The sequence below is a fragment of the Myiozetetes cayanensis genome, unplaced genomic scaffold (genome assembly GCF_022539395.1).
Source record: "Myiozetetes cayanensis isolate MyiCay16 unplaced genomic scaffold, myiCay2020 scf16, whole genome shotgun sequence".
NCBI classification, from domain to species: Eukaryota; Metazoa; Chordata; class Aves; order Passeriformes; family Tyrannidae; genus Myiozetetes; species Myiozetetes cayanensis.
In genome coordinates this window covers 12,921,488-13,064,730 of record NW_026087270.1, presented here as the reverse complement: position 1 = coordinate 13,064,730, position 143,243 = coordinate 12,921,488, and the positions used below count along the sequence as shown (strand labels likewise).

At 43.8% G+C, this 143,243-nt stretch overlaps 3 protein-coding genes across 3 annotated transcripts; 2 read left to right on the top strand and 1 right to left on the bottom strand.

The window, feature by feature from the left end:
• The first annotated feature begins 40,947 nt into the window (after window positions 1–40,947).
• WFDC1 (WAP four-disulfide core domain 1) lies at window positions 40,948–55,825 on the top strand. Its single transcript, XM_050311046.1, has 8 exons — window positions 40,948–41,000; window positions 41,192–41,477; window positions 47,404–47,599; window positions 48,375–48,458; window positions 50,146–50,286; window positions 51,284–51,325; window positions 52,185–52,259; window positions 53,086–55,825. Exons 1-7 carry the CDS (start codon window positions 40,963–40,965, stop codon window positions 52,241–52,243), a joined length of 846 nt encoding a protein of 281 aa, XP_050167003.1. The 5' UTR covers window positions 40,948–40,962; the 3' UTR covers window positions 52,244–52,259; window positions 53,086–55,825.
• Window positions 55,826–59,631: 3,806 nt separating this feature from the next.
• Window positions 59,632–85,885, top strand: ATP2C2 (ATPase secretory pathway Ca2+ transporting 2). The gene is made up of 27 exons (XM_050311041.1): window positions 59,632–59,730; window positions 65,696–65,806; window positions 66,972–67,088; window positions 68,289–68,378; window positions 68,464–68,499; window positions 68,595–68,656; window positions 69,796–69,904; window positions 69,981–70,130; window positions 70,510–70,578; window positions 71,548–71,623; window positions 71,862–71,928; window positions 73,137–73,261; window positions 75,142–75,239; window positions 75,906–76,007; window positions 76,493–76,582; window positions 77,855–77,956; window positions 78,511–78,667; window positions 80,225–80,395; window positions 81,019–81,116; window positions 81,207–81,257; window positions 81,787–81,953; window positions 82,651–82,719; window positions 82,802–82,918; window positions 83,532–83,679; window positions 84,270–84,365; window positions 84,668–84,809; window positions 85,466–85,885. The coding sequence occupies exons 1-27, from the start codon at window positions 59,632–59,634 to the stop codon at window positions 85,576–85,578; spliced, it is 2,832 nt and encodes a 943-aa protein (XP_050166998.1). The 3' UTR covers window positions 85,579–85,885.
• On the bottom strand, window positions 85,854–99,038 carry MEAK7 (MTOR associated protein, eak-7 homolog). Its single transcript, XM_050311045.1, has 8 exons — window positions 98,956–99,038; window positions 97,324–97,500; window positions 94,558–94,788; window positions 93,922–94,066; window positions 92,815–93,255; window positions 91,453–91,571; window positions 90,102–90,278; window positions 85,854–89,077 (listed from the first exon to the last, which is right to left on the bottom strand). Exons 2-8 carry the CDS (start codon window positions 97,489–97,491, stop codon window positions 88,949–88,951), a joined length of 1,410 nt encoding a protein of 469 aa, XP_050167002.1. The 5' UTR covers window positions 97,492–97,500; window positions 98,956–99,038; the 3' UTR covers window positions 85,854–88,948.
• Window positions 99,039–143,243: the final 44,205 nt, after the last annotated feature.

Genomic DNA, 143,243 nt, shown 5'->3' with positions numbered 1-143,243 from the left:
AAACTGATCCATTCCTGGGCTGCCAGTGCTGAACTCTCTTTAGCAAGAGATTAACAAGCAATTGTTGGATTTTTCCACTTTTCAAACTCCCTCCTGCCATTCGAGCCTTGCCCAGTGGATCTGGAGAACTGCAAAGAGCAGAGCAGTCAGGAAAATCATCTTGTGTAGTTTAGGGCTTTATAACTTCTTTTAGTGTCTGGATTAAACATTCCCAGTTTCCTCCTTTCCTTGTAATCAATGTTTTCCAGCTCTCCCATCACCTTTATTGCTCTCTGCTTGTTTCAAGACATACTCTGTGATATTCTTTGCACCCCTGGGCTACAGGTACCGAACTGGTTTGGATGGTAAAGATGGGAACTCTTGGTGCTGTGCAGCCCCTCCATAGCACTCAGACTGGGGGCCCTCAGACACAAAATCAGAGCTTTATCCTGCACTGTCAGGAATAATGGAAATGTTGGTACCAGCTGAGGAAAGGATCAGACCCTCAAAGAATTTGCAAAGTGTTTACAACAGTTCAGGCAACCTGGAAATATGCTGAGGCTGCAAAGCAGGGGCTGCCTTGCTTAATGTGTTCTTGTGGTCTGCGAGAGAGGGAATGGTTTCTGAACACAGGAAAAATGCCTGGATTGTAAATGATCCTTATAAAATTAAGTGACCCTGGTCCTATTGAGAACGTGTGTTGTGACTGTAACCTGAAGCACTCTCAGGGGTGCTCTTACCTCTCACTTTCCCAGCCTCAGAGAAATGAACCTGCACGTTGCTGCCAAATATCATGTGTGGGAGACAACATAAAGCCACATTCATTCATTCACGTGTCAACACAACTTTAGTGGAGCACTAGAGGAAGATTTATAGTCTCCTGTCTGGAATTAGAGCAGGGAAACTTAACTTCTAAAGCTTTTCATTTAAAGTGTAGAGTTTTTAGAGTGAATAGGAGTTAAAACCGGCAGAAGGTTTCAGAAATTAGGAACCAGAGTTTGTGCAAAGAGCTCGGGTAGGTGTCACTCTGCATCAAGGTGAATTAACACACCTTTTGCTTCTCTTATAGTATTTAAGGAAATTGGACTGACAGGCCAGATTGGAACGTTTAGGATATGCAAATGATCCAGATATGTGTGCTTTGAGTAATATATCAGAGAATTTAGAGCTCTCTTGGAAATAGAGACATTTCTACTCAGTCATGGAATAGACCAGAGCAGCCACAATTTTAGGGTTTTTTTCTGCAGAGATGTTAAAAGGTTTTGTGAAAAACCTGCTACGGGTCAGAGCTGCTAAATCACAAAACTAAGGCAGGGCTGAATTTATTTTTCTGTCATTTTTATTTGAATAATATGAAAGTTAGGAGAAAATTTGGCTCTGGGCCTGTATTTAAATAAGAGGAGCCAAGGCACTGAAATCTTGAAACTGTTTGCCTGTCTAGATATTATTTCTTTATATGTATATCTATCTATGGATTTTTACCTATACATTCAGATGTAAGAAGACCATAATATCTCTTTATATATTTGCTATCATTCATTTCTACTTATATAATCCCACTTCTTTTTATAGAATTGGTATAATAATTGGTTATTTTGTTATGGAGCAGAGTGTGTCCCCTCATTGCCTGTGCTGATAGACATGTCCTTCGATATTAAATTAGAAATATGAGGTTCTGTCATAATCTGTCTAGACCAGTGACTTTCATCCTCCTGTTGTCTGCTGCATCGTGACAGTTTTCACTTCTTTCCACAACTTCATCTCCAATTTCGGTGTGAGCAGCAGCACACATGGCAGCCAGAAATAGCCTGGCTTCCAGCAAAATGTCAGTCACCTGATAAAACCAATAAAAAGCCCAATACCTTCTTTTTCCTGCACTGCAGTTTCCATCTCACACGTCAGGAGAATGTACGTCCAAGGCTGTGGGACTGGCCATCTGTTCTGCTTGCACAGAGCTGGTACTTGGGAGTGCTGAATTACTCAGATGCTCTAATTTTTAGAGACATCTGGAACTGGTGGCCGACTATTAAAAAAATTAAATGCACAAAAAAAAAAAATTAAATTGTGCTGGGATCATGAGAAATTGCAGGACCAGCATTCACAGAATCACAGAATGATTTGGGTTGGAAGGGGCCTTAAAGATCATCTCATTCCAACTCCCTGCCATGGGCAGGGACACCTTCCACTGTGTCATGTGTCTGCCTGCTGATATGATAAACACACAGCACAGTCACTAAGCTATATTTTTTTATAAGAAAACTCGTCTCCCATGGTGTGCCTCAAGGGATCTTCTCAACATTTCAAAGAAATCAGGCATTCTTTTTAGTTCTGGGGAAATGAAACACAGACAGAGGTGATGACATCAGTTAGTGGTTCTTACTACCTTGTTTTCTTAATGACACCATGAAGCACGTGGGGAAGTAGCAGAAGACAGTCAAGAGACTGATGTGGTGTGCAGAAAGTTAGTAAAGTCAAACTGGGTGACCTGAGTTATGTACAGAACAGTGGTCATATGGTGAAAGTCTTTATAATGGAAGCACTATAAATATTTTTTAGCATTACAATGTTAATTTGTACAGCAGGATCCCAAAGATGTTCTGATGTCTAAGACAGTTCTGTATTTCATGTGGGTTTATCAGAGAGCCAAGGGGACTTGGGCCCATGCCAGGAGTTAAAAGAAGATTGCACTACACGATGACACAGCTGCCAGCCCTCCCCTGCACAGGTCCCCTGGGATCAGCTGTTCCTTGGCTGGAGCACACATGGATGTTTGCAAACATGGAAATATCTGCTCGCTGTGAAGAGGGGAAGTTCTTCCTTGGTGAGGAGAGGAGGAGCAGCAGCTGTGAGGACACTGCAAAACAGTCCTCAAGAGCCATCAAGGGCTTCATCTGGAGGCACAGCAGGGAGAGGGCCCTTGATGAGCTGCAAAGTCAGATGGCAGGAGTGGGCAGAGCGGGGAGATGACTAATAACTCCCCGTTAATTGCGGCCTCAATAAACACAGCGTGTTGCAGGAGCACACGCAGGCACTCAGGCATCGAGCCATCAGCACGGTCCCTTGTCCCACCTCGGCTTCCTGGGGAATGGAGCATCTGCCACGGGCACTTATGGACAAAATTGTTATCCGTGGCATGTCTTGTGCTCTCCTGAGGCATTTACCCTGCACAACCCTTGATTTTGAAAATGGAATGAAGGCTAACATTTTTTTCAGTATCGAAACTGTTGGAAGTTGTTTGCGATCCCCTCTTCAACGCTTGGAATCGTCAAAATCATCTGCAAGTGCTTTTCTTTCTGATACAGCATTTGTTTCATTTTGACCACGGAAGCAAACAGAGCAGGGAATTTTGCTGGAGAAGTCTGGAGATCAATTACCTTCAAGTTCAGTCTTGCTGGGAAATTTCCTGCCAGCAGCTCTCGTGTAGGAACGTGTTTGTTCATGTGCTTAAATTTAAGTGAGCAAGTCAAACAAGCCAACAGGGTTGGATGGAGCAGGTGCTTAACAACAGCACTGCCAACACCAGCCACTAAATCACAAATTAATCTTCATAAATTATTACTTGTTTATTAAAAAATGAAGATATCCTCTTACTTATGCCTCCTCCTTGGTTCTGAAAGGTATATTTAGATTGCATTTTTAATCTTTTCATTGAAACCAGGAAGTCTTGGTGTTGACTTTATTTTTTTATTCATGTTTTTTTATTGAATATGGGCTAAAACTCTTAGAACCACCAACTTGCTGGACCTGAAATTTAATGAAAGAGGAGAAAGCACCAAAGAGTAGAAAATTAACTGAAAATACTTGGCTTATTGGTTTAATCTTCTGTGAAACCTGTACAAAGAAAGTGCTACTCACAGGCTGGGCAGGTAGTTTATTTCTGCTTTTTTGCTAGTGATTTCTGCTTTTTCTGTATTTAGCACCATGACTTCAGCTCAAACATTTTCACACACAGCTACCCCCCATGGCAAAAACTTGAACACCTGGATACACCTGGATAGTAAGTTGTGAGATCTCAAGAAGTGGGATTTTATGTGTCAGAACTGATATTTCTTCAATCACATTTCTGTGCAGAGCAAACATTGACACGGGGGCTTGTGAACCTCAGAAACAGTGAAATCACCCTTTAAGAGAAACTTTGCTTGTGGGGGGCTGCTAGCAAAGACAGGTTAAAAATTCACTTCCAACATCTTTTCTCTGAATTACCATAATTTTATAGCTTCAGGTTTAAATATTAGCTGTTGTAAAGTAATACAAACTATGTGTATCTGCTGCAGGACATTATTCCTAACAGTGCAAATTGGAAGTGACTCAGTGCTTACTTAAGGACACGCTTCGTTCATCTATATCAAATTCATATGCATATTAAATTCACATATATATTAAATGTTCAATTGGATTTTCTGCCTTTATTGTAGCCAAGCAGTTAAATACAGGCTTAGTGTTCATTATGTGAGTCGTTCCTTGGGCTGTGCTGCTGATACACTTGTTGAAAACCAGCCCCTCACTCACTCACATGCTCTGCTGGATCTGGGTGGAGGTGCTCAGTGCCTTTGGAGACTGAATCTTTGGAGACTGTGAGCAAGACACAGATGGCAGTTTGTGCCAGCGTCCCTGGGTTTATTACTGAACATCTCAGATGGCTATTTAATTTGTTATCACTTTTGGCTGCAGAGCTGGCTGTTAATGTAATCAAACGCCTGCTTTCTGTCAGGCCCCAGGCATTTATTTTCATTACTGGGGTTGCCTCAAAAAAACTAGAGGACTGGCACTGGAATGAACTTCTGTGGAGATCTGTGTGTCCATCTGGTGTGGCAGTTTGGAATAATTCCTTGTGGAATGAGGGCCTGATACATCTTCAGGAGGTGTGAGAGCAGGATGCTTAATAAAGAGTCAGTGTGAACGTTGCCTGTCTGAGGATCACAAGGTTCAACTCAATTTTGAAAGGACTTCAGGGAGTGAGGAATCCAGAAGGCATGGAAATGAAATGGAACTTTTCACCCTCAGCCCCCTCAGTTTCTCTGGTTGTAATTTTTAGCTTTGTTTCCAGCTGCACTCACAGTGTGAGTTTCTCAGGGCTCCTGTCCCTCACAGATTGCCCACCTCTGCCTCCTGCCTCCCCTCTTGCTTCCCAGAACAAGACTGCAGGATTCCCATCCCTCCTGCTTTTTTCCTGGCTGCAGCTGCAGGGATTTGAAAAGCAAAAGCAGCTGGGGCTGTTGCAGGGTGCCTGCAGCTCAAGACAAAGGAGATAAAGAAGACAGAAAAATCAAAGGAAACAGAATAAAATGAGAAGAGGAGGAAGAAAAACAAATCACATGGGATAGAGAAAAATGAGGGGAAGAGAAAAAAGAAGGCTGAAAGTGTCTGAGGGATGCAGAAACCTGTCTGCAACATTTTTTTCCCTAAGGCATCGAGCTAGGTACGAAAAACATGACAAGGGAGACAAAATCCATTAAAACTTTTGTTATTTCTTAGCTTAAAATTATTAAAAATTTATTAGGTAACAGGGATAGAAAGAAAGGAGAGATCTACCTGGGGGAAACGCTCTAGTTTACATGGACAAATGGAACAGCCTTAGACTTGGAAAACAGTGAACTGGGATGAGTTTTGGCTTCATTAAGCTCTTGAAAGCTTTGTTACCTCTTAGCAAAGTTGAGACTTCAGAGTCTTGGAGCTCATTGTGGATCAGCTGAGATCAGCTTCAATTCTCTTCTTGTGACATGACAGGGAGGAGAGGCAGCTTCTCTGGGGGTGGGCCCTGCCTTCTGAGAAGGAGACTGAAATTCCCTTTACTGTATTTAATCATCTACATGAGACAGATGCCTCCCACAGGGTTTGGGAGCCCGTGCTAAGTAACACAGGGAGGATTTCTGATTTGAAATACATAACCCTCGTGGTCTGGGTTTCGCTGTAAATAAGAGAAAGAAGATAGCAGGGAGCAGAGTCCCATTGTCAGGACTTCCACAGTGGGAAGGAAGGGTGAGTTTGGTACCAAGATGCTGTAGCAGCCTTTCCCTGCAGGGTCCTGCTGGCCTTGCCTGTGCTATGGATGTGCTACCATGAATGCCCCAGATCAGAGAGCTGTGACACACCTGAACAGACCTTAATTTAGAAAAGAACCAGCCTCTGAAACACCAGAAAGAAAAAAAGTCTTCCTTCCACTACTGTTCCCACTTAACTACCACAGAAACACACAGTGAGAGATGAAGCAGAGATGAAACAAACACATCTCTGCTACCCCAAAATTTTTTCTGCAAGGCTTGTGCCAGCTTTGCATTTCCTTCTGCCTGGCCACAAAGCTGACAGATTAGAGCAGAGCTGAACAAGCCAAGCCCTGTGTTAGAACAGGGATCAGGCCATGCTGGGCCGTAGTTCACCACATTATTGCTATTTGTTGACATGTTCTCTGTAATTTAAGAAACCGTCTGGGTTCTCTGGCAGGAAAGTCATATGGGTGTCTGGGATTTTCTGTCCTGTACTTGATTATTTCTTCTGTCTACACAGTAAGAGCCCAGTCTGTCACTGGATTAAGTACATTTACTTAGCAGAGAGATTTTAAGGCTGAAACAACTGTGTGAGAACTGGCTGCTGAAATCCCAAGGCCCTGGGGTCTGTGAGAGAGAAATATTGCTGGGTAGGGGGGTGAATAATAATATTTTGCACAAGACAGCCAATATATGAAAAGCCAAACAGTGAAGGCAAGAGGCTCATTCCTTTCTCTCTATTTCTATCTTGCATGTGTTTTATTTTTAATTCAGTGTATAGGTAGCAGGGTGTTTTTAGAAGACAATTTGCCGAGGATTTTCTCTGGGTTGTTTTTCTTTTTGTAATGTAACGCCCCTGTTTACTTTTTGAGGTCTATTATTGACTAAAGTTGATGGAAAATGAAAATTCCGGGATCCAGAATGAATGTCTGAGGCTGAACTAAAACACAGGGGAAATCTTTGGCTGGTTAGGACAAAGGGTCTTCCATAACCCCCAAACTGGTCTGTGTTGCTCCCTGGGGGACGCACCAGGTTGGAGCCAAACTGATAAGGTTGGGAAATATTATACATTCTCCAAATCCATTATATCTTTAACAGTACAGCTGGAAGTAGCCAGAAGAAGCTGCTGATGGATCTCATAGTTTGTCTTTCACTGTAGAAAAATAAGCCAGATGGCACAAACACAGTGATACGTAGAGAACTGGGCTTGATTTTATTCCTGTTTCGTGGGACAGATTCACACTCAGTGTTTTCTCATCCCCCTGTTGGCTCAGGTGACTCAATTACCTTCCCCCAAATATGACCCATGTCCTCATGGTCCTCTGGGGGAGGGAGTGTGGCAAAGAGCACAGCTGTTCGTGGGATGGCTCCACAGCCAGAGCTTCTCCAAGTACACTCATTTATCTGTGGGGGAGTTTGTGGGTAGCTGTGAGTGACTCCTGGGTGTTCTGACCCACCATGTGACAACTTCCACTGAGATCTGCTCTCAGTCCTGCTCTACCTCTGAGTCATTCCCTGGATTTTCTTGCTTTTAGGAGGTTGTTAGTGGAGGTACCTGGTACCTCCAGGCCATAGGTTTGAAATCCCTTTACAGCTATCAAAACATGATAATTGACAAGACTGAACTTTCAAATATAAACCATAGAATTTATATATAAGAAAAATAATTAAATTAATCAACTTTGGTCTGGAAGGCCAAGAGATCAAAGGTTCATCTCCAGTCCTGCCAGCAACCTTTGCTGTATTTTTGCCCAAGTCCTATGAACTACCTGTGATGTAGATTTAAAAATGTGGGTAAAAGTAAAATGAGGAGTTTTGCCTACTGGAGGAGTTGAAATTTTAAAAAATTTTCATTAAGACCAATTTAAACCCAGAGGAAGTTGTTAAATCACTGAATTAAATATTTTCATCCAACCATAATGCTTTTTTTTTTTTAATTTTCTGGTTTCCTTGGAAACCAGTTCTTGCAGCCCCCCGTGTGTCTGTGTGTCCTGGCTGCTGAGGGAACCCACCAGCTGAGTTCTAAAGGTTCCACAGCAACTCTGGCTGGGCAGGACAGTGTCAGGCTCCCTGTGGAAGGTGTGCAGGTCACTGCAGAGACACTTAGTGGGACAGAGTGGGAAGGAATATGGGACAGGAAGGAAGGGGTGATGGGAAGGGATGTGTGATGGGAAGATGTAGTACAGGTGTAGTCAAGAAATCACAGAAATGCTTCTGTTTTCCAGTACAAAAGTCAAACCCAGACACATATATTTCATTAGTGCTCTTGTTTGAAATCCCTTGGTTCTTACACCTCTGACAATATGCAGTGGGCATTTTTTTAAAAAAGTACTTCCTTTTAAAATAATTGCAAAACAAAAATCCGACTTGTTTTTACGCTGAGATTTTGAAGAGTAAGAGGTAAAGCCAAAAACATCGCAGTCAAAATGGAGACAATTTTTGTCTCTGTAAACTTCCAATCTACACAAAATAAAATCATGTAGCAAGATTTTCCTTAATTAAACCATGAGGAATACTTAATATTTGTAGGATTCCTGGGTGGAAACATATGAGTGCTTCAGTAATCAGATAGCAGAGCCAGCTGCCCTCCTCTGCTCCCTGTCCTCCCCTGGGTACTGCCCTGGGAACACAACTCCAAGGGGTAGGAATTCTCTCTGGCTCCTATTCAAATGGACCATTTTAATTAAGACCTTATAGCACAGGTAACTGAGTCCACAAACCTACTGGTTCTTAAAGAAATAGCCACCCTGAGAAATTCTTTCCTGAAATTAATCGGATTTTGCCTTTGGTAAATGACAAAGTTTTAAAGGAATTTCTTATTTTTTTAATGATTTTTAAAATCATTAGCAAAATCAGAAAATCATCAGGGTTTTAGAAGGCGATAATTTCTCCCTTAAATATTTTACATTTTTAAAAAATTGTGATGCTTCAAATGGGAACAAAATGTTACCAAATTACAGGAAAGAAACTTTTCGGCTGCACAGAACTTATGACAAGAAATCTGAATTTCTCTTCCTGGAGAATTTGGAAAGTGTTGACGGATTGTCCTGATGCACAACATGAAACATTTCCAAAATCTTACAGTTCTTCAGGGGAACAGGAAAAATCTTCCCACTCAGTTCTTGTCACAACGGAGCTATTTCATATTGGACTCTAAAAACATTGACAGATTTCTTCCTTCAGTCAAAGGAAGGCAATGAGAGTTTATGTGTTTCAGAGAAAATTGATATGCTGGCAGACAACATCAATGTCTATGTGTGTGTCTTTCAAAATGCAATTGTAGTATGAATCATATCCTGAAGAGTTATATAAGGTTTGGGTTAGGAGTAAAAATTTGGTTGGGTTTTTTTTTCCCCCAAGGAAAATTTAAATATAGTGAAAAAAAAATTATTATTTGAGAGTTAATTGTAACAATTTCTGAAAAGCTGAAAATTAGGAGCCTAGCTATCTGGGTTCAGTATATTGCATTTATAAATGGATAAATATCAGTGTACAGCAGGGCTGTTTAGAGAACAGCTTTTCTGACCTGAATTTAGAAACCACTGGATTCTGATGATAAATAAGAAAGGTCCCCTTGGTTATGTAAAAAGAAGAGGGAATCTCACTGAATAATCCCGAGGGATTACACAGTCCCAGTGAAAGTCAAGTATTAGCCAGCAGCCAATGGCCTCACATCTGGAATGGGGAGCCCAGAGTCAGCAAGGGGGTGGCACTCATTAAAAATAGATCTGCTGAACAGTTAAGATGATTATTGGTGCTGATTTGCAGGATTAGACATGGGGAGCAGTCTGTCAGGCTATTCCTTCACTTGCCCACGCAAAAAGCCTCCTCCAGGGCTCGGGCAAACCTCGATTAATGGGCAGGGATGAGAGGGGGCAGCATTTGGGAGGAGGAAAGACACATTCCCTGTGCCCATGGGACATTGGGCTGCCCTGCACGGGGTGTCTGGAGCCAGGACCGAGCACATAATCAAGGATTTGTGTGGTCTAACCACTGGAGATGTAAATTATCAACGCATTTGTATTGATAAATTGAGGATTTGTATTGAGTTTATTGAATTTGCAGGGTGACAGGGAGCTTGAAGGTTCGTTTGTTTGACAGTGAGGATGATGGAGGCAAAAAAACAGAGTGGATACATGGGATGGAGGGGGGTAGTGGGTGCAGCTCAGAGTTTGAAGTTAAATATGTCAGCAGGACTCTCAGTGTCGTGAGTAACTGAGCAGAAATAAAAGTGTGCAATGGTCCAGCTGGGAACCCCTTGTTTTGCTTGTCACTGGTCCTTCTTTATGGCTGCTTGCAGAAGTGTTCCGTTTTGCAAGAAAACAGTTTACGAATATCTGTGGGGAAGAATAGATTTCATGACAGAAAATCATGCCCTTTTGTGACTAAACATGTAGATTCAATGGCCTCAGGTATTTATTTCCATAAAATAGAGCAAACAATTTCAAATAATAAGCACATCCAGAAAAATTACAACACGTGCTCCCTGCCAAGGGGGGAAAGTTCATTCATCAAAGAAATGATTACAGGTAGCTAATTCCAATAGGTACAAAGAATTTCTCATAACTCCTGGTTTATGTGTTTGCTGATGGAAAATGGAATATTCTGTTGAATCATTTGAGCACTGAGCTTTCAGCTGGCCATTAAGTTAACTGCTGGGCAATCAGAGCTGGACCTCAGAAATGCAGATTCAGAGGGGTTATTTGGTAATTCTTTAATCAACAGCTCCTGCTGAATTGCCACATGAATTTTGTTTTGCCCGGGGCTGTGTCATCCACAGTTACAGTTCAGATTAACCTGTCAGCTCAAATAAATGTACTTTTCTAATTAGGTTTTTAATGTTTCCATCTGTTGCTTGGACAAAATATTTAAAGATCTTTTTCCACCTTGGATCAGAAACTCTCTCCTGAGAGGTGAGTGTTGCTCAGAGAAGCCGACCCACCTCCAACAGTCAGTTCCCCCTCTGCAGAAATGGGTGGGTTCAATGAGGATCCACATCTTGGCAGCACAGATAATAAAAGAGAAGCCCATAAACCCAGTTATTGAAGCCCTGAGAGGCAGCAGCACTTCCTAAGCCTAATGGCTGCACACAGGGTGTGCTTTGGAGACAATCTCACTCAGTGCTTTCCCTGTAAATAATAATAAGATACAATGGATCTGTGGGAATTAAGTTCTTAGGAGGTGGTGATGTCACGTCCGCAGATTCAGGGCACTATTCACTTGCTTTTGGGAAACATTTTATGGTTATGTAATATTCCTCAATCCATGTTCTGGATCAGCTTTGTTCCATCAGGCTTTTCCCATTTAATAACCTCTGTCTCCAAGCTTCACAAGTTTTTTTTGAAAAAAAAAATATAAAACAAAACAAAACAAGCCTGGGAATTCAGCATCTCCTAAATCTTTGCTCACATGGATATAAATAAAAGGGGATGTTTAACTGAGGGCAGCTTATTTCTTATCTGAGGAAATATTAATGCCCCCCCTGTTATCTAATTCAGCATAATGTAAGGGGATTTAGCAGAGATTAAGAGAGAAAGTGGGAGAAGGATTTATATTCTTTTGGACCGTGCTGGTGCTCCCAGGAGTTTTGGCATCACTTCCATTAGAAGAGGTGATTGCTCTCCGAGGAGTTAAAATAATTGGAAGGAGAGGCAAGCTCTTACACTGCAGTGAAAAAGTCTTGAAGAAAAAAAGATGTAATTGTTCAAGTTTTAGACTCCCTGCCCTGCTGCTGGAGGGAAACATCTTTGTTCTCAGACCTGGAGCCTGAGGAAAGGCTGGCAGCACTTAATCCTTAACAGCTCTGCTCCTCTGCTTGGAAGAGAAACAGGCTCTGCAGAGATTCACTCCCTCAGGATGGCACAGCCTGGCCAGACAGTGACAGAGCACAGTTCTATAATATAATATAATATTGTCAAACCAGTAAAATTATATGTGCAGCTCCTTGGGGTGCACCAGGTTGTGGATTGTAACACACACAGGTGATATATTCAATGTTCCCCCAGTGAATGCATTGAGGTTTATGAATATGTATTGGGTTTATACAGGAATAAACTTTTATTTATTTGTGAAGGAGCTATCTCAGAAGTCTGGTTCTGGTTGTCCTGAAGGATTTGATGTGATTTGTGGTGTACCTAAGAATCAAGTCCCCAGATTTACCATTGCAGTTGAGAATTCCAGGAAGGCTGTGTGCCTGAGTTCCTCTTTCTAGAAACAACATGAAATACTGGAATAACATTTGCTCATCAGTCTTGGAGCCTAAAGTATCACCTTGTTTTCTGAAGGTCACATATTTCCAGAAGCATTTTGGAGAGGTGAGTTTGAGTCTTTTCATTTCAAACTGGCTCCTGATAAGCTCTTCCAAGGCACAGAAAGGCTTATGCAAGGTCAGCTATTCTTTCTGTGGCTTTATGAGACTCCAGTTGATGCCAGTAACAGACTCATGTAAATTGTGTGGGAGCCCAACTGTGTTAAGTGGCCAACAGTGGCAGAAGTTTTCTATAGCATCTGGGATTGTGTGTAAAATGCAAAGTTGACTTTTTTTCCTGTGGATGTGACATTGGTGGATATGCACAATTATACCTTGATGAGGAGGAAAATGTGATCCCTCCAGGGCAGGCTATTTATGACATTTGAGCTTAGAGTTATGTTGAATGTAATTGCTCCTTTTGGTGTTAACTGAGCAAAGCCAGGTTAGAAACTCAACACTTCCAGGATGTTTAATGAAACAAATACCACATTTCCACACCCCTTTAAGTATAGCAAAGGATGTTTGAAGGGCAGGAAAAATCTAAAATGTGAATTTTAGCTGAGGAGAACCACTCATATAGTCATCCTTCTTCATCCTGTGAGTGTGGAATTCTGTGTCTGCCCTTCCTGGGATTGCATCAGACTTCTGGCCACAATCTGTCATCACTGTGACCAGAGATCATTTGCTGTTTGGAGCAGGTTGGGGCAAATCCATCCAGATCACTGGGTTTTACAGCCTGCTCATTTTTATTGCTTATTATTCCGAGCAAATGGAGTAATCCTCTGGGAAGTGAAAGAGAAAATAAAGACCTGGATATAATGATATAGCTGTAACTATGGTGTCCAGTCATTTGCATTCACAAATGGAAACTATTGTGCTTTGTGAAAGTGAAGGTTGTAGCCATTCTCTGGCCAGCTTAATCCAGACAGTGATCCCATAATCCACGCTACATTTACTGGCTTCCCCTCCTAATCGGTTTGGGGTCGGCATGATTTCTTCCAAATGTTAATGAAAACCAGGGAGCACTTACTCAGGAAAGCAAATGGAAATAAAATCCATATTTCCAGCCACTGTTACAGCTCATGCCTGACTTTAGGTTTATGCCACAGCATTATGCTGAGCTCAGCTTCCAGTCTTTGTTTTTTTTTTCTGAACCTCTGGAATATTAGGAGAGTTTGATATGACCAACAAAATGTTTGCTTAGGAAATCAAAGGAACAGCTTCCTATGGAATTCTCACATATAGACAAACTTGGGTTTTTTAGGTGTCTTTTCCCAAGAGTTATCAAAATGAGATGCCAGATTTCTGAGTTTCCTCTGCTCACCACCCCATTTTCCCTTGTCTTTGAATGTGTGCAACCTTCTTGGCTAGCTCATCCCATGGCCATCTTTTGTACCCACCATGCCACCCCACTCTGCTGTTATTTATTCCTCCCCAGTCCTTGGACCACTGAGTGGATTCTCACCAGAATCCCTTCTGTGGGACAGCCCCTGCTGTAGCTCCAGTGCAACAGCTCCTTCTGGGTGTGTATTTTCATCACATCTGGGTCCATTTTCATCACATCTTTGTGTCAGAAGGTAAGCTGGGTGCTGTCCTGTCTTCAGTTTGGAATCCCTGGAGGTCCTCAGAGGAGAGGTCTGGCAGACCCAGCAAACCAAATGGGAGTTCAGTGTTGTGAGAAAGGAATATAAAGCTCAACTAACCTTTCTAGCAGGGCTCAGCCAGGCCATGACTGTCTGGGCAGGCAGTGGTGTGACCTGGCACTGCAGAGCGTGTGTCACCACCACAGTGGCTCCTCTGGCTCCTGCCTCCAGACCAGAGATGCTTTTCTGGTGCACTCACAGCCGAGCTTTTCTGAGCAAAACCTCATTTGATTCTGCTGAGGACACTCTTGGCAAGAAAAATGGTCTGTGTTCATTAACCTGATGGAAGAGGTAGTTTACTTTTTGGCTAATTTGCTCTTGATTTATTTTCCATCTGAAGCCATGTTCTTGGGTGACTTGTGGTTAATTTGTACTCTTCTGTGCAGGACCATATGTGAATTAATCAGACTTCCCTCCAATCTGAAATGAGACCCCTAAATCAGGCCTCCATGTCAGCAGTCTGCAGCAGGTTTCTTCACCACCACCTTACTTCAGTCATTCCTGACTCAATTATGTGTGGAGACGCTGAGTTTAATTGTGTTATTCCTGGCAAAGAAGGAGAAAAAAAAGCAGAGGAAAACTAGTTCTAACAATCCTATTTGTGAATTATAACTGTACACTCTAATCTAATCATGTTTCTCTTTCCCCAGATGTGGCAAATTTTAAGAGTACCTCATTATGGACCACTAATTAAATCTAATGTGAAAGAAAGGTTGGGTGAAATTCTGCCAGCTTGAAGTTTCTGGCAAAACTCCCATTGACTTCAGTGGCACTCAAGTGTTGCTTTTTAGGTTTTGGTCTATTCAGAAGATGATGATTGTAATTATTTATTATCTGGTAGCATCTGGGGTCTTCAGACATCCAGGGCAATCCTGTCTGTTCCATCTGTAGGAGTCTTCCACACATACAGATGTGGGGGCTCATGCAGGAGGGATCCATCATAACATCCATAACACACAGGAGAAAAGGAGTAAAGTGTGTGGGGTCTGGCTTGAGGGGGATGATCTGCACAAGCACCTGTAAGAGGTGCTGCCAGCAGTGAAAATCCATCCTATCACTGTGCTCGGATCAGTGATATTTACAGCTGTGTCCTGGCTTGACTGTGACTTTCCTAATTCCTTCCTAAAACTCATTTAAATTCCTGGCTGCTTTGTTTTTCTCTTCCCTGTGGCACTCCTTGATCTATGTAGTTCAATTAAAAGGCAGCATGAGGGCAGTGTCTACAAGAAGTTGTTTATTTCCACGCTGTCTCGAACAGAAGAGCTCTAAATGCTCAGCTTCCACAGCAACAAATTTTTCACTTATTTTTATTTCTCTCTCCCCTAACCTGCTAAAACTTTGCTTTGAATCTGAAGTCTGGGTTAACAAGTGTGTGCCCAGATGCCTGTCTGTTGGTGTAAACTGGATTTTCCATTTGTGGCAGCTCAGTGATGTGTCAGGCTTACAGGGCACATAGGAAGTGTCTCAGATTTGGTTTCTTGATTTTATTCTTTGCTCTCAGTAGCTCTGCAATGAAGGAGACTTCTCTAGCTGTGCTTTACCCTTGTCTTTGAGCAGCACTTTTGTACTAGATACCTTCCTGTTTCCCTGTGATGTTAACTGTGGATGGGAAGGGATGGAATCAGGTCTCTGTCACGGCACCACAGCGTGTTTGCTGCCTTTGGGGTTTGATGTGCAGGTTTCAGCGTGTCCCTGCGAGCCGCTCCCATGTTGGACTCTGGGATGAAGGTCTCAGGCAGAGTCTCCCTGCTGGCTGTGCAGGATAATGCAGGACCCTGGGAGAAACCCTTGGAGCATTGGTCTGGAGAGCAGATGTGCTGAGCTAGGACTCACTTGCAAAATATTCTTTGAAAATCCCCATCAGCTCCAAGGAGACTGTAAGGGATTATTTCCTTGGGGATGCTCTAAGTCAGACATCTCCCCCCAGCAGGTTTCTCTAAGACTTAGTAAATATTTTGTTTCATGCAACCTCTTCCTGGAGTGCTTTTCCTGTGTTTAATGTACATCATGATTCTTTTCTGAGTGTGCTCTAAATCTAATTGAGTGTTTACACCGTCATTTGAGGGAATATGTGTGCCCTCAACCTGCAGTGCTTAGTTTGGCCAATTACAAACCTGTTCAATAATTCCTTTTCATTTGCATTGACTCTATATCCCTGAAGAAACATTGCCTAACATGATGAAATTTGAAACACTCAGTTGTGGACCATCACTGAACAGTCATCAGAAGAACAGTCCTTTTATTTCTTCTGTGGTGTGACTCTTCCTGGGGAAGGGTAATGGCTGTCGTGGAAATTTATCCTAAGTAGTTTCTAATGATATTGTGTTAATGCAGTAGCTGCACTGCTTCAGGTTACCTTTGAAATATGGAGAGCTGTTTCTTTTAGCATAGGGGGGGCCATCCGTGTTTCTGGGAGAAATTCATATATCCAGCTGATGTTAACAGGTCTCCTGAAGCCCTTGTAGTGTCTTCTGCCCTCAGATGGATATCCAGTGGTGAAAATGGCTGTACAGCAATATCAGATTCTACACTTAGAAGAATTAGTATGTGATAAAAATAATAACACAGCCCTTTGCCTTCCATCTGTCTCATTTTCTGCTGTGGAAGGTGCAGTTTATGTCTGTGGAGACAAATCTGAGTCAGGGGTTGTCAGTGGGACGGGAAAGGCAGTGCAAAGCTCTTGGCTGGCATTAATCAGTGCTGTCACATGTAGTGGCTACACCAACAAGTATTGCAGGAAAACAGGGCCCAGCCTGGAGAGCCGAGCTGTGGTTGCAGACCCAGTTTCCACATCATGGCACTTTATTATCAGCTGCCCTTTCACAGCAGGGGTTCTCAGCTCCTTGATCACAGCTTGTACACCCAGGGGTTTCACAAATCACTGCATGGACAAGTGTATTCAAGCAGTAAAGACTCTGCATCTTCTTCCTCCTACCAAGAGAATATCATCTGCATGAACGCTGGGTGTTGCAGTATCTTTGTTTAAAAAACTATGTGACTGGATTGGGACAGCTGTATGATTAAAAAGTGACAAAAGACACTCTTAGATGTCTCAGCAAAGGCCTCTCCCAGTGTAACTCTAGAGTGGGTCTGAGCCCCCAGGCCAGTTCCAGTTTGCAGTGCCCTGCCATGCTCTCAGAAGGTGGAGGATCCTTGTTATTCTGGAGCCAGGCTGTTTCTGTTGTGACATTTTCTGCACAATAAAAACACTCATCCTCTCAAGTTAAATCAACAGTTGTGGCAAAACAGCAAACAGAATTGCAGTCAGATCCTCAATTGCCTTTAAAAGAAGAGAAAATGCTGTGTGACATTTGAGGATGACACTAACAGCATCACTAAAATAAATTAAATGAATGTTATCTCTTTTTCTGAGTGGGTTTTAGAGTCTTTAGAATGCTTTTTGGATTATTACTGCTGAGTAGCATTAACAAAGTACCAAACATCTATTTCCTTTTAATTCATCTTTTGCAATATTTGATAGTCCTGAAGTAATGGAAGAGTCAATTGTAACTGGAAATGGAAGAAATGAAGCATCAGAAAAGATAGGATGCTATCAAAACAGAAAGCAAACAAGATCCTGAAATTAGAAAGTATGAGTTTTCAGCTTTCAGTGCCTTCTCAAACAGAAGTGATGATGCCGTGCGGGGTTGCAGGAGATTTACCCAGAGCTGTTAAGCTGCAAAGAGCTTGTGTAAATAGATTTAATTTCCAAACAAAATCACACCTCACTCAAAATGAGCACTTCTCTCTAGATCCATCCTCAAATGGCAAATTTCTCAAGAAAGTCTGAGCCCTGACTTCTAGGCCCCCCCTGTAGAAGTCTGTGGTTTAAACTTGGATAAAGCAAGCCTGGCTGTGAGTTTAGAGTGAGAATCTTGGAGCAGGTGGGTTTCAGGGAGTGAACTTCGTGTGACTACTGAGGGTACCCTGAAAAAAAGAGAAAACTGTGTGTTTTGATTTATGAAGAGGATTAAAAGCTAGAGATGACATAAATCACGGATAATTGTTATGAGGAGGAGTTTGGATCTCCAGATGTGCTGTGCTCAGTCTGCAGGGGCAGAGTTAAAGAATTTCAGTGATCTCCTTTGACTAAAAGGTTCCCAAGCTCTTGCCCTTGGTCATTTGTCAGATCATGACACCATGAAGGTGCTCCAGCAGCCTCCCACTCTGGGATGTTTGTGTCTGTCTGGATGTGCCTTTCATGTGTTCAACAGCAATACAAGCAGGAGCTCAAGGACAGGTGTTAAAATCCTGTCTCATCTCACTAATCCAAACTGCAATGATTATTCTTGCCCCATTTTATACATTACATTATAGAACAGCACTTCTCAGCTTTTGATGAGGTCTCAGAAGTCCCTAAATGAAGTCCCAGTGAAGGATCAGTTCCACCCAAAGCAAAAGAGTCCCCCAAAAAGAGCCTGTTTGTGGAATCACTGCATTACAATTAGCTCAGCACAATCCTTCCATGAGGAATTACAGGGCCTTACTTGCAGCATCTGTCAAAATAATTGCACCTCTCAGTGATTTTTATCCCTCTATTCCTTGTTTTAAGTATATTCATTAATTAAATGGCTCAGCTTATTTGAAAGCGGCCCTGAACTGAAATGAGCAGTACATCATACTCATTATCCTCTGAACATATTGCTGGGAACTCGAGCAAACTAAACCCCTGTCTGTCTGCTCCTCCTCTCTGAGCTTTCTCCAGTTCTTTGCTCATTGTTCTTATGGAGATGATACTGTAAAGTGAAAGGTGAATGTCACTTGTTGAGTTGTAGGAGACAGAAGGATGGGACAGATCAGGGTGACTCAGGGAGTTTAGGTGTGCTGGTTTGAACTGGGATAGCATTAATTTTCCTCATAGATTCTAGTTTAGGGTTGTTTTCTGGATTTGTGCTGCAAACTGTTGATAATTTTGGGATGTTTTAGTTGCTGTTGAGCAGGGCTCACAAAGAGCCAAGGCCTCTTCTGCTCCTCACCCCACCCCAGCTGTGAGGAGACTGATGGGGGCACATGGAATTGGGAAGGGACACAGCCAGGATCCAGCTGGCCAAAGGACTATTCTGATCCCAGCTGATCCCAGCTGACCAAAAGACTATTCCCTCATTGTGAGAGAAGGGGTGAGGATGGGAAGGGTGCAGAGCTCTTGCTCCAGGTGTGGGCACACATGGCAGGACAGTAGGATGTCACTCCTCTCTTGCAAAGTTCATCCCGTGCTTCTCCTTGAGCATCTCGGCTGAAACCACTCACAGGGAAAGGCAGATGAACAAAATTGAAATCATCTGCAAAGAAGCAGTAGCTGAGGGGTATTTTAGTGCAGTAGTTCTAATGGCTTCTCATTTCCTGCTCGGGAAATGTGTAACTAATTAAGTCTATGACACTCATTTAACTCAAACAATAAAATCTGCTCATGTCATCAGAGGTATTTACTAAACATACATTTTCCTGAGGGGAAGAGAGGAGAGTTTGTAAACAAAACATGAAAATATCTGTTTATCACCTTTCTGAATACCAGATAAACCTGTTGCTGATACTGATTAGGACTAGTGGCATTGATTAATATTAGTGCCTGCAGTAGCAACACTTCTTTGAGATTAGGAAATAATACTGGTTTTAAGGTGATGGCTCATGTTTAAAGCTAGTCAGAGGAATAGATCTTGTACTTCCAGTAGCAGATGTCGTATAAGTGTTTGCTTACTTGCTCTGTGCCATGGGAAGGGCCCTCAGTGTGCTGCAGGGCTGTGTGGGAGGAGAGCTGGGATTGCCCAACGCTCCAGGGAAAGTGATCTGACACTTATTCCTGCAGTGACATTTCATGTCAGGGGTGAATACAAAATTACAGCAAAAAAGACACCTGTAGAAGGAAGTTCTGAAAGTCTCAGAACAAACAGTCTGAACTGGTCACCTGAAAACTACAGCAGACTCTGGGATCAAATGGGGATTGTCCCATTAAAAGTCCTGCCCAGCTCCTTAAAGCAGCTCCAGGCAGGGATGCAGCATCCCTCCCTGCACACAGGAGCACCCTCTGGAGCCCCTCAGGAGCCACAATAACTCCCACCATCATTTCTGTGCAGAGGAGCTGCTGCCCCTCAGATCTTGTTTTGCTTTGAACACACAGACACTTCTGTGCCACCTGTTGCCATCCAGCAGTGGGGATTGCTCTGACTTTTCCAGGGGAGGCAGCTGTTTTCCAGGGAGCAGCAGAACTCTGGGCACTGCCAGTGTTTGTCCCTCAGACAGTCCCTGCCTTTCACAAAGCTGAGGAATTTGCTTGGTGTCTCCTCACATTTTGGTGCAAGTGGGCCAAGAATTTGACACCTACCCTTCACTGCTGGCCCACATCTCATGACCCCCAGCAAACCTGCTCATGTCTAGTCATGCACAGTGGCAGGGAACCCCTGAGCACGTGTTTTGCTCAGTCTGCCCATTTAGCTTCAGTGCTGGGCACTACCTGATTTCTGTCTGGTTTCCCAGCAGAATCTGTTGTGTCTAATTGGAGATTATTCCAAGTGTCACAACAAAGCCCAAATCTGACAGTTCAGCTGAGCACTGGAGTAATGAGTTAAATAATGCACCTTGGAAAAGTTAATCCTTAAAAATCCGTTAGACATATCTTGTTTTCCAGGTCAAAGCAGAGCTATGTTTAACCTCTGAGAGGAATTCAAGAATTTGGGGATAGGGGACTGAGCAGTTATTTTGTGGATTGCACAATGTCTCCTCAAGTTGCAAAACAAACTTGCTCATACTGTGGAAGCACAACAAAAGTTGGATTTTGCTTCACTCCTCCTAGATCTTGTCCCAGCAGATGACAGCCAGGCACAGAAATAAAATCGAGTACCATATCAAAGAGATATTAAATCCTGCTGCCAACAATTGGCTTCATTTTTCTAGTTATTGATTGCTGTCAAGGCCCTGTCTGGGGAAGGCTACAGAGTCCTGGTTTATGACAAAACCAGCTTTATTTTTCCTCTTTAATTTCAACAGCAGCCTCAGAGAGCCACAGGACTTGTCACCGAATTCCCTAAGCCCTTTGGATTGTCCTATGCTGTATAAGCCAGATAGATGTTATGAATACAAAAGCTATCCCATCCTCTCCAATCTGGAACCATTTCTGCCTAACCATTTCTCCCAGGAGGCTCAAAGAAACCATTTTCCCCAGGGAGGTGAAAGAAGTTGACAGCAAACTACCCAGGCCAGTAGTTGTAGCAGTTTTGGGGTGTTAGTTTGAAGCCATCACAACCAGCAAGAAAATTCCTGCATTCCCCTCTCCTCACTGCTTGCCTTGTGAACAGGCAGAGTCTCTTTACCAAACACAGGGAAATATCTTTGTAGATTTAGGCCCCATTCATAGTTTTCTTATATATTTTTCCATTTTTCTAACATCTATTTCACACAGGCCAGCCCAGTGCACGGCGCTCGCTTTGATCTGTGCACCAGAAAATCTGTATCAAGTCAGCTGCACATTTCTAAGCAGATTAAATTTGCCCTTGTGGTTCATCTGAAGCCTGACAGATCTCCTTTGTGTGCTCTGTGGTCCAAGATCCCAAAGCAGCAAAACCCTACAGCCCATCAGGAAGTTTAAGCCCACGAGCCTTCCTTTGATAGGACTTGCTCATTTAAGGTGCTTAAAGCCTCGTGCAACCAAAATCCTCTGCTTTTACACACTTACCAGTGACCTTCACCTGAAGATTACTGGAATTCTCTGAGCTAGTAATTTGGGTTTCTTGGGAAGACTGCTTTAGGAAAGTGAAAAAAGCCTGCAGTCTTCACATCAAGAGGTGGAGGCCCTTTGATGTTCAGGGTGTGATGGAGACATAAGGACCTAAGGTTGGACATTAGTTTAAGAGAAAAGCCAAGGACGTCGCTCAGAGTGTTTGGGAAAGTTGTAAGGAATTGTGTGTGGCAGAGTATCCCCTCTGTGGCTCCATGAAGTTACAGGTTCATTTGCTCTTTCCATGCCTGAGCCTGAGTTCAAAGGAAGGTTTGTACCCCTGAGGGGGACCTGAGGTGTGGGAAAATCCAAGGACCTGAGGGAAGATGTTACCAAGGGTTGACACGACATGGGACTTGTGCTTGCAAGCAAAACAATCTCCTTTTCCCAAAAGGAATTGGGGAAGGCCCATTTTGGGGGTCTAACATCTACCCTGGGATTGCAGGATGCAGCTTTACCACAAAAACAACTTTTAACAGAGGTAAAGGCTCTGACCCAACTCTAGGCTCAGCTCTGTCGCCTAAATAACAGCAGAAATGCAGTGTTTTCACTTTTTCTTGATTGCCAAACAAAGCTGAAAGGCTGTCACACCTGGGGAAATTATTATCTTGGTACTTTTCTGTAAAAAAGCCTTTTTGGGGTTGCTATATTTAGCCTAACGTCTCCTGTAAGCTATATTTGAGTGTCATTGACAGTGGAAAATAGTCTTCTGAGGTCAGGAGCCAAGTGCAGAAAGATCAGCCCTCAAAAGTGTTCTTCTGGATGGTGCACATCCTCTCTCACCAATGGAAATATTCCAGTTTTGGTGCAAATCATTCCTCTGGTAAATTACAAATGTCAAGGTAAAATATTATGAAATACTGGGAGCAAGAGGAAACTGTGCTTAGTTTTCCTCTCCTTTTGCACCACCTTGTAGCCTTCTCAAAAGCTGAAAGTTTTTCTAAAATATATTTCCTTGGAATAAACTGCAAGTTATTTATGGTTTCTGGTGAGATTCTAAGCTACGGATACCCTTAATTTGCATATTTATATGCATTTTTTTGCAAAAAAATAGAGAGCAGTTGATTGTTTGAACTTGAAATCTATTACAAACATCCCAGTTCTTGATGAGGGAAGTTCAGTGAAATACTTTGTCTGAAAAATGAATTGCTCCTTTTAATCTTTTCAACCTGACAGGAAATAAAATAATAAGAAGAAAAGCAAAATTAAATTAAAAGCAACAAACCACTTTTTTATTTAAATGGGACTGAGGGAAAATTTAAAGCGATGGGGGAAATTCACGGCTGGTGTTATTTGTGGGATCCGCAACTTCGAAAAGCTGATGGAGATAATCTCAAAGGGACATCTTTGATTTAGGTCCTAGGGCTGGGGGGATAAAGGGATCTCTCTGCTGACATAAAATTAGGAATGAGCAGGGATTTTATATCATTTTGATGGGACAGATAAAGCCATTTTGACTTCTTGTGCCAGTAACTTTAATTGCTGGGGTGAGAGAGCACAGTGGGTGATGCCAAAGCAGTGCCTTCAACATCGATCCCAGGCGGATGCTCCAAACCCCAGGTCTGACCCCCTCCTCATCCCCTGCATCTGCACTGCCCTCTTTATTCACTGCACAGAGGTAAATGGCACTCGTAGCTCTGAGGAACTGGGAAATTTGTGCTTGCTGCCATCAAAACCACACTTGGTATTAAATCTTCAGCCCATAAAAGTTGCAGCCTGTACTTCTAAAATACGGTGGGGGATGGAACCATCGCTGCTGCACATGGCTGGAAAGGAAGAGAGGCAGCTTGCCATGTTTTCCCAATCCTTCCTCATAAAAATAGCCTTTGCTTTGATGTTTCAGGTGACCTTAGCATCGATCAACAGTTGCAGCCCTCAACAGCTTATTCAGTGAGATGATGTTTGTAAATAAAGAGGAGATTTTAATCCACCATAGCAAAAGGTCAGCTGGAGAGGAAAAATGATTTACACATGGATCCTGTGTCCTTTCACAGAACTGGGCAGCCCCTCAGGCTGGAAAAGTCACAAACATTTTTGCACAAAATCAGGAAAAAATTAATTCAATTAGATTGTGGCTTGCTATGATATCAAAGTTGCAACAGTGGGGAGGAATTTCTGGCCATTTGAGTTCTCTCTTTAGCAAAACATCTTTTGTAAACCACTCCCACAGTCGTTATTCACAAACCTTTAAATCTCTGAGAGCCCCCCTGATCCCCAAACATCCCTGCCATTGCTCTCACTGACCTCCACATGGGAGCCAGCTCATGCCCTGGAATACCATTCTTCCTCACTGATTCCCTGCCAGAGGTGGAGGTCACGGCAGGGGCCCCGCAGGGAGAGGTGCTCCCAGCAGCTGCCTTTCCTTTCTGTGAGCCACAGGCTCTTTGCTGACGGTTTTCTAGCTCTTGTGATCTCTGGAATTCATCATTTTCAGCACAAAAAAAAAAGCATCTGTGCAAGGCAACGTCCTTGGTAACTCAGCACAGAAGGGGCTGTGTGTGCAGAACCAAAGTAAGCAGCCCAGAGCTTTCCTCCAGGTCTAGCACTGGTGACAGGAAAGGGAAATCTCCCATAAATTACAGTTGTGCTTTTAAAAGTTTGTAAGCAAACAGCCATGAATCAGCTTTGTTCTTCACAGGGGCCTTGTTTGTGCAACATGCCAGTTTGAGGGCAGTCCTTGAGCAATGCAGGATGCCCCTACTAGAGGTCTTCCATGAGTGCCACAGCTATGGGGCAAGCTGGTATCTTAATAAATACTGTGAGGAAAAGGGATATGGAAGAAGCCTGGACTTTGCAAGATACTGGTGTGTGAGGGAGCGTGGTGAGCCTGGTGTTTTGTTGGCAGATTCAGAGTAGTTTGGATTGGTTTGTAAAGCTGCTGCTGGTGCATCTGGACTCACTGTCAAAAGTCTTAGGCCAGTTATGCCTTCTCCAACTCTGAATGGACATAAATGTCCCCAAAACTGATGCAACTGCTGATGCAACAGGTATCTAACACTATCTCATTTTTTATTCTTGACTATCAGCAACTACTTCCCTGCTGGCTGGGAATGGCGAGGAACAGCACGGAGCTCTCTCACTCTCACAGGCTCCTGCCAACATGATTTGGGCAGCTCTGAAGGGTGGGAATTGGAGGGACACTCCATGGATGTTGCAACACATCCCTGTAGTTGTCTTTGCTGTCAGAGAGGAAAACGCTCCAGCTCTGCCTGCAAAGCCCATTAAAAAATACCATTATTTTAAGCAGTGGTTAATTCATTACTGTGGTAAAAGTGATTGTGGCCATTTAGAGGACCATGATCGAGTCTGTAATATAATTAGATGATCCTGAAAAAGCAATACTGGAATTCAATCACTGAGCAATCCACATGCACTTCCTGAAGGTAATCAATCCCGGTGTCAAAGGAAGCCCATTGTTCTCGTCCCCCAGGGTCTCCTGCTCCCACAATGTACAAAGGGCTTTCTTGTCAAGACCAACAAATCTGCTTCCCCAGCTTAGCTAAAGATAAGAAAACAATGTCTGGACTATCCAGACAACTTGTCTTTCTTTAGGCACTTTGCTGTTCTCTTTCTAAGTTTCACTGTTTCCTTGTTTAGGCAATTGCTGACGTACAACTGATAATACTTCCCCCAGGGTGAGGCTCTGCTTGTCTGTACACTGAGTAAAACTGAAAATCAGTAACAATCATTCTGCATTCAGAACAGGGTACTGAAAGCAGTGTTCACATCCCTAACTCCATGGCTCATGCAGAATTGGTAAGGAGTTATTCAAAATACAAGCCAGCTTCCAAGCTCCTCCTTCGGTGGCCCTAATTTAGAATTAGACTTTTTATTGTCCCTTCCCACCTGTGTACTGTGAGATTTGATTTGTAAACACTGGCCCAGAACTCAGCATTCATTCATTAATGCTACCAAGAATGTTCTGTTTTGTAACCAGAACACTGAATTACCTCCTCTACTTCATTTTAGTGCTTTCCACCTTTTGTCTAGGAAATTTTTTTTTTTTCCCTAGGAATTATTCTGGTTAGATTTCTTTCTCCACTTTGTAATAATTCACACATACAATTCTGGGTTAAAATATATATGGTGTCCTCCCAGCAGGTAAAATTCCATCTATAACACACCTGTCTGAGCTTGTCGAGCTTAATCGTAGTTACGGCAGTGAAACTGCAGCCAGAACTGAGTCTGTATCTTTATTTTGTGGGAGGCCTCCAGGGCTCAGACAACCTGGGAGAGATAAAAATTAAGTGTCTGCCTCAGTGAAGCCACCATTAGCTGATGGTTCTCGATTGCAACTGATGCAGTTTTATAAAGTTTTTTATAAACTTTCCCTGAGAGTCCCATCCCCGGCAGCAGCGAGGGCCCAGCAGGCCCCTGCGCCGGCATCCAGTGCTGCAGCAGCCAGGAGGGATTAGGGGCATTTCCCCAAGGCTTCCCAGTGGAATCAATGCCTGCTAATCTTTAGAAAATTACACTAACAAGCTCCAGGCACGAACTGCAGGAGCTCGGCACACCGGGCTCTGAAATCACGCACAGCCCATTAATGTAGCAAGGCTTTAATGAAGCAGAAAATCTCTCCTCGGCAGAGGCCAGGAGGATGCCTTGAGGTTCCCACCTCTCCTAAGCTGGTCTTAGGGCAGAGAGTCAGCCCTGAAAGAAAAAAATGCTACTTTTGGGACTCCTCCAGGCTGGGGAGCAGGTATTTGGGCTTTGAACTCCATGCAAGTGAGAATCGGCTGCTCCTGAAAAATCCCGAGCTCAGAAAGCCTCAAATGGCAAGTGCAAGGAAAGCTGCTGGAGGATGTGCTACAGATGTGCTGAATGTAGTTTAGAGGAAAACCCTCTTTTCTGCTCTTTCAAACCATTAGGCAGACCTAGGAGGTGCAGCAGGTCAAAGCACAGTGGTTAGAGAGGCTGACAACTTCAAAATGAATGAACTCTTGCTATAGCCCGCATTTAAAAAAACAAAAACAAAAACAAAACAAAAACAAAACAAACCCCCAAACCAAACAAAACACAAACAAACAAAAAACCAAACCAAACCAAACAAAAAAACCCACTTTTTTTTTCTATCAGTTATAAAATCTATTTATTTCCTGAGCCATGTTCTAATTTGCTTGATGCTTATGAGATGTATTGCCTGCTTCCTACTCTGTTCCTATTGGACCAGCTGCAAGGTTGTCTAATCTCTAAAAGGAATAAGCATCTGTTTCCTCCATGGTCTATGTCTAATTTAAAGTAATTATACTCCTATTATACTGCTACACAACAAATCTTAGGGAAAATAAGAAAAAATTATGCTTTTTTTTCTCGAAAGATATTTTAACTTGTAATCCAAGAAGAATGAATGATCATTCTTTAGAGGAAGCAGCCTCCAAAGTTTTTTCCTCTGTCTAGGTAAGAGTTTGATGCACTGGCTCCATACCATGGCCATGTCTTTGCAAAATCAGCATCCAAGGGACTCTTGCCTTTAAAGTTCTCCCAGCTGTCATGTCCTTGTCCATCCTGATACATCAACAATTCAAGCAGCCCAGGAGCTGTAAAGATAGAAAAAAGAAAACTGGTTTTTTTTTTTTTCCAAGGGAGAGGAGAAAGACCAGAAAGCAGAAGGAAAAAAGCAACATTCTGGAAAAAGGACAGAGTGCAGGAGGCAAAGTCTTGCAGTTAATCAGATCATTGTGTGGGGGCAGGGAAGGGATTTTCTCCCACTCCTCCATATTTTGAACCACTCTCACTGCAGTTCCCTACACACGCTTGCACTGACAAGGAATGGCCCATGAGAGGTTTGTGCAGACTATCAGTAGAGATACCACCACACCTCACCAAGAAATGCATGTGAATCTGCATCTTGATGTGTGGTTCTAATATTTTCAGTTATTTTAAAAGATATCCTCTTTATTTTTGCATTTTGGGGTCAAGTATTTGACTTTTGAACCCTAGGGGTGAGTTTCTCTGAAACAAGAGGCATTTGCTGTCTCCTCTGCCCTCAGTTCCATTTTCATTCTCGGATGTGGGGATTTTCTTCATCTCTATCAGCAGACCTTGCCTGTGTTCTGCAAACCCTGTCACTTAAAAGGCTCAAACAAAGCAACTTTCCCATCCAGACAAAAACAACCAGAGGTGCATTTTAAGGATTTCTGTTTTCCAGAGCTCCTTAACCCTCTGACCTCACTTCTCAGGTTTTAATAAGAAACCTTTTGTCAATTTTTTTTCATATTGCTGATTCTGACATGGGGAAAGGGTAAGTATTACCTTAAATTTGCCTCTGAATTAAAAATGCTGCAGAATCAGCATTTTTCTAATGCAGCCTTTGAACAATTGGAATGTTTCCTTCCATAAAATCCTCAAAGAAAACTGTGTCTGAGGCCAATATTTGCCCCCCTGCAGAGTGTGAAACCCACAGATTTCAGCACAGATCCCTGTGCTATGAGAATCAATTCCACTTGCAATGGGAACAGGATTTCATCCTAAAACACAATGGTCCCAGAGCAGTTTTTACCAGCCAGTAAATAGGAAATTTAAAGCAGGAGGGACATACCTTGAAACCTGGTCATTCAAAAAAAATGAATTAGAATAATTTCATGTTCTTCTCTGCCTGTTGTCAGTTTTCTGACTTTATGCTCCCTGCATTCCTGCTTTATAGGGTGGGAGTTTTGCTTTTCTCTGTTGTTTTCTACAACATAGACCCAAACAGCAGGGGCAGGCAGTCATAAATGGCAATTGATCCCAAAATATTCCCCATGAACGAAGAGGGAGGACGAGCACAGATGGATTGACGTAGAGCCCTTAGATGAAGGTTGTTTTGTTAAAACCAGAATTTCATTCATGCTCTGCAAACCCTTATTCCCTATCCAGGGAGGGATGGGGTGGGATTGTATTACGTTTCAGAGTGCCCTGACCCAGAGAAGCCCTCAGAGCCTGTAAACACAACCCCTGCTCATCTCTGCCTCTTGGAAACACTCATCTGCTGTCAACACTGCTCTGCTGTCAACCATCACCACTTTCCTAGCCTTTCACTGTGCCTTTTCTACCAGTCCCTGACCCCACCGAAGGTCAAAACTTGCAGACTGAGGAACGCGGGATAATTGCAGTTCCAAGTCCTAATTGTGCTTTGGGGTGGGGACCATCATTGTGCTCGGTTTTTTACAGTAGTTGGAACACCAAAGTCTTGCTCTGCAGTGAGACCTCCCCAGTATTACACTCCTCCTTGCAGGGTCAGCAGATGAAGCCTTTTCCCAGGGACACATTTTGGGGTGCACCTTGGCAGTGCCACCCCTTAATTCTCAAGGTCCAGGCTGGCTGAAACATGAACTCCATCTTCTTTGGTTTGAGCTGTTCACATTATTTTTCCTTGCTTCATTCCAGACCTAGTCATAAAACCATCCCTCAGTTGTTGTGGTGTTTTTTTTTTTCTTTCTTTAAATAGGAGTTCCATCCCCTCCAAGGAATAGCTGTGGATTCCAGGGTTTGCCCTCTCCTCCCGACCTCGGGCTCCCGGTGCCTCCTGGCGCCGTGGGAGGAGAACCCGTGTGCCCTACAAGGACAAACAGCCACAGGAATGGGGCTGATCCACCCCCTGGAAAGGCTCCAGCTGGCTCCAGAGGGAGTGGGATCAGTCCCATAGTGGGGAGGGTAATGATCTAGCCAGTTAGCCTGGCATTTGTTAGACCAGAGCAGCAGCAGCAAGCACAGACATTACTCATGTCCTGAGATATGCAGGGCTAAGGCCAAGATTCCTTGTGGATCTACAGGCTTGGTGAGGCTCCTCGGGGCCCTTTCCATGTCTCCATGGTTCTGGTAGTAACCCCTTGGCTTCTGGGCTTGCACCAGGGCACTCACCCGCCTCTGATCAGCAACTCCCTCTTTCCACGGTGGCCCCAAACCTCCACTATGGAAGGAACTCATTTGCAAAGCCCTCAATTAAAAATATGCTGCTCATGTTTCAGAGAAACCAGAAATTATTCTCTACATCTGTTCTGCACAGAGGATGGAATGATAAACCCCTCTGAGCAGCATATAATGAGAAGAAGGTGAAACAGGCTGAAATCGTCTTCTGGATGACATGGATCAGTTCACTCTCAGCTTTTTGATTTGACATTCCCATTCCAGGCAAACAGAGCAGAATTCCATAGAATTTTTTTTTTTTTTAGAAAATTTGAAAACTGATGAAATTTATTGTCACTTGGCTTTGTGATATACCTGTCAAAATACTTTTCTTAAGAATTGGTGTTACTACCTGAAGTGTATGTTTTCAGGCTGCCACTTCACGAGTACTGACAACTTACAATAACTACTCCCCTTTGGAGGGAACAGCCATCAGTTATTCCTGCACTGAACATGTTTTTCCATGTTTCCAGGAGCTGCTTTGTTTAATGAATCGCTGCTCCAGTAGATGTATTGTGTCTAATGCCTTTGCTTATGCATTCCTGAGACTTTGCATTTGTCCCAGCAGCCGCCTGGAAGTTTCTGACTGTGACCCCCACTAACAGGCTGATCATGCAATTATTCACGTGAAGGGATTTGCTTATATTCTCAGTTATTATCTCTCCTGATCTCTTGGCAAACAATTACTTACCAAAAAAAAATCAGGATCAGACTCTGTAACAGGCAATTATAAATCTCAGTTGGTGTAGAGGGGGGAGAGCAGCACGTTTTCTTCCAAAGAGAGAGGGGAAACTGTAGGAGCTGGGCTGCTGTGCCAGGTCATGTGTGACCTGCGTGTAAGTTATGGAATTTCTGACCTAAATTCCAGTGTTTTCTCCTGGATATAATGGTGCCTTCCTATAGCATAGACTGCTGGTTTATTATTGTTCATTCTGCCTTAATCTGAGTTTCCTTCTGTACATTCAAATGATGTTTAAATATGTTTTCCTTGATAGTTCTTTGAATAGGGTGTTGTTTTGTAGCATTTCACAATGATTGTATGTAAACTAATCACTGAGACGTTTAAATATTCCAGCTTAGGTTAATAACAGCAGTGTGAAAAACTGCCTGTATGGGAATTCCAGACCAAAACCCTAGACAAGACTTCTCCTTGAGGCAGCTCAGCAAAGAATCCTAAGAAATTAGTTGGGAAGAACCTACTCCAGCCCAGTTTTGCAACTTGTTTTTTCAGCATTGACGACAGAGCTGACTATGGAGAATGAAGGGTCCTCTGCTCAAGGAATTGCTGTGAAGATTTTTGAAGGTGGGAGAGAGGTGCCTTGAAGTTCCTAGAAGCAGGACTATCCACTGATCCAGATGGAATTCATCCAACCTGCTCCTATGAAGGGGGTGTTAACTGTTCCTATTAAATGCTACTTTGATTTGCAAAGGCCACCTCAGATTTATGGCTGGCAACCAGCTCCCAAAGGAAAGAGCTCGAGGAATTGGAACTAGATGGGACTAGGTGGGATTTCTCCAGAGCTTATCTGGGAGAAGTGTGATTTCATCCCTCAAGACAAAAGCAGGCCTCACATCTGAGGGACAGGGATCCAGAGCTGAAGAGACACAACTCACACTTCCACGATTACATTTCAGTGAAGAGTCTGGAAAAGCTCAGCTGTAAATGCCATAACTTTTCACTCACAGTCTGAAACTGCTGTTTAAGTCTGCACAGAAAAGTAAATCTGCCCTGCTGCAAACAGCTTGTCTTGGGTTTCTTTGGCAGAGGTGTTGAGTTAATAGACACAGAAAGTTTGTAATAACTGCCAACTCTGCAGACATGAAGTTCCCCATGAAAGAGGTCGTACAGCATTTGTCTCCATTACCTTGGCATGAGAAGGATTTTCTTTCTACACAGGCACATGAGCTCAGCAAAATAGGGATGTGGGGCTCAGTGCCCCAAAAACCTCAGGCAGACTCATTGCTCCAACACTGACTTTTGACATTTTGGCATCCTTACAAAGACCCTGTGCCTGCAGCTGCTCCAAGGAGCTGTGGGAGGTGCCACTCAGCCATCAGCTAAATTGGACTTGTCATTTTGTCCCTGAAGGACTTGATGGAATAAGAAATGCTCTGAGTCCTCTACTCCAGCTACTGAGTCTCCACTTGCTACCAACACATGGACTTTAGTTTGCATCACTCCTTTTGATGTACAATATGAAGGGAAAAATTGTACAGAGGAAGAGCCTTTCACCCTGGGTGGAAGAGATGGAGCTCAGAGCACCCAAATCGATGGGTGGACAATAAAGGAGTTGGCATTTAACCACACAAGAAGCTATGATTAAATTAATCCACCATTCTCCTTTTTGCAGCTCTTTGGGGGAATTAGATCAAGAAAGTAACAAAGGAATGCCACAGTCAGCCAATAATGTAATTAAGAAACCAAGCCTCATCTGAGTTTTCTCTTGCCAAAGAGCTTGCTGGATGTAAGCTGGAAGAAAAAATCAAATTCAAGACTTTAAAGAGAAGACAGAGAGATATTGTGAGAAACTATTTAAATATTCAGCTATTCACTTCCTCCTCCTTCCTTAGCACTCTCAGAATGCAGAAAACATGGATGATGAAATAATGCACCTACTTCAAGAAGATTAGGCAGAAAAAAGTGATTTCTTAGGGCTGGTTACACTCAAGAACAGGTTAATGGCTTTGAAAGACAGGTAGGCTTGGAAGGGCATCTGGAACTTCTGCCAAATCAGCTGCAAATGTTTGTCCCACACTATGAAAACATGCTAAAAGAATGGCCCATGGGACCTGTGTGCTCAGAGGTCTCTAGGATACTTTCAGAATGCTCTCCTACTCCCACTAATTAGATACAAGCCACAGAAGCCTTAGGTTGCCATGATTCAAGCTGGACAAAATCTACAACTGCTTGTTCTGTAGAAAGGATTTGCATTGGAACATGTCCAGAACTGCTGGGCACTGAAAAATTCACGTAAATGAACCCTGAAGAAGCAAAAAAGGTTGCCAAGTGGTGCAAAACTTGAGTGTAGGTCTGAACTCAAACTCTGGCAAGCCCTGTACGTGCTCTGCAGGTATTAAGTAGCCTGTATTAGGAAGAGCTATAACATACCCAGCAGAGGGATTTGATGATTAGATTAGATATTAAGAAGAAATTCTTCCCTGGGAGGGTGGTGAGGCCCTGGCACAGGTTGCCCAGAGAAGCTGTGGCTGCCCCATCCCTGGGAGTGTTCCAGGCCAGGTTGGACAGGGCTTGGAGCAACCTGGGCTAGTGGAAGGTGTCCCTGCCCATGGCAGGGGGTGGAACAATCTTTAAGGTCCCTTCCAACCCAAACCAATCTGTGGTTCTATGATGTTGCTCCATTACTTTTTGAGGGGACACTTTAGAGGGCCATGAACAAACAAGAAACATGCTGGAGATTTAAGTTTATGCATATATAAACACATAGAACTATGTAGATATATAAAAAGATTTATCTTTATATAACATAAACATAACATTATATAGCACCGTTATGTAATACACAATATTTAACAAGAACGTTGAACCAAAACTGAAATAAACATTTTCCAGCAGATAAAATTCACATGGGGAATGGCAAAAGCAGCTGTGTCCTGCCGAGCTGGGGGTGTACTCCCATAAGAGTTAGAGGTGTGACCTCTGTAGGACCTCAGCTCCCAGGTCTGAAATACAGTCTGGTTTTAATCTCTGCCTGGTGCTAACAGGGTGTTTAGAGAGCTTTTGCTTTGTGCTTACCTAACAACAAACACCCAGCCTGTTCTGCTCAAGCAGGGAAACCAATTGCTTGAGTCCCTGTGCAAAATTCAAAGCACTGACTTTGTAGCAGAGATGTCCCTGTTTCTCAAGCTACTCTCCCACATGTACCCAAGCTTTTCTGCTTTCCCCTCTCTGCTTGCCCAGATGGTTTTGTGCAGCTGCAGAGGAGTGGAACAAGACAAGGAGTGCAAAGCACTGCTTGTGGCTGAGGCACAGCATGCCCAGGGTACCTGCAGGATCCCCTTGATGCCAGGAATGGGAACCACTGTAATAGGCAACATCTGTGGCAAAATGCAAGTTGCTGTCACCCAAAAAACAAGTGGCTCACTGGAGGACAATAACCTTCCCTTTAAAGAGACACTATTCAGATGGAAAGTTTTGTGCTCACATAAAAGGTGGAAACTCTCCATGTGTCTCTCCCAGACTGCTGAAGGATTCAGAAGGGATTCAGCTGGAATACTAAACCTTGTTGTTCAGGACCTCACACAGAGACACAAGGGGAGGAAACCCCTTCTGTTATAGTTCTCCCCCTGCCTTCAAAAAACTAAGCTATGTCTGACTGCTAAAACAAGTCCCTTGCTGAGCTGAGGAATTAAATTGGCCAAGATACAAGCTATAAACTGCCTCCTCTTAATTAGGGGTACATACATCAAAAAAAAAAAGGCATTACCTGAGCTCTCTTGTGTTTTCCTGCCACACCAGACCTTGCAAAATCTGTCTGTCTGCCCAGAGCCAGGTGTGCATGTCAGCAAGCAGTTTGGGGAACTTTCTAGCAGGAAGATTTTTCTTTGTAATGCCAGTTTTGCATCTCTTGATTTCCTATTTTGAAATGGTATCTAATTACATTTATGCCCAAGCCAAGAGAAGATTCAAAACAATGTAAGGATGGAAGCCAGAGTCTGAGCTCCGTCTGGGCACCAGGAGACAGTGGGCAATGAGATCCAGCCCACTTAGCAGAGATTATGGAGAGGAAAGAGCCTGTATGTCCCCTTCAGACCAGGTAGATGATGGAAACACATGTACTGACTTCCAGACACTCTGCTGAAGGACATAAAAGGGAACACTCCCAGATAAGCCCAGTCTGCAACAAGTCTGCCTATTGCCGTCTATCTTCAACCAGCTGTAGATAAGACTTTTACCAAGAGGTCAAAGGCAAGTGGGATTTTCTGTGGCTTGTTTAACCCTGCACCTTGGATGAGAGGAGACAAGAAAAACTATCTGCCTTCCCATAGCAAACTCTTTAAGAGCAGTGGTGTGAAACAGCAAATGAGACTTGGGCTTCAAAATTCTTGGATCTCTTTTAAGTTATTCTGGAGCAACATTACTGTCTACAAGCCCTAAAATCCCTGTATGAGCTGCAGGGATACTCTCTGCAGGGGCTGGGAGCGTGCTGTGGTGGAAGCACAGCTCAAGGTGCACATCAGCAGCTATTCCAGAGAGCGGTGACATCCTCGGAGCTGACGGAAGCAGCTGGACTTACTTCAGAGCTCTAAAGACATTTCCCTCGTGGCTGGGCCTGGGATATCACTTGATGTCCTTGCCAGAGGGCTTCCAGCCTCAGAGCAGCAGAGTGAAAGCAGTTCACTTGTAATAGGATGTGGGATGCGGAGGTGAAACGTTTCCTCAAGGAAATCCTACGCAACCACGGTGCTGATACACATCTGACCCTTCATCTGCCTTGTGCAGTGTTTGCAGGTGCCACTGACAGCCACTTGATCTATGAAGTTGCTATTTCTGGATGTAGGCAGGACACTTTTTTTATGGGAAACCATCTGTCTCTGGGGTTACAGGCAGGCAGAGCTCCAGCTCGGAGAGGTCCAGCTCCAAAACCAAACTGTTTGACTCTGGCCAAGTCTTTGTGGGTCAGTGCAGGGAATCAGCCACCAAATAACCCCTGTCTTAGTGTCATGTAAAATTGGGGATTTGTAAAGGCACGTGCCTTTTAGCTGGTTTTATTGGGGTCCATTCTGACATGACTGCATGGTCCCTGGCTCTGACTTGAGCTCTGCCATGGTCCAAGCAAGACATCCCATGCCCTACACTTCTTGGGGAGCCCTGGAGCACAGTTCAGCTATTTTAAGGCTGGGATCCCCAAGAGCAGTCCTGCTAATCCCAGGGAATTCAGCCTGGTTGCTGTGCAGAGCATGGCAAAGGCTGTAAAATCCCAGTGAATCCACAGACAGACTAACTTCCCATAGCCTTCATTTTGGGGGGAAATCTGACCTCCAGGGAGATTTCTCTGAGGTTTCCAGTCTGTGACTCGGCTTCTCTCAGCAGTCACAGTGTGAGAACTTCACAAACATCCCACCCTCCATCCAAAACATACAACACTTCCCACTGGCCTGAGGGAAAGGATCCCTGCTCCCCCCAGCCCCTCCGACCTCCCCTCCTGCCTCCCCGCAGGGACACAAACCCCGCTCACAGAAGCCTCTTTGGAGACAAAAGACTTCGGGACAACGATGCCCCAGAGGGAACTGGCACAAGGGAGGGTGTGGGCAAGAACCGCAGCCCTGGCAGTCCCACCCAGAGGAATTGTTTGGGATTCTCAGTGGTGCCCCCAGGGCACGGGGCAGCGCAGCAGAGGCACGGGCTGCACCCACAGCAGAACCTCTCCCCCAGGCTGGGAACCGTTCTGCCCCATAATTAATAGGATGTTTTGATCGTGTAGTCAAAGACTTCCTGGTAACTCCGTTAGTGGGATGCAGAGCTCGTGCGAGTGCTTCCCTAATAACATTCATCTGCTTAATTTATACCTCATATCCAATAAAGCTGGTTAAAAGTAGAGCCAACTTTATATTCTTCTTTACAGGCCTTTCCAAATGGTCAGGGGCCACTTAACACTGACCCCTGCCAGGCTTTTCAAGGGCTTGAGGCCAGGTGCTTAAAGAGAATCACCTGTTTGTGTTTTTAATTGCTTTTGATCTTTTATTTCATTCTATAAATTCCCAGTGAAGTTCCCTGGTAGCAAACATCTGGCACAGTTTTCCTTGCTCAGGGAAGGAATGAGTCCATATGAAACCCCAAATTTGGTGTTTTCCTATAGAGCTGGCCATAAAATAACCCCCTGGGTGAGGGGGCGTGTTATCTGCATTGTGTCACACTTCAACAGATGCTGCAGGTTTTTTTATATGTTTATTATCAGATTCACCCATCTGAATGGGCATCTAAGGGACTCCTTTTCCTGATAGTCCATGCAGGGAACAATCCCAATCTGCTGGGTTGGGCAAGTTAAAAAGTAGCAATTATAGTATTGCTGCTTTAGCATATTTTATACAAAGCAAAGGTTGGAGGGGTCACTACACAGGTACAAGTGGTGTTATATATCTTTGCTGGAGAGCCCAGCACTTCCTCGAGGTTTCCCTGGATTTCACGTGGCAGGTTTTCATGGTTTAATGTCATGGTCAGCTGAGGGAAGCTGAATCAGGGCTGTGATTATTTATTTGCTTATAATTACAACTAAACCACTCTGGATTTACTTTTTTTTTTTTTTCTGATTTCCTAAAAGTGAGTGGAAGTCCGGCAGGTGAGCCCCCAGGGCTGAGCCTTCAGGAGGCAGCCGGAGGAGCAGGGAGGAGCATTAGATTGTTTTTTAGGCACTGTGCTCAGGGGAATTGTTCTCCCGGTGCATCTGATCCATAAGAAGCCCTGGGAAGTGCTCTGTCACCCTTTGCTGATCCCAGCACACACCTGTAGGTCTCCCCCAGGCCACACAAACCCCATTCCCAAGTGGTACATCAGGGAGGACCTCCCAGGCAGGAGGTGGGGGGAGGCAAAGCAGCTGCAATCTTTCCTTCCCGCTGGATCAGATAATATCAACAATTCCTAACCTGCTTAACCCCCAGAAAACCATTGCCCTTTGCAGCTGGCAGCAGAACCTGCACAGAGCTGGCAAGGAAACAGCCCCTGGATAAAGAATTGCAGCAACCCCTTGGCATGAAGGTACTCTGATTAGATGGAGCTAAACTGAGTCACCTCGTGCTGCTGGAGTGGAGTGCTCTGAAGAAACTCTCCCTTTGGCATAATCTTTCCTTAAAAGTCAGATCTTTCCTCTGGGAGAGAGGAAGTCTTGGCTTAGGCTGACCTACCTTGGTTTTGGCTGGAGAAAGACATTTTTTCCTTGGCTGCACAGAAAGCTCCGTGACTTTCACTCAGACCCTCCCTGAGAACATTTCTTAAAAAAACATTATTTAAATCATTCTAATCAGGCAGCACGAATCCTGTTCCCCTCAAAAAAATTATTTTATTGTCTTAGGCTGATAAAATGCCTGTCCCTTCGTTCAGATACATCTTCCTCACTGTAACAAATGATGCTGAGGGTTTCACGGGGCCCGGGGAGATGCTCGAGTCTCGCCCGTGCTCCTGCACTGTCATCTGACAGCAATTTATGTTACTGCAGGATTTGCCTTATTGAAACCACTTGTGGAATGGAAATTCACAGAGATTCATGCACAGAGGGTGACTCCTTGCTCGGTGGTGATGTATGAAGCAATCTCACTCAAAATCCTTGAAGGCAGCGGGAATTTTGTGTGAGGAGCTGCACCACAAATCTTGAGGCAGAGAAATCTTGACTTAGGGGTGTTCTGTGGGTTCCCTGGACAAGCACATAGAAAAATAACATTTTATTATGAATGAACAGAACCAAGCACACCATAAACTTTCACTGACAGGGAATTTGCTTGCTGCTTGGTTCACACAGGTTTTGCACCTGACCAGATGGGCTGTTTAGGTGTGGATTTGCACTTGGAAGTTTTCTCTCTTCCCTGTAGTAATTGCTTTAAAATTGCCATACATCATTGCATGCCCAGCATTTGAAGTAACACATCTCAAAAACCTGCTTACCAGTGAATTTTAAATTTCTAATTATTGCCAGTGGCTGTGCTTGTAAGGATTTGTGCCTGATGCCTATAATTTCTTCATAAGCTGCTAAGAATGCTTTATACAAATAGCTGGAGCCATAAACCTGCTGAGAATTGCTTTGTTAAACAAGTTCTTCAGAAAGTCAAAGCTGCTTCTCTTCTTTTTTGTCAGAATGGGCCATTCAAAAGTGAACGTGGTAAGACATGAACTGCACTTTGGTGGGAGAAAGGCACCTCCATAACCGAGGGAACTGAAATCTCTCTCGTTTTAGGTGTTCACTGGGCCCAAAATGGGAGGACAACGTGGATATGAATGGGCTAAAGCTGTCCTGCAATTATCCTGTGACAACACAGCCCTGCCAGGGACTGCCAAGAGGAATAGCCAGAAAAAGGTGAGAAATCTATTCTTTCCAATATTGCTAAGAAAGTTTTTCTTAATCCTCTACAAAATGTAAACCCCTTGCTTCGTCTCCAAGGCAGACTGGAGGTAGAAGGATGCGAGGAGTGGAAATGGGTGGCATGAAGAATTCCCTGCTGAATGCGAGTGTAGGGCATGGAAACACAGAGCCCTGGCCTAGGCTGGGCTGGTAGAACCCTTCCAGTCTGGCTGTGCAGATGGAAGGTCTCATTTCAGCAAATCACTCCCTCTGGGCCTAAGTTTCCCCAGCTGTTGGTAGGGATAATCCTGTCCAGGCACTGCATGCAGTGCTTTGGGAAGCTAAGATGAATTAGTTGTGTGCAGGAGAAGTTACAGTGGCGCAAGTGTCATAATGTCAACTTTCATTTTTACGTGAAGACCATGACCAGCTGTTGAGTTTTGGTCCTGCAGAATTCTCACTGCTTTGGTGTACAATCCATGAACTGTAAGGCACAGACCCTGTTTTTTCCCCAGATAAATGTCAAAGCTGTATATCTGCCAAGAGAAAGGCCAGTAAATGGTGTCTGAAGTAGCTATTAATCTTTAGAATTAGTTGCTCCAAGTCCAGATTGCAAGTGTATGAAACATCAAAAAGTGAAATTAAATTAGGGAGATTTATCGTGAACAGTTGTTTCACGCAGGTTTGGGTTCCAGCAAGAGCTTAGACAAGCGAAATATCAGCACAAAGACATAAATTAAGTAGGAATACTCTAAGGAAAAATCTTGTTTATTCTAGGCAAGCAGTCATGTCATTTGTCACCTTCCAGCACAGGAGTCAGGGCACGGGTGGGAGCTCCTGGTTGTCCCTGAGAGGTGCTTTATCGAAGCACAGGTATTAATATTGCAACAAACAGGGGAGATGGGTTTTTAAAAGGAATTGGAGGCATCCTGTTTTGTAAGACAAAGTTCTCTGAGCAACAAAGACCAAAGGCACAGGTTGAAGTTTTATGGCAGTGATATATTCTTCTCTGGATGGACTGAAGCTCTCTGGGTGTGCCTTTCACTAATTCCAGCACAGCTACTGATTTCAGATGGTTTTTGGGTGAGATTTAGGAGGAGATGACAGTGCCCTGTAGGTGCTGAGCTCTGTCATCATCCCAAGGTCACACTTCAGCCATTAGGGAGTCACTTTGCCATAGGCTGACCTATGAGAAGACCAAAGAGATTACAACAGTAATCCCTGCTTGGTTTTACTTCCTAACTAAATTCCCTGGCATGAGTTGAACAGGCTTTGTTGCTAAGAAGATTTTTGTAGCTCAGAGATATGGACAAAACTGTCCCAAAGCACAGGTGCTGCTAGAAACCCTGTTAACACCTGAACTCTAAATGAACCAAATATATTCCCTCAAATACAGAGCTTTTAAAACCACACTTCACTCTTTTTCCAGGTTCCAAACACCATATTCTGGCAAAGTGAGTGATGAAATCCTTTGGCTGCCACCTACATGCAGCTATTGACACCTGGGATCAGAGTGACTTGCTGCTGCTTTCAGGTATATGGAGGAATTGGAAGATTTTTTGTGTGTGTTTGTCCACAGGATGTAACAGTCCTCTGCAGACCCTACATTCCATAAAATCTACATTTTAGAGTAGATATAAAATAAATCCAATGCATCCAGCAAGCCTCCACTGCTCAGCAGGGCTGCACCAGAGTAAACTGAAGGCAAGCAGGGCCTGTGTCTCGACTGGCTTTGTGGTTCCATTTCTTCCTTCATTTGGATAGAGGCTGGACAAGCTGCTGGAGGAGAAACTCAGAGGGAACTCTAAAATAAACAGCCCCCACGTTTGGCTCAGCAAGCCCTGAACAACACTCTGGAAGGTTTAGATGGATAGGTATATACATGCATACATACATGTATACACACAGGACTAACTTGTTCTCATACTTTCTCTTCAGCACCTGCCTCTGCCTCAGTCCCAGGCAGGATGCTGGGATGCTTCCAGCCTGACTTCATGAGTCCATTCCTGTCCTTCAGACATGTGGGTGCCTCAATGTCCATGGAGTTGTCTAAAACCCCACGTCCACTCCTTCCGTCTCTCCCATTGTCAGGCACAGCCTGACTCATGTCCCCTTCCTTGCTTTCTGTTTGGTCATGTCATTTCTAAACCACCTTCCTTCCCTATTCCCCACCCATGCACATGGATTTGTTTTATTACAGTGGCCACGTCTTCCCTTCTTCAAAACCATTTGCAGAGCACTAACGCCAAGCTGGTCTAATAAAAGCCCCTTAAAGCACGTTTATCGTGTCTTTAAGTCATTTCCTTCCAGCCACCTCCAGATGAAGTTATCACTTTGTCAAAACATGATGCAAACCCACTGCTCCGGGGCACAGTGGGAAGCACACAAAGCCCAGTCCCTCGGAAAGTTTGGGTGAGCTGTTTGCTAAGAGCTGCCGAGCCCACCCCTCCAAGACCTTTATTTCCCCCTGCGGCAGCTGTCATCTGATCCCACGCTTTGGCTTTGAATGGGGCTCTCCGAGGATGCCAGATGTTGGGAACAAAGGTCTAAAAATAATCTTTCCAAGTAATCTTCCCATCTATCATTCAAGGGGAGCATGTGCTTTGTGTGAACATGTGAGCCGAGAACCTGATCTAACTTAAAGAAGTTCAACAGCAGCTCCTGACTTCTGCCTGTGGGCTCCTTTTTATTTTTTTTTCTTTAATTTTTTTTTTTTTTTCCTTTTCCCTTCCCAGAAGCTGCGCAGGGAAAAGCGGCTCTCGGCAGCGCTCAGCCCTCGCTCTCCTCCCTCCCCGGCTCCCTCCCTCCTTGCCAAGACTCCGAAGCGCCTGGATCCCGAGAGCCGGGCTCCTGGTTGGATCTGTCCTTGGGAAGATGCGTTCCGGGGAGCTGCCGGAGATGCGTTTCTGTAAGAAGATCTTCGCTGCAGCCCTGTGTGTCTTAGTTTTGCTGCCGGATTCGGGCAGCGCAAGGACCCTCTGGAAGCGCGCTCTGCATCTGAAAATGACGGAGAAATACGATGTGAGTAAGGCTGGGGGGAGGATTTTGAGGGGGACCTGGGTGTTCTCCCCGTTAAAGGGGAGTTTTCTTTACGTGTGTGTATCGTTTTAGAATAAGGAGCGTTTGGATCCGCAGGCTGGCTCTTTATAAAAGGGAATCATTAAGTTTGCCAGGCTGTACGGAACTTTTGCCACCTAGCTGCTGCGGCGGGAAGCTTGGGAAGCACGCTGGGAGCAGGGAGAGGGCATTGCCGTGTCATCGTCACCGTTTCTCCTAAAAACTTCCCAGGGAAGCAAGGGGAGCGTGGCTGGGGAGAAGGGGCATGCAAAACTGTATGTCTCGGGATAGATTTAGTGGAAAGAAGATAATGTGATTTATTGCTTAGAACAGGGAGGAGCGTTCCCTGCCCAGGTGCTCCACTGCCTTTTGGGGTGATTTTGGGTAAATGTCTCCAGCTTCCAGTGATAATGTGAGTAGAGGGATGGTGGCACAGAAAACCTCCAGGATCCACAGTGCCAGAGTAACGTGCCCATCACCTTAAAGGGTGTAGGGAGATTATCTGAGAAATCCACTCCCGTGGCTGTGCCTTGCCTGGCACGTTCAGAGGGAGCAGAGCTCCCCTCTGCTGCCCACAGCCTGGCAGACACTCAGTGGCACCATCTGTCCCTGCCCACTTTTGGCAGACTTAGTGGGATTCTGAGCTTCCAAATCCACAGTGGTACTTGGAGGAATAGTGCTGGATTTGGAATTGAAGCAGCAACAAGTTACTGTAAGAGGAGGCAGTGATGGTGCTGGGTCTTGTTCTGATGTGTCAGGGCCAAAAGACTGTTAGAAATGGCCATGATGGCCATAGAGGAAATTGTAAAAAAAAAAATGATTGAACTGCTTGACTTTCAAGACCTGCTGTATATACAGGGGAATAAAGAATCCAAAATTTTTACTTAATCCATTAAAGTCCTCTTCTAAGCCAGAACTGACCCAAGGCTTCTTCCCCTTGTATCACTTCAGTGGGAGCCCCAGCCAGTCAGGTCTGATTGCATCTTCCAGCCACTGCATGTGCATAAACAGCATCTTGGTGTCACATGTGGATTTCTCCATCTGTTTTCTGCAGCTTTTAATTTAAAAAGGATGTTTTCATGCCCATGACTTCTAGAGTGATGTTTGGGGATGGCTACATTTGGTTTGTGCAATTGCTGACTCAGAAGTGTGACACCCCTGATGAATGAACTGAAATACTGTCTTGATTCCTTGGAATACTGCAGAAAACACGGTGTTAATATTTGAAAGGCACCTCAGTGTTTGGCAAGAAATTACCTTCACTGTATCCACTCTTGAGACAGAGCATCATCTGGTTTGCACTTGCTTTGGAAAATGGTGCTGTGGAGAGCTGTGTTTCCTGCAAAATTACGCCCTGGAAAGTGTATTTATTCGTATGTTCTTCTGCCATATTTTAATGTAAAGCTCAAATTCAACAGGAACTAAGAAGTAAATGACCCAGAGAGATAGTACAGGAGTAGGACAGGAATTTACATGCTGATCTTCAGATAAGGAGCCCTGTAGAGGCAAAGCCTGCTCCCCTCAGGATATATCCTCTTCTTTCAACCTGCAGTTCTTCAAAGGACTGTTTTTCCTGGCAGACATGAATCCAGGTGCTACTGATCTGGCAAGCTCAGCTAGAATCACTTATATTGACAGGAACATTTGTCTAGGAGAAACAGAAAATGCTTTTTTTCCCCCCCCTTCTCCTCAAATCCTTTTGTAAGGAGGGAGGTGTCTGGTCTCCATCCTCTTATCCACCAAGAGCGCGTTTTGGCAGCCCCTCTGGTTTCTCAGAGAGATGCTTTCTGTCCTACCAAACGCTGTGTGTTCCCTGCAGTTGGAGAATCAGAGGCTGGGGGTGGAAGAGCTGATTTGTGAGTCACTTGGACAGAGGGATAACAGATGGAGGTGCTTACGGCAGCACGGAGCCATCTGGGAGATGAGCCACGGACACCCCTGTGGGACCCCTGGCAGGACACAGCCCTGAGGGGAGGGGGCAGCGAGGAACAGGGAGAGTTGTGTTGTCAGAGTCCAGAATATCTGAGTCTACAGCAGGAGGGATGTATCCACAAAATGCTGGATGCAGAACGACGAGCAGGTGTGACGAGGAGGAGCTGGCCTGGAGGATTTCATTCAGGTGCCTGGCAAGGGTGTTGGTTGGCAAGGAGGGGTCAAGTGGGAATGGAGGAGGAAGAAAGAGGGACTTCAGTGAGAAGGAAAACCTGGCAGTCACAGTGGGATGCAGGGCTGGGCTTCCAGTTTTTAGCTAATCTATGTGTTTTACAGCCAGAGGGACACTTGTCAAGTTTAGTGATTTGCAGCTGGTGTTCTGCAGCCCCCACACAGTCCATGGACTGTTCCCAAAGGACAGAGGGAGGGAGTTACCTGAGAATGGGCTTCAAGTCATTATCAAGACACCCACATGTCCACTGGGAAAAGCTGGACCAGTCTGGATTATATTCCAGTGTCAACTGCATCAAGTGTTTGAGAAAAATTTCCAGACCTCTTTTTAAGTTTTCCAGAAATTAAGAATTCTTCACAGCAGTTGTAATGCTCTTCCAACAACTTCTTTACCCTGCAGCTAGCTGTCATAAATCAACACTGAGGTTAGCACACCTCCTGTGTGAGATTTCTGTCCCACATATCCTCAGAGCAACCTCTGAGCAGAGCAGCCTCAGCCTTCCCTTTGGGAGCTGCAGGCACACAAGTCTTGCACATCATTCCCTGCTTTCCAGTCCTTTAGTCACTATCGTGCATCTTCTTTAACTTTGCAACAACCTTCCAGTACTGCAAACAATGTCTTTTTTTCCTGGGGAATTCTGGCCAGTGTTTGGGAACACCTGCCAGGGACAGAGCTGGTGATGGGAGGCTGAAATGAAACCCACATGTCCTCTCGGGGGTGTCCACTCAGAATGTGATTTGACAGAGAACTGTGCTTTGACACAAGCTCAGGAACCGGTTTCAGGCACAAATAATAGAACAGATCTGGGATTTTTTTGGAGGCAAGTTGCATCCCACAAATACTATTGAAATTATGGGTTGAGAGTGAGTGATTCCATTGAGGTTTTTCCTCATCTTTGCTGACCTTCAGGTTTCCTCAGCTGAACTCTGAACTTTTCCCCTTACTTCGTTTCTGGATATTATCATTAAAATGATTTAATAAGTCTCCCTGGGAAACTGCAATTTGCCTCCTGCACTGAAAAATATTAGTAAAGGAAGAAATTTTTCACTGTTGTCACAATCTACAAAAATAATAAATCTGACTCTGTCCAGAGCCAACCTGTGAATCCTGAGAGAGCTTCTAAAAAAACCTTATAACCCAAACCTGGAGACATCCTTAACCAGGTTATTTTGAGGAGTGAGGGAATCCTGTTTTCCTCTGGGATGGTTTATGCACACATAAACCAGGGGCACTGGTTTTATTAGATCCGATGTGCAAAATATCCTTTTGGCCAGGAGGTTTTTAAAGAAGTGGGTTCTGAGCAATAGGTGAGCAGTGAAAATGGGCAGGGAGGTCATGAGGTCCAAAGTTATTTGGCTGAAGCTGTTTTATTGTTCCCGAACGGAAATTTCATTCATGGAGCCAGCTGTTCATTGCAATTTTGGCTTCTTGGTTTCTGAATCATCAGTGAACCAACTGCAGTAATTGTTTGAGGGTGTTTTTTTCATGTGTCCATTATTTGCCAGTATTATTTTGGTCAGATTTCCATCTGCAGCTGACCTTTAAAATAGAATAGTAAACTGTGACCTTCCAGGACGAACAGTCCCTCCAACACAGAGGCTTGTTCAGTGTTTGGAAATGCACAGATTTACTGTTAAATGTTGCCTTATATCCCAAAATTACACTCGATCAGAGCATTTACTCTATTCAAAATTCAACAACACCAAGAATTTAAAGGTGTCTTTTCAGTATCTTCATTTCAAAAACATGTTATTTTAAAGGTGGAGGAATGGAATAATGTGAGAGCTTGCACCTTCAGCATGGAAAACACCATCAAAATTAGGAAATCTTCTTTTTTCAAATTTATTTTGTGGCTCAAACAGCCTATCAATTCCAGGGAAAAGAACCTCTCAGAAGGGTTTTTGAGCAGTTCCTTGTTGACTGAATGGAAACAGTGGGAGAATACATTTGGGAACATGCTATTTTGCAAAGGCCCATGTGCTCCAAAGGAGCCATTGGGAGGTTTCAGCACTGAGGATGAAGCAGTAAGTAAATACAGAGGGGTGTTAGTTTAACCTCAGATTTCTCCATAGCCTGATGGTGAAATTTCCTAGAGAAACCTCAGGGACAGTTGCACCACTTTGTTTATTGGAATAACAACCCCAGTTGCTCATCACTGATTTCTTAACATAACAGTGATTAGGCCAAGTATATATATATATATTTATATATATATAACTCTTAAACTCACAACCTGCTCATGAAGGCACGGCAGTGCTCATTTTGTGCCACTGGCTTGATGCTGATCTCTTTTAAAGGTGCAAATCCAGAAACCACATTTTGATTTTATTAGTGCTTATTAACGGTTGTTAATAAATCTGGTTGCCCTGAGTACTTTGTGCTGCCCTGCGGGGGCTGAGCTCGAGCCCAGAGACTGAGCCACAGGTGAGAAAGGAGTGGGCTGGAGTGATTCACTTCTCCATCAGAGGGACTTGGCTCCTTGCTAAAATGCCACCAGTGTGAATAATATTTGAATGGTGCTTCTTATAAACGTTTCTGGTAAAAACCTGTGTCTGTTAATCCACTTTAAACCTCCCTTGTTCCTTTGGTGTGCAATGAGCAGCTCAGCTCCTTTCTGCTGTAGCCCTACACAGCCTCATTTTCTTTGGGATTAAGCCTCACCCCTTACAGATCTCACACAGAGCATCTCATGTTTTAGAAACAGTCTCTGATTTAACAACCCAGAGTCCCACAGTAGATAAGCTTGAAAGGCTACCCTATCAATTCTGGTCCAGAAGAAGGTGATGAAGGTAGAATGAGCCCACTGAGGACACAGGTGCTACCAGGGACATTTGTTCCATGTCCCATTTGTGGACATAACCCCAAAACAATTCAGTGCCATCTCTTCCACTGCTTTGCTATCAGAGTGTTTTGTGTCCTCACCATGAGGATGCCTGGTGTCTTTCTTTCTGCTTCCCAGACAAGCATAAAAGGCTTTTAAGGATTTATTTTTAACCTCCTAATTTTCATTGCAATGATCTCAATTACAAAAGGAGTTCCACACAATAATTTAGTGGTTTGGTGTTTGAGAATACTTGAAAAACCACTTTGAAAATCTTTCCTGTGCTTCAGCTGATGCCTTCAAATCTATATTATATAAGATTTTAGTATAGCTTGTTAGCACTTTTAGCTTGCTAAGTACCTTTGTGCAGGATTTCTGGAAGTCCTGTTGGGCATTCTTTGTTAAGAATTTCAGCAAACAAGGGGTTTTAATGAGGTGAAGAGTTTTCTACCTGTGAAATGTACTGAGAAACAAACATAACACCCGATATAACCAGTCTAAAGCTACTTAGAAGCCTTGAAATTGTCCCAGAAGGCGTGATATCTGTGCCAAAAACCAAGGAACAAGATGAAGATAAGGGGTCCTTGGGACCACTGACTGAAATTCAGGAGGCGTGTCTGAGGGTGGCATGATGGGATGGACAGTTTTGGAAGTGGGTGTAACAGATGAGATAATATCCAAATATTGTAATTAGATGACAGTGTGAAGTTGTAGCACCTGTGTAGCTCAGCAAGCACACTTTGGAAAACCTTCCTGCCGTAACAAACGAGCGCTTTTTGCTTTCTGATGCTCAAAGAGAGCCTGGGAGAGCTTTTATTTTCCGGCTTTTAGGCCTCGCAGCTGGCCGGGATGTTTGGTGCCCGCCCTTAACGCCGAACCTGACTTCCTTTTCTTCTCTTTGCAAGGATTATGAGTACCCTCTTCATTCTCACAGCTCCCACCACCAGAAGAACGACCGCTGCCCCCCTCCGCCGCAGAGCCTCCCTGAGCGCGCCTGCGAGGTGCCGAGCTGCCGCTCCGACTCCGAGTGCGAGCGCCACAAGCGCTGCTGCTACAACGGCTGCATCTACGCCTGCCTCGAGTCCGTGCAGCCCCCACCAGGTAGGGGGTGTGGGGCCCCGGTTGCCTTAAAAATCTGTGTTGGGTAAGGTTTTGGCGCAGCTCCTTGGCGCGAGGTTTCCGAAAACGCGGTTGAACGGCGCTCGTCGGGGGTTTCAACGGGCAGGAGGTTTTGGCAAGGTGGAGAGTGTTTAAGTCCAGGTTGGATGGGGCTTGGAGCAACCTGGTCTAGTGGGATGTGTCCCTGCCCATGGCAGGGGGTTGGAATGAGATGATCTTTAAGGTCCTTTCCAACCCAAACAATTCTCTGATTCTGTGGTTTCTGTATTCTGGGAATGGGCTGCCCAGGGATATGGTGGAGTCACCAGCCCTGGAAGTACTTAAGAAGAGACTGGACGAGGCACTTACTGCCATGGTCTGGTTGACAAGGGGGTGTTGGGTCAAAGGTCGGACTCAATGATCTCAGAGGTCTTTTCCAACCTATTTGATCCTGTGATTCTATTCAGGAAAATAAGGAATGCCAATCTGAATTAGTGCTCACAGCAGCGAGGCAGCCATCTCATCCCCTTGCCATGAGAATGGAGGATAGGGACGCAACAGCTGCTTTAGCCTTCATGACAGCAGGCTCTTGTGGCACTGGATAACATCCTTGTCTCTCTTGGCACTGGGACAAGAGCATGAATATAAATCCAATCCATCCCACAGGAGCCTGGCAGCTTCTTCACAGGCCCTTAGAGGAAATCCATGACTATTCCATAACTGTGCCCCATGGCTACTCCATCTTGACTCTGTGGTTTCTCGTTTCTGTCTTCCACAGTCTTAGACTGGTTGGTGCAGCCCAAACCCCGCTGGCTGGGAGGAAATGGGTGGCTTTTGGATGGCCCAGAGGAAGTCTTACAAGGTACAGTACATTTCACTGTCTTCTCTGTGATATCAGTAATTATACAAAGGCACTGGATAAGATATTCCTCATGCACTGGTCTTTCCAGGGATGCTGCTCTGCTGGAGCTGCTGGAGTTTGTCTGGAGTTTCCACAGGAATAACGCTGTGTGGTGCTGGGGGCTGGTTTCTGGTGCAGTAAATAAATTCTTTTTATGGATATGGATTATCCAGCAGAGCACTAGGAGTGCTCCAGGGAAGCAGACTTGTACCCATTCTTCAAATAATTAGAAATATATCTTCCTTTTAGAAAAAGGCTTTGTCGTCATACATAGATTTTCTGCCAGCTTCCTGATAGACCGTGGGTGGACTTGGATTAGGAGATCCTTTAATCCAGAGTGGCCTCATCACACAGATGCCTTGGGCTGGGGCTGTGGCTCCTGCATCTGGAGGCTCCTTTGGACAGGAGCCCTGGCAAAGTGCTGCAGAGTTGTGTCAAGCTGATATGGAGCTGCAGCATCCAAGCTTGGGGGCTGCTAATGAGATTGGGCTTCTAAGTTTAATTCCATAGGGAAAGGTCTTTTAATTAATATTTTTTCAATGCCTCAAATTGAAACAAAGGGTGCGATGGTGGAAAGAGAAATTTTCTTCTATGAGACATTCCCATATGTATGAATACCTGAAATTCCTGATTTTTTCATGAAAAAGCTATCCCAGCTTTTGATCAGCTTTAGTCAGACACAGGTAGTGCCAATAAATTACCCTCTTTGGTCTTACACAGATGGTATCAGGCTCACTGAGCCTCGACTCTCATCTATTATGGAAACTCCAAGTTCTTGAAGAGAAAATTCTGCCTCCAGCTCATTGGAGCTGCACTGCTAGAAATAAGATAAAATAGGTTCCTCCTCATCCATCCTTGTCATGCTTATATTATTTGTTCTTATCTTAACACCTTCATCTCAGCTTCAGGGAGTAATTAGGGAAATAAGAGCCATCAGTCATGGCATGAGAATTACAGCAGAGGCCCTTGAAATTAAAATCCTGCAAATGAAAGGGTGGAGTGTCCCTGCATGGTCTGTACATTTAATGGCCACAAACACTGTCTTTCCTTTCCCATCCTGCTCTGCACTTGCTGGATATCCAGGGTCAGGGAGATTAAAGCCTGTGTTTGGGACAGGGGCTGGTGCTGCCTTTACCTCATGAGTCACACGTGAGGTTTAGGTTGCCCAGGTACTGGGTGTGGAGCACAGAGCAGAGCAGCACACTGCCAGCTTCCTGCTCACGTTTTCCCAATCCCTCTCCCAGCCCAAAGCCTGGCTGGAACAGACTTATCCCTGCTTGGAGGGAATAGCTGCACTGAGAGATCACCCACGAGTGGGAGAAGGGTGGGCAGCCATGGGTGGTCTCCAGCACCCTCCAGCCTCAGACAGACCCTGCCCCACAGGCTGTGGGAGGTGTTGTTGCAGGTAATGGGGCTGACCTGCACTCCCTGTGTCGGGATGATGTGTAGTCAGCTTTGGTGTAAGCTGTGAACTGGATCACCTGCCCTGACAGGATTCCTTGGAGGTGTCAGCTCCGTGCTACTCTGACATGGAAGGAATCTGAGGTCCTGCCCGGCAGGAGGTGCAGGAGGAGGGGCTGTGTTGTCAGATTTTGGTTCCCCGTGGGTGTTAAAGCCCTGGTTTGTGACCTGCAGGCTTCTCTTGCAGCCGAGGCCTGCAGCACCACCGAGGATGGGGATGAGCCCCTGCACTGCCCCACGGGCTACGAGTGCCACATCATCAACCCGGGCAACACGGCCGAGGGCATCCCAAACAGGGGCCAGTGCATCAAACTCCGTGGAAACCCAGGTCAGTGGGCTGCAAATCTCCCTCCCTCTGGTCAGTGCACACTGATGTTTGTGAGACAGAACAAGAAAGGAAAGGACCAGGACACCACTGCCCTCTGGCATTGTGTCAGCAGAGCAAGCAGTGATCTATCTGCACGTGCCACTACTGCACAGCACAAAAAATAGAAATATTTATACATTACTGCACACTTAAGTCAGAAATATGAGTTTCAAATTGCAGTTTGGATTACTGATTTTGCTTTCTGCGTCCAAACCATTATTCCCTTTATTCTGCTGACATATTTGCACAATAAAGGAACTTATATAGGCCAGGATGTTTTTCAGGAAAGCTCAAAACATGTCTGGGTATGTGTAACTTCACTGAAGAGTAGGCTATGTGTGTCTGCAAGGTCTACAAGTCACCTCAGTGTAAACACTTGAGGCACCAATTTTGCCCTTTGGTCACTGCAAAAACAGGGGAAGCATCAAATCAGATCTCTGAGCTGATTCCATAACAGAACAAGAGTTTTAATCATCTCTTTTGTAACTTCTCCTTTAATAACATCGACAGTAACCAATATAATGTAGAACCGAAGGTGTCTTAGACACGAAGGATTTCTAAGAGCTTAAAAATTTTTACAAATGGCAAACAGAACAACCTAGCTGGAACTTGAATTATGTAAAATACTGAAACATGGCCTGGAATGTTACCCAAATTTTATTTCTTTGGGGAAAGCCTGTGATTCCTTGCCTGGTAGCTACCAAAAATATTATGACATGCAAGTGGCCACTCCTGTGGCAAGTGAGTTGTGTCCACAAAGCTCAACAATCCAAATAGTTTTGTAAGAGTTTATAGCAGCCCAACACTACTCCAGTTACAGAGACCTTTTACTGTCCTCATTGTGAGGTTTTTATTTCCATAGCTACAGTTTCTCTGTGCTGTGCACAAAAGGCCAGAGTTTATTACACAAGAATGAAGGCTGACTGGGTATATTCTCATTATTTACCTTCTTTTTCAGATGGACACAACCTGAGGCATAAGTATTACAAGGAATATTTTGGTAAGCTGCTGGCATGAAGTGTTTGCTATTATAAAGCTTTATAGTTCTTGGAATGCTTACAAGGAATCTGCTGTTTATGAGATGAAGGTTTGCACGTAGCAAAAAGAGATTCTTTAGCCTCAACTCTCTATGCCTCGGTCAGAAGATCTTATTTTAAGATCTGCAGGGACCAAGGTGTGGATTCTGGGGAATCAGGATCTCCAGCTGTGACAGAATGTGTTAAATGGTACAGCCTTTTGCCAGGGCTTCCCAGCCAGGGGGTGGGAAGCAAGCTGTCCAATAACCTTTTGTTATTTTTAAGTATATTTTTGGAGCTTCCCTCATGGCCCAGGATTTTGTGCAGCTGAACACAGAACTCTTGTCAAAAACAAGGTCTTTGGCCACTGTCCTGTATTGTGGTATGTGATAAGAGAAGAGTGGAGCCCAGTGAATCATTCCCTTGGTGTTATCTGCAGCCAGAAGGGGTGCCAGGTCCCTGTCACCAACTGATAGATCTGTATCTCAAAGAAAGCAGGAGCACCTTCCAGATGATCTCTCTCCTCATGGCTTCAAAGCTCCTGGTTTCTGCTGACTCTTGGATCTAGAGGGGGGACAGTCACATCAGGTTGGAAGTGGCATTCAGGTATAACTACAGAACACCTTTGATAGGATGAGATTTACAAACAGCCACGTTTGGCCAGTTAGGATGATAAAACCAGGAAAGGATTTCCCTTCCTCTATTCCAGTGTGGGCAGTCACAGCTCTCCAGGAGAACTGCTGAATAATGAGACCAGTGGAACTGTACTGCTGAGAGGACCTTGAGGAAACATTTGACACAGACTAACTTAAAATCTTTTTTTTGCTGGTATTTGCTTTACAGGGAGCAATTCCAACAATGTGGTTGGCTATGTGAAAAACCAGCAGAAGCATTTGGGCTAATCCAAGGTGTGCCTGGGTAAGTGCCCTGTGAATAAAGGGGGAGCTGGGTGGAAATAGTTGGTGCTTGGTATGAAATTATTTAAAGAAATAGTTGTTTGAGGGTGAAATCACCTCTCATCAAAACGCTGGTGGAAGTTCAGCACCTTAAAACTCTGTACAGGTGCATATCTCAGCTCCATGAAACATTCCCATTTCACAAGAGGCACCCCATTTCTTTGGATAACCTTTGCCTCGTGGGTGTTTGGAGGATGGAGTGGTTTTCAGGACAAAAAATAAATGCTGCAAAATGTGGGCCCTAAGACTTTAAACTTTCTGTTCAAGGGCTTCTTCTAACACAGGAGTAACTGCTCCTGCAAGACAAATCAAAAACCTGTTTATTCTGGACTGACTCCAGTAAGGGTCAGTCTTGCAAATACTTCAGCACATGGGGGATTTTGAGGGGTAGTTTGATGTGTGTGAGCAGTTGTGTCAAGCAGTTGTGACCCACTCATGTGAGCAAAGGCCCATTTCTCTGGCCACAGCCAAGCCAACAGCAGAAGCTCCAACCATCTTATCAGGCTTGAATTAGGCAAGAATGAAAATACTTATCATACCAAAGGTTCTGCCCCAAGATGAGTTTTCTAAACACTTTCAGCTTCACTTTAAAACTAACTTGAGCTTAACTGGGAGTTCTGAAAACAAAGCAGCCCAGTGTGTCCCTCAGTACCCACGTCAGGCTGGCTGTTAAGATTACTCAGCTACTTAAGGACAAGTTCTGTGCAAACATCCCAGGATGGATAAATATTTTAATTCCTCTTTTTTTTTTTTTCTTTTTTTTCTCTTTGTGTTTGATTTTCACCCAGCTGGACCCCTCTGTCAAGGAATGCTTTACCCAGCAGTTTTCTATTTTGGAAGAAGGACTCTGGTCCCAAATCTCCACGAGCACATTTTGCCCATCACCCATAAAAGACTTCAAGGAACAGGATGAGTCTAAATTTTAACCTATGAGGAGGGGGAGAAATGTGATCCCCTGAAGGAAACCACCCTGTTTATCAGCTGCCCTGCTACAAATGGAATGCAAATGCCTCCAAGGGATCCCTGTGAGCCACAGTGCCATTGTCAGGCTGCTGGCACAGAGCTTGCCCTTTATGTGCTTGTGGTGTCACCAATTCGGATTTCATGACCATGAACAAACCTCAGTTTTAAAACAATGAAGTGACATCAGATTTTTACCTAAATATCATATCTAAGTTGCATTAAAATAGGTAAGACTAAAGAGGCTCTCTGGATCAAATCCAGTGCCTGCCTGTCTTCAACAACTACTTTAAATAAGCCTTTCTAAAAGCTTAAAATTCAGAGAAACCTGCAAGTTTCTTCTTTTCCTATTTATATCTAGGTTTTACCAGGTTTGACATCCACTTTACAAGCCTAAACCTGAAGTCTTAAGAATTTGAGGAAGTCTGAGCCAGGAGCAAAACCAGTTTTATAATTTTTCTTTTTTTTTTTTTAAAGTTACCTTCCTTTATCTTCTCAGTCAGGTAAACTGCAGATGGAGAGCTAATAATGGAACAGATTTCTTTCTACAATATCTAAGCAGCCACATGTGTGTGCCAGCCTTTTTAGGTTGCTGGCTTTAGCCAGCACAGATAATACTCCCAAAATCTGTGGTTTTGTACCTGCAAAACCTCAGCAAAAGGGCTGGAGTCTGGATTATTTATTGAATGCATGAGAAAAGCAAATCCAGGATAAATTTGTGTGATGAAAAGGATTGTCTGGCAGATGGGCCACTGCTCCTTAGAAGTCCTGTTACCTTTATGTTGACTTCCACAAATCCTTAAGATCAAGTTATTTGTATTTGGGCCTCACAGCTCCTTTTAACTGTTTAGTCCTACAAAATGGAAAACACATTTCCTATTAATGCTTTGCCTGTTCTGTGGCAGTTCTAAGGGGACATTTGCATTTATTGTGACAAATCTGCCAGAATTGCTGGGCAGAAGGAACCACGGTGACTCCCTGTTTTATTGCATGTCCCCATCTGTGTGCATGAAATTAGCATTTTAATTTGCAGAGTAGTAGCAGTGTATATAAATACCCAAATCACAAATGCAAGGGCCTGCTTCCACTCACAAAATACAGGAGTTGTTTGAGTTGTTTGTTGTTTTTTTTCTACTCACAAAGCAGTTTAAGCCAAAGCCAAGATGCCTATAAAACACTTTGCATGTAACATTTGCAGCTGGAGAGATGGAAGATGCCAAACTGCTCTCCTGTTTCCCATCATAAACAGGCACAGCCCTCAGTGCTTTACAGAGCACAGGAACAGCTGAAGGGCTCCACATTTTCCTAAATATCCTCATTTGTTGATCTGCATTCACTTCTTCGAGCCTTTTTTTAAGGTGTTTGATGTGAAATGCAACACAATACTCAGACAGATGTATTTCTAGAATTTTATCAAATATAACTTCATGTGTATCTTAATTCCTGCTCAAAGAGAGCAGTCACAGAACTATAGAATTATGGAATGATTTGGGTTGGGAGGGATCTTAAAGCTCATTTAGTTCCATCCCCCTGCCATGGACAGGGATGCCACCCACTACATCAGGTTGCTCAGGGCCCCATCCATATTTTATAGTTCCAACCTCAATTTAGGGCAGAAACTTGCTATTTATCTCACTGCAGCCTTGCTCCTCAGTGTTGGTCAGTGAAATGGATTGATTTTGTTCAGCATTTTTTCAGAAAAATTCAAATTCTGACTAAAAGGACAAAGCCCTTCAGTGATCACTGCTAAGCCCCAAAGAGTAAATACCAAATTGCTCTATTTTAAGCTAAAAAAAGTCAGTGTCTAAAACCTTGTGAGGATCTAGCTGAAAAAACCTGTGCTGAGCATTAGCAAATTGCAAAGATTAAAGTTTCAAATCTCAACTTAATCTTTCAAAGCAGCCAAAAAATATTTTTAATTTGAGTGGACACAGTCACTTCAGTGTCTGCTTTTTTGTAGCTGCAGAAGCTCATACCTGACCACCTGGGTGGGATCATGCAGGTATTTGCTGCTTGCAAAAGGAATTTTTAAAAAAGAAAATTGACAAATCAATAATTTGCTGGTGAATTTCTGTTTACTGGGTGTTATCAAAGCCATCACCCTTCCTCATGGTGCTACAACTCTTGGGGTTTTTTTTCACGTTGATTCAAGTTATTAATTGTCAAGCTCAGCAACAAAAGCCACAGAAGAGACTTGTCCAAGTGCTGTGTTTTCAACACTGACATCCATCACACACTGAAATGAAAACACAGACCAAGTGTGTTGTCCTCAGCTTGCCTTCTCTCCAAAGACAAATGTTTTAACAGCAGTTAAATCAGTCTGGTGCAGCACAGTAGGAAATCAGTGTTGTAGGTCGGTTTTAACGTTTCCATGTTCACTTTACAGCATGTTTGGTGCTATAATAAACTCCCCAGGTGTCACTGTGTGCTAACAATGCCTGTGGCCCCCCTGATCCTCGGGGATCTGGGTAACCCCAGGCAGCTCCTCCCTGGTTTGTGACCCCAGACGTGTCCAGGCTCTGCCGCTTTGGTGCTCAATAAAAAATGACCAGCCTATTTTTCAACCCTGCCTGGTTTCACTTGTGTCTTCTTGGCATACACTGAGCTTCAAATTATGAAAAAATGGACAAATGTTTTATATTTCAGTTGTTGGGGGAGGCTCAGATAACAGGTGCTGGAAATGATGCCTCAAGGAGAAGGTGGCTCTTTTGTCTGACCAGGCACTGTCCTTGTTGGCTCAGTGCTCTTGGTCGCTGCTGGCTGGGTCTCAGCTGCCAGCTCAGGTGGTTTGGGCTGCACAAGCAGCTCCTCAGGCAGCTTTGCAGGAGGCCAAGGCTCTCTGGAAGGGTGGAAAAGCAAACCAAGCTGAAGGGCAGTGCTGGGCTGTGCCCACTGCAGGACACGGAGCTGGCAGAGCAGAGAGGTTGGGCTGCTGAGCTCTGCGTTTCCAAGGAGCAGGCAAGACTCCACCATCCCACCTGCCCCACCCACACTGGCCTTGCTCAACCTGCTTGTCAGGAGTGGGCAGGAGTCCTCCTGCATTGCCTCCCTTCTGCCCTGAAACCGTATCAGGGAGAGAAAGTGCCTGTAATTTAGCCATGGAGGGGATAGCAGGGAGTCAGTGCTGTGGAAAGGTGTTTGGGAGGGGTTGAGAAGATGCCAGCCAGCACTAGGTGTCAGGGTACCTCTTTACTCTGTCAGGGAAGTTGGGATCAATCGGATTTTTCGTGGCAGTTCTCACAGAGACTTTTTGGAAGGTTGTACAGGGTGTGTGTACGTAACTCCTGCCTCCTGCAAGTGTGACACGGACCAAGTACCTCGGCTTTCAAGGAAAGGATCTGTTTGGTGAACACCACAAAATCATGTTTTAATTTCAGCTTGTTTCCATGTCAATGCAAGAAAATATAGTTCCTGTTGCTGTAGCTGGGTAATGGTCTTTGTGGAAAAAAACACAATTTAAGCAGTGGAGACTGTGCAAAAGGAAACCAAGAGCTTTAATTAAATTCTTCCTTCCTCATTCCACACCTAGGGACAGACCTAAGGATTTCACTCAGCCTTTCTAAGCAGCATTGACAAGATGGAAAGGAACCACAGCCCAAAGCTCTCTTCTCTGCATTTATAACCAAGAGCAGGGGATGTTCTGCCCAGGGGCCGGGAAAAATCCCAACCTGAAAGCAAAGTACTCAGATTTTTTTGGGTAGCAGCAAACTCAATTCTACCCATGCAGCAGAGATTTTTTCCCTCAAGGTGGCACAAGAGGAACAAGAGTGTGATAAGCCCTTGTTCAGGCAGGGAAGCAGCACCTTGACCTCACAAGCAGCATCCTTTTGGTCTCAGGGAATCTCAGAGCACAGCTCCTTTGCTCTGTGTGTCTTCATAACAGATACTTTGTATTTAAAAAAAAAAAAAAAAAAAAGGTTTCCCAAATAAGAACTGGAGCTTTATTATCCAACTAAATAGGAACTACGACTAAGGGCACTGTCGTTGGGCTGTGTGTAATGCTTTTATAGTGTGAAAATGATGTCTCATACCAGAGTGAAGAAATAGAACTTGTATAAGTGTTGTTTTCTTTACGTTATAGTGTTGATTCAGTTTATTCCCAGCATTTTCTGAGCCATGACATAGCAAAATACATGAATTTTTCATTAGATTTCTTAACAGGTAGAAATCAAAAGCAGCCAGAAAATGACACTTGAGCCCATTCAGCAATTTCACAGAGTGGCAAACAGCAAGAGCAACATTTTCTTCCTGCATTTATTCCATTTCACTGGTGCTGAAATGGAATTTCACATTACAGAACCGAAGGAACATAAAGATGACAGAGAGGGCCGTGGCCCTGAGGCCAAAAACCACTGTTCCTCCTGCAAGTCTGCTGGGTAACAAACCACCCTGCACTGATGATTGTGGTGCATTATGATGCTCATCAACTCATTTTTCTCCTTTTCCATGCCCTGCTTGTTTTGGTATTTCTGTTACACCACTCACTGCATCGCTTCCCCTCCCTAACCCAGGATGTGGCACCTGGGCTGTGTCCACCTTATGTGGATTCTGGATTTTGTGCCTATAAAGGGGGGAGATGTTTTTCACCAGTTTTCTAGCAGAGACAAGAGGATTTGGAGTGATCCCAAAGCTGTGGCTCCTGCAAATGCACTGGGATGAGCAGGAGAAGGTGTTCCCTGGCAGGCAGTGCTGCTGTGCCTTGTCAGGAGCACAGCAGGGCCAGCTGGCCGTGCTCCAGGCCCTTGGAACAGCTGCAGAAGGGGGGATCAGTGTGAAAGCACAAATGAGCTCAGAGGGGTTTCACCTCCTAATTCCCCTACATTTCCATAATATCCAAATCCCTGTGTACCCCTGGGCTGCTCCAAGTCCCGGCTAAGCACCTTACCTAAACCCTGGGCAGGGCCTGGATGTGAGATTCCCAAAAATCAGAGCCCAGCATTATCCCCGGATCCTTTCCCATGGGAAGGAGGGCTGTTGAGGCGATGCAGGAACTTCCTTCATCTGCCTGACGCATCCAGCTCGGATCCTTACGAAAGCGTTGCTCAACCAGGAGCCGAGGGAGTTGGGAAGCACCAGCCGTGTTTTCCGAGAACGCGGCTCTTTGCAGGGTGTTTCCCAATCCTTTTGTTTTCTCCTCAGTCTGGGAAGAAGCCCCTCCCTCCACAGGGGGTGCTCTCTGTAGCTGCATCGTGCCAGGGGAGCGTCCCACGGGGCTCATCAGCTTTTCCCGGAGCTGGGAGATGCAAATAAGCAACGCTGAAGTTCTCCAGGGGAAAACACCGTTTTGGTGGAAGTTGGCCAGGTTTTGGGTACCGTGGGCTGTCACACAGGTGACAGCCTCATCACGGTCCAGGTGTCACCACCTGCTCCAGAGCTGTGAAGCTGTCACTTGGACCTCCTTGGAGAAAACTATTCTCCTGCAGGAAACTGCACATCTATTTTTCTCCTGCTGGGAATGACATCTATTCCCTTGGTGCAGTTTTCACTGTCAAAGGAGTGTCTCAACCTCATAGTTTACACCTCAGAGACAATTTAAGTGTAAGTGAATCCCACAGTCATGATGCCTGGGGGAAGATGTAGTTCTCATGGTACCAACCAGAGCACGATGCTCCTTGACAGGCAGGCATAAATCTTTGGAAATGATGTAACTGGTGAACTTTATCAATCATGGAATGATAGAACCATAGACTATCCTGAGTTGGGAAGGACCCATAGGAATCATCAAAGTCCAGCTCCTGACACTGAAGTCCAACTTTAGCTGCATGTTGCAATCCACCGTGAAAGCACAAATAAAACACTGGAGTTTTATAGATGATCATCACAAATTCCCACATCACACATTCATGCCCTGTCCCTGATGCAAATACTTACAAATACCGGCCTTCTGCTGACTGGAGCGTTTCCTAAGGAGGATTACCCCAGCCTGGAAGTTTACAAACAGGCTGGGCAGTGTGTATGTAACCTGTCCCGCCCCTGCACGCAGCAGCCTTGCCAAAACACCTTTCCCTATCTGCTGCCCGGGATGTGGCACCGCCGACGCTCCTCCCGAAACAATCTTCCAGAGGGCGGAGGGAAAAACCTCAACCTGCTCTTCAGGTGCTGTCACACACACACACAGAGACAACACATCGAGTTCGCTCGTGTCCCAGGCACGGCGTCAAAGGCAGCCGGGCAGGGTTTTATGGGCAGCACCCAGGGTGTGCAGCCTCCCCCGGCCCCGCCGGCCGAAGGCGTGACTTGGCTGCAGGTAAAGGTGCCTCTCCCTGCCGGTCACCCCAGCCCTGAGCTCGCAGGGGAATTGGAGCCAGCACTTCCAGCAGCCGGCGGCCCCATCCCGGTGGCCCTGGGGCGCTCGCCACTGCGGCGCAGAGAAGATGGGAGAAGGGATTTTCACCAAACTCTTCCAGAAAAGGTCGTTTCTCCGCTTCGTGAAGAAGTATCAGCCCCTTGGAAGCGGCGAGCCGGAAGAGGAGGTGAGGATTGGCTGTGCCTCTTGCCTGGACCTGCTGAAATAGTTTGTGTGATTTGGGGTTAATTTTGTCTACTTTGTCTGCTTCGTCCCACCGGTAACTCGATATTGCTGCCGCTGCGCTCTCCCCTCTCTGAGCAGCCGAGTCACTCCCCGTGCAAGGAGGGGTGAGATTAATGTTGTTTACCAGGCAGTGGGGAGCAATGGGGAGCCTTGTTTCCATGCAATACTCCCAGGACATAAAGCTCAGGCCTGAATCCTGCCCAGGAACTTTGTTCTCTGCACTGAGGAGGCTCAAAATTAAGGAAACGCGTGGCAGAGCACATCGTGTGGCCGTGGGTGCTGTGTGAGCCCTGGAGTGTGGGCACAACGTGCCAACAGTGCCTCAGCAGAGGGGAAATGAAGAGCAAGGCTCATAACCCTGTCCCCAGGGGTCCCATCTGCCCCAGCACTGGTCAGAGATGGAGGGACTGTGACCCCTCAGGCTGCCCTCTGTGCTGTTGCTGCAGTCAATGCTGGTAAGGAGTGGCCAAGAACAGCTTTGGCTCAGACCTGCAGAGTCCACTTGGAAGTGATGCTTTCTTTTCCTCCAAAAATGCTGGTGCAGAGCACTGATGTCCCCTGCCTGCTCTCACTACCTCTCCCTGGTGCAGATGGACCAAAAAGTGGCCAGTGGTGGTTTGGGTGACATATTTGCTGTTCTCCTCATTTTTTCATCACAAAATTTTCAGGTCTGGGATTATGTGATTGTTTGCTCAGCACAGAGTTTTCCATGGCCCGAGACCCATTTTTCACTCCCACATGACAGATTGGTTGGGTGCTCTCTCACATGAACCCCATTTATCCAGTTCCTTCAGCACGTGGCATTAAGCCCTCACTCCCATCCCAACGAGCACCATCCACATACATGGAGATACTCCTGTGCTTTTCCTTACTGTCTGACTGAGGCCTTTTCTCAGATAACACTTCAGCTAATCCCCTGCTCCCTTCTGAGTCTCGTCTATCCAGTGTGGGGGTTGGTGAGTGTTACAGGGAGAAGAAAATAAGACATTGAGCTCTTCCCCTGTTTACCACACAGTGGGTTGGGAGATACTGCTCTACATTGCTCACATAGAGCCCAGAATCCCAGGAAAAGAGTATCTTGATGAGGTCACAGAACATATCTGTACCCTGGCTTGATGGGAAGCTGAGATTTCTCATCACACACAGGCAGGAGGCTTGTTCTTTGGCTGCACCATTTCTACTGTGACAAAATAAATAATGACATGTATTTACTCCCAAATCTAACCCCCTCTTGAGTTTTAGCTCTGGTCCATACAGAGAGTGATGTGTGTGCATAACAGGACAGGGAGACAACCTGAGATTTGGTACAGGATAGGAAGTAGGCAGCAGATGAAAACAGGAATTTGATAAATCAAGAACTTATTCTCAGATCATGATTTAGCCTGGTAAATGACTCACATTTTCCCTACTCAAGGGTATTTTGCTCCTTTACTTGAATATACTTGCAGAGCACTGAAGTATTGTGGTCCAAGGGTTGTGCTGGGCCTTAAAGCTGGATGGGAGTCGAGGTAATCTGGTAGGATTCTGGCCTGGATAAGTGCAAGAACTGGGTTGTGAAGGAAAAGCCCCAGTGCTGGTCACTGTGAGGTGATGGTCAGTTCAGGGGCTCTGGGGATGGTGTCACCTGGAGCTGGCAGGACACTGACCCTGCACATCAAAGCACAGGCACAGCCTGAGTTGAGGTGCTGTGTGTGGTTCCATCTCCATTTCTGCAGTGCCTCATCAGGGACATTTTTGGGGGGGCAATTTGCAGTTTACAAGAATTGGATGTTTTCCTGCAGAAATGTGAAGAACAACCAAAGGTTTTTCTTCTGAGCATCCCAGTGTGTGTAGGTGTGTGTGTGCACATGCACAGTCACAGGTACCCATGTGTTTGTGTGTGTGAAGGTGAGAGAAAAGCCTGTGCACTGCCTCTTTACATCACCTTTTCCCTCTGACCCTGTACCAGGGTCACCCCTGTAGCCCCAGTGAGCCTGGTGAGCACAGACCCTGCTTCAGAAGGAGCTGCCTCCTACTCCAGGCACATCTTGTAGTAGATTTTAATGCAGTAAGGTCTTCTTCAGATTTTCTTCAGAGCTGCCAGGACTTTTCCTTTGCAGCTGTTTCGTTTCTCCTCACCCTTTTGATCCTTTCCCCCACAACACCTGATCCACACAGGATTCATTAGCCATGAGATGCAGTAAAGCTACTTCCCAGCTCTGTCCTACCCTCAGGACTAAATTAATACTTCAAGTTTCACACGAGGGAACATTTCTCTCCAGGAGACTTTCACAGGCTCTGTGAAAGGCTCTCTGAAAACACGTGTGTGTTTTCAGTCTCTTAGAGGTGTCAAGCCCAATTCCTCACAACTGAAAAGCTTCCAGCAGGCAAGGAGCTAAATCCTTCTCTCCAGCTCCCACAGGTTTTTGGATTGAGGGCTACAGCCCCTCCCTCCCAAGAGACCTTATATAGGAAGTTACCTTAAACTCCTGGATTTTGGTTTTCTTTTTAACCTGAGTGGGACTGGCTTGGGTGAGCAAGGAGGCGCCTGGACTGGGATCACTGTTGGCTGTGGAGCTGCAGCAACTGGGTTTTCCTGCAGGAATGGAAATGCTTCTTTCAGCTCAAGAGACTTTGTTTTACATTAAAGGGAGCTGTGAGATTTTATTCTACATTATTTTTTATTAAGGTTCCTGAGGTTTGGGCACTGCCCACCCAGCCTGAGTCAGCCCCAGTACCCCTGGGGGCAACTTAAAATCCAGGGAATAGTTTTAAATCAGCATTTCTGGAAAATCCTTGGCTTTTTGAACAATCAAAGGGACTGTTTTGAGGTTTATATCTGCAACCAGGGAGACCAGATGCTTTATTTCACGTAAAAAATATTGGAATTCTGGGATAGACATTTAACAGAGGAGTGAGAAAATCTGTGTGAGAGGAGCTGAAACCATGGTGGTGAGTGGGAAAGGGCTGGGAGCTTGGATAGGGAAGCCCAGCAAGGCAGCCCCTCCTTTGCAGGGCTGAGGGTTGCTCTGGGTTGGATTCTGGATTGTTCCTGCACCCCTGAGACACAGGGGTTTTGTCTGCCTTGTCCACGAAAAAAAAAAAAAAGCCACGTAGAGGGCTTTGGAGGAGATGGTTTGATTTATTTATTGCATCTTTGGTTTATGTGTTAAGGATAAATGTAAAGGGCATCTTGTACACTAAATAACCCAGCCCACTGGATTACAGTACATTAACTGGTCCAAAACAACCTCAGACAAGGGAAAAGAATATGCAAAGTCTCAGTAAAGGCAGAGGTGGGGGAAAATCCCTCGAACTGATCTTTTGGGCTATTTGCCAGAGTACACAAAAAGGGCTGTGTGCTCTGCAGAAAGTCCTATGCTCTCTTCCTCCCACATGGGCTGCTCAGCGTGACAATTGATGGATTGTTTCAGGATGAGGGATGTGCAGGTACCTCCAAGGTGGCTCCCGGCCCCCAGCAGCTGCTCCTTGCAGCCTCCAGTATTTCCTGATCTTGCAAAGTGATAGATAAACTGATAATTAGCTTTTTGTTACTTCTTCCTGCCCTGCTTTATGGAGTTGTGCACTCTTGTGCCTAAAAGATAAAGGTTATAAAAGTAAATGGATAATGTGGATAACCCACATTTGCTTTGCAATGCAAATAGAAAAGTAAGTGATGCTCAAGGAGAGGTTTGTTTGTGAAGAGGTTTGCTCGGGACACTGCCTGGTGCCCAACACCCATGGGGTGAGATGTGAAAAGGGGCTCTGCGCTGGCAGAATGTTGCAGAGGAGGAGGGAGACAGGGCCCCACTGCTGCATTTCCAACCTGTGCATCTCTGAGGCCGTTCATCTGGTGGGAAAATCACAGAACTCATCCCAGTAGAGCTGTTCCTTTCCCCACAGCCCCTGACTGTCAGGAGCAGGGAGCTGTCAACATTTTGAATGACACCACAGACACCTTTGGTCATTTATTTCCTCCGCACCTTTTTGAAGGCAAATATTGGTGATAGAGCTGGGCCCTGATGGCCCCGCTGGCTCTGGGGACTGTGGGCATTGTCATCCTCCTGCCCAGGTCTCTTCCTGCCTTCCAGCTGCTTTAATTAAAATTTAAACTCCTTCAAGGCAGGTCTGTACCTTGATACCTGAGTGTGTCACCTGCAGCACAGAGGAGCCTGTAGAAGCCACGTTAATTAGGATGGTAATGAATGCAGGGATGTGTCTATCCGTGACAGCCCCAGGTTTTCTTCCCACCAAGTCTTTCCATCTCCTTAGACACATGGATGGCCCTCAGGCTTGCAGTGTCTGGGTGCCAACAAAGTTGTAGGGGACTGATGGATTTACACAACCAGAACACACAAATAGGGATATAAATCATCGGTGTTAAACATGGAAGGACTTTTTTTTGCCCCTTCTAGAGATGTCTGTTAAGGAGATGTTGAAATAAGGGTGATGTCCAGCGCTAGTAGGGCTCAATAAAGGGGACCAATAGTGCAGCTTCTTTGGGCAAAGTGTGGCCACCAGCATGAGGGAATCGTGAGAGCAGGAAAATCCTTGGAGACCTTGGGCCAGTTGCTGGGGTTTGGGGGAGTCAGGTTGTTCTTGGGGCAAAATGGCTTTTAAATGAGCCCTCTCCAGTCCAGGGGGTCAGGGCAGGCTCCTGTGCTTTTCTGGGAGCAGGTGGGTATCCCATATGTTGGCAGCTGAGCTGCGGGTCTGGAAATGGCCATAGAAAGGGGGCTGCAACAGATGGATGTTGGGCTAAAGCCTTTCCAAGCAGCAGGGCTTAGAGATGCTCCTTGCTTACCTGCTGTGAGCTCTCCAGAAACCACAAGATCACGTCCAGAAACCAATTCCACGTCCCAGCGGGAGCAAACAGCCAAGGAGACTTTTCTGCATTTCTGATTTCCTGCATTAATCTTACATTGCAAAGCACTGGATGTTCCTAGAAAGCTCCTGAATATTCAGGAGGACTAATTACCCAGATACTGCTGCAGGTACCCCTGAAATCCTCCAAACCTTGCTCAGCTGCAGATGAGCCAGACCTGGATGCATCCCACAGCAAACACCCCTGGGTGCTGGCAGCAGGGAGAGGTGACAAACTGCTCCCAGAGCTGAGCACCACGATCCCTGGGGATGCCTTTCTTAATGAACACACACTCTGGTGCTTCATGAATGAAGGTAAATGGGAACAGAATCACTGTCCCTTGGGAAGGCTGAGATTTCTCCCTCTCTGTACTTACCCTGCAGTAGTGGTCACACCACCTCTGTCATGGGCCTGGCTGAGATCTCAGGGAATGCTGCTGCTTTGGAAAGTGCATTTTTTTATAAGAAAATGAGAGATCTTGAAAGGAAAAAGAGATTGGGGTGTTGAGACCTTGGGCTGCCTGGATGGAGCAAGAAGATTTATCCTGCTTGGAAGCATTTGTGCAGTCAGAGGTGGACCAAAACAGCCCTGCATTTGGGAGAGGAGATTTTGCTCTATCTACTGGCTCAGAGGTTTTCCTAGCTCACATTTTCAGTTCATTTATTATGTCTTTAACAAGGGGAAAGGGTTTCTTCCTTATTCTGAGTGCTGACTGTGGGCTTGTGAGACACAGAGATGGAAAAATGATCCTCTGGGACAGGACACCTCAAACAGCACCAGCCTGACACTTTTCTCATCAGCAGCATGTGCTTCTCTTTTTGGCTACTCAGCTCCTGATGGCCTGTCTTCCACTACAAGAATGTGCACCTGGCTTTGAGGCTGTAATCAGGATTAATTAGTGAATGGTATAAAGCTGTAATTTGGGAAGTGTCGTAGCTAACTGAAGCTGCACATCTGGCAAGGTGAGGGGAAAGAGTGGGATTAAGAGAAGAAGCAAAGAGGTGCTGAAATGCTGTCATTTGCTCTGCTCTCACCTAACCATTGCTTTATCCTGTTTACTCAGCCCTGTGATGAGTGTGAGCTGAAAATAATTGAGCAGGAGAAGGAGGTGACAGTTGTGCCCCCGAAAGATGCCTGCAAATGCCACAAGGAAGACTTGGCGAGAGCTCTGAAGGTAAGGATGTGTGTGGGTCTTTGCCAACATGGAATGCAGATGGTGGGATCTGCCTGTGGGAAAGGGCTGAGCAGCAAAATCGGTCCTAAATTCTCATGCAAACTCCTGGAGTGCCCAATTCCTCTGCACTTACATGGGGTGAATCCTTGCCCTGGACGGGTTCCAGGGTCAGCATTGGGAATTTGGACTTTGTTTGTCTTAGGGAAGGGTTTCACTGAAGGGAACTACTCTGTGGGTGAAATTCCCTTGAAGTCCCTTGTCCAGCCTGGAAAATGGAGCCCTGGGGGGGCTGAGGCAGAGGAGGGTCCCCAGCACAGGCTGCACTGCACAGACACCGGGATTCAGGGAGGAAACAGCCAGGGAAAGTTACAATGCTTGGCTATATTGTGGTTTCTAACCTCAGTGTTTTTTTTAAATCCAGGCAAAACAGCTCTTATCCCTTCTCATTTTGATATCTTTGAATTTTGTTAGAGTATTTTTATTTTAGTATTTTCCTTTAAATATACAGTGAAACCAGAAATCGATTCTTTCCTTTATTGGTTTAGATTTCTAATTTGTTAGATTAGATTTCTAATTTGTAGTGTTTCTCCCTTTTGGAAATACTTTTTTTTTTTTTTTTAAATTAACTTGTGCTTACATTAACTTTAATGGTTGATCGTAAAGTTTTATAGTTTAACACAAATAAACAATTAAACAGAAAAAGAGTGGGCAGATTTATTTATTTTTGTGGGGAACTGAGCAGTGAACATCTTGCCCAGTCTGCTTACAGGGGTTTAACATAACCTTGCCTAAGTAAGTTTTCCATAACAATATATAATATTTGGAGCCCCTGGTGGTCTAGGGGTAAAGGCGCCGCGCTATCACCGCGGAGACCCGGGTTCGATTCCCGGTCAGGGCCACTCCCGGGCAGGTGGGGCTCGTTAGCCCTTAAAGGCAACCCACCTACGTCCTGAGGACCTCACTGCCACTGTCCAAGCTCGCTTGGCCCCGGCAGATGAACCTTAGGATTAAAGGGTGGGCTCAGTTCCGCGCACACTGTGTCTCACCTAAAAAATCCTATGCGCAGGCTGGAAGGTGGAAAGACCTTCCCCGGATCTTCGCTCGCGAAGACTGGCCATTATTATTATAATATTTGTGTTGGGTTTGGGGTTTTCTCCCCCTCTAGGTTGATTTACAGACTGGACTGTCCGAGTTTTCCGTGCTCCAGCGCAGGTTAAAACACGGTTGGAATGAATTTTCAGTAGAGAAGAAGGAGTCGATATGGAAGAAATATCTGGACCAGGTAAGGGATTTTCTGCACAGATTCTCATTTCCTGGCAAAGTCCCCTGGCTGAGAATGTCTCTGCATTGAACTATTCAGAGTTTCTACTTCCAGAGGTTCAGCCTTGGGACAGGCTGTGCCCTGGACACAGAAACTCTCCGTTCCCTGGGAAAACCATTGTGAGGTCCCGATGCAGAGTGTGCAGATAACATCTTCAAGCAGAAATAAACCTTTTTATCTCCACACAGCCCACAAATCAAAAGCTGTAGATCAGTGCCCTGATTGCTGGAGCATATTTATTCCCTTTAAGGCAAGTGATAAAATCATGAAAGGTTTGAGGAGAACCAGCAGTAGCTGAAAGCTGCCCTGATTTTGGCTGCTACAGTGAGGGAAAGGCCTGAACCTCCAGTGAAGGGGCAGCTGTGGAGCCCAGGGCAGTGATATCAGTGATGCATCACTGACAGAATCATTCACACACAGTGCCAGGGGGTGTGAAGATCCATGATTTCATGCCAGCTTCCCCAAAAAGCCAGGCAGAAGGTGGTATTTGCAATCTTGTCTTCCCTCAGCTGAGTTTTACTTTAATTAACTATTTCTCATAACTACTTAATGCATCTTTCACCTCTCTTTTAAAACTTTTCGCTAAACAAAACTAAACTTGTTTTGTTTGGTTATATTTTTTATTTTCAACCAGTAATTTGACAGATTCTATTCTTTAAGGGGCCTTAAAATCCACGTTTAGAAGTGAAAAAGTGAATACCTGGCCCCCACAGCATCAGTCTAGTGAAGAGCTGAGCAGATTAATTAAAGAAAAAATGAAACCAAAAAAAAGAAAAGAGGATTTTTGGTTTCAAATTCTAAAAAGACAATAAAGTCTTTCTTTGTACTTACTGTGCATCCAAGGAGCTTCTAGAGTCAGCCCTGTGCTGGGTGCCTGCAAAGGGGAGCACTGCCTGTGCAAAGAGGGGAAAAGTGAGGAAACTTTTGTCTTTTGGTGTGAGTCTTTTCCTGGTGCCCAAACCACCCTGTACAGCACTGGGCTTTGCAGATACCTGGCTGCAGGTGCTGCACCCCCTGTCTGGGACAGAGCAGTGCTGCTACACGAGCAAGGAAGGTCCCTGCAGCAAAACCAACCCCTGCTGAGCTCTGCACCAGCTCAGCTTCAGCATCTCCACATTTAATTTCATATTGCAACTTGTTTTGTTTTGTTTTGTTTTTCAGTTCAAAAGCCCCCTCATCCTCCTGCTGCTGGCCTCAGCTTTGGTGAGCGTCATCACAAAGGAATACGAGGATGCAGCCAGCATCACCATGGTAGGTGGGACCTCTCCTGCATCCCAACCCTTGGATGGCTCCCTGAGCTGGTGCATCCACACCTGTAACTCCTCCTTGTTCACAGGCCGTGCTCATCGTGGTCACCGTGGCCTTCATCCAGGTAGGTTATCCCAGGGCTCAATTCCATGGGCATGGCTGTTGGGAGCCATCCCTCTCCTGTAACTCCTGGCTCTCTTCTCCTCTCTCCTTTAAAAGGAATATCGCTCTGAAAAATCTCTGGAGGAGCTCAACAAGCTGGTGCCCCCCGAGTGCAACTGGTGAGACATTCCTGCTGCAGGGGGTTGGCAGGGATGGGGGTAAGAGGGCAGAGCCACCAGGTGAAGAAAATTCCTTCAGGTTGTTGTGGACATAATGAACCCCTGGTCCTCTGGAGGGGTGGCACCGTGTGTGGGTGCAGCTGCAAGACATAGGAAAAGGGGATGAAGTCATTAAAATAGGCACCCTATATTTGAATAAATGCTCAGAGACAGGAAGGTCCCAGAAACGTCCCACTCCGCACACTGCATAAAGATCCCTGCAGCCTTCTGTGTGTCACTGATTCCCTGGGCAGGGAAAACCTCACCTGTGAATTTCTGGGGGATTTTAGGGTGGGTTTACCCCTAAAAGCTTGGCACAAACCAGCACAGGAGCGGAGGTGCATGTGGGCTGGGGTTCCTCACTCCTGTTTCTGTACATACACGTCGGGCACAGGGGAGTGCAGCGATTCCACAGTCCCTGGAGCAACTGCAGGTTGTACCAGATCCTGCTGCCCTGAGGGCTTTGATGTTTGCTATCAGTGCCTTAAATTACAGGAAACGTTCTTCCTCCTGAAGCCTCTGCAAGTCAGTTTTGCCACGGCCAACATAACATAAATAAGCGTTGAGGCTCAGGGAAGCCTGGCCCTGCTAAAGAGGTGTGGGGTTTTCCTCTGGTCCAAAGTTCACCCTGGTTTGGAGCTTGCAAACCCCACTGTTGGTTCTTTATTTATTTATGATATGACACCATAAGCATCTGACTGTTTGGAAGGCTGTACTTTGAATGCAATGGTGGAATGCCAGGGCTAACTGTAGCTTTAAAAAGCTTCCTTTTAGGTTAAAGAACCTGCATTTCATTATTTAGAGCATGAAAGCACAGCTTCTCTTGTCACTCCTATCTACTGGCTAAATACTGTTTAATTCACTTATTGCTGAAATGTAAATCACCCATAACCTGCCCATCTGTTCATGAATTAAAACTGAGTCTAAACTGAACATAATCCTCTTCTCATCATTATGAGGATTTTATGTTCTTATTTACGTTGGAAGTTCTTTGGGGAAAGGCTTCTTGTTTTCCTGCCAGTCACATTCCCAGGCCTGCAGAAGGAGTAAAAACCTCACAGCCTGGTTTGCTTTCTTCTTTTTCCATTTATCTGATGTAGCCTAAGGGATGGGAAACTGCAGCATCTTCTAGCACGAGAGCTGGTGCCTGGAGATATCATCTACCTGTCTGTTGGAGACAGGGTTCCTGCAGACCTCAGGCTGATAGAGGTAAATACAGCTATGGAAGAGGCTGGCTTGGAAATTCCTTGTCCTAGCAGTGCCAGAAATGTGTCCCTTTCATTAGGTTACAGATCTGCTGGTGGATGAATCCAGTTTTACTGGAGAAGCTGAGCCTTGCAACAAGACTGATACTGTGTTGCTGGAAGCTGGAGACATAACCACACTGAGCAATGTGGTTTTCATGGGGACCCTGGTGCAATACGGGAAGGGAAAAGTGAGTCCTGACATCATCCATCTTTTCCTTGGCATTAATTACAGATCCTTTCAGTGTGGGCATGGAGTGACAGCACAAAGGGGGAGTGACTTTGAGCTGGCAGAGGGCAGGTTTAGATTAGATATTAAGATTATTTACTGAGAGGGTGGTGAGGCCCTGGCACAGGTTGCCCAGAGAAGCTGTGGCTGCCCCATCCCTGGAAGTGTCCAAGGCCAGGTTGGATGGGGCTTGGAGGAACCTGGGCTAGTGGAAGATGTCCCTGCCCATGGCAGGGGTGGAATGAGATCATCTTTAAGGTCCCTTCCAACCCAAAGCATTTGGGGATTCTATGAATCTCTAGATTTTTTTTCATCTCCATCTCTTTTTATTTTTTTTTCAGGGCATAGTTATTGGCACAGGAGAAAGTTCCCAGTTTGGCGAGGTGTTCAAAATGATGCAAGCTGAAGAGGTAACACAGTCTGTGCCTGTGGAAATGCTGCATGGCCTGGAGGAAAGTGTGTGAGCAGGAGCAGTGCCAAGAGTTAATGCACTGGGTTCAGTTCTGCTCCTGCTGCAAAATGCCTGTGTGGCTGAGGGACATCAAAAGTGCTGTCTCTGACAGAGGAGGTTATTAGCAGGACTCAGGCTTCTAAATCCAGACTCGTGATATGTAGCTTGTATCTAATTTCATAGTCACCTAAAATTTGTGGTTTCTTCTTTTTTTTATTCCACATGCATATTTTCCAGTAGGTATAAAAAATTTTCACTTCTGCACGTGTCAAGATTTCAGCAGTCAGATCTCTGAACTAACACAGATGAGGGGGTAGAAACTAATTAACTCTTGATCCATTAACACAAGAAATCACAGGAAAGCAGAAGCAGCCACTCTTCTGTGTTGCTGTGATGCTCTGCAGATCTCTGCAAATTGCTGCTGCAGAACAGGAGCTCAGGTCTGGTAACTTCCTTGGCCTGAAAGTTTCTCTGAGCTGGCTCAGTGGAGAAGGGTCTGCTCAGGTCTGCCAGGTCACAGACAGACTGACCCTGGCCTGGAGAAGAGAGCACAGACCATGGCGATGGGGTCCAGACCTTTTATCCCCGTCCCAGAGGCTTTGCACACACATTATCCAGTCCTAGACTCAATCATTAAGGTCCTTTCCAGATTTAGCCTTTAGTCTGTCTCTACCTTGGATCCCCATCTGTAAACTAATATAATTAATTCATCTCTTCTCCCACTTTTTGCCTGTCTGGAGTGCATTGAGGCAGAGACTCACTCCCTGCAGGATGGTCTGTTGGGATTTGGGTGGGGTAAGCACTGGATAACTGTAAAGACCATGGAAAGGATAAGCAGGACTGTGTGAATCAGCTGTTCTGGGCTGACAAGAATCTTCTCATCCCATAACACAAGTAAAGAAAACCAGATATTCTCTAATTTTTCCAGACTCCCAAGACTCCTCTACAGAAAAGCATGGACAGACTGGGGAAGCAGCTCAGCCTGTTCTCCTTTGGCATAATCGGTGAGTGGGACACAGAGCTGGCACTTGCACTGTGGAATCCCTCCCTGCTCCAGGGCTGCTTCCCCAGCAGAACTTGTTAATGTGGGTGACCTGGACTTTGGGGCTGCAAGCAGAGACAACTCTGCAGGAGAGATTTGGGTGCCTATTGCATTTTTAATTCTAAATCAACAGCTAAAGAAGGTTAGAGATTTATGAATTTCTTGAAGTTTTTTTAATGGGATGTTTCTCCCCCCCCCAGGTCTGATAATGCTCATTGGGTGGTTACAAGGGAAGCATCTCCTCAGCATGTTCACCATTGGAGTCAGGTGAGGGCTGCAGAGCACCTTTCTCCTTGATTTCTAATGAAACATATCCCAGGGAATTCCCTGTTCAAAACAAGGGACATTTCACAAAAGAGAACTTGAGTGAGACCCTTCCTAAATACACATTGCTCTTGTACTGGTGACATTAATGTGAGCTTTAAACAGAGTTCAGGAGAACAAGAGTTTGAGGGCTTATTTAATTTTGGAAATTGGCATTTCGAAAATCTTCACTAGCATCTCTACCTCATCATGCTGTGAATGCCCTTTCCTATCTGTACTATGAATTCAAGTGGGAGTGTAGCAACGGCAAATATTACCCTTTGCTGTTCTTACTGGGCTTACGTCTGAAGATATGAATGAACAATTCATGCAGCATAAAAGAGCGTGCACAGCCTCCTAATCAAACATAATAAACCATGTTCCTACGTTGCAGTAGTGCCCATAAACCATCTTACTTGGGGTTGTCATGGCTCTAAAATCAGTTCTTAAAAAAACTATTCTATGGAAATTAAAACAAAACCCCGGATGAGGAGACAAAAGAGAAGCCAAAATGGCTCAGTGCCACCTCCCTGTCTGCCAGGGCATGTGGTGGCAAAGAGAAGTGGTTAATCCTGAGTTTTGGAGAGCAGCCTATGGTTTTGAAAGCCCTCCTTGATTATATTTTGCACAGACCTAAAACCATTCAGACTTTCCCAAGGAATATCTAATATTGAAGATATAGACTGTGTCTGGATTTCTCCAGCATATCAGATGTGGAAGGTTTTGGTATTGCACCAATTGACTGTGGGGACATCTGGGGAGCTGGTTCTGCCCCTCCACAGTGGGTAAGAGAGGAGATGAGGGGCTGCATGTGGCCAGGAGCCAGTAGCTAATGGGTGAGCCATGATGCCAAGGAATATTCAACTTCCATCCTCAGCAAGTTAAATAAACGAAATGAAATCCAGCCACTAAATCCCTGCTTAGCCAGAAATTAATGCTCTTTGGCAATGTAAAGAAGAAAAATAATTGCTCTGTCAAAAATCATCCTGAAAAAGGTTGAAGGGTTGGACAAATATCCCGGTTTTGTATTTACAGCGTGCCAGGAGTCCCAGCGGTGCTCCCAGGCGGACACTCAGAAAAACTCATGCCATGGGAACGTCCCAGTGGCACATTTTGGTCAGTGTTTGTTGCTTGACCCCTTGCTGAAGCTGTTGTGTCTCTGGTGTCCCCAGCCTGGCCGTGGCTGCCATCCCTGAGGGCCTTCCCATCGTGGTCACAGTCACCCTGGTGCTGGGAGTTCTCCGGATGGCCAAGAGGAAGGTGATTGTGAAGAAGCTGCCCATAGTAGAAACCTTAGGTAAGGCTGCCAAGGGGCCACTCAGCTCAGCCACCTGCCAGGCTCCAAAATCTGAGCCACGGGCTGACCCTGTGAGCCTTGGTTTGATCAAAAGCATACATGTGGAATATGCTTACTGGGACAGAGCAACCCACTCAGAATTAAATATGTTTTCTACCCTTTCTCACCCTTTTCCCTTATTTTAGTGGTATGAACACAGGCAGATGCTTGGAATGATGCAACCCAAGCCACGGTCCACAGGGCACAGACATACATGCCTTGCTTGAGTTAAAAGCTTGGGTTTTTTCTTCCTCTCCATGCTCTGGGATCATCCTGCAGGTCCATCCTGTCCACTTCTTCAGTGTCTGGCTAAAAACCTCCCAGCCTCAAGTCAAGCCTGGCAGCATAAATAAATGTATCCTTCTGCAACCTGGGTGGCCATCTCCCTGATATCCAAAAAGTCACGGAGAGCAGGGACAGAGAGACCTTGAGAAGGCGTCCAGCCTGTCTTCAAAACTTCAGAGCAGAATGAACCAGAATGAAATTATTCTTTCACCTCCCCTTTTCCTCAAATGGGCCCTTACTCCCAAGTGGCTGCATACCTGGGTCAGGGTAGCAGGGAAATTGAGGAGGAGACGCTGTGGTGTCTGTTTAGAACCCCCATTAAACTCCCACTAAATGCCAAGCCTTGCCTGTGCAAAGTCCCAGATATCTGCTGCACAGCCAGATCCTTCAGTTAAACCCTGTCTTCTTTAGAAACCCTGCTATTGTTTGAACTGCCCTTGTTTGTTCTGCAATTAAGGAATCTTATCACCCATATTTTATTGTGTCTGCCCTGACCCAGAACATCTGAAATGGCTTTTCCCTGGTGAGAAATTTCGTTCTGGCAGGGCGGCGCCCAAGGAGGCGGAACTGCCCGTGCCAGGTGGCCCAACCTGTGCTCACCCACACACCGACAGTGCCATGTCTGCTAAACTTCTGAAAAGGAGGGAAATAATCCTTCTCCTCCAATTGTCAGTAACTAAATATGTAGCATTGGCAGTGATAGCTTTGCTCTCTGCTAATCCTTCAAAACTGCTGTTAATTTAATTGCAGCCCAATCCGCTTTGTTCACTCCAGGCTCTTACCGGGAGGTCACAGTGCTCGTGGGGTCTGTACCCAAGCACTGTGGGCATCTCCAGAGCCAGGGAAGATACACTCAGAAGTGAGCTGGAGACTGACCTTTTTTTTTAAGTGATTTTTTTTTTCCCCCCCTTCTCGGGAGTGGAAACTGTCTGGAATGTGGTGTCTCTGCCAATCCACTCCTTTGCTGTATTTTGTAAATGGGCCCCAGAAAAATGTGCTTTAGTGAAGCAGGGTTGGCACAGAGCAGGGCAAAGGGGCAGCTTCTTCTCTCAGCTGTGGATCTTTAAGTATTTTTTGTGACAGTCTTTAACCCCTCTGCTCTCACAGTCCCTCAGTGAGGGAGGGAAGGGCTGCTGCTCCTGATTTAGAGAAGCAAGGGTCAAATGGCCCCTCTGAGGAAGAACATGGCAGTGGGAATTTGAGCTGTCTTTTCGAATATAGCAGCTGTTCTGCTGTGTGATGTTGCAACTCAGAAACACTGACCAGCTCTCTAGGGATTAATACCCTCTGACTGCCCACCATATGATGCTCAAGACAATGTGGCCCTCTTCAGATGTCTCCTACCACATCTCACACCCAAGTTATTTGCCCAATGCCCTGATGTGCACTCACATCCTTTCCTTACACACCCTGTCAGGAGACTCATCCTGGTCTTTTCTCCCTTTTTCTCACTGGTGCAGTTTAAGTAATGCCAGGGAAACTTGTCCTTCCCCTTCTGAATCTTGTTGTTGGGCTGCATTATTTATCAGTTCTGATTAAGAACTTTCCTGCCTCAGGTTGCTGCAATGTCATCTGCTCGGATAAGACGGGCACCCTGACTGCCAACGAGATGACAGTGACTCGGCTGCTGACCTCGGATGGCTTCCAGGCAGAGGTGGGCATGAGACAGTAATTCAGGTTTTCCTCCTAAATTCAGCAGGGCTCTTTTGCCTTTAGTTCCTTTAGACCCAAGTGAGGGAGGCTGGTCAGCCCCAAACCAAGCAGTTTGTTGCACACCAGCAGTTCCATTAAAAGAAGGGATTTTTGCAGCACTGGAGAGAGGCTGAGGGTAGAGAAACTGTTCAGATATCACAGAGGTGCTTATTGACATAAGCTGCTGTTCTCTGTAATTACTGTAAATGCTGAAACCTGCCACTAACCCTTGTTGGTCCATCTTCTGTAGGAAGACGTGGCTTAATCTCTCTGCTTGGTTCATTTACCTGTGTGAAAAATGCAGACACACAAAATGTACAGCAGAGGAGAGACAGGGTAGAGCTTGGACAAAACCAGATCCCACTGCTGCCAAAGGGCTGGATTTCTCACCTGAGAAATCTGGTGATTTCTGCAGGAGATTTCTGAAATCATAGAGAACAAATTCTGTATAAGACAAATTGACTTTCTGTTACTATACAGCTATTACATCATACTGTCACTGTCTGCAGCCTTTCCTATAAGCTTGAGACAGAAAAAAGAATCCCACAACTTCTTCCCACCTAGAACTTTGCAGAACAGTCCTGTCTGGCACAGGGAAATATGTTCTGTCTGTCTCTCCCTCCCTCAGGTCAGCGGGGTGGGCTACAATGGAGAAGGAAATGTTTATCTTCTGCCAACAAAGGAGATCCTTAAAGAATTTTCCAACGTCTCCATTGGGAAGTTAGTGGAGGTAAGTATAACTTTTGAACCAGCTTAGCCTTGTTAAATTCAGTTTTCAGTTGCACAAATCACTTTGGGTAATTAGTGTGAAACCAACAACAAACAAACAACTTTTGTAACTCCCAAATTAACTGTCCTGCTAAAACATTCTCATGGAAAGATGCTGAGTGTGATGTGGTACCTGAAGTTTATGGGTGAAAGACATGCAGGGAGAGACCAGAGTCATCAGCTTCAAGAGTCAAGGATATTTTGGATAAAAACACAATTCTGTCAGAGGAGAGACTGATTGATTTTACCATCTTCAGGTTTTAAGTGTGGACCGATTCTAGACTCCAGCCACATAGTCAATTTGTAAGTGTATTTTGATGACCTCTGCATTTTGTGTCAGCATTAAATAAAATTTTGAACATTCAGCTGTAGGCTAGAGTAAGTGTTTGGGTGCTGAAATGATCTGAGCTGGAATTAAAAAAACAAACCATGTAAACCTTTCTCTAGGCTGGCTGTGTGGTCAATAATGCCGTTATCAGGAAAAACAGTGTGATAGGACAACCCACAGAAGGAGCTCTCATTGCCCTGGCAATGAAGGTAAGGTCCTTAGAGTTTAAAATTTTCCAGAAATTTTAAAAATAAATAAATAAATAAAGAAACCTGGAATTGTTAGGTCTGGCAGCAGTGTTCAGACTGCCTTAAATTCCCCAGACCGCTTTCAGTCTTCCCTTGTCTCTTCTTCCCAAGGTCACACATGTACTCCTCTCCCGGTCAACCTTTTTGTCGTGGGCAAACAACCTTCCCTGAGCTTCTGCACTAACAGCAGTAATTGTTTTGTTTGGTTAATCATGCAGTTAGGCTGTGGAATGGATTTCTTTCAGGGTCAGACTGGACAGCCTTTTCTATATTTTCTTCACATGCCAACCTGGTCTAGTGGAAGGAGTCCCTGCCCATGGCAGAAGTTCAGGAGGAAGACAAGAGTGAAACATGAGCAAGGACAGGCCAGACTGGAAAGCATGGCAGAGGGTCACCCTCATCTTGAGTCCACTGACAGCTTTTACTTCTTTTCTAGTCATGGTTATATTAAAGAAGGGGTTTCTTTGGTGAATGTTGCATTCACGCTCATAGGCAGAGGCTGTAAAATACCTCAAGGTAATCACCTAATCAGCATAACACAGCCTGTGGCTTCAGAGCTCAGCTGGGCTCTAAAGCACAGAAGGTACCTGATGAAATGCTGCCACCTCCTAGCATCTGATCTTACCTCCTATTTTTAAAGCTCCTAACTATCTTTTTTTTTAAACAATATTTCACTTCCCTAAATGCTGAATTAAAACCTCCCTCCTGCTCTGGCATTCAGTGGCCAAGCAACAGCAGAATGCATGGAAGGTTGTCTCTTCCATTTCTCTTTTTAATTTTTCAGATTGGTGAATTGCTTTTTGAGTTCAAGTCATCAGGAAATAATTTGAAACCACAGCTACAATCTACCATTCAGTTCTTTGCAATTTCCCTTTTTCTTTCAAGTAGAGTCACTGGGAAATAACCAAAGTGGGGGGAGCCTGAGGGGGGCTGGAAGAAATTTGCCCAACCTTTTGCTTTGCTAAAGGTTTAGGGAATGAGCCTCCTTTGACCCAAAGCCCCAGCAAAAAGACAGAGCAGCTCCCTGATTCTTTCAAAAGTTGACAGGAATCAAGCTTTAAACTCCAGTTTAATTTATCCCACATGAGGTACCAAAAGGAAAAGAGGGGTTTGAAATATGATATTTTTTTTTCTTCTCTTTTCTCTTGAATTCTGTGGTATCTGAGAGCCTGGAAGGACATGGTCAACAGTCAACATTTGTAATATATATATATTTGTTTTACCTTACTTCAGATGGAATTAGCTGACATAAAAGACATTTATGTAAGAAAGAAGGAAATTCCATTTAGCTCTGAGCAGAAGTGGATGGCTGTGAAATGCACACTGAAAAATCAGGTAAAGCAAACAGTGGTGGTGGCTGGTTTCGTGTTTCTAATTGTGCACCTCAACAATGGGCATGAAATGGTATCTCTTCAGCAAATAATGTTTTCTGGAGTTAACTATGTCGGGAGAAAACTGAACAAACCTTCAAATTCCCAGCTTGGGTGTAATTTTACCTTGTAAAGTGTTGTTTGAATGGGAGGAGAGAATGCTTTCCATATACTGGTTTGAGCAGGAAAACAAAAGCTTTTCAGAGATAACTGACAGGCAAAGAGAGATACAGTGTTTGGGAGGGAAAGGTTTGCCCTTTATCCCTTACTGGGTCAAGGAGCTCATTTTTTGGCTGATACTGTACTGGTGAGGTTAAAAACTCACCAACCTTTTCATTAGAATTCTGTCTCTGATGGCTGAACATGAAAAATGGCCAGAACAAAAATATCCCATCCTATGCATAATGCAAGTTCCTGGGCATCTCACGCAACAGGTAAAAGAGGAAATAGAAGATCCTTTTTAAAAAAAGCAATGTGCTCTTTTTTTAATATAAAGTGTATTATCTCCTTGCTTTAAAGGACCAGGAAGATATTTACTTCATGAAAGGAGCATTTGAAGAGGTTATTCAATACTGCACTCTGTACAACAGTGGTGGCATCTCACTGTCACTCACCCCCCAGCAGAAAGCCTTCTACCAGCAGGAAGAGAAACGAATGGGCTCCTCAGGACTTCGAGGTCAGTCTTAAACTTATGGGTTATCATGTCCTGGTGGACAGAGGCTCAGTCATCACAGGTTCACAGCATGGTTTAGGTTGGAAGGGACCTTAAATCTCATCTCATTCCACCCCCTGCCATGGGCAGGGACACCTTCCACTAGCCCAGGTTGCTCCAAGCCCCATCCAACCTGGCCTTGGACACTTCCAGGGATGGGGCAGCCACAGCTTCTCTGGGCAACCTGTGCCAGGGCCTCACCACCCTCACAGGGAACAATCTCTTCCTAATATCCAATCTAAATTTCTTTCAGCTTAAATTCATTGGTTCTTAACATCACTTGCATGATCCCTTTGCAGCCCTTGTAAGAATTTGCCAAAGGCCATGTCTTAGGTCTGCTGGTTGATCTGTTTTTTTGCTGGGTTGAAATTAGTGAGCTTGAAAGGAACTAAAATAAGCACTGGAAAGGTGAATGTTTTTCTTCCATGGAGTGTTGTGATTGCACTGAAAAGCTTTGTGCTGGGCCCCATCTAAGCGCTGCTCTGCCAAGTTTTGCTTTTGGAGAAGCTGCCTCAAGAGCAACAAAAAGCCACTTTGAAAGGGCTTCCAAACGTGGATGTGGGTGCTGAGATTTTCATTTGAAGTTCATTTCAATTCTTCACTAGAACCAAATCTAACAATCTCCTTTTGATCCCGACTGCGTGTCAGTGCAGGGCCCGCAGAAGTTTTTGTACACGTATCATCTCCTTCAGCACCAGAAACATCCCTTCAGAAACATCTTAGACTTTCACCCAGTAACAAAGACACTGTTTCCTGTGCATGTTCCCAGGTTGTAAGTAGATGAGAACAAGTCTTGGCAGCCGGATCTGGAAGATGGTATAGTTAATGTACACATTCTCCAGCCCCGTGTCTTGTGGTTAGTAACTCGTGTACGGTGCTTGCTTTACAATATCCAAATCATCTGCCCTTGTGGTAACAGCAAATTACTGCTCTGAAGGGAAGTGATTAGCTCAGCCAGCTGCTGCAGCTTTTGATTCCATCATCAAAGCAACACTGACACGAACCCCTGGCAAAATATCCTCGAGTGATTTAATGATTGAATGATAGGGATACGCACCAGGAACAGAAACAAAATGTTCAGAGCCTTGATGTTTACATGATGGAAGTCTCGCTGGTTTAACTGAATTTACATTTCACATTTTTAGATTTTAAAAAAAAAAAAAAGTGTAAGTGCTATTGTTTAACTTAGCAGTTTAATAGTGTCTGGTCTAACATTGCACTGTCCCGATTTAATCCATCTGTGCTCGGGGAAGATGTGGTAGACAGCTTAAAATGAGAAGGAAATAAATCCTAAGAGAAACATGTCAAACAGAAATGCTCTGATTCAGATGAACTCTTATTTAAGTGGACTGAATTTTTGTGTCTATACAAGACCTGATTGTAATGACTAAAGATCTGGTTTTAATGACTTTTTCTGCTGGAAAACTGGCAATTTCACATCTCCTCTAAATGTTCCTTTTGATGTATGGAAACACATTATTAATAATTTACTCTTGTCATTTTCCCCCCTTCTGTTTCTAGTACTTGCTTTGGCTTCAGGTCCAGAACTTGGCAAACTAACATTTTTAGGTCTGGTTGGAATAATTGATCCCCCGAGGACTGGAGTGAGGGAAGCTGTTCAAGTCCTCTTTGAGTCTGGTGTGTCAGTAAAGATGATAACTGGAGATGCCCTGGAAACAGCTGTGGCTATAGGTACCAAACTTTGCTTCTTCCCTGGGGACCTATAGTATGTCTGTCAGATCAGTCAAATGTTACATCACTTAATAACCAACTTTATCATCTTTTTTGTGTGTGCAATAGAGATTTTGGAAGTCACTGAGCTCTTGCTTTTCCACTGAATCAAAATTTAAATGCAGTAATAGAACAGCTACTATGAGCCAAATTCCAGTGACTTAATTACACTATTTTAGCACCAGAAACGGCAAAATCTCAGTGTAAGACCCTCAAAAGACCCAGATGGCACTGCTGGGATTATAGAATCCACTAATGTTCAGTGTGAGTATCTCAGCTCTTCACAATTTTTTTCATTTTGCCACTAGAAAGGTGCAGAGCAAGTAGCAGAGTAGAGTGACAGATTTAGTACCAGCTCCAGTTCTGGGTACTATATTGCTTCCATAATTCCTATTGAGTTAGGACAGGACGACTGCCCAGTCCCAGAGCTGTGTGTCCTGTCAGGTGCCCCAGGTTCAGATATATTTCCCAATAAATTCTGTAATTGCTGCCTCTGTTCTCTGAGTCAGGAGATAGTTGGCTTTTTCCAGAGCTGCTGGGCGGATCTCATTTTAGGCTTTTTTTTTTTTTTTTTTTTTTCTCAGGACAGAATATTGGTCTCTGCAATGGGAAGCTGAAAACTATGTCTGGGGAAGAGCTGGACCAACTGGAAGAAGCAGAGTTGTCATCCACTGTCCAAAGTGTAATGGTTTTGATTATATAAACAAGACCTATTCCCAGTCGCTTCCACCCAATACAAGATTAATCATATTTTGTTTTCTGTTTTTTTCAGGTTTCTATTTTTTTCAGAACAAGTCCAAAGCACAAACTAAAAATAATAAAGGTACTAAAAGCCTCTCCAAACCTTTGTATGCCTCACAAAAACGAGGGGGAGGGGGAGCCTCAGTTCTCTAGATGACCTGACAGGATCAGCTTAAACTAAAGGACTGTCAAACCTCAGCTAGAGCACTGGCACTATTTACACTGAGGGTTTTAGATATGGAGTGGAACTCAATGATCCTTGGGGGTCCTTTCCAACTCAGGATATTCTATGATTCTGTGATTTCTCTTGCAAATGTGGCTTGGCCATTTGAAAGACACTACTGAGCTATTAGCAGGCATAATATCAGGAGAATGATCTCTGAGGACTCGAATCCCCTCTTCTAACTCCTGCTGGAGTTATGAGATGCTCTATAGTTCCAAAAATCCAGTGTCTTAATTCTTGGTCTGAGTTTTGTCCTCGGTGGCTGCTGAGCCTGGTTTACCCTCAGAGTCACAGCACTTTTGCTCTCTGGATGTTACTTGCAAACCCTGTGATTGCCTACAGGACTTATCTTCTGGCTACAGAGCCTGTCACCTCTCCTCTCCCCCAGGCTTTGCAGAGGGCTGGTGCTGTGGTGTCCATGACAGGAGACGGTGTCAACGATGCCGTGGCCCTCAAATCCGCGGACATCGGGATCGCGATGGGACAAGCCGGCACAGACGTGAGCAAAGAGGCTGCCAACATGATCCTGGTGGATGATGACTTCTCCAAAGTAATGTAGGTTTAGCCTCTTTCGTACCAGCAGGCACTTTCTTACTCCAGAAACTTCCTGGCTATCCACTGCAGCAAGTTGGTTGTGTAACTAGCCCTGGGAGCAAGGCAAGACGCGGGACATGTGAGTGGAGATACCCAGTGTGGGTCCGGCTCATTTTCAGTCGCACAGCACAGCAATTTGATTCAAGTGACAAAGTCCCCTTTCACCTGAAAGCTCTGGTTTCTCATTGCTGCAGCTAACTGGGGGTCTGAGAGCACCTAGAAGTCTGGGTAGATTACAGCTTTGTTGGCCAAAAGTTGGGCTCAACAATCTCAGAGTTCTTTTCCAACCTTCATGATTCTGTGATTCTCACTTGCTCACTTCCTCATCCAGGAAGCTCAGAGGAAAAACATACTTTGCAATGCTCTGTTGGTTCTTAACAACAGAGAGAGTGGGCAGGGTCCCATGAGGATATAAATAGGTCCTAGGACTGCTTCATGAACCAAAACCTGGCCATGTGACCCATGTTTTCAGATCTTCTAGTTCTGATAAAGTAATTGTAGGTGAGAAGCTGCATTGACAACCTCATCCTTAGCTGTGCTCTGAATTTCAACTGAAATGAGGGATAGAGGAGACAACTCATGTTTGGAGTGTCACAGGGAGCTCAGTGTAAAACAGTGTGAGTGCTCTTTACCTAATAAACTCTCCTCTCCCTTCCAGGAATGCAATAGAAGAGGGAAAGGGAATATTTTACAACATAAAGAATTTTGTCCGGTTCCAGCTGAGCACGTAAGTTCCTGTTTGCTTCACTTCCAGTGAAAGCACCTTCGAGAAGAGTCCCTGCAGAACAATGTTCTTCTGTGCTTTGCAGGAGTATCTCAGCTTTGAGCCTTGTCACTCTGTCAACAGTGCTCAACCTACCAAATCCACTCAATGCTATGCAGATCTTATGGATCAACATCATCATGGATGGGCCGCCAGCCCAGAGGTATGGAAGAGTCACATGAGCAAAATATTCTTGGCTTTGATTGCTTGTCAATGCACCACTTATTTGTTGGTTAGATAAGACAAATTGTGGTTTTGTTCCCTCCTGGTCTCTTCAAAAGTGTTTATTTCACATTTATGTGTTGCTGTTTCATGGTAGAATCACTTAACTGTGCCATTTTTTGGCTAGGAGTGGTCTGTTATCCTGAGAACAGCACCTGCTCATAGACTGGCAAGGGAATATTGAGTACATGTGGGGGTGTATGCCCCAAAATCACAACACTTAGGAACCTCATCCAACTGCTAATTACAACTACAACCAATTAGAACTACTGTTTCCACAGCATGGAAGGGATGTTGGCCACACTCTCACAGCTCCTCTGGCAGAGGGAGATGATATGATGGTCTCATGGTGTCATTTTAGCAGCTCCACATGCAAAAAAAGACCTTTGGTGTTGGTGTCGCAGACAAATTTGGGGCCCTATGTCACCCTGCCAGAATACTCACGCTGCATTCCAAAGAACTGCCTCCTCCAGCTCCATCCTGGTGTATCAGCAGTACCATTTTGGGATGCCCTGCATTAACTAAACACATCCCTCTGCTTCTCTTGGAGGCAGCTTGGGAGTTGAACCTGTTGACAGGGACACCATCAAACAGCCCCCCCGGTGTGTCACAGACACCATACTCAGCAAATCACTGATCCTGAAAATCTTCATGTCAGCTCTCATTATCATCAGTGGAACCCTCTTTGTCTTCTGGAAGGAGGTGAGGAAAATCTGCAATCGGATCTTGTTTTCATCAGGGTGGAGAATGAAGGGAAGAGCAGTTTCTCAAGGGCATGCAAAGGACTTTCAGGAATGCATCCTGTGGGGAAGGATCAGTGCAGGCAGAGGGTTAAGATACCAGGGTCAGCTCATAGCTCTGCTTCTGCCTTCCTGTGTTGCCTCTAATTTGGAGCTTCCCAACTACAATAGGAAGACTCTTATTTGAAGTGGTATCAATGTTTTAAGGGATTGTCCACTTCTACCTTTCCATGTAGGTAAAAAATGCCAAGCGCTATGGATTGCTGTTGGTAAATAGCAATTGTTACTTTAACAGTTTAGGTAATTTAATTTAGAATGTCCTTTACTCAATTCCACATCAGTTTAAGAATTATGATGGTTGATAAGATCATAACCTCAAAAATTAGTAGAGAGAAATTAATGCTACCTATAATAGCAAGAACTTGATTTACTCCTTTGTTTTATTACCCTTTGATATGACTGGGATCATTAAAGGGAACATTTAATTCACCTATTGAATTGCCATATTTTTGTAACGCTGAACTAAGCCCTGAATTTTAAATGTACTTCCAGAATCCAAAAAGTGGCATAACTCCTCGAACCACAACGATGACTTTTACCTGCTTTGTGTTTTTTGACCTCTTCAATGCCCTGACGTGTCGCTCTCAGGTGAGATCGCTCTGTCAGCAATGATTTCTTGTCTCAAATCACAAACATAAACATTAGAGTACCAGCACTTTGTATAGTAAGGTGTTTTTTTTAATGTCATTTAAAGCACTATGATTTTTATTAACTTTTTATATAAAAAATTTATTCAGCGCAGCTCAACTGCAACTACTTTCAACTATGTAACTCTAAGTTAGTGTTTATATTTCAAAAAGGGAGTTTGCATGTAAAGAAACACTGTGACATTATGTTCCAACAGAGATTGGGTAAAGTTACATTTCTCTTCTCCCCCCCTACTTCTCTAGACAAAGTTGATCCTTGAAATCGGCTTTTTTCGGAACCGCATGTTCCTCTATTCCGTGCTTGGATCATTTTTGGGGCAGCTGGCTGTTATATACATCCCTCCACTCCAAAAGATCTTCCAGACAGAGAATTTAGGAGTGTTAGGTAAGTTGCAAAATAAATAATGGTTTGTTTTTTCTTTCATTTAAGGTACTTTAAAAAGCAGATGCCATTCCCAGTTTGTTTCGTGTTACCTCCCAACATATCCCTGGTAGGGAAATCAATCAACAGCTCCTATACCTTTATATTTACACATAACTATACACAAATAGTAGTAGTATTTAATGATATTATCCCAACCTAGGTTTTGAATTTTGATTTACTGCACATAATTGCATGTACATGGAGACATGCCAAGATCTTCCATGAGTTCTGATCTTTCTGTCCATAAATCTATCTCGGATTCTTGTGTACTCCCTTCAGAATGAGGGGGGTGACTGCTTCCCAGCTGAAATGCAATGCAGGTTTTACCACTTGGATCAGCAAACTCCACCCTACCACAGTGTTGCATCCACATCAGGCCTGTTGTCATGAGCAGTGGTCAATGATCCCAGATTATTAATGTAGAGGTTTTCACCCTCTGAGTGGACCCAGCTATGGATCCCTGGTGCACCACAGTGGGTTCCCTAATTCTCCAGCTGGCAAAGGCATAGCAAGGCCACGCACCAAGCGTTACACCAGCACAAATGCCAGCTGCAGGAAGGCCCTGCCCTGGCATTCTTGCCCAGCTGAGCTCCCCTGCACTCTGTTTCCTCCCCTAGACCTGCTGTTCCTCACCGGACTGGCTTCCTCAGTGTTCGTCGTGTCCGAGCTCGTCAAACTGTGTGAAAAGCGCTGCTGCCGCCCGGGGCGCACAAAGGGGCGTCACAACTGACTCAGACCTGCTCTAAAACACGCCTGGAACAGAGCTGTGATGATGGGTAATCCAAATGCACCTCTCTCTGATGCCACACATCCTTCCTGAAGATACCCACGTGCAATCTGTACCAACAGAGGCTCCTCCACATGCTCCACTGGAGCTGTTCTACTGAAACCTCTGCAGCAGCTCCTGTTTCAAACCAAGAGCAGGTATATTTTTATAACATATGTTACGAAGGCTGTGATAGTCCCAGACAAAATAAGAGTTTCACACCTGTACAGAAAAATATATTGTGCATAAACTGAAATTTTATTTATTTAAATCAGCCATTTTTATTAATAAAAATCTACATTTTTAAATGTTATTGACAAGTATCTGTGTGAGACTTGATTTAGACCCGTCATTTTACATTAAATTAGAAGACTGGAAAAGACCTGCCTTCATTAGCACTTCTTTTCCTGTAGTCAGTCTGTAGTGTTTCTAGACTGCCAGATATCCAGCCTTGATTGAGCAAGCCTTTCAAAGAAACTGTGGGGAGATGTCAGAGCAGAGAGCTGAAGTGCCAACCCTCAGCTGTCACTTTTGCAGCTGTGTGACTAAGAGGAGCAAACTGGAAGGGTGATGTGATCCAAAACACACTGCAGTGCGTGGATTTAATGGGGAAGGGAATTGCTTTCACAAGCATCTGAGAATAAGGATGAGTCACATACAGAGCAGGGATGTCGAGCTTTGCAGTTGGATCAAGAGGTGCACAAAAGGGACTGAAATGTTTAGATCACAGCCAAGCCCACTGCTGACAAATGCTTTCTGGATGTTTTAGGTGCATGAGCAGGAAGCCCAGAGTGCTTAAAAAAACCACAACTGTTGAGTCTCTCCCAAACCCATCTTTTACATTTAAAGAACAATTTTGAACAATCCCACCTGCTGGTTGGATCAGTACTGTCCTAGCAAATAATGCTTCACTGTGACATTTGCTAAAGTGCCATAATGTTCGTTTTCTTCTTGCCCCAGCTTAATACCTTCACTTCAAAGTGAAGATGAAGAGTCTCAGACACAAACTTGTCAAAAAAACCTACACTTTCAGAGGTCACAATGCTATGCTGATAGTCACAACGTAATGTTTTAACAGGATTACATTTTGGATTCATAGTCTAAAACAAAACAGCTATCCTGATACTTATTATAAATCAAAGACAACTTGGCCACTGAAATCCTTATGGTGAAGAGTAGTTTTGTGCAACTCACCCTCCCCAGACACAGTCTGCTCAACCTTTTTTTTTTTAACTCTTGCAAACAGTTTCAGTTCTCAAAGACCAGTCTCTGCCTTCTAATGGAAGGAAAATAAAGTCTAGCTGTTTATTTTACGTGTAACTGCAGAAATTCAGCTGCCTCACTCCTGTATGCCATCCACTTGGAGTACTCAGTGCCTAAGTGGAAAAGAACCTTTGAGACTTATGGTGGGGGTTTGAGAATGTTCAAACAAAAGCTGGTACCACCACACCTACAGAGAGCCTCATGTGCTGACTTGCTGTCTATACAGCACTCCCTCCATTGTACTATTTGACATTCTTATTAATATATACAGAGCAGATAATTATACAAAATTATCAGTGCAATTGTTTTGCTGCTTACATTTTTTTCTCTGTGTTACAAATTTGGGAGACTTGCAGGTTTATTTAAGCAAATACAGGGTAAAAGGACACTAGTTCAGGCCTTTCCCAGCACACACTGTACTGGAGCAAACAGCATATATGCCCCAGTCATTAGTTCAGGTAGTGCACAAAATGCACAGTTGAGTTCTAGGATGTCTGGCTGGAGTGATTTCTTCATGCTCTCCTTTCAAGGCTAAGTTCACTTTGCTTAACAAAATCTAAAAGAATGGGACTTACATTAAGGCACAAGTGCAGATTATTCAGAATATTCAAATCTGGCTCCCTATGAAAAACAGGCAGGGGGAAAAAAAAAGACCACACACAAAAAAACACTAAGGGAAAGAATTTGAAGGAAGGCCACATGACCAGGAATTGCAGAATTCTGGTACGTTTTTCACTCTAAGCTGCCCAGAAGACAAAGTCATCACAGGACAAAGAGGATTGGATACAGTCCTTTTCCTCAGGAGGAGAAAGGCTGACAGTCATAGACACCAATAACCAAACTCTATTTGCTGAGCTAGAAATTACACTCTCTGGTAGAAATTAGCGTTATTTTTGACAAGTTAAATACACATAGAATTAGCAAGGTCAAACTAATTACTCACAGATGGGAACAAATTCAAGTAGAAAAAGCCCTGAGTACAGGAGACCTGACAAAACTGGTGCTGACTGGTGAACAGTCACAAAACACAGCAAAAACCCCCAACCAACTGCAATTCACATTGCAGGCATTTTTTTCCATAATGCAGTAATGATTAATTATGTGGAAATAAAGTCTACAGCAATCTTCTTTAAACATTTTACATAACCCTGATTTTTATTTCTTTTACAAGGTATCTGCAGATGCCATTCCCAATTAACTGGCTTCCTTTTTACAGCCTGATCTTTTAGTCCAGTCTCAAGTGAGGCTACTAAAGAATTTACCTTCCCTGGAGAATTTCTGCTGAACATATGACCCATTTTTAAGAAAAAATACAGCTGAATGATTCCAATGGTTCTGTTTTACTAAGTTTAAAAATAAATTTCTGCAGAAACAGCTGAAGTGAGATGCACTGAACTATAGTGCAGTATTATAAAACTTGTTGCTGCATATGAGTATTCTGGACATCTTACAGCCCATATGGAGTCACTTGCTAAAAAACTGACTGAGAAAACGTGACATTTAATGCTTTAACTGAAGCAATGCAAATTAATAGCACCCTTCATATGGAATCATGTGGACTATTCTCTGTTTACCAATGTAAGACATCATTAGAATTTGAAAGCTTCACTGACTAATTTCATTGCATGCAAATAAATATGTGCAGTTGAGGTAAAGAGCCTTAATCAGTGTCTTGGACAGTCTTTTATATATATATATAATATATATATATAAAATATGTACATATTAATTCTCCAAGTCAGTAAACCTTACTGTCAATAACTTCTGCTTTTAATTTAGTTTGCAGACATGATCTACGGGGAATGCAAGCAAATTCATATTCAGCTGGGACTCAGACATCTCTAATGATTGTGTCTCCAGTTATTTTTTCTGTCCTCCCCAAACAAAACCCTTCAGGCAGAAAATTGCATTAGATCTAAATATTACATAAGTACAAGGCTTAAGCTTTGTCCCAGATAATCAGCTTAAATTTAAGGGGAAAAAAAGAAAAGAGGAAAAATATCCTGTCCAAGGAACATTAACACTTGGAAGCAAATAAAAATAAAGGGGTTTTCATGTTACTGTGATTCCTTTAGTTCTCATCCTCCTCATCCTCTTCAAGGGGTTCCCGGAGACCTTCGCTGTGACGACCTTTTCCAGCCATTTCCAATAGGGCCTGAGCCTGAGGATCCACGTCCAGGATACTCTTCTTACCTTTGGTCTGCAAAAGAAAAGAGAATATAGTCAATTTAAAAGGCCAATATCAGGCTACTGAAAAGAGAGACACTCAAAAGTCCATAAGTGATCTGGTTTGCAAGCTTGGCACAACAGAGAGGACACACTTTCCAAGTAAGGCATTTAAGATTCACTGGGATACATCATGTTATTTTTATAGCTGCAGTTACACAAAATAGCCATAAACTTCTCCTAAGGTGACAGCGAACTATTTCAAGTTTATTCAGGTTACAAGCCAACCAGAACATCCTGGTTAACCTCACCTCAGTCTGAAGTGCAGAAGTGAGGGTTGTTTTAAAGAAGAGATTCAATTACAATTTGACATTTTCTGTAAACAGTTTGTTCTGTTTCTATTTAGAGCTCTGTGTCCAGTGAAGTCAAGGCACATGAATTTAGTATGAAAAGAAGTAGAAATTTGAAAAAAAAAAAAACCCAACACCAAACTGTACAGACCAGACAGTTTAATATGAGAATAAATTAAAGGGACAGAAGAGACTGGAAAAAGGGCTCCTGCTCATTCCCAGAAATAAACTGAGTGCAGAAAGACTGGCACCAATCTAATAACATAAACTTATTGTAAAACAACAGTAAATTTAAAGCTGCTGATAAAGAAATCTTTTGGGTCTGTTCCTGAACTACAGATTGGGCTTTACTTGAGAGTTTCCAGTGCTTGCTTTCTGGCTTATAAACACTGGGTTTTACTGAACCACTCCAAGGAGGTTCCTCCTGGAGACCATTCCTCAATATTGGAAACACCTTTGGAAATTCAGAATAAAGTACTGCTCTTCTGACTCTATCACTTCTTGGCTCCTGAAATTATTTCTTGTTGGCAACCTCCATAATTTCACTACTATTTTGCTATTTGCCTGCTACAAAATACATGGCACCACAGGGCCAGTTAGAGAAAATATTATTAATTACAACAGAGACAGGAGTTCAATGAGAAAACTGCAACTGTGAGTTTTGCATGTTCTGTTCCAACCAGGACACCATTTCACAGGTTCACCTACCACGCTTTCAGGGACATCTCCCACTGCCCAGACTTCCATGGCATCCAGGGTGAAATCCTCTTTGGCTGACAGCTGGGGGCTGTTGTAGGTGGTACATCGAGGTTTGGCTTTACTGTGGCCCTTCCCATAGTCACTGTCTATCCAGAGCCCGAAGTATCCATGTTGTCCACCCATACCCTGTCAAGCAAAGCAGCACATTAAACACTTGATGCACAGGTAGAACAGACTGGGAAAGTCACGAGGCCTAAGAGAATAAATTGCTGTGCTCAGTGTTTGTGCCACGCTTCTATGGGTACGTTAAAAAAAAAAAAAAAGGGATTCTGAGTGAACCTGGGCTTCTGTACTCACATCTTGAATTCCTGAAGACAAACAAGAATTTACTTGAGTGATACTGCCCTCCTTCTGCAATTCACCAGAATATCTGTGAGTTGTACCAGAAACTTAGCTCCTGGTTTTTATTTATTGATTAACAGTCCCATTTCAAACAGGGTGACACTGCCCTGGTTTGCTGCCCGTTTCCATTTAGAAAGGTATCTACAGAAAGAAATAATGTAACTTGATGTTGTTCACTGTCTTTGGAGCAAATTTACTCAAACCTGCTGCAATACCCAAAATTATGGGCACATAATTCTGCAAAACTGCAAAGCAGTCTCAAAACAGGTGGTGTGTTGTAGCGCTGTGGAAACTCCTCTGCATCTGGAGAGCTCATTTGTGAATTTGAGTAAGAGAAGCTTCTGCCACTGCAATCACCCAGCAGCAGCAGCTACTTGCAGTGTTTGCACTTTAATCCTGTTGGGCTTTCTCTTCCATAATTTAAAAAGCAGTTAGTGTGGCAGTGAGAGCAGCCAGTGGAAGGATCCTCAGTTACACAGATCAGCTATTTTGTGCTGCTCCAGTGGTGTGGATACGTGCAGTCAATTCTTCCAGGGAGGACACCTAAAAGGACTTCTGTGACAACCAAACTTGGCAACAAGGTTTCTTCCCAGAACCTCCAGAAATCTAACCTACGTAAAGCCCACCTGCTTGAGTCACACACAAATAAATTCCATCTTATTTGATTCAGTACTTTGATATACATATTGACTGTAAAGACAGGTATGGGCTCTATCAGTGCTGTAAGCAGTTCTCCATCATCACTCATAGCTCACACTTTACACTGATGTTTTAAAACAAAAAAAGAAAAAATCCTCCTACTGAAAGTGGGGCACAAGGGATGCAAACTTCCTCAGAGAATAAAAAGTGAAATAAATCTCCTCTCAGAAACAGAAAAAAAAAACAAACCAAAACCAAAAAACTCTTCCAAACACAAGCCACGAATCCAATTTCCAAACTGTCACTTATGAATACTTACAAGTCCATTTGGCATTGTCTGTTGGCCATTGTTCAAATACATGAAGTGGTCATTGTACCCTGTGTATGTGTACACAGCAAGAGAGGGGAAAACAGAAAACAGAAAGCATCTGTTGTCACCTGTAAACAGAAAAGTGCCTGAAGTCAGACAACTGGTCAAGCAATACCCTGCCTACAAATAGGAGGGAAAAATTAATGGAAGAAGTGAAGATGAATAGCTCAAACAGCGGCTGCCACCTCAGAAAGCCAGTAGCTATCTCTCAGCAAGATCTACACCTGTTGTTTACTCACAGTTAACTCTGTGCAGAGTCACAGAAATGATGCAATTATAAGCTGTGATCAAGGGCAGAGCATGACTAGGACATTATGTCACTGTGTGAGGGCACACCCACCACCGGCTGCATTCTGTCATCTCAAACTGGCTGATCTGCCCACACTGATGTGAGTGCAGACAGCCCTAGTTCTGACTCCACTGATACATAGATCAGTTTAGAGTCAGCGATTTAGAGCACAGTCCAGTTTGGTACTCAGAGGGACTTGTGCTTGACTAATACACTGTACGTGCTATTCTATCAGGAAAAAAATACAAGGAAATTGTGTAATCAACATAACATATTAACTGACTGGAGTGGTAATTAGCAAATACAAATTAAGTGTAGGAAGTGAGTTTCTGATGCAGCCAAAGTGAGGACTCCCAGCAGGATGGACTATTCAGAGCCCGTAATTTTTTTTTTCAAAAATCCATCCCAAAAGTTCTTTCCCCAAAGTTATGAACCTTCTTTTCTCCACTGAGGTTTCAAAGGAACAAAAAGTTTAGCTTGTCCAAAGAACCCTTTGACTGCTGGATTTTAGAATGAAAACAAAGACAGCCAGTGCAAAACTGGCAACAGGAGGCTCAACCTGGCATTTGGCTCTGGTGTTCCTGATGGAACACCGCCATCCTGTGGACAAATCATTTAATCTCTGATCATCTATGCTGTACTTCCTGAATTTTCATTTAATTTTCAATCCATGCAGTTACAGGGCTTGATAAATTTCCCTGAAAACTCGCTCCAAGATCAATAAGTCCTGCAATTTTAAAGGTCTTATCAAATAGCAAATTATAAATATTAATCTGTAACATGCCTGACTGCCATGCTAAGGATAACTCTGCATGTGCCACATATTTTTTGAAAATTAATGTGGTTTTTGCCACAGAAAAATACACTTGGAAGTGTAAGAAACACTGTATGTCATGAAAGGAAAGTGACAGTATCCATGAAGTGGATATTAAGTATCCATTCTTGTACCTGCACAGAACAGGGAATGTTTACCAGAGCCATGGGATACTGGAGGAAAAAAAAAAAAAAAAAGTGAGTTTTACCTTGAAACTGTGGCTTCACCTCCCAGGAGTGAGATGCAAACCCACCAAAGAGAAAACCATCCAAGTCCTTCAGGATCAGTATGCAGGGCCCCTTGTTCACTATGTGCCCACATAGCTGCGAAAAGCTTTCCCCGTGCAGCCTGGAAGAAAACAAAAGCTGCCACTTGTGCTGCAGCTCCACAGGCAGGTGGGAGTTGATGTATATGATGGATGGGATGTCAAAGAGACTGACGAGTCCTCTTCCTTTCATGCCTTTGCAGCAGGGAACCAGGTTGAGGATGTCGTTGGTTTGGTCTGGGATGGAATGGAGAACGTGCAGGCCTTGCCTGATCACAACACTGAGGAAAACTGAGACCTGGGGAACTCTGTACACCCAGTCCGCAATGGCACTCGGATTAAAAGTTGTCTCCAGCAGCTGAGGACCCACAGGTTTCGTCCCATCTAAAAAATAAGACACACAGAAACAGGAGTAAGTTTCCCACTCTGGAAAATAATCAGCTGATTTTTAAGTGTAAACACGATATTTCATTATTTTAATGGACAGGAAATCACACATGAAAGGAGTCATGACAGTAAAGTGTCAACTACATTAAGCAAATGCAACCACAGAGCTGAGAAACATTTACCTGTGACATTCATTGGCTGGGCTGTTGTAATCTATAAACACGGGCTCCTGGCTACTACTTAGGGGATGTTCTTTGCAAGACAGCAAAATCTGTCATTGCAACAGTGCAAAGATAGACCTATGCTTTGTAAAAGGACATGTGGTCATAAATACACGATAAATATGTCCAAATAAATAATACTTAGATGCCCATGCATCTAAATGCCCATCATCTGCAAGTCAGCTGTTTGTAAAACAGACATGTTCCATGACAAATAGTTTTGCATGCCCATCTAATCTGGGACTTCAACCCAAAGCTCTGATGAATTTAGGGGAAGAAGTTGGTAAGGTAAAATAAGTAAAATTCCCATGTCATTTGAAAAGCATTAGGTTTGAAATTTTGGACTCACCATTTAAATTCAAAGATGTGATCTGAACAGAGAAATTGTCATGAGATCAGTGATTACAGGAGCTCTGAGATCTGCTACACCAGGGGTGTTTACCTGCAAGCTTCAACTCTGAGAGCAGCTGAGAAGCCAAAGCCTTTACTCCACTGGCAGAATCCCGAGTATTCTCCAAATTCCAGCCTTTCAGTTCCTTCCTGTAGTTGAGTACATGGACTACAGACATGATCAGATCCTCTGTGAACTGAAAAGATTAAAACATCACCACTTTAGTATTTCTTAGATGAAACTGCCAAGAGCTTCAAAGGACTGTCTGAAAATAAAGTCAAGCAGCATTGATGCTGTAATCCCAAGGCAGAAACTTCTCTTGCCATGACAAGTCAGGAACTACAGAAATGCTATTTCAGTGTCATAGGTCTTGAAAAGGAGCCTTTTTCAAGACATTTTGAACATGTTACTCCACAAAGCAACTCCATAAAGTATTGCATGAAAAAAGGGAGGGAGGACCAAGTTTTGCAGTGGTAGGAGCTGCTAGTGAATGACTGTTCTGCAAGATCCCACTCTTTCACCTTGTAAGCTGTATTTGATTCCCAAAACTATCCTGCAACTAAAACTCTAACAAGTATTTTGCTCAATTTCCAGAAGCATCAGTCACACCACAACCCTTGCTGGCTCTTAAATACAGCCCTGCTCTCGTACTGTCCCCCCACCACACATTTTAACTGCCCCATTTACCTCTTGGATTTGTTTGCCCTTCACGGGCCCTTCTGTCTTGGAGATCATTCTCATTATTATGCTAATCTTCTCATCTGCATTCCCTTTTAAGAGGTCTGACATAAAAATTACAAACTGCTCCTTAGCAATCTGTTCACTCAGCCCAGATGATTTCCCAGGCAGGTCAATGCTTTTCATTCCATTGAACAACCGAACAGTCATTTGCTCTGGCAGTGCCTCCCGAGTATGTGCCTGAGAGAAACAGCAAAAAACCACATTTTATAAGTGAAGAATAACTAATGTATTCCAGCTAATCTGTGCTGAGATGCAGTATCTACGATGAGCGACAAACTTTTGTCAAGGGACTGGTTTTCCAAGAAAAAAAATAAAAAAATCTTTATTTTTATAGTGATTATTTACTGATTCAGGTTGATACTGATACTGGGCTTCGGAAAAACAACACTGTAAAGTCCTAACAGGATATAAGCAAAGAGTTTCTACGTGATAACTTTGTTGCAATGGTTTACAACTTTGCCGGTCAAATATTCAAAATTGTGTTTCAAGTCTGCTTTTGACAGCGGAGCTCACAGATATTTAAAAACAAAGAGAAAGTAAAGTGTTTGCCATATCTCCGTTTTGGCCTCAAGACAACGTGTTCAACTCTATGTGCATGTGTAGAAACAATCCTGAGAAACTTCCCTCTGCATTTCAACTAAATTGAAGCATGGAACAAAGTTGAGATCACTCGATTTTTGTAAGGCATCCCTGATGTTAAGACAGGTAAAATCAGGAGTTATTCATCCGAATGGCATGCCTGGCCCTTTGAATGGAAATCTAACTGGTATATATCCTCACACATCACAGCTCTGTGGGGAAGATCTGATTCTGGATTCAACTTTCCCAGTGTTCAAGATAATTACATGGTTTAAAAATAAATCATCTCAAATACATGCACACACTGGGACATGATTACAGAGTGTCCTCACTGTGCACAGCATGCTGAGGACCTGCCTTGACTGTTCTGTACACGGGTGTAGCCCAGTGGGGACTATGCTGAAATCAATGGAGCTGCACCTGCCAAAACCACTATTCCAGCTCCATTTACTGATTTGCTGGCTCAATACCACTCCTCTGGAAGCCACCTGGGCTGTTCCTATTTGATGCTAATGGCTGTTACTGGGCATATAGAGATCCAATATCCCGAGCTCTACCCTGCTTTCACTGACGTCAGTGGTAGAATTCCCATTGATTTCAGCAGGAGCAGAAATAGCAGCCACAGTCCTTCACTTCAGAGTGCTCCACACAGAGGGAGGGATGGTCACAGGGGGCACAGCTGCCTTTGAGAGGCTTTCTGGAAGTGCTAAATGAGCCTGAAGTGGGAGAAGCAGCAGGGAACACAACTAAAACCTCATACTCAAGGGCTTTTTACTTCACGCTGCTGAGTTACCTGCCTTATCCTGCCCACCACCTCGCTTTGCTTTTAGCTCTTCCAAAGGGTAGACCTGGGGTGCAAAGAAAGGAGATCTGTAAAGAAGGAACCTTTAATAAACATCTAACTGACTCACACTTCTGACAGCCTAGAATCTTTGATTCCTGCTCTAGCTGCTTCTACCATTCCCTGTGCAGTGCAGCCTGCTCTGGCCCAGAAGCCATGTAGTTTCCTTCTAGTAAAGCATGAGCCTAAGCAGAGTCCATGAGGTAGTGCCTGGGGACTCATCAGTGTCACCAGACTGTTGCTAGAACAAACCTGCCACATCTCAGTCTAGCCCAGACATGAGCAGAGTCACCCACGAGGTAGGAATGCCACAGGAATTGTCCCTGCACCAAGGAACTGGGCACCTCCAGGCAGCCTTCCAAGATTTTAAGGTAAGTTGGCAAAGAAAAAGGCAGGAAGGGAAAAGACAAATGTTCATCAAGCATCACACTGATCTAGAGGTAAAGCTGGAAACAGGACTTCTTCCAGGTCCCAAACAGACACAAAGGATAGGTTCTTGGATAAATCAGTGCTGAAAAGCTGGGCAGCAGCAATGCTGCTTCAAAACTAGTGGCAGCTCATGAACAGCCAGGTTGCAAAAGGCTAAAGCTGGTCTGTATGCAGAGCAACTTCTAAATACTTAAAATAACCTGCTGCTTTCAATGAGTTTTAATTTGATCCCATTAACTCTGTAACATATATAAAAATGCACTTTACCACTTCATTCATTTGGCCACTTAGCTCCTGACTAACTGAAGTTATCAACTATTTCAATGAATCATTTTTCTCTTTTCTTGATTAGAAAATGAATGCAAAGCTAAGCAGAAGCATATTGCATGTTAATTAGCTAAAACAGGGAGCCACAGCTTAATCAAGCAAAATTGAATTCTCTCCTTTTAGTGCAAGTGAAGAGATTAGAGGTGGTGATGCATTAAGGGAGACAGATAGAACCAAACTGACTTTGTGACAGTTTCTCAAAAAATCTGTAAATAATCCCACACTATACATTCCGGGGAAAATATTCTTCCCATTTTTCAGGTTGCTGTAAAAATATTTCCATATGTCCCAATTTACTTCAGAATCAGGAAAGCTGCAAATGGACCCAATAGTGTAATTTAAGAGACAAATAAAGACCCGAAATTCACTACTCATGTTAAACTGTAAGAGAAAGTTAAAATCACTCCTGCCCAAAACATTAAGTATTGAGATGAGCAATCCTTTAAAAGTACCTACTGCCACACCTTTAATTTTTTTCTAGAATTCTGTTCAATGCACTACATCCCAGATATATCATGAATAATATATTGTCTTGCCTGTAGTGCTGCCAGAGTCAGAGTTTTCTTTGTAGCTTTGGCATTTTTTCCTCCAGCTGAGCCACTTGATCCCGATAAGGTATCAAATACTCCATCAATGTCAGTCTGCTCCTCAGGAAGAAATCTGGAAAGATGATTGTGATAGGCATTGCTTTCTGCATTTCCCATCTTTTCGACCTGAAGCAAAGGAAAAAGAATTAAAAAATAAAATTGAACACAGGAAGGTATCACAAGGGCCACGAAAGACATATCAAACTGACTAACATACCAGTGCAACTTTAACAAGAAAAGCAAATTACTGTCCTTTCAGGAAATTATTAAAACTAGTGTTTAGTCTCTGTATTCACTGAGACTTAATGAATTTGTAGAACATCTGTAACTGTGTTTTAAAAATTGACAGTCTGACAGCTCTTTGCTAAAAACCCCCTGTCCACCAATGCAAACATCATCCAAGTCTCTATCAAATGGAAAAACCAATATGATCTAATGGTTAAATTAGCTTATACAAAGTGACCATGAGTCTGACAGCTGCAATACATCCCTAACATGAAGGAAAAAGCCTGATTATGGATTATTCATGACATATTATGCTACATCATTCTGATGCATTAATGGACTGAAGCTATGTCTGCCAATATGATGTGGCACTAAAACAGCATCAGACAAAAACCTCTGAAAATGATGAGTGTTTTTTTATAAGGACACAATACAAAAATATTTTGAAACAAAGTAACAACAACATTTACGAACAACTCAAGACCCATTAAAAACACACAGATTCATGTGAAGTCAATAAATCATTGAGAGTTGGTACCCACAGAATTAAGGTTGGTGGAGGGGAGGGTTGGTTTGGGGTTTCCTTTTTTGCTTGTTTTACACATTTAGTGGTACAACTACAATTTATCACACTGTCCCAGGATTCACCTGCACTACGGAGATTTAATTTTTAGTGTTGTCTGGGCCATGAGCTGTGGCTTTCTGCCTGGAGCAGCACAGCACAGACCTAACAGTGCCACAGCAGGGCCCGAAACCCCAAATTCCACCATGCCCACAGTGACAGTCATCGCTGCCAATGGCCTTCCCATCTCTCTGGGGCAGACACATGTCTGGGGTGACAGTGTAAAGGTAAGATGTGGAATAAAACATCCTTCCGTAGTTTTCCTTCTGCAAATTCCATGCCCTTCCTGACAGCTCTGGTTCGGTTTGCGACTCCCAGCTCCACGGGAATCCCTTTCTGCAGACAAGCCCACCCCACAGCCCTGCAGCCTCCCCAGAAGGACACAGAAGTGTTGAGCCTAATGCAGTGTTTTTATTGCTAACTGATGCTTTGTTTACCGCACACAAGAGGCCGGGTTGGGCAGCCTCACCTTCAGGCCCAAAGCCCTGTTTGCCCGTGAGGAAAATTTCGGTAGTGGGGTAAACCCCGAAGAGTGAACGGAAACCACCGAGACCGTGATGATTAATTTAAAGCAGCGAACCGCTGGAGAAAGAGAGGGTCCTTGAAAGGTTCATTTCCCGGTGCGCTCAGCACATCCCTCCCCTGTGTGTGTGTGTGTGAGTGTGTCCGACCCCATCCCGGTGACAAGGCAGCGCCGAGGAGAGACCCCCACCCTGGCAGACCTCTCCGCTTACCGGCAGGGCTCCCCCGGCCCCTCTCCGCCCCCGGCACCGTCACACCGCGCCCGGCGCCATCCGGCGCCTCAGCCCGCCCGGCCGGGGCGGAGCGTGGCCGATGGAGCCGCCCCTCCGGCGGCGGGGAGGGAGGGACGGACGGATGGAAAGCATGGAGGCGGGCAGGGAAGGGAGGGAGCGGGATAGTGCGGCATTCGGCACCGCGAATACGAGGGGAGAGGCGGGCGGTGCCGCAGCCCGCTGTGGAGACCGCTGTGAGGAGGCGGCCTGAGAGCTCCGGAGACCGCGGCGGCCCCTGCTCCCAGAGGACATCTTCGCCCTCAAGGGGTCCTCCTCCTGAGGGAACCGTCCTCTTTGAGGGAAATCTTCTCCCTGACAGAACCCGTCTTTCCTGAGACAGCCTTTCTCTCCGAGGAGACCCTTCTCCCTGAGGGAACCCTCCTCCCTGAGGCGTTGCTTGTCCCTGAGGGGACCCTTTACCCTGCAGGGACCCTCCTTTTTGAGGGAACTCTGCTCCCTGAGGAGACCCTTTTCCTGGAGGAGACCCTTCTCCCTGAGCTGCCCTGGCCCTAAAACGTTTCTCAAAAATAAAAATAAAAATTAAGAGCTGTAGCCGGGGCAGAGCGACCATTAACCTCAGCAGCCCCTGTCGGAGCTGAGGTGACGGGGTGGCCTGTGCTGCAGCATTTTAAAAACCAGCCCAAAAATTATCCTGGGAAGGTCTGTGGGAGAAGGTGCTGCCGGCCCTGATCTGTGCTAGAAACAGCTCTTGGCTTTTGGGAAGGAAAATGTACACACATACACACACACACAGGTCATTTTCAGGGTAAACATTCAGGGGCTGGTGGATTTCAATGGCAATGGGGAGTGGAGGGAAAACACAACAATTTCTCAATGAATAGGTTAAACTTCTGACTGGCAAAATCAGGCTAAATCTGAGTCTGAGGGGTTAAGAGGCTGTACAAGGGCTGAGGGACCACTGCAAGGTCACAGGGATTGTGCTTAGAGATCGGCCCTGCACTTCAGTCAGACATGTGAATACCTGTGAGAAAAATTGAAAACTCAGTGGTCGCAAAACTGGTCACAGAATTCCCTTTTTTTGAGGTTAACAATTTTCTATCTCACATCACTCAGCAGCATTCTGCTTGTACTTTCAGCCGCTGGTTTTGGGTAACATACCAAGGCCTTTGCCTTCACAGCAGTGACACCTCAATCAACTGTGCTTTGTCTGACTCCAGTTTTCCTTGCAGCCCAAGCTTGGTGTGAAGCCACCTCCTACCTCCGGCCAGGGGTAAGATGTGAAGATTCCCACAAAACTGGTGTTGAGTTCCTGAGTTCTGAGTTCCTGGGATAGGTTATCAGCTTTGGCATTTAACTTTTAGTTATAGTCTGACTGGTGTGCTTTCAGCAGAAATCTTCTATGTTCCTTTATAGGTACAAACAAAGGAAAATTTTAAATAAATAAATAAATATATAAAAACAGTTATCCAGAGAAGTTATTAATGCTCCATTCCTGGAAGTTTTCAAGGCCAGCTTGGATAGGGCTTGGAGCAACCTGGTCTAGTGGAAGGTGGCCCTGCCCTTGGCAGGGGGTTGGAACAAGATGAGCTTTTTGGAACAAGATGAGCTTTAAGATCCCTCCCAAACAAATCCATTCTGTGATTCTGTGATTCTATCTGTAGTAGCCATAGTAGAGCTCCCACTGTTTTGTTCTTTTGCAAGAATGAGTAAAAATATTGATAAAGATAAGTTCTAAAAATAGCTGGTTTATTTGGGTTTGGTTTTGGTTTTTTTTAAATCTTCATGGATGCAAAACTTCATAAAAACATGTAAAATATTCTTCATGTTGCCAGATGAGTGTCAGAAACACATTGACCATAATTCCAAGGTGACCACGTTTGAACCAGTGGATACAGATTTCGATTTATTACAGTCACCACTAGAGGCTCAGGAGTCACCCACCTTGTATCAGCAGGGTGAGGACACGGCAAGTAAAAGTGAGGGAATTAATGGGATGTTCGTGTAATGTGAGCACAGTCCGGGCTAGTGGAAGGTGTCCCTGCCCACAGCAGGGACGGAATGATCATTTTAAGGTCCCTTCCAACCCAAACCATTCTAGGATTCTATGAAATTCAGCGAAGTTCATCTGGAAACTGCTGGAGACTTAATTGCCCACACGATGGCATCACACGTTTAGAAAGTTCTCTGTGGAGCCTGCACTGAGGGCTTCGACACTGCTGGAAGTGTGTTTAGATTCCCACGTTTACAGATAGCACTTGTGAAGAGATAAAAGCTCGCATAAGAAGAAAAACGAATACTGAATAAGAAAAATAAAGTTTTCCCATTCAGGTTAACTTTTTAAAAAGAAAAAATAAATTAAAGTATTTCTGTGGACATATTGTTTCCCACAGAATAGTATGATTTTTAATTTATAAGGGTTGTGCTTCATATTGTAGCTGTGTCTGGAGAATTTCTTTCAGTCCGGAAATACAAGATTAGAGATTCTGGTCTGACCGACCTTGCACTGAGACTGACTGACCAGTATCACCTTCACAAACATATGATGACTTCATGACCTTTTTCTCCAGCTATTGAGCTCAGAACCAGCCAAAAGCTGCTGGAGGGTACCTGGCCTGCCTTAGCTCCAAGCAGCCAGTTTTGCAGACATGTTCTGCTTTAGCCTCTTTTGTTCAAGTCTCTGTGAACTGGGGGTTTATTTGCCTTGTCTGTCAATCTAAACAGAGCTTCCTGCTGCTACTGGATGGTGTTTTGTCACTGCCTGTAACAGTAGGCTGTAAACTGCAGGGTAACTAACTCTTAAAGGCACAAGGTACTCACACTAAATCGCTCAGATTATGCTCCTGCTGCGGGGGAATTTCCGGGTCACAAATTGACACCCTCTCATCGCCTTTTTGCACCAAGAGTGTATAAAGCCAAGTTAAAACCTGGTGCATAAGGGCAAGAGTTCGCAGCACTCCTTAAATGAGTAGTCACTTCCTCATGTGTGTTCTCAGATGCCCAGCAGAGCTAGTCAAGTGTCTCCAGTTGCTTTGTTTCTGCCAGTAAGAGAGAGAGAATACACTAAGACGCCTTTTAAGGGCATTCGAGAATATACTGGTGTATAAAAAAGAGGAAGAAAACACAAGAGGGTTCTATAAACAATTGTGGCTAATTTTGTGAATTGCTGATAGGTTTGTGTTTGTTTGCAGAGTGAAAAGGAACAAACCCACAAACCCACAAAGTATTTTATTTAAAAGACTGTATACTTTTGACTTGCATAAAAGGGAGTAGATTTGGGTTTATTAGTTTGCCAAGACTATAGAAAATCTAAATGGCCTTAGTTCCAAGTAATTCTCATATCAGTTAAAGTCTCTCATTTCAGGTAAGTCTCCTTCAGTTAAAAGAAATTATTGCAAGGTAACAGTGGAATGTAAATGATGAGCTGAGCAGCTGTGTCTTTATATTAAGCACTTCTGTTTTATTCAGATTATCTTTTATTTCCTTTTAAATTATTTTTTCTCCTATCTTGAGTTAAAACAGAGAAATTTTGCTGCTCATCAGTCTTGCAGACATATGTTAAGGTTGTTACCCTCTCTGTCAGTGATTCAGACATTCTGATTCACCTTTGATATGATTCATACCTTGCACTGTGTTCTTATTGAAGGCCTGCTGAGGAAGGGACCCTGCTGTGCCAAAGACTGTGCAGACAGAGAGACAGAGGATTTCTGTTCCCAAGAGCTTATAATTAGCTACATTCACACATGCATTGAGCAGAACACCAGTCCTCTCAGCCACAGACATCAGAGAACTCCAAAAAATGGTGAGACCACATCAGTGACATTTTTCAGCAGGGTCTTTTGGGAGCATATTCACCTTTTGGGAAGGGGAGGTTGGGACTATACTTCAAAATAAGCCATTAGGTTTCAACACTCTCTTGCAGGCTGTAGTCTAGATAAGAACTAGTGTAAATCACATGGAGGAAACACATTTGGTACTTTTAACTTCCCAGTTATTACTCAGCATTTCAGTTCCATTATATTGCTGAACTCTGGCCCTTGCAAAAGAGGTCAAACTTGACCTCTTGAAAACAGGGGAGTTAAATTATAAAAGACCTTTGTGCATGTTTTAGGGTCTAGTGAACACAAAAGTCACTACACCTCTCTTTAATGCCATTTAGGTTCCGTGTCTCCTGTTTTGATGTAGATGATGTATTTTTACAAGCCATCTGCAGTCACAGCTTGTGAAATCCTGCAAAAATGTTGATATTTGATGAAACTAGTTGCAGGCCCAGCCCACTGATCATCTTCTAGTGCGACCTCAGCACAGAATTCTTTTGACTTTAAAAGGTATAGTCCAAACCTTCCCCCTCATGCCCTTTTATATCCGTGCTGTTCAGCTCTGCCTGTTAATTGGCTGCTGGGACAGCTCTACCTTTGCAGCTTCTTACCTGATTTGCCTTTGGGGTTCTGTGGGATTGCCATATTTGGGGAAAAGAAATGGTCTGACTCTCTGTTCTTAGGTAGTCACAAAGGAAGTTCTGGGTTTTGCAAGACTTTGTACTTCCTTTTACAAAACCCTCTGCCTGCCAGTAACCAATTCCCTTCTATAAAAGGAGACAGAAACAGTGCAGTGAAGAGATGAATCTGATTATTGGGGGTTGGAATTAAATGACCTTTATGGTCCCCTCCAAACCATACTATGAGTGTATGATTATGGGTAGAGATTATAATATGCAGCATCTTAGAAAATGTAGTTACAGATTGGATAAAAGCCTCCTGTCATAGCCTATTAACTGAGAGGAAATGTGTTGTTACCAAGATGCAGCTGCTACATCTACAGCAAAACTGAAATGCCTGGCTTTACTAAACTAAATTGTAGCATGTCTTGTGTGCCTGTAGATCATAAACATTGCTCTGGGCTGTGGGCTAGGTCCTGCTGACTGGAAGAAATGCACAACCCATAGTGAGGGGGGAATATGAATATGAAGCTCTCCTAGACTCCCCTGGCCTTGTCCTCCTTGAAATACTGGAGCATTTTGAGTGGGGGTTGGATCCAGGGATCCTTTCCCTCCTCTATGATTCTATGATTAGAGCTGTTACATGGGATGACTAGGTGGAGAAGAGATACTTTTTTTCTTCCACTTTGAGAGAATTAGGAGGAAGACATTATCCTTTTCTTATGCAGATTTCCTTCATAAAAAACACTGCAAATTACCAGCTAGCCTAGATACATATAGAGTTTAACAATCAAAAGTGAGGGACTAGGACTGACTTTGTTCTTAGAAGATATTTACACAAAGAAAAAGCTGATTCCAATGTCTTTTCCAAGTCAGCTTTCTTTCAGTTTACTGGATATAGGAAGTGCTGGGCATCTGAAATATGAGAGGATCTCCTTTGAGTCGGATGTTCACAAGATACAGCACAAGCAGTACAGCTGTTTGTGTTGCTGCTCCTGCTGTGCATGCAATTGTCATTGTTCATGCCACTGAGAAATGTGATTGTGCATCAAACTGGAAGAATATCCATCTACTTCTGACTGAAATTAGGCTGCACAGCTGAAGTCCTCTCCACCTCTGCAGGTTGGAAGGGGGGAGCTATAAGGCCTTCACATGCCCCAAGTGTCAGGTTTGTGCTGTTCTGTACATTCCAAAACAGAGAGAGAGTTCCTGGTGCATCCAGTGATAACTGGATGACATTTGGGGATGTCTGTGTTGGCCATTTTAACACACTTTTTATATAGTTTGCTATATGGCTCTTATCATTTCATAACAAAACCTATGGCCCAGGTTGGCATTAGGAGATCTTTCACTTTAAGGAACCATCTGCTATAAACTTCATACAAACTAGAACTAATTTAACAAGGTAAACAATCCTTAACAAGGGAACCTTCTCCATGAAATATGCAACCTGTGATCCTCAGAAACTCTACACAACCACTTCTGTTTATTTTCTGCTTAGCCCAGGCCTAGTTTGAATTAAACAGGCCAGATTACTCACTGCATTACCTAACTCTTTGTATTGTTTGTAAAGGCTTGCAATCTGTGTTTAGTGAAAACTGCAGAGGAGTAGAGCAAGTCTATAATGAATAAAGGAGCCAAATGGTAGAATTCTGCCTCTCACTGAACATAACAGTTCTTGGGTTTGTTTAATTTTTTGTTTGTTTGGTTAGTTTGGTTTAATTTTGTTGGGTTGGGTTTTTGTTGGCTTTGTTTTCATTTTTGGTTTGGTTTTTTTTAAAGGCTGCTTTCCATGGAGGAATTTTAGAATTTGCTCAGGGTGTTTGTTCTAATAAGGAAGTTTTCCATAGAGTCTGATGATGCATAACGAGCTGTTTCCATATATAGCTCTTCAGGATGGAAAGCAGAGGATCCTTTTGCTCTGGGTGGAAACAGAAGGTCTCATTTCCTCAGAGAACAGCCTGCATTTCAGCTATTTCAATTGTAATGTGGGCAACACTACACACAGTAGCACTGTGGCCCAGTTTTTCTGGGCTGGATGTGAACACAGATCACCTCACAGTGTGCTCTCACAACTGTGGCCTTGTGCTCAGACTGCTTGGTCTATCAATCCAAAACCCGGGAAGTGTTAAAACCAGCAGAGACAAAGAGGAAGAAATACAGGGTAAAAAATCAAACTATTTTAAAGCACTGTGTCTGGCAAACAAAAAAAGGGTTTGAGTAGGAGATGGGAAAACCTTGGTAACATTCCTGAGCTCATTTTCACCCTTGTTCAACTCTTTAATGCATGCAGACTCTTTCTCTTCCTCCAGACAGTGGGAGAGAACCCTTTAGAACATCTTAGATTTGTAGTTACCAGTGAAGGAAGTCTTTTTCGGCAGGGCAGCTGTGTTTCTTGGCAGTGTACAATATTTAAACACCCACCACGTAACAAGAAACCAATGCTTTGTCCTCTGTTGTATGGAAAACTCTTAGGTTTTGAAAATAAGTGATGGAAACATGATCATAGCTTGTGTGATTTTAAGAGACATTAAGTAAACTAATAAATTTCTTGCAATTTCAGGTATTTGTGTAACATTGCACTGGTTTAATTGTTATGTGCAGCTCCTTTTCCCACCACCTGGCCTGGATTTTATCTATTCACTCTCTTTTTGTGCTGTACAGTTTATTTGCCACCATAGCTCATCTTTTTGACTGCTTCCCATATTTCTGTCCAGGTGTGGAGTGTGTCTATCAGAGTCTAAAGTCTTTGGCTTACCTGGAGTTAACAAGCGCCCACAACAGGGTGGTTATTGCCCAAAGCAATAATTCCCAAACCAGTGCAGATTGTGGGAGCACTCAGTTGTTGCTGCCTGCTCAGTGTTGGGATCTCTGCTCCAGGAGTATCCTGGAAAAGGTGAGACATCGGATTAAAGTGTGAGGGAGGAAGATGTTCCTGCCTCATGCCATTCCCAGGGGTGTATATATATGTACATATACCATATGTAGTGTGCAGTCATGTCCCTGTACCTCTCAACATTTCCAAATTACTCCAATCAGTTGCAGGGGTTTTTTATCAAAACTTTGGGCTACACAAGCCAGGTTCTGGAGCAGCTTCTGTGTGATCCAGCAGCTTTCTGTGGGATCAAACAGCTTCCTGTGGGATCCAGCTGTGCTGCCTGCTGGAGCCATAAGCTGTGGAAGGAAGTTAGGGCAGTAAATTGCTTCCATCTCAGTGTTTAACCCATGTGTGGGATAAGTCCAGTACCTTCACAAAACAAGTGTGGCAGATGTGTCTCCCACAGCTGCTCTCCAGAGCAAAACACAGCAACTTTCTCTTTATTTTCTGTTTTCAAGTTGTACTTTATCTCATAAGAGTGAAACCATCATTAAGAACAAATAGTCTTAAACTGCAAACCCAACTATTCTCCACAGCACAATGAGCTGTTAAAGGTCAGATGGGCTCTTTACGGCTTGGGCCCAATCATGCATTACAAACAAGCAAGAGGATAACATGCTTTTATCCTGAGTAAGGTACCAGTGAGATCAAGATCACAGCAGAGAGCTGTGACAGCTTTGAAGGGCTGCCTGTAAGTCATCTGCTGCTGGAGGTGACTCAGAGAGTGTGTCCCCAGAGAAGGCTCAAGTTGCAGTTTTAAGCAGTGATTTCCAACACTAAACAGGAGATACGTGACAGATCAGAGTCCAAAGCAAGCTCTGCCTTTAGGTTGGGCTCTGCTGGCAGCTGATGTGGGGAAGGGGAGATTCAGGGTGGTGGGGAAAAGAAAATGAAGGGATGAAATGCTCTGTGTGATTGGTTGAGAGTGAAAAATGAAAAAAAACACTTTTTTTTTCCCAAGCTCTGTCCTTGTCTTGCTCTGTGGCCTCAGGCAGATCGGTTGTACATCTCTCCACACAAATCCTGCAAGAGTGCAGAGTGTAATGGCCCTGATTTTACTCAACTGCTGTAGCAACATGCTTTCTAACAACACAGGGAGGAAAAGTAACAGCACTGTTGTTACAAGTTCCCCTGAAACCATCTTTTATTCCCATCCTGCAGAAGGACCCCTCTCCCTTAGGTACCTCCTTTCAGAGCTCATGTACCTGCCAAGCAGTGGAGTCACACAGAATAAAACTGATTCCTGTGGCTTGAGGTACACCAAAAAACCACTTTGCACTCAAAAGCAGCCACAAATCTGGCAGGAGCATGAGGCCACCACCAAAACTGGGTGTTGCATGATATCTTATTCCACTTGGGAAGAGCTGGCTGTTTCTATGGCTACTGCTGCCTTCCTCTCCAACACGCCAACCATGGGCTCTGATGAGATCATATTGTATTATAGGAAAGAAATCACTCCCATACTGCTTTACACTGCAGCATTTGTTGAGCTACTATATATCTGACTTCCTATAATAAAGACATTTTCCATTTCATGTATTCTTATAGGATTTCCCTCATCTCTGATTTATAAATGCATCCATTTTGGCCTCGAAAATCCTGGTTCTGGTTTCCATGACAACAGGCTTGATTTTTGAGGCTATTTCTTCCCTCTACTTCATCTTGGGTGGGAAGAGTTTCTGTCCCCTTCCAGTAGCAGTGCAATGGGCAAGAAAAATAGTTGCCTTGAAGGAAAATGAGCAGACCTGAAATCAGAAACTTTTAACAAACTGATCTGGTAGCCCTGAATAGCACTGTGTTGGCACATGGCAAAATAACCAGAGGATCTCACCAGTCTGTTCGTATTGTAACTCTGTAGATAAATTAGTACTGAATGCACTGTATTATTTGAAATACACTCTCAGCTATCTCTATCTTTTCCCTCAGTACATCCCATTTACAGTACTGGGCTGCTGGGACTCTCTCTTTCATAGATCACTCACAGATAAACCATATTCCTTCAATGTGGAACAGTGCATTTGAGACTCTGGGTACTAAAGGCACCATAAATAATCCATAACTGCTTTGCAAGGACCTTTCCAGTGGTTTTTTTCACTTTTAACATTTCCAGGAGAAATGAAGATAGACAGCTGCTGGTACTCCATGGCTAAAGTGGTTTAGTAATTGCTGTTCTAAAATGATAAAAAGGTGGTTTTTGCAAACTCCTCAGAAAATCCCTGGAATGGGTCTTTGTTCCTTTTTCCTGCAGAGAAGAAGCACAGCGTACCTACATCCTTTTGGGTAATAAGCACCTTCAAATGTGCCATCCACTAAGGTTGCAGATGAAATGACTCTCTTTGGCTTGTCATAGAGTTTTCCTTAATTTCTGTGAGTGAAAGATATTATGGAACCATAGTGTCTAAGGTATCATTGTATGGCATCATAATCTCATTTGCACTTGAGCTGGGAGCAGCATGATAAAGCTGTTCCTTAAACTAGTACAGGACTGCTCCCAGTGTTTAATCCTAATGCTGGAGCTCCCAGCCCATCTTTTGGAGCAGAAGATTCAGGTGTAGGTCAGGTATTCTGCATTAAGACAGAAGGCAGGAGTACCTCATTTAGGCAGGTTTTATCCACACTGTTGTAACCTGTCAGTGATTTACATCAGAGGCTGGACTGTTAATCCCAAAAAAGCACAGTCCCCACCTGTGCAGTCCCTGACACATCTCGTGGTAGGATGAGATTATCACTGAAAGCCAAGCACAGTTCAGAGTGAATCAATATCAGGCACAACACAGAAGTGATTCAGTGATTGCCTTAAATAACCACAGGTTCTCCCTTCTGTCATGACTAAACCATCCTGCCCTAACAGCCAGTCCCTTGGGGACAATGAAGTCACAGCAGCACAATCTCAGCTGTGCAGCCAACTAGAGACAATATGAGCACCCTTGTCTTCTGTGCCCGACCATGGCATGGAGGGCATTAAAAAGTGAGTCATTTGCTGGAAAAAGTACTGATCCTGTGGCAGTAGGATGACTCTTAAGAAAGCTCTTGCATTCTGTAAAGGTTAATTATTTGAGTGGTGAAGACACATTAGAAAAGAGTGAAACCTATGTAATTCCATTTTGTGCTGTTAACTTCTCAGATATCAACATTTCCTTCTCTAAAATGCTCTCACACTTAAAACACTTCAGTGGATTTATAACCCAGGACAGTGGGTAAAAACAAACAAACAAACAAACAATTTTTACTTGTTTGGGTTTGTCCTCATTTCATGTGATATTGTACCACACAAGAGTATTGTGTTGCAATCCTAAATGTTGTTTGTAGTACCGCCTGAAAGTTCCTCCAAATAGTTAATTGATTCCTGCTTTTCATGTAGCCCAGAGCAAGTTTAGAGGAAATAAATGTAACATGAGTTAGTCATCCTTAAATAATCTCAAAGCAGGGAGCCCTCCATTAACAGCAGCCTGATAATAAGCTGTGCAGTGCTATCTCCAGTAAAGCTTTGCTCATGACTTGAAATAAATTTACGAGCTGTCATTTATTTGTTTGTTTGCTTTTTCTCAGCAGGAGAATTTACTGTCTGCTTGCCGAAGTATCAATTATTCTTGTAAAATTGAATAGTACTGTCTTAGGATTATGCACATCGAGGCTAACATAATGTGAGACTTGATGAAAATTAATAAGACACCAACTCTGTTAAGACACCTGTGCTGGGTATTTTTTTTTTTTTTTGTGCTAGAGATCAATCTTATGTTAGAGGAACAGCAAAGAGTGGGGTTAAAAAGAACCACCAGACTTGATCTAGCCCTGTAAGTTTTTGTTTTTGCAGGCTTCTGCTGTCAGACCATCTGCAGCTGCTGTTGGCCAGGCATTGATCTGACCTCTGAGGGACAGAAATCCATTCTGTTCCGGGGCTGATCATTCAAGTCTTTTTATTCTAGTGTTTAAATTGGATTTTATTCAATTTTATTTTAATCCACTATATCAACACTTAATGAACAGAAGCCCTCCCACTCTGCTCTGTGGCATCCCATTGTATGCCACCATTTTAGTCTTTTATGTGTCCTATACATATTCATTTCCCTTAATCTTTAATGCTAATGTGTGTTTCCCTTTCCCATTCTTTTTCTCTTCTTGATTATCATTAAATGCCTGGATAAGAATTAAATGTTAGAAAAGCCCTGAGAAATGCCACAGAAATGCCACATACTGGAGGAGAACACAGTAGTTTATATTTAAAAAGCCCTGAGCATGGTAATATCTTCTTTCCAGACTGGGGAGCTGTTCTGGCCACCCCTCAGAAAAAAAAAAAAAAAAAGATCTCTTGAGAGAAATATATTTCTGATGCTGATGGTGTTTTGATTTTGAGCTTTGATACTGAAATTGGAGGTTCAGAAATGAATCCTGTCTTCTCTCTAGTTCATCTCTGCCCTGACATGATAATGGGTCATTGGAACAATCAGCTGGCTTCATTAATTATTAATCCTAACACATGGCAAAAGCAATCTGGAGATTCACTGGATGTGTGGGGGTCTGCTGATGAAAATGTAGAGGGGGCAATTAACAGCCTGAAAATGCCAAAGAGGAGGGGGAATCAGAAGGCTTAGGTATAGCTGGAAGAAAAAAAAAAGTTATTTTATTTTTCAGTCAGATGCATATCTTAAGTTACATTAAAGTGAAAATTCCTAGAGCAGGGCATGAAGTTCACATGAGGATTGGGTTACTTGGCTGAACCGTGGTCTATGGAAATATGCACTTATAGACCTTTACAAGAATTGTGATACTTGCTGAGTGCATAGAAAAAGCTGTAAGCTGTTCACTCTTAGGCAACTGGATATCCAGACAAACAAGAATATAACTCTCATCCATGTATTTTAGCAGCTTTCTTCTGTATTCATGGTGAGGGGAGAAAACAGAAGTCTTGAGGCCATGGAATAAGAGCATAACATGACTGCTGTGTGAAGGGGACTTTTTATGATGAGATTTACTGCCACTATAGAAAGGGAACTGTATGAATTTGCCCCAAAGGGTAATACAACAGGAGGGTTATTCCTGTGGTCTCTCCCTCTGTTTGCTGCACAGACACTGCACCACAACAGGAGCTCATGCTCTGGGGTTTCCCAATGGCTGTAGAAATCAAGGACAGAAGGAGCTCTCTGTACTCCCTAAGTCTCCCTAAAGATCTGTCTCCTTAAAACAAAAGACTACACAGATGAGATTTGTGCACAATTACATCTCATTTGAATATCTTAAAGAACAAAAAGAGAGAGTGGTGTGCTCCAGACCCCCACCCTGGTCTGTGATGCATTGCCAAGGTCTGCTGGTCTCCTGGATGTTGTCTGGATGCAGCTTCCAGGTGAGCTCTCCCTCCCCATGACCCCAGTGACATTGGAGCCACCTGTGGCAGCTCCAGATAGGCCATCCCAGTTTTTTGTGCATTCCCCAACCGCAGGGGCAGTGGAAGGCAAGGCTGGAAAGGTGAACAACCACCCCCTCAGCCCAAGTTGCTGAGGAGGGTTGGCAAACCACGAAGGGCTTTCTCTTGCTGAGGCTGCCACAGCTCATGCAATGCCACGGATTAATGGAACTCCAGACTGTCTAATGCAGTTTTTCCCACAGAGCAAAATATTAACCAAGTCAATTGATTGCATTTTCATTTCTTAAGGGAGGTGCAGCCCACACATCCCATTGTGTCTGAGCACAAAGACAGTCTGCCAAAGCAACCCTGTGTTATCTCACGGGTGCTTTGTGCTGCATCTTGCCTCTGATGTAAAAGGAAATGGGAATTCTTGCTCAGAAGACCTACCTGACAAAGAAATAAATTCTTGTAAATTCAGTGTCCCAAACTGAGGAAATTACAGTAGCTGCTGCTGCAAAATACTGTGATAAACCCCCATCCATCTGGAATGTTTCCATAATCCACTACAGATTGCCAATTAATTGCATACTTACTTCTATGTAATAAGGACACATAATAGGCTGTATCAGGATAAGTCCCCCAGAGGCAGTGGAAATACATCATAATATTCCTAAATAGCATATTTTTATTTAAGCAATGCCTGCAAGCTTCTTTCTGGTACTAGAAACCTATTGTGTGAGGGACTGTACATGTAATGAAAGGCCAGATTTACAGCACACACTCCTATTAAGTGAAGCACTTAATTGCTTACTTCAAGTACCAGTTTAAATAAAGTGATCTCATCTATTTTCTAATTAAATGTTGGAAATTACAGTGTGGCTGGTTGGGACACAAGGTTTTTAAATCCTCTTCTAGAGCAGGAAGAACTGTAAATAGGCTCTTATGCTGTTAAGATTAAAATGAGACCGGTCTCACAGAAAGACCCTTTGAACAATGCTGTGTGAAATAATTAGGATTTTGCACATATAAATAAATCATGGATTTTTGCAAGCTTATGGACAAGCTTTAATTTACAGTTTGGATTCAGACTAAAATTCCCTTTAATTAAACCAAATAATGGGAAGACATAGTTTTTAGAATCACATACATTTCATTTTATTCAGACTAATCAAGTTTTTCCAGGCTTTACTGAACATAACGTTCATTATGACCTTTCTCTGCCTACAGTAGTTTTAATATTTGACTGCAGTATTTCTGGGAAGCAACTCAGTAAACAGTAACTGTTGTCCAGAAGATAAAAAACAGGGAAAATATGTATGTTTTGAAACCAAGTCAGATTGTCTATATATAACCTGTCCCAAAACCAACTGATTGTTTCCACATTGTTTTCTAAGACGTTGCTCCTGTGTGTGTTTTTCAGAAAGGAGAAAGCTGAGCGCTTAGAGCAGCTTGCTGCTATCGAGAAGAACCATTTTTCTTTGCCATCTCCTTCTCCTGAGGTTGCCACGGGACTGATGAAGCAAAAATTCTGTCACAAACCAGCCCGTGTAAGACAAGGCAGAGTGAGGCTGGACCCCCCTGCTCCTCCTGTATTATACCTCCCAAACTCAGGATAATTTCAGAGGATTTCACACTCTAAAAATTGTGTCCCCGTGACCTGGGGCCTCTGGGTCTTCCTAGGAGCAGGCACCACATAAATTAATCATTCAGCTCCACCTTCACTTTTGTGTTATAGACTAAGCTTAGCTTAATTCCCAGGAGTGCCAAGCATCCATTTGCCAGTAACAGCATGGGATATGTTATTTATTACCCCTGGAAGCATGAAGTACTTGTGTCCATGGGAGGCTCAGCTTCCATTTAGCCTCTGACAAGCCCATGTGCAATTTAGGACAATTTAGCTTTTTTTTATGCTTATAGGGAGAAGTCACTTCAATAGATTATAAATAGATGGGTAGTTTTTCCTCTCTCTTAAATGCAAAGTTTGGGGTTTTTTATTTTGCTGTTCTCAGATGTTTTTTATACTACCAAACTAGAGAATCTGATTTCTGTAATCCTATCAAAGATTTTAATAACAGAGCAATAGTTATGAACCAAATAGCAAACTTCCACTGTCTCTTTTCAGTCCTGATGAGACTCTTCCCTTTTAACTGTCTCTGAAATCCAGCTGGGAAGCCTCTGCATCACTTACAGACACTTGTCTGCTTTGATAGGAGGTTGTGGAAATGCTGATTAGAACCATTTGATCTGGATTGGTATTAAAGTGTCTATAGGAACTCACTCCCACAGTGCATGATAAAACTATTGGTGCCTCCCACGTAACAGATCTCAGGAAGTTTCTTACACCTTCAGATACAAGGGGAAAGCTTCATGAATCTAAAATCTTCTGAATTTGATAACAGAATTCCGTCACAATTTCTCTGCCATAGAGACAACTTATCCCTCATTAGTTTTTTTTAATTAACAAAAAAGCCATTTCTGAATATGAGACTGAATTGTCCTCCAACTTTAAGACATCTTTTCACTACAAATGACAAATTACCAGCACTTTTCTCATGTCCAGCTGCAAAGTGTTTTAACATCTGATTATCATAAGAACACCTAGTAAATAACAAATTAATTCATACTGGCAGATAAGAAATGTGTCTGTAAAATAAATATACACCTTATAAGTGCATATCTGCACACTCCTGCAGGCCATTATAGCTGGGTATGTTAATACATTGGACAGATAGAACCTTCTTCTTTCTTTACTGTGTTCATGGATTAATTTCAGAACAGATACACCAAATCCTCAGCCATATGAGTTGTACTGAGGTCCTGAACATTTATACCACCCATATAGTTATGGACCTGTGTTCTGTCAACTGTGTTGGGCTTTCTCATGTACATTTGCTGAAATACGTTGTTCTGAAGGAACTGTTCTGTTCTGATGCCCCAACTGAGCAATAACAAGAACTGACAAACCTTTTTGTGTGTGTGTGTGTGTGTGTGTAGATCTGTTACCTATTTAACAAACAGCATTCTTCTCCCCCCACCTCCACAAACACACTCTTGTAAATCTGAATCAAAGCCCATTCGGGACATTTGATTTTAAGTGGTTCCATCTTACTGTAATTACCAAGCCATGTGAGGAGCAGCAAAACAATTGTGTGCACAACAATGGAGATGAAATAAAGATAGCTTCTAATTAATTCCAGCTAGGTTATAATTACTTTTGACTGAGTTGCTCAGGACAATATACTTAAGTCTCACAGGCTTCTCTAAAGAGGGCTGATCACCAGCTGCTGCTCTTTGATTTTCAAAGCAGATGGGGCTATTTCCAGCTATTGCTTAAAAGGAAATGATGACGATGGGGAGTGATTGATTGGCTTTGAACAGGCTCTGGGGTAAGAATGCTGGGGGGAATGCTCTGTCAGCAAACTCATCTCTGATAATGTCTTTTAAAGATTTTAGAGATGTTTTGTTATAATTTATGTTTCTAAGAGCCCCTTTTTTGCTTTATTAGAAAAAAAGTACAATATGTGATACCACATCAGTAAATATTTCATTATATGTTGTATATTAAGTCTGCCTTGGGTCACAGTGGTGTTAAAGGTGATGAAGGACACAAACATGAATGTTTTTACTCTTTGACATTTCATAGAATAAAAAGATGAAAATTATCTATTTAGATTGTTATCCTAGTTCTGCCTGTCAATGAACAATTCTTCCCCACTTCATTATACAAGAAGCTTTGGTGAATAACATATTAAAATTAATTAATCTGAGAAATTCTGCCACTTCCTTTGTTTGCTGACAAACTACGAAATCCTCAGATGGATTTGTTGTTAGAAATTATTCATAAATTTCTGGAATGAATAAATCCCAGTTTGCTGGTACGCTGTGCTCATTAGGAGCAAGGGATGTATAAACTACCAGTGTGGCAGTTCCTCAGACACCCCACAGTATTTAGGATTCCTGACTGGGTAACTTGCAGGGCTACCTAATGCCTGGCACGTGTTTAGTTCTGCATTTAAATGCAAAAGGTGAAAATCCAGGTTGGAAACGAACTTTAACTATCTCTAGTAAAACACTTGTGTGAACAGAAAGCAGATATGTGACAAATTCAGAGATAAAATTTTCCAAGCTGAGAACCCCCATCTTCATTGTCAGTGGGGATGGAAAAGTCAAAGTGTTTTCCCCATTATGTGATTCACTAGAAATAAATAAGAAGGTTGCTGATTTAAATGTTTTTAACAGTTCAATACTTTTCCCAGGAATTTCATGTTCAGTCTGTATTTTCCTGAGCTACATTTTTTGCATCCTGTCATTTTGTTTTGCTGCCTTTTCATTGCTGTAGCATACACACCACTATGTACTTTAGAAGGTGAAATTCCTACTGAAAGCAATGTTTAAAAGCTTGTGGGGAAGACCTGTTAACATGTGAGAAGCTGCCAAAGAAACTGAGTAATCCTTGTCTTATACTGGAGTTTTGAAACTGGTACAAATCTTTGTACCGTGCATGGCTCCAGTTCAACTCAGTTCTTGTGCCTTGTTTAGTCTGAGGGAGACAATCCACAGTTCTATTTTTGGGGAAGCATCAGTGTAGTGTGTGGAAACACAGCCTGCATTATCTCTGTGTTACCCTGAACATTACAGTAGTTGAATTGTAGTGCTCTGTTTTGTCCCTTCATTCAGGTGTCCATTTCCTTGTTTACAGTTAATTTTCTGAAGCCAATGAGATCGTTATAATACTTCAACCTGCCTTTTCCATAATAGAGCCCACAAAGTTTCACCCAGTAACTCTTTCAGTGAGTCCAAAAATCCTGCTCCAATTGTAAATTCCCTCTTTTCCCTCCACCACCCCCCCTTAACACAGGTGTTCTTAAACTCTTTGGTTTTCCCAAGTAGAACACACTGCCTGTGTGGCTTCTCTTGCTCAGTATCATTATTTTATAAAGCTGTTACAATCTGGATGAATATATGTCTGTTTTGAAATAAATTAAGACTGCAAGTAGGGCTTTTCCCTCTTCAGTTTTCTCTTTTGTGCAAGTTGTGCTTCCCATGCTTCCCGTTTTAGGCCCCATAAAGCCCAGCACAGGCAGCTTCCCTGCTCTCTACCTCCCTGGATAATAGGAACACAGTGTCTTGTGAGACACCAACATTCTGAAACACTGGAGTCATGGAGTGGGTGAGGAATTCAGGGTTTTGTTTTAAAAAGGGAGCTTTCAAAGTGACTCACACATTTGCTCCGTTTCTTTGAAGGATTCTTCCATGCTGGAAAAATCTCCTGTGGAAAGTTCAAGAGACAATTCAAGACAGATCTACAGTTTTGACAGTGTTGCATTGCTTTCTTCTGGCTTATTCAGGTATGTGGTTCAATTAGCCCTAATTCTTTATCACCTACTCTTGGACTGCATGACAGGAGCAGAAACCCCTCTCCATCTACTAACAAATGGTCAGACATTGCCCATGACTCATTACTGCACAGGCATAGGAGGCCTGTCCTTTTCCAAGGTTTCTAAGATATTTCCTCATTAAACTCTCTAAGGGTAAAAAGAGAAATTAAGAAGGGAAAAAACAAAAACAAAACAACAACAAAACCAACAAAACAACAACAAAAAAAACCACCAACCAAACAAACAAAAACCACAAACAAACCACACATGGAACTCTCTGAAATGCTTACCTGACAGTTTTCAGGACTGACACACAGCTTGTACATCAGTCTGAGATATAAAAATATTCTTTAAGGGGCTTTTTATGTACATATGTTGAGATGTTCTAAACATTGTTATGTGGAGAAAGAATGGCTGCATGTGCTTGTTCTGGTTCAAGATATTCTGCAACTCTGAAGTGTGGGTTCTCAAGCTGAATCCTTCAGAGGGCGCAACAGTTTTCCAGAACTGCCCATCATCACTACTAGTACCTAATTCTGCCTAAGGCACAGTGATGTGGTTTCTGTAGTGATTTTGTTACTTGAATTACTTTATGCAGAGGTAACGCTGAGGTACTGTTATTCTTCTAGTTTCTCCTTCAATTTTTACTTGTTCCTGCTTTTGTCCTACCCTCAGTTTTATCAAATGAATTTACTATAGAGAAAAGTGATCAGGGAACTGATTCAGCTTAAAAATGACTTTAAAGCCAGACCAGGCTCCTGAAAGGTTCACATTGTGGCCTCTTGGACACCTATGAGGAAGAAGAGGATTGTCACTATAAGTTGGTGACATGGTGTGAAGTGGTTTAGCCACAGAAATCTGGTCTGTCACAAACAGAATCATGCTTGTGATGTTGTGTCTCTGTTCTGGCCAGGGGAAAAATACTGCAACTTTTCTGTCACCTGTTTCCCTGTGGCCAAGAGGCCACCAGTCACTCACAAAAAAAAGCAGCACAACCCTGCAATCAGTCTAGGAAAGGTGGTTTGGTAGGAAGGTGCAGTTCTAAGGAAGCAATCTCTGTTCGTGAAGGGAGCACATGTAAACTCTGTCCACCCAACTTATTTCCCTGTGGCTTCCTGCTCCTTTGGGCTGTGACCTGATTTGTAACAATGCCAGATGCATGTAGTGATGGAAGTGGGAACTGGGAGCATCTCTTCTCGGGAATGGATTGTGGGAATTCATTGTGGGATGACTTTTGCTTTACATTTGGCAAGGGACTGTCAGTCTGGACTGTTGCACAGGGATACTTGTTGAGTCCTGGTCTTGGTGAATTATGGATCCCACTTGGGATTTCTTTGGTCCTGTTCATGCAGACTTGGTCCCTCAAAGGAAGTACTATCTTGAAAGGTCATAAACCCCTGTCTCCTAAACCCAGGTTTGAAGGCAGTGATCCCCTGTGGTGAGGGATCCAACAGATTTCACTGTTCAGCCAGTCTCCATCACAAAATGCATGAATTCAAATGTGGGAATGGCTCGTTCTAGGACAGTTGAGTCCCCTCCATCACCTGGCTACCTGCCCTGCTTCTGCCTCGGGAGTTCCCTCAAACTCTGCCTTTGGTCAAAAGGATTCTTAGGGGAGAAATAATAATAAGAAATAATAATGCTTTAATTTTTAATCCTGCAAAGATCAATTTTCAGGACTTGGGCCATAATCCTCCAAGGTGATCTTAGTGTGGATAATTGAGAGATGATGATTAGCCTTCTGACTTCTCCTTTTGGGGGTGTATGTGGTGTTTAAGGGCAAACTCAAGGCATGCTGAAGTGAAGAAGTTAGCTTGAAATGTAGCCAGCTAGGAGCAGACTAGTGCAACTGGGCAATAGAATCAGGTCTCTAAATATCTTGCTCAGCTCTTTTTTCCCCACCCTTTTTTTGTTTCTGGACACTTGATTAATAAATTTAGCAAGACAATTTAGCTGCAGAAATGGCCTGAAATTAGATGATTCTTCTATAGTGGAGGTCTTGACCAACTTGCAATTTTACCATGTTTTCCTGGTGTACTGCTGAGATCGGCAGAACGGATTTTTGTCTTTTCCCTGTGAGTAATTTTTCACACAGCTTCCACTTAGCCCTGAAAAGGAACTTAGTCTGATCTTGAGAGAAATGCAGAAAGCAGAACTAGACAGCCCACACCCTGTTTCCTCACACCTCCTGTTCGTGCTTACTCTGCCCTTTGCAATCGGTGTCTCAACGTTGGTTATTTCCCTCTTGGACACAGAAAATGATACCAGGGTGGTGTTTCAAGTTGCAGACACTGAAACCAAAAACCTTTGTATGGTGTCTCAGTTGTGCCTCCTTTGTCCACTTCAAGCAGGTTTTTCAAATATAAGAAGCTTACTTAACCCAGGGTTTAAAGCTATTTTTATCCAGCATGAAATGTGCATGGAGAGAAGGCATCTGGAGATAGAGGACAGCACTATTTGTTTTTCCTCAAGGTCTCCTTTATGCTTGGGAAAGATATAACTGTTTTCTAGAAAACTTAAATAGCATTCAGATATCCTGCATGCTGACACTGTGTGGGTCAACTCTTTGAGGGCCAAAGCAGCAGATTAATTTGCAAAATCCCACTGCTGAAGTCAATTCAAATCAACTGTAATGTCATTGCTTTGGGTGGTCCTGATTTCTACTGAGGTTCTGGATCCTTGTCTCTGAGATCTTATTGAGTCCTATGAAATACATGTGGAAATTTCTCCTTCCCGGACCACTGCCCCTGCACTGTTTGTAATAACTAAGGGCCCTTCTGTGTTCATCTCACATCAGCTACTAAAATTGCCACAATGATATATCAAAGGGTATGATCTCTTTGAAACACAGCTCCATAGCACAGCCTGGGGGGTAGCACCTCCCTCTGTGCTGCTGTTCCCCAATATTTATTGGAAGTGCTTATGAAGGTGCCAACTCGAGTCAGGGTGAGATCGCAGAATTTAGGATGCTGGTGCAAAGATGACTGATAGAATTTTGCAGGCTTCACCAGAGCAGCCATGTTGCTGTTATCAGACAGTTTCACTCCACCTTAAATGGAGAGGCATCTCTGTTGCCGTTGTGAGCTTTTAATCGCTCCAATTACCCTGCTTTTCCCGTCCTGACAGCTGGCATGCACAGGAGTCCCTCGTTAAGGCTCGCAGGAGAGGTGGATTTATTGTTTTTTCTTGAGTCGAGTGAATGGCCACAGCGCCAAGCACAGCCCCAACACCACCCAGCAATTTGCTCAGCTGGAGTTTGCTGATTTTTCCACAGCAGATGTTTAATGTAGAACCCATACTTATGTACACATAAGATGTGGCAACACAGAGCAGACTTAATCCAGGGGGGTATTAAAAAAACCACATACTATAACCAGAGTTAACTTTAAACAAGAGCTTAGTTAAAAAAGCTGTGCTTGTAGCTGGACTTTCAGTAGCACAGGCTGTTGGCTTTTGAATCAAAAATGGGTAAACTCTGTGGTACCAGAATAAGAATGAAAGTGTATAGAAGAAAAACCTACTCTGCAATCTGCATAAAGGACTGACATTGCCTCAGGTGTAAGGAGGAGTCCTGGTACTCAGCTTTGCTCTCTTGCAGCTTCTCCTGAATGGCCATACTGTGATGACCTCACAGGCAAGATTACTGGCTGAGGTTTAGCTAAAGGAGGTGAACTCTTTCCCCTTCCTCACATCAGAAAACCTTCTGTACCTGATGAACAAAGAGACAAAATCCAGTTCTGGCTGCACTGAGTTTTCACAGCAATCATACTCTGCCTCTTCCACTCTTTGATTGGTTGTTTTTGGTTTTTATCCAATAGATCCTGCTCCTTTCATTCACTTGGCTCATCCAAAGTCAGGTAATTCTGGCCCAATGAATGAGATGGTTCTAGATCATTCTTAGTAGCTGGTTCTTGCAGCTCTGTTACTACAGTATTGGTAAGATATTGGGTGTCACTAAATTCCCAGGTATTCTTCAGAAATGTGTTCTCTGGAAATCCTCTCCAAATAGCACTGAGTTGAGGACCCCCCAGTCTAAAACACAGTCTAAATTGGATACAAACAAATTTGAGAATGAAACAATTCAATACATTCGCCACTCTGGCCCATTAACAGAAACCAATTTATGCCCACAAACCAGCTAAATTGCAAAGTTTTCCAATGGTTTAATACACAGCTGCTTCTCTTCTGAGCTGAGCTGGAACTGCAGCTGCTGGTGCCTTCTCTAGCAATCAGAAAGACTTGTGGAAGTGTTGGCTTCAGCTCCCATACAAATAACAGTGAAACCAGGAGCCAAGAAATGCGAGCAAAACACAAATACCCTGGAGAGAGGTGTGTCATGGCTGTGGTTTCACACCCTCCTCCTGTGCCCTCCTTCTCCCTGCTGTAAAAGTTTGTTTGAAAGCTGCAGAATAAAAGTTGCTAGGGGGGATCTCTTTTATAGCAGTGCAGAGCTCAGCTTCCTTTTGTGTATCACTCCAGAGAAACTGCCTGCAGGGTTATGTGTCCTGGGAGCTCGAGCTCCCCTTTGGAACTCCGAGTGAGCTTCTGTGAGCAAATGGGTGCAGGTTGTTCTCAGCACCTTGCAGAAGTGATTTTGGTGTGCTGTGGGGCAGGGGGGGTTCAATGTAGTGTTATTCCTCCTCAATCTAAGATTCAGTCCTGCTGTCCAAAGGTAACTTCAAATTTTCATTGCTTTCACCGTGTGAGGATGTGGATCCAGGTTTGCTGTGCCATCAGTCTCCTCAGCCAGACGCTGAACACCTGCTCTGAAGGCAGGTCCCTCTCTGAAGTCAGAAGGTGGCTCAGCCTGGAGAACCTGCTTTGAAATGAGAATTCGTGTTTAAAGACACATTTTACTTGTGCTAACTAATTGTACCCACCCTTCCCCAAAGATTGGGGTGGGGGCACCTGCTCTGTTGTGTTGCCTGTGGGTGGAGGTGTCCAGGCAGCTCCATCAGAGCTGCTCTGGGTGTGGGCAGACCCAGAGAGGACACAAACACTGCCCACTTGTGCATGGCTTCAGAGCTACCTTTATTCAGAAAGGCTCAGGATTGCTATGGCAACCCCAATCACAAACTGTGAAGGATTCATGCTGAAACCCAAAAAGGCTCAAGCTTTAAGGGCTTTTCTCCCTTTCTCTCCCTCTTTCTTATTTTCTTCATCACAGAAATCACTTCTGAGCAGATGGGCCTGTAGCAGCTTTATCATGGACCCTTTGTGTACTGGAAGCCCTTTGTTCCTTGGTTTCTGAGCCTAAGCAAATGCAGCTGCTCTGGGAGTCAGTGGGAATATCAGGTGTCTGTCTTCCAGTGACTCAGATCAGCAGGATCCTTGCAATGAAACCACCCAGTCCAGTGGCTCTTTTCAGCTCCAGAACATCTCAGTGGGGTGAGATATGAAACTGCTGGTCTCACACTGCTCTGTTTGGAAAGACTGCCCCTTACTACAGCCAGAATTTTAGGGCCCTGGGAGATGAGCTCTGTAAAATCTTAGAGGAGTGGTGTAGGAGATTATTGACTCATCTATTCCTTACACCCTCCTCTGAAATGTTACAAACCTGACCACAGAAGCAAGTGCTAATTATCCACATGCACTCCTCTAGCTCAGCTTAGAAGAGCTCAGGGAGCTTCCATGGATGGGAATTTATTTGGCTGCCTCTTGGACTGGGATGGTTTTGTCTCTCCAGCTGCTTGCTTGGTCTTGTCTTGGATATCTGTTCACAGTGGCATAATTGGACCTTTAATTTTTCTATCCTTACTCTATTTATGCACATAACATGTTTAAACAAAGCTCTGTCCACTGGATGATCTTTGTGACGAACAGGAGATTTAGGGAATTCTGATGGAGCAGAGTAGCTCAGGGGGATCTCTCATCATATTTTATTCTCTGCATGCTGAAATGCATTTTAGAACTATCTTCCCCTCCCAAGCCGAAATGTGAAAAGCAATTCTGTTCTGACCCACTGACTTTCATGTCCTTGCCCCTGGTGGACAGCAGGAATTCTTACAGAGCTGATATTTTCTCTGCTTCTGAGGGAAAACTTCTTTATTTGCTCTGAGTCACACTGGATGTTCTCCATGGCTCCATGGTTACCCAATTCACACTTCTGCTCCCTGCCTAGAATTTGCCACAGGATTATCAACTGCCTGAGACTGGAGGACCTTTATAGGTATGAACACAAGTCCCCCTGATTTATCTTGGCTGATTCTGACTGTTTGCTGAAACAACTCCTCCGAAGTCCAGCTAAGATTTTACACAAATGAATGTGGTGTGCACAACATAAAGTAGCACATTTGTACTTGCACTCTTTGCCTGAAAGGGGAACCAGCTGTTTGGGTGGGGGGAGTTTCTGGATCAGTTGAAGTGGGAAATAGGGAACTGAAAAAGTCCTTTTGGTTTCAATTTTCCCTAAGAAACATGTCTCAGTGAGCGCCCAGAGAAATCTGGCTTTTATTGCCTCTTCATACAGTGAAGAGAGATCTTGATTTTTAATTATTTATTTATTTTATTTTTAAGCAGAAATAGCAGATCAGCACAGCCAAATGTGGATAGGAACAATCTGAGGAATTGCTAAATGCTAAAGGAAAGGTGGTGTGAGGGATTAAATTGTTATTATCTGATGGAGCTTTAAAGGCAGAATATGCAGTATTTAGTCATGCAGTCTTACATGATTGAGTTTTATGACTGTGTGTGTTGAATAGTGAGGTTGGTCCAGCAGTGCCCTTGGTGCCCACTGTGGGAAGAGCTCCTTTTGCTTTGATGCCAGGTCTGAGCAGCTGCATTCTGTCCAGTGACAGTTCTGGCAATGCATCAATTGCAGTGCATCCGAAATGGCTGGTGCAGCAGGAAGGCTCTCCCCAGAAACAGCTCACGAGTGATTACCCCCTCTCTGTCTCAAGCAGACAGCACAGCAAATGTTTGCAGAGCACAGCAACCCAGCAAACATTACAGTGTCAATCCTATTGCTCCTGAATGGAAATGCATGAGAGAACTATATGTACAAACCCCAAAATATTTCCTGGGCATAAAGCCAAAGTAGAATAATTTAACCACATGAAAGTGTTTCGTGCTTAGGGGGGCTTTTTTTCATGCTAACACATAAAAATCAACACATTCTCAAGGAAAGCAGAGGTTTTGTAGAAACAGCCTTTTGTAGTGGCAGAATGGGATTTTTTTTCATTGAATTTTGACCCATTTTTCTAAGACAGACTGTTCAAAACTCAGGGGCACATGCAAATTAGGGGCAAAAGTCTAATTTGCACATGCATTTGCCATGATTGTAAGAACAGAATTAAACTGATTTGGTGCTAAGGGATTAATAATACTCGATCTCTGAACAGAAGGGGAGTGTGAGGGGGTGGGAGGTGGTTCTAATTTCATGATTCCTGGCAATGTCAGCCCTGGCATATATATAATTAACCTACTTGATTAGCACCACAGAATAAAAATATGAATGGGGGAGCTATTCTACTCTGCCAGCCCGAAGCTGAGGAGCTGGAAGGCACAGAGGGCTGAGGGGTGGGCAGAGAAGCCTTGCAGATAGAACAGTTTGTAATGATTTTGCTAGCAGGAGACTCAGCATGACTTCCCCTTCCCTTGTTTATGGCAGAGCTCCAGTCACAGCCTCCTTCCTGAACTGAAGTTGTGGTCTCTCTCCAGATCCTTGTACAGTCCTGTCCTCTTTGCTCCCGTTAAAAGGCCTGGAGAAATGACTGCTCTGCTCTTTAACACGCTGTGGAGTCACAAATCTGTGCTCCCTCAGCCCTTGTGTGGAGGATAATCCAGAATAACTAACTGCAGCAGCTCCTGCTGAAGAACACAATTCACACAGACAAAGGAGGGAGCATTGGCTGCCTTTCCCCCCCACACACACTTTGTTCACAAGCAAAATAACCAAGGCAATCCATCCCTCTCCCAGAACGTGGAAGTAGGAATAAGTAGCTGTAGAATCCTACAGGGCAGATGTCTGATAACAAATCCATTCAGTTTAGCTCTCCCTCATGGAAAATAAAGGAATATAAGACCTCATTATTGCCAGTGCCCCAAGCAGAAGCTTAGCAGCTCGCAGTAGTGACAGCTCAGATTATTAGTGTATTTATAATAAAGTCTTTTAAGTCTGCCACATGGAGGGATTTGTGAGTCAGCAAATAGGTCTGCAAGGGACAGGCCAGCACAGAACGGAAACCCGTCAGGAATTACTCAACCTTCAGCATGCCCAAGTCTGCCCCAGTTTCCTTTAGCAAGAATGATTGTTCTGGGAATGAAAATTGTTATTTTTAATTTCTTTGAAAGCAGCGCAGGGAAGGCAAGAAGAAGTGTTGGCTTGTGACAGAGGATAATGAAGCAGGTCAGCCTCCCTGAGCTGGCACCGGCACAGAGTGAGCTGTGCACGAGGATGTTCTACCAAATCACCTGCCAGGCAGAGGCTGCTACCCAGTTTACCCTCTTAACCTACATTTGGAAGCACACTGTGCTGTAGAGATGCATATTGCAGCAGGTTTGGGGGAACTGATTGACTTTCTAATAGGTTTAGAGCTGGAGACGCCAATTTAGGGCTCATAGGAAGGACAGCCCTTAATCCTGTTCAATCTGGAGGTTCCTTGCAGGGCTGAGACTACATAGAACCCAAAGCACAAGAGATGTGTAATAAGTTTTCTAGATTTCTTTTTTTAAATAGATTTATTTATATAATGCAAAAGACCTTAATGATACAAAGCTTTTTTCTTCGAAATTTTAGGAAAAAATAAATCACATTTACTGTTGTGACAAGCCAGAAAGCATCAGCTGAATGCCAGGGCATAAAGGGGAGATTCTAAAGAAAAGCATGCACAGCTCTAACCAAAAGTTGGTTGGAATGAAACACTAATTCACATCAGGATCTTTCCAAGCCTTGCTAATCATGGCTCCTAATCACTTATGCTCACTGATGGTCCCGTTCTGCTTTTTATAGCACTGGTAATCCAGGTAACCTGGACGAGCTCCAACTTGGATAATTATGTTCTCCTGACCTAAATTCCTCTTGGTCTTTCAAATGGATGCTATTCTTGGGCTGATATCCTAAATAAGCAATTGCTGGTTTGTGCACTCTAAAAGGCTTTCTGTGTTTCATCTGAGTTAACTGTGTCTCCCTGGAAATAAAACGTGACTGAGGGACGTTGTGGTCGGTTTGTGAACTTAAAAATCCCTTTGTAGGGATAAAGTGGGAGAGGAATTAGCATATTTCATTTACAGTTTACAGCATCTACTGAAAAATATTTTTGCTGATATGTATCAGATGTGTTAATTAAATGGGATATTCTGGCATGCATGCACACTCTGGGGTGTGGGCATTGTAGGCACTTTAATAGGCAGTCCTAGAAATTCAGCTTTTCTTGGCACTTATCACAGGCTTCAGAGAATGAATGCTCATAATTCTGCCAAAAACTCAGTAATGAGGATTTCAGCTGAGCATTTCCAGCTTGTTCTTCCCAGTTCCAGCTGGTCAGCCAGTACCTGAAAACACACCAGTGGTTCCTGGAAATACATTTCCTCCAGGAAGGCTCAGCACAGACCAATAGACAGAGCACACACTAAAATATATGTGTAGATAAACCCTGCTAGGGATTTTTGTTTTTTTGAGGGGGAAAGGTGTGTGTGTGTTTGGTTGGGTTTTTTTTAATGAAGGCTCCAAGATGAGGCAACAGCCTGAGGAAGCTATAAAAGGATAAAGCAGATCTAGTGGATCACCCTGGGGACGTCAGCTGAATCAACATCAGCTAAATTTACCAGACTTTCTTCCACATCTTGATTTCAGTCTGCTCTGAGTGTCAAGTACTTCCCTTCACTGTTGTATCACCTGTCTGGTTTGTGATTTTATCAAAACCACTTTACTAATTTTCATCCCTCAGCTGGTGCTTGGGCCTTGCTCTCTTTCACCTGCTGGGATTTGTCACATCTTTCATGTGATCTGAGCTCCTGGCACATTCCTGGACAGGATCCCTTCCCCAGTCAGCCAAGCAGAGGAAAACAGTGGGACCAGCATTTCAGGGATAAGCACAGGAAACAAAGAAATGTGTGTAGGAAGGGATCAGAAGGGAAATCAGGGTCAAACCCACAGATTTGAAGAAGGATGGGACAGGAAGAAGGAGGGTGACTGGAGAGGAAGAGCTAAGGATGCATCAGCAGAGTATGGAAAAGTGGAAAGGTGGAGTGTCAGTGGCTGAAAGAAATGAGTAGAGGATGGAGCCATGAGTAGCAAGGACAAGGCCTGGGACTGGGAACAGGAAACAGCACAAAGCCACTGCCCAGAGGAAACAGGAGAAATTTGGGTCTCATCAGCACCCAGCCCTGCTGACATTCCCTCTCACTCCTGTCAGGGTAACACCACAGTGAGCTGCAGCCACTCCCAGGAAAAGCTCGCTGGTTTGTGTCAGGGCACAGCCACAAAGCCACTGCACTTCCATCAGTGCAGGAAAATCCATGAATTATAAATGTTTGACTATGTAAATCCTGCTCTCTGCTTGGATACAGGCATGGCTGCTGTTTTAAGCAGTCAAACAAATGAAGATGCACGAAATGGGCCAAACAATTCCCTCATGCATTAAACATGGATGAACTTGACCTAAAATCTTTTAAAATTGCATTTACTTCTCTCTGTCACCAGTAAAAATGTGAGTTACTAATGCTGGAGCCAGCTGAGGCCACGGATTTCTTGAAATAAGGACATTATACTCTTGAAACCAGTCCTGATAAGCACAAGAATGATTGCAGCCTTTAGCTTAGGATCTTGAATAAAGCACTCCTGGGATTTTGGAGAGGACTTTGTGTTACTGTGCTGTGTTGCTGCAGCCACTCTGGGAGTGTCTGAACTCAGAGCAGAGCTCAATGTGGTGTTTTCCAGGGATGTTACAGGAATTAAGAAGAGATTATATAATCACTTTTAATTGGCTTCCAAAATGGTTTTGTTACTGATTTCGGGATGTGAGTAAATTAAGCAGATTAACTGCTTTTTATTTCCTTGTATTTCAACAGAAAGAAAAGTAGGAAACCCCCATGTGAATTAATATGCCTTCAACTCCCTGTGCTTCTTAGCACAATCATTTTTTACTCCTTTCCACTTCAGTATTTTGGGCTACTTTCATGCTTCAATCTTGGGAAGCTTTAGAGACAGAAGACTTATGGTCTCCCAGGACTTACAGTGCATAAAGCCCCTTTCTCTGTGTAAGCACAGACTTGAAACAACACAAGCAGCCTGGGACAGACAACAGTTTTTGAGGGGAACTGAGAAAGAAGAGAGACAGTCTCTGGTGGGAAGTGGATACTGGAGCAAATTACAAAACATGGCCAAAAGCCCATGATGTTGCAGCCACTGAGTGTGCTGTAGGGGAAAACTTTCACAGTACCTTTTGCAGAATGGCAACATCATTAACTGGTTAATGATAACTTTTGCCACAAGGACACTTTTTCTCCAGCCTTTTATCTTCGATGAGCTGAAAGAATGTCACTCTTAAACCTCGCAGCACCACCCTGGAGTAGGTCACTGTATAGGGAGAGTCAGAATCACTCAGTGTTTCCCTCAATTCACCTCACAGTAAAAATTACGCTTGTAGGGGGTGAGACTTTGTTTGTGCTGGAATGTGCTTTAGGCTCAGAAAGTTGTCTGACAATTACAGAACTGTCAGGATTTTAGACTGAAGAGTTCCTGGTCACTCTGGAGCTATCCAAGGTCGTTTATTTTGCCACCAAAAGTTAGACTCAGCCACAGAGGTTCTCAGCATGCTCTGAGATACAGGTATGTCCTGTGCAGTGCAAAATGCAGTGAGCAAATGCACATAGTGAGTGCCCTGTTGCACAGTTACCATAGAGACAGCACATTAAAAGAACTTATTCCCCTATCTCTGATCTAGAAATAAACCCAACACTTTCTATTCTTTTTTTCTTCTCTTGCACGTACACCAGGTGCTGAATTTCTAGTCGTATCCTTGTGTTTAAGGTCAATGTTTTGTGCATATTCCTCTTTGCTGCTGAAGTGCAGACTCAGTCCCACCATCCCTGGGGTTGAGCAGAGTTCAGCCTTCAGAGCTCCCCACTTTGTTCCTTAAACCCAGCTCACACAATTTCCTGTTTGGATGCAAAAAAAAAAAAAAAGGGGGTAAAGAGCTCTTGGTGCTTCCTCTTCTGGGCTCAGTGCAGTCGTTTCTTCCCCAGAAGCAGCTGACAGGATATTTCTCTGATAGGCACTTGAGCTAATTTTTCATATTCTTATCAGTTCAGATGGCTCTTTGTAAGAGCAGTTTCAAAACCTCATTTCAAGTGGCGAAAAATAATCAGATAAAATAGGTCCTTTGAATTGTAAAAGCATTAGCTGAGCAGGCTTGGTTCAGTGTGAGAGAAGCACAAAGCTCTGCAGTTAATACCCTAGAAAAGCTCTGTAAAGAAGGTACAAGAAATCTGAATCTCGGTTTTGCAGACATTGCTGTTCCTTTGCTGTGTTCTCTGCACTTCTCTGAGGTTTAGAAAAGGGTCCTGATATTTGTTTGCTCCTTCAACTCAAAGGTTTGTTGTTTTACTGAACACAGAGGTGGAAGGTGTTCAGCCCTCCTTGCTCTTTGGGGAAATGGCAGTGTCACAGTGACCAGGGTTAAGAGCTGCACTGAAAGGTCAGCAAGCAACATGTGAGCAGTGAGAACCAATTTTCATTGAGGCTTCTTTTTCTGGTTGGTTTGACTGAAATCTTTCTGAGATGATGGGTATGAAGAGAAGCTCTGAAAAAGGGAGACCTTGGAGAAAAAAAAGCAAGTTTTTGAAATGCATGGGGAGGTCAGAACAGTTCAGCTGATGGGGGATTCATATTACAGGAGCCCTCAAAGGCATGGCTGCAAAAACTGCTGAGTGAAAGCAAGACCCTTATTCCAGAGTACATTCCTTCCCTTGAGATTTTGCTCAGGAGATAAAAGGACATCAACCAAGCGACCTTTTCACCACTTTCAGCATCCCCTCCACAATTTTAACATCTACCCTGAATCTATTTTCTGCCCTATATTATTTAGTGGCTAATTGCACAATAATTCTTCAATTACTGTAGGCTGGAGAGCAGGGAAATCCATCTGTTGGGTGCTCTGTGTCCCTTATGACTCTTCCTGACCTAAATTTGGAGAGGCTCCACCTTGCACCTCCTTTCCATTCCCTGGGGGTGTTGACTGCCAGGCCCTAACAGATGAAACTGAAGTTCCAAGTGCCAGCAGTCTGCCCTAACTCCCAGCAATTAATAGTCTGGCAGAAGGGACAGATGAGCCACATATGAAGCAGATCCTGAATTAGGCTGTAATTTGTAGCCCATGATATTTAAGTTGTGAAACCAGAGCTGTCTACCTACATATGCAAGGCCAGAAACTGGTGATGTAAAATTCCCTTTCTGCTTCAGGGAAAAGCAAGCTTTGGATCCCAGAGGATGTCTTTGGGAGTAAACTGGCATTCTGAATTGTCAGTGTGACAAAGAGTAGCCCATAATTCAGGGTCAGAAGGACCCAGCATCCAGCTGTCTTGGTGAGGCAGGAATGGTGTCTGGGCTGTTTTCTTTAAGTATTTTTACCCTGTAACTTTATGATTCTGCTGACTTTCTAAATATAGTAATAAGAACTTTTACATCTTGAAAGTGCTTACAGATGCTATCTCAATCTCAATCAAATGATCAGTAACAGATAAGTAAATGACTTAATTTTGTAAAAGAACTCAAAGCTTAAGAGGAATCAAAGACCTGATGTTAAGCTGAATCAAAGCAATGGAAATGAGCTTGGAACTTGGATCTATCTAAGGTTTTACTGCCAGCAGGATGGTGGGACTGGCAATAGCTGGTGCAGAGACAACTTCTCTCCCTCCAGCCTCTTGCAGTGGCCATTTGAGCCCTTCCACCAGGGCACTGAGCTCGTGGCTCTCTTGGTAACTGCCCACATTGCTGTGACCAGAGCAGGGCCTGGTGCAGCCCTTCTGTGCCTTGCCAGTGTCCCTGTGCTGGGGATAAATGTCACGTGGAGGAATAAATTGGAGCTGGGACTGCCCAAATCCCAGAGAAGAGCCCAGTTTGTAAATTAACATGGTACCTCTCACAAAGATCCTGCTTATTTTGTCACAGGGGAGGCCAGCTGGATGAAAATATTTCTTTTTGGATAGTAGTTGTAGGGTAATAAGAGGACTGGGGTCATAGAAAGCCAAAATCTTTGCAAGTGCCAAGTGCTGGTTTGAATGCACTCCTTTCTTTCAAGACCTTCAGCTGTTCCCTGCATGCTGAGAAACACTTTCTGAAGAAGCATTTTTTGAAGTGGTACAGCACAAGAAAAGCATTCCTACTTCAGAGAGCACTGAATACTAATTTACTGTTGGCAGGTTGGGGGAAAAAACAAGACTCATCGTGGTCCCCTTTCACAAGGATGTTTTTCCCCTGTCCTTTTTGAATTGAATAATGTGTTAAATTAGGGTTAAAGTGCTCTGTTCCCTCAGCTCTGCTCTGACTTTGATGCCGTACAAGACCCTCCTAGCACTGCTTTCCCCTGGCACTGCTCAGAATGTCCCAAAAGCATTCTGTAAGTCTCCTAATTAAGCAATGGAGTGCAGTGACAAGTGAGGGGAGCATGTAAACAGGGCAGGCATCACATCCACCCCAGGATCCCCCGTGCTGGTGTGAACACTGGCACCAGCTGAGGCAGGGCTGGGTCTGTGCCTGCCTGGCCAGCACATCCCAGACTGCCTTTGAAAGCCCAGCTCTGTCACCAGCTCTTGGATAAATTCTTAGTAGGTAAACTCTCAGCTATTAAACACCTGAGCCCTGTTTGGGTGAGGAACCTCTCTCTGCTTTAGGTTGGAGCCCACCTGTTCTGGCTGTTTTGCTTGTGTTCAGAATTCCTTAACGATAAGTTGGATTTGGAAAAAAAAATGTATCAAATTTCCCTCACAGCTCCTCAAGCTTTATGGACCTGAAGCCTCCCTCTGTCCTTGTGGGACAGGCCATGATGTTCCTCAGTTCCTCTGCACCTGAGGCAAATAAAATCCCCCTTGGCCATGCATTGGTGCAGAGCACAGACCTGCCCTCTCCCACACAAAAACCTCCCCAAACTGCCTCAAACATTTACCTACATATTGCCTTGCCAATGCAGGCACGAGGGAAGCTCAGATTCAGGTGCAAATCAGCAATAATTTCTGAGCCAGGCCAGGTTTTATCTTGTAATGATGGTTCATTACACTAAATTATGCCCTTAATGACATCACTGAACCAGTTTATTGTTTCCAGAGAATTAATTATCAAGACATTCCTGATTTGTGGAGCTTAAGCAGGCGAGTGCATCTACAGATGTTGCCCATTACTTGGGTGATGGGATTATATATTAATCTTTTACAGCCATGAATACACGTGGAAATCAGTGTTCAGTGGTTCTCTTGGATCTCATAATTACAAAACAAAGGACAATCCAAATGTGGGAAATGCCTGTACCTTAGAAAGGCCTTAGAAGTGCTGGCTCTGGGTGGGGATTAGACCCTAAACTATGTGCTGATTCACTGGAACAAACAAATACCCACTGCACTTCTAGACCTCTAAATCTCCAGATATTTACAGGAATGGTTTTCTGTGGTTTTACTTATCATCAAATAGTGGTTTAGATCAAAGCAGAGGACCCAGGCATGTCCAAACCTGCCACACAGACAATAAAAGTGAGGTACTATGAGAAGCAGGGACTTAAATCCCTTTTTATGAGAGATGCTGAAATGCCCTTAAAAAGCTGAACTGCCAGAGTTTGTGTGACCTTAGAGCTGAAGGGATATTCAAAAATGAATCAAGACAAACAGTTTCTGGAGGAAGATCAAATGTGAACTGGTGTGTGGCTCGTGTGCTGTTCATTTTCCAGGTACTGGATAAATGAAATGATTAAAGTTCAGGAAGAGCAAAGTGCAGGTACCAGACTGACTGACTATAGCCAAGGCTTCTGATAACATAATTACAGCTCTGATGTTCTATCCTGTACAAGCAGTGTCAGGAAACACAGCTGACAACCTGGTATTAAATATATTCATCTGAACTCATGCATGAAGTGTTTCAGACCCTGTAGGTTTTTTTCAGGTGGATTGTACCCTGAAATTTAAGAGGATGACCCTGAGGCACACACTGCACACATGGCTATGGAAAAATTATCCTGCATTCTTTATCTTTTCTTGTCTGGGTGAGCTCCTTTAGTGGTAACCACATTTTCACCCTTGAGGGGTCTAGCTTGGGAATATTTTCCTGTTCTGGATGGTCCCATACTGGAACACAGAGCTGTAATCCTGCAGAAAGGCTTCTCTGATCTTATCAAAGAGGCTCTTGTCAGACTGAAATGGGACCAGAGGGTCTTGTTCTGGATTTCAGTGGAGCCTCTCCCTGGCCTTTGGCATGGCACAGGTGCTTATACTCATGACCATATGTAATTAATTACACCCATGATAAATTTGTTTACGTAATTAGTATCCACATAATCTGGAAGGAATCACAGAGAGCAGAATTGTATCATCCCAGTGTTTATAGCTAGTTTTTGAAATTATATGTTCTGCATGGAGACATTCTGTGATGAAAGCAAGACTCAGCCTGGTCTGTCAGGCTGTGGCCTTGGTTTTGTCCTGCTCCCAAGGACAATGACAGGGCAGTTTGTGGTAGCTGAGCAGGAATTGTTTTGGTCGAGACCTTTCTTTTCTGGGTATAAATCAGAGCCCAGCTCTGACTCAGTTGCAGCCACTGTAGCAGAAATTCCCTTAACCCAGCAGAGTGGAGACACAGCTCAGGCCTGTTCTCTTCCTTCTTGTGTCTCTCAGTGTTACCACAGTCCCTCCTTCTGAAGAATACAGCAAAAAGTACTCATTCTCTCCTTCAGCCTTTTAATTCTTAGTATAATTCTTTTTCTCCCAGTGTCTTCTCAGTCTCATTTTCTCTTTTTCTCCCTCATTTCATCTAAGCTCTGTTTCATGTCAAATAAAGTACTATCCTCTGTAACAACCAATTTAATTTAAAAAGAGATAACACCTATTTTATTTTTAAGTTTTGTAGCATTCTCCTTCAAGTAGGCAAAGGTTTTCTGCATTGTATTCTGTAATTAACTTGTCTTTGAGTCAACCCATATGCTCAGCTAATGCAAATTATTTTCTGGCTAGAGTCATTTATTGGTTGAGAGAAAATTAACATTTTAATCAAAGTAACATTAAAAAGTAACTCAGCTGGTTTAGTGGTTCTGCAAATTTGGTGATGGAAAATCACCAAAAAAGTATGTCAGTATTAGGGAAAGCTTTGATTGGATCTCAGTGGGAATGCTTTCTGCATCCTATAGTTATATAAAAGCCACGTTATATTTCCTCTTCCAAAATATTCCATTCTGCAGTAGAAGGGATCTTGTGCCTTTTCAAATGTCTTGGAAAAGAATCTGGGGGAGAGGTGGGAGAAATGGCTTTTATCCAGCTCTGACTGCTTAGTCACTGGCTGGAAGGACACCTATGAGAGACACAGGAGGCTTAAACTCCAAAACAAGGATTGTTTTAGTGTTTCCTGCCTAATGCTTGAGCCAGGGCAAATGTGGGGACATAAACTGCAGTAGTGGGGCAGAAGTGCTGCAGAGTGGCTTTGTCAGAGAAGGAGGTGGATGAGAAAGCATTTAGGATTCTCAGGATCCTGGTGTGAGTCTGTTCCAGTCCCCTTCCCAGATGAAGGGTGGGATGGGCTGTCCATCATTCTGAGAGAATGGATATTCCTCTCCTTGGAGATTCAGGCCAGAAATTCAAGCCACACTGAACCTGGTCCATATGTTCCTACAAGAAGTTCATGTTTCAGCAATGAAGTGTTTTTGTTCCAGAAAGGAATACAGAGTTTTGCTCTTGACTTCAGTATGACCGAGGTTCCACTTGTAAAAGGCTTTAAAATCTCTGGCACTTGGCTGCAGCTCATTTCTCTTACAAATCCCTGAGGTCATGATTCAACAAAACAATAAATCCAGCTTAAGGGCTCCTTGTGTCAGCTCAGAAAAGTCATGACACAGAATCACATCACACAGAGCTCTGAGCCAGGGTAAGCAAACATGCCCATTCAAATGTATTAAAAAATAATGATCAGTTTATGTTGGACCAGAAGTCTCTCTCCTAATGAGACATCTCCTGCAGCTACTGCTCCAATATTTTAATTGTCCGTCCTCTTCTAGGCAGGGGAAAGTGAACAAGAATGTTGTGTTCTGCACTCTGGGTACTTCACCAGAAATAAGATCCTGTGCTGATGTCTGATCCACATCCAATGGGGATTTCTGGCAGATCAGCAGTGCAGAGATCTGCTGTTAATGCTCACAGAACCAGGGCCTCAATCCAGCAGCCTGGGAAGACGCTTGGAAAAAGCAGCAGCGCTTTTGCAGAGGCACTTGGAGAACATCAGGGTACTCGTTTCTCCTGGTCCTTTCATCAGGGAAGTCAGCAAAGCTGCACAGGCAACTCACTGCAAAGAATTCTTCCTTAAGCACAGGAAGACCCAAGAGTCCAGTGAGACATCACCAAATGAGAAATCAGCCGTGAAACATTCCAGCTGTGGCTGGAATGGAAAGTTATTCCTCCTCAGTCCATCAAGTGAAGATTCCCTCAGCTGGCCCCTGCCAAACATGCACTAGTAGTAAATGACTGAAGTCAGGCCCGAAATAGTTTAAATTCTTTGTCACAGCAAGGAGAAGCTCAGCAAATCCTGGGACTCCTTTTGGGAAACAAGATTGATCTCTCATTGCAAATTGGCTTGAGTTTTTCTGGAATTTTTTTTTTGTGGCCCAAAGCCATCATTGCCTTTGCCTTCAGTATTTCTGCAGGACACCTTTCCTCTGTGAGGCATGTCCTTGTGCCATCAAGTTTTATTCCCAAATCCATTAGAACACTTTGACTCATGGAATAACTTCACTGTATGACACAGGTGCCAGGTGACCATTTCCCACTAACAGGGAACATTTCTGTGGTCCCTTGACCACGTTGCTAAATCCTCTCCAACTATAGAAATAACAATTAGGACATCTGAGGTCACATTCACAATAGCCAGAACAATCCTCTAGTCTCTTCCAGAAAACAAGGAATTGCAGTAAACAAGGGAGAGGTTTCCCAGAAAGAGACATCTCACAGTGAGCTCAGTCCATCATGAGCTGTAGAGAACTGAAGCAGTTTGTTGTAGCACTGCAGGTCATTCCCACAGGAGAGTGAAGAGGGATGCTGGCAAATCTGAAGGCTTTGACTGACATATTTAGGGCCAGAGTCGCCCCTAAACTATGGTGTTATTCACCCTTCAGCACAGCTCTTTTGGCTTTGTAAATGTTAAATATAATCTGTGCTGAAAGGAAAAAAAGGAAATTAATTTGTTAGTGATAACGCTCCTTGTTTCCTTGCACAGTCTGTGTGCAGAGCTCACAGCATAGCACAGCTCCAGACCCTTCCCACTGCAGCAGCCCATGGAGAGCTCCAGAGAAGAGGCTTTCCCCTGCCACAACCTGATCCTCTGGAGCACAAGGGGTGTTTTGTCCTGCTGTGAGCTGAGGCCGCCAGTCAGATAATCCTAAAACCTTTCCAAAAGCAAACAGAATTAAACTGTGTAGCAGAGGACACTTGTTCAATTTCTTAGAGTCCATAAAAATCGCAGAACTCCTGGAAGGGATGGATTCCTGGCACTAAAGCAGAATCAGAGAAGCAGGAAGAAGAAAAGAGAATGACACCTGGGCATGTGAAACAATCACAGTCAGGATTTATTTGGTTTTTTAAGCAAAACAAGTGGACAGGAAAGATCACAGAAACACTGGGGTGGTTACAGACTCTACTCAGGAGTTGTGTCCAGTCTTACATAAATACGTAATAAGATGCAGCCCCTGGCCTGAAGAAATTATATTTTGAAAGGCAAGACTCTGAGAGGCTGGAGAGGGACAGAGAAGGGAAGCAACATGCCCCAAGTCAGCTTAGAATCTGAGCCAGCTTCCTCCCACACCGGTGTGACAGGATCTCCTCCCCTCCTGGACTGACTGGTGTGAAATAAATCCTCCTTGGCAGAAATGAGGTGCACAAACCACTCCCAATCTCAGCTGCAAATCTCCTCCAGGCAGAGATTTCCAGCTCTTTGTTGAGCTGTAGGTTTCCCATTAGATGTGTGACCCCTGAATAGTGGATTTAAGCCTACTAACAGTAAGGTTGCTTTTCTTTGTAGTGTTTCATGGAACCCTTGGAAGTAGCCCTTGGAATCCCAGATGTCTGCAAATTTCAGTTTGAGTGTCTGTATTTTATAAGTCTCTCCATACTGTCTTGGCCCTCAGTATTTTTTGGGAATTTACAGTGAATGCCAATGGCTTCAGGAATTCTGAGCTGCCCCTATACTTTTCATCCTCTTTTTGACTAAAGTAAATGGAATAACTGAAATTTTCATGCTGAATGAAGACTGAAAGGGAATTAAAGTCAACTTTGAAGAGTTCCTACAAGAACTAGGGAATGTAGAACCAAAACTAAGGAAGGAAGACCTCAGATGAGGGAAGTCATTGTTGTCTCCAGCTGCCTCATGAGGGGAAGGAGAAGGGCAGGTGCTGATCTCTTCTCTGTGGGCCTGTGACAGGACCCAGGAACTGATAATTTAGAAACCCCTATGGAGGTATTGCCATGGCAGTTCAACAATGCCTAGCATGTGAAACCCTGGTATTAGGACTTCTAATTTGTCCAAATTGTCCTTTCTCCATTCTTGCAACGTGCTGAAAAAGAAATTGCGAGTTGGATTAGATTCCAATTACTGGCAGAATACTTGTTTGTTGACAGATGTGTCTTCCTCTTGGAAATTAATGTAAACCAGAATAGGAAAGCTGAACTGATCAAACTGAGGTCTTTTCGAGGTGAAAAATAGAACAATTGCCGGATGCAGATAGATAAAATTTTTCCTATGGGACAAAAATTCCGTGGAACATGCTGATTTTGCAAAACTAAAACCTTCCCCAGGAATCTGTCGATTCAGTTTATCAGGGAAGAAAAAAAAATGATAAATTGAATTGTTCAGTGTGGGGGTTTTGTTACTTGTTACTCTGAAGATTTAAAAGTAAAAGAAACGTTACTGGTAAGAGGTAATTTCTACACCTCTTTACACTTATACATATAGTGTAACAAAATCAACATAAAATGGTTTGGTTGTGAAAAAAGCTTTGTTATAAACATCACAACTTTTCGTGCTGTGGAGGTTTTTTCCAGTCTGGAACAAAGCAAATTTGGAATTACAGCCTTATAGAAATACTGAGGTGGGAAGGGACCTCTGGAGGCCCCATGGTAGAAACTCAAAGCAGAGCTAATTTCTGAGTCAGATCAGGTTGTGGAGGATCTCGTCCCCACAAATTTTGAAATTCCACAAGAACTGTGATTCCACAACATTCTTTTACTCCTTTAGGTTTGATCAGAATTTCCTTTGTTTGTAATTTGTGACAGTCTCCTCTGGCGTAGTGCCAGGAATTTGAGTTGGAAAAGGATAAGCTCGGGTGATTCTCCTGTCTGGGCATCCTGGAATTCAAATCCATGTTTATGCCCTGGAGGTCAGTCAGCAAGAACAGCAGGGCTGGGGAAGGCAGGATGTTGGTGGTGATGAGGAAACTCATTGTGTTGATTTGCTTTTTGACCCGTTCTGTGAAGTATCATCTGCAAAGGCAACTGGCTGATCCTCATCGTCCTGAAAAGGCAAAGGGGCAAGTGATGAACAGTCTGGCAAATCTTTAAGTTCTAATTGCTCTTGTATTTTCCCCACCCGGTGCTCCCTCACTATCCTTACCCTCCCTCCTCACTGACATCGTTCAGGAAGTCAGTCTTTAGCAGCAGCTCATCAGTGCAGATCACTTCAGGGACACAGGAATGTCTCTTGGCCTCACTGTCACGAGCAGGAAACTGGAAGCCCAGGGCTCTCTCGCCCTTCTGCCAAGGCTCTGGGTTCTGAGTAAGTGGATGATGTTAAATGCTGGGTTTTTCATTTCCTTCAGACCTGGAGCATCCTTTTCCCTGATTTTGTAGCAGTGGGTGGAACTGGAAAACAGCAGCCAGGGCCTGGTGTCTGAGGACAAGGTCACAACTAAGTTGGTTTCCTGAGTGCAGGAGGAGAGGTGACTGCCTGACACTGCAAAAGCTGGGGAAGGACCAGGCCAGGCCCTCAGATTATTGTTTAACTGGTTGAAATGGGAGACCAGAGCACGTCACAGAAGGCAAACAACTTGCAGGGTTCCTTGGGGGCTTGATGCAAAATGCTGCTGGTGCAATTGCACTTAAAAGGAGAATAAAAAACCAAAATAGGTTGTTTGGGGTGTCTTATGACATAACACAATTTTCATTGAACTCATAAAGGTATCAACTGCAGGGATGGAAAGTGCACCAGTTGGAAGGGACTCCCTTTATGCTGGACAAACATAAGGCAGCACCTCTAAGGAAGGCTCTTGCTCACATTAAGCATCCTGCTAATCAAAGGTTCACATTTTGACACAGCAGTAATAGCTTCTTTAAGCAATGAGTATTTTCTGAAGTTGTGGCTGTGTTTAAAAACTTCCATTATTTGAAATACAGTCAAAATTCTATAGAATATAAGTCCACTCTCAGACAGATCTGAGTAGGTACAAGGACATTCCAGGGTCAGTGGCAATGGTGTGGAACAGAGCAATGAAATTCAGGGGTCTCCAGATGAGTCTCGGTGATTGCCACAATCACACATCACACATCTCTGTCACTCGTGTTGGGCTGAGAGGCTGGAGTCCTGTATCCTGCAGGAATGAGAAAGGGACTGGAAGGATCAAAAAGGGGTTTTTCCACACCAAACTTCTCTTGTTCTGCTTCTCTTGAAGAGGGCTGTGGGGGATTGCATTATTTCCACCTTTGTAGAAAAATTTTGTCATAAAAAAGAGTCTTATTAAATAATGCCCTGCTGGGATTGAGTTACAGAGGTGGGTTATCTGAGCACTCCAGAGTGCTCTGAAAATAGAAGAGAGAAAATGCTTCAGTGAGGAAGAAAATACACGTCTGTTCGTAAATGTTAATGTGAAATGCCCTGGGGTGTTGGAGACAGAGAATTGTGGCTATTGAATTCATTTGCTCACTAAAAATACTCTAGTCAACTCCAAATAGTCTCCTCTACTCAATCGTGTTTCCAAAAGCTTCTGAAGATTTTATCTTTGGAACCAACTTTCCTTTCATCTTCTGCTTCATCATCTTTGGTGATTCTTTTGGAGTCAGTTCTTAATTTTTTTTTTTTTCCTGAACCCATTTCGTTCCTTGTCAGGCTGGCTCACATCACTGTGTCTGCCATTGAGAACACACATGGGTTGTGGGTGTCAGATACAAACACCTGGAGACAAATTTCTGAGTGTGTAGTCGTAGTATCCCTCCCGTGCAGTGTGGAAGTCTCCCTTTTAAATCCGGGGTGCTGCAGGTTTATGTCAAAGCAATGACTGAATCCTTGCCTGGGGCACTTAGAATCTACTCAAGGTGGGCTGGCAGAAATCTCTGGGTGCTGGAGTGCCACTTGTCTGCTGTGGTGATGTGAACAGGGTGTGCTTTGAGCAGTTTGGTTTGGTTCTGTGGCCTGTGGGTGTGCAGATGATGCTGCCATCCCTCATCTGTATCATTTTCTCGCTGGTTTTGTGTGATGGAGGGAGAGAACCACTGAGTTAAGGCCACTAAGGACATTTCTCCTAATTGCTCAAAGTTAATCTGGAACTTGGGAGAGGAGATAATTTAGGTTTCTGATAAACTTGCATATTGCTCCTGAAGGGAATTATCGTTTCATTTTGATGAACTATGTTGAGAACTTTGGTTTTTATATCTGTCTTCAACAGTTTGGGGATCACTAACTGATCCCTAACCATATCAATGTCCAAACAGATTATCACAAGCACTGAAGTTAGAGAAAATTAAATGTTAATTTAGAGGCTCTGTGTCCTCTGAATTCAGCTGCCTCTCTCCACTGATCCATGGGTGAACCAAAGGAAATAAAAGCTGGACATGAAGTTCATCCACTCTGTGCCATCATTTGTCCTCTCATGCACTGGGATGCAGGTGTACAGGAAGCACAGGAACTCTCTATGTCCTCTCCTTTATCACTGGGTAGCCAGCAACTATAGAAAATATGGATCTTCCTTAAAGCTTTTCTCACAGGACTGATGGCTGAAGAAAAAAAAGAATCATCACTTCTACATTCTTTAGTTAACCTGAAAAACAGCTTCATTGTGTAGATTATTTTTCAAGGAGTCACATCACAGAGGAGATTACAGCTACTAGAGCAATCCCACCAGTGGAGGTGACCCTTTGCCAATATTAAGTGAAGTTAATATAACTATAACCCTGTCCCAGGGAAAGGAAGGTGTAAAACACAACTGTGCTGCAGTGATGAAGCTGTCAAAGAGCACTGTAATCCATCCCTTTTAGTGAGCGCTTCTCCCTGAGCCCACCAAGCCGAACATCTTGGCTTGGTGATCTTGCTGAGAAACACCATTTAAATTTAATAGATGCCCAGCATGCCCATCCTTTCTGCAGCACTCACTGCTTGAGAACTAGTCCAGGACACCTGTCCCTGTGCTCTGCATTAATCTGAGCTCGTTTTTACCCACCATGGTGGGGAAGCTCCACGGCATCGCAGATGTTTGCTCGGTGCTCTGTGCCACTGATTTATTGTGGGTACCTGCTGGTTGAGGGGAGGTAGAGGAAAGATATTGTTATTTCTGAATCAAATTACCCTTCCTTTTTATGTTTAATTAAGAACACAATCTCACCCGAGGCCAAAAAGCTTTGGTTTCAGTTTGCAGACACATCCTATGTGGCTTCCTGTCCAAATTTTTTACCCTTGCGTATTATGGCAGTATCTCTGTATCTGGGCCCATAAATAATGATGGCAAAAAGCTTATTGATTTCAGCTGAGTAGGAGCCAGTAGAAGCTGATTTTACCTGGCCAGTGTTCTATAACAGATGTAGCTCAGTAATAATTCATGTAGTCGAATCCAACATCAGACTATGAATGCAAAATAAAAACCAATCACAGTTCTGAGTCTTTTTTTCCCCTCTCTGCTTAATCAACAGGAACAGAGAGAATGACCAGATGACCTGTAATAAAAGGGGTTATAATTTCTTTGGGACTTCATTGCTGAAATGAACATCATCTTTCACTCTGGAAGAGTGAGAGGGTAACACAGCACCCTATTACTATTTATGAGCCATTTTCTTTGGTGATGCTTTTACCACACCACATTTGTAACTCTTGAAACATAATCTGGATCAGGAAGCCTAGAATGAAAAGGTGGTTATTCTGTGTAGGAGAGGATAGTGAGGTACAATTTCAATCATGGGATAACAGAGCTTATATGAGATGACACCAGGAAAGGAGACACTGCTGTGTTTTACTTGCACAAAGGAATTTGTGGAGGAACGTTAGTTAATCACTGCAGCAACCTGCAGGGTGCCCAGCCACAGGGAAGCTGAGGGTAGACAGATAAGAATTCACTGGTTCTGCCCTGGAAAATACTGGAGGTCCCTGGGAGAGCCTGAATACTTTCATATCTGAGGTATTTTCAGGCTTTATGGAGGTTTATCCCAAATCCATCTCATGCACCAACTGATCTCATACACTAGGCTGCTGAACTGGGAGATCTCTGCCTCTTCTTAATGTTCAGTGATTTCTGAATGTAAACTATAGATGTGCCTTTCTCCCCTCCTTGAAATGGAGTGGAAGGGCAATTCTGGCTGTGGATCCCAATTCTGAGTTTCAGGTCTATCTGTGATTTATATTGGTTGGTAGTGCTTGTAGCATGAAAAGTGCTCTGTTCCTATTCCATCTCCCATATCTCTGATTCAATGTAAACCACATTTCCCTCACAAAGAACCTTTCAAAGGCAAAGAATTTCAAAAATCACTGCTATGAATGACCCAAGAACCTACATAGTAAAGAAGTCCCCAAATGGTCTGTCCTCATTGCAGATTTGTTTGTTAGCTTGAATTTCTTGGTCCAGCAATGGGTCAATTTTCACACACCAACAAAAAGATCTTTTGTTTTCTCAAATATGTGTGAATTTCATGGAATCCTTTTAGGAAAAAGAAAAGCATATCTTTAGTTTCAAACTGCAACACGCCAGAACCAGTTGCTTTGAAAACATCCTCGCCTCTATCGTGTTTTTCATCGGGAAAATGTATTCCCAAACTGAAATTGGTACCAGTTTTCAGGAACCACTCAAGTGTGTTCCTGCCTTGACATCT

Excerpts from the sequence above, each read along its gene's own strand:
- MEAK7 (XM_050311045.1), bottom strand. The coding sequence starts at position 97,491 with ATGGGAAATGCAGAAAGCAATGCCTATCACAATCATCTTTCCAGATTT. Across the intron at positions 94,789-97,323 it reads TGACTCTGGCAGCACTACAG|GCACATACTCGGGAGGCACT; the intron begins GCAAGACAATAT and ends TGTTTCTCTCAG. Across the intron at positions 91,572-92,814 it reads GGTGAAGCCACAGTTTCAAG|GTGACAACAGATGCTTTCTG; the intron begins GTAAAACTCACT and ends TTCTGTTTACAG.
- WFDC1 (XM_050311046.1), top strand. The coding sequence starts at position 40,963 with ATGGGGCTCTCCGAGGATGCCAGATGTTGGGAACAAAG. Across the intron at positions 47,600-48,374 it reads GTCCGTGCAGCCCCCACCAG|TCTTAGACTGGTTGGTGCAG; the intron begins GTAGGGGGTGTG and ends TGTCTTCCACAG. Across the intron at positions 48,459-50,145 it reads CCCAGAGGAAGTCTTACAAG|CCGAGGCCTGCAGCACCACC; the intron begins GTACAGTACATT and ends CTTCTCTTGCAG.
- ATP2C2 (XM_050311041.1), top strand. The coding sequence starts at position 59,632 with ATGGGAGAAGGGATTTTCACCAAACTCTTCCAGAAAAGGTCGTTTCTC. Across the intron at positions 80,396-81,018 it reads GGAAACAGCTGTGGCTATAG|GACAGAATATTGGTCTCTGC; the intron begins GTACCAAACTTT and ends TTTTTTTCTCAG. Across the intron at positions 81,258-81,786 it reads ACAAACTAAAAATAATAAAG|GCTTTGCAGAGGGCTGGTGC; the intron begins GTACTAAAAGCC and ends CCTCTCCCCCAG.